The sequence below is a fragment of the Mobula hypostoma genome, chromosome 3 (assembly GCF_963921235.1).
Source record: "Mobula hypostoma chromosome 3, sMobHyp1.1, whole genome shotgun sequence".
Taxonomy (NCBI): domain Eukaryota; kingdom Metazoa; phylum Chordata; class Chondrichthyes; order Myliobatiformes; family Myliobatidae; genus Mobula; species Mobula hypostoma.
This window is the reverse complement of record NC_086099.1, coordinates 220,360,415-220,504,593: the sequence shown is the minus strand read 5'-3', so window position 1 is coordinate 220,504,593 and position 144,179 is coordinate 220,360,415. Positions and strand designations below refer to the sequence as shown.

The 144,179-nt window shown below is 45.4% G+C and overlaps 2 long non-coding RNA genes across 3 annotated transcripts; both read right to left on the bottom strand.

The window, feature by feature from the left end:
- Positions 1 to 26,831: 26,831 nt before the first annotated feature.
- Positions 26,832 to 94,098, bottom strand: LOC134343671 (uncharacterized). Its single transcript, XR_010017312.1, has 4 exons — positions 94,054 to 94,098; positions 49,725 to 49,909; positions 30,744 to 30,905; positions 26,832 to 27,339 (listed from the first exon to the last, which is right to left on the bottom strand). It is a non-coding gene; the product is annotated as an uncharacterized LOC134343671 (long non-coding RNA).
- Positions 94,099 to 95,722: 1,624 nt separating this feature from the next.
- Positions 95,723 to 130,289, bottom strand: LOC134343672 (uncharacterized). 2 transcript variants are annotated; one of them, XR_010017313.1, is made up of 4 exons: positions 130,279 to 130,289; positions 125,826 to 126,058; positions 125,323 to 125,430; positions 123,630 to 123,746 (listed from the first exon to the last, which is right to left on the bottom strand). It is a non-coding gene; the product is annotated as an uncharacterized LOC134343672 (long non-coding RNA). The 2 variants fall into 2 exon arrangements; XR_010017314.1 differs by lacking the exons at positions 123,630 to 123,746; positions 125,323 to 125,430; positions 130,279 to 130,289 and adding exons at positions 95,723 to 95,857; positions 103,843 to 104,034 and having other exon boundaries at positions 125,826 to 125,881.
- Between the last annotated feature and the right edge of the window lie 13,890 nt (positions 130,290 to 144,179).

Genomic DNA, 144,179 nt, shown 5'->3' with positions numbered 1-144,179 from the left:
GGGGGCGCTGGGCGACACAGCCCAAACAGCCTGAAAGGCCGACTCTCCATAGGAAAAAGCAAACTGAAGTTATCAGTTTTACTTAGAACATAAATGTAAGACAACACAGGAACTTCAGCCCAAAAAATTTGTACTGAGCACGGCAACAAATCAAATTAAGTCTCTTCTGCCTGCTCATGATCCCCACATCCCTCCGTTCCCGATATATTGATGTGCCTGTTTAAAAGCTTCTTCAACCGCACCATCATACCTGCCTCCACCATTGCCCCTGCCAGTCTGGTCCAGGCGTCGCGCACCTCTTTCTGTAAAAATCTTGCCCTGCATATTGTTTTTCAACTATCCAGAGTCAGACTTGCAGTGCAAAACAGGCCTTTTCACCAGCAAATCCCCAACTTAGCCCTAGCCAAAATTTATAATGACTAATTAACCCACTAGCCTTTATGTCCTTGGACTGACGGAGGAAACCAGAGCACCCAGAGGAAACCCACGCGGCTAAGAGCAAACGAAGGGACCGAACACTGAACTCCAACACCCCGAGCTGTGACGGCGTCTCACTAACCGCTACACTACCGCAGCGCAAGTTATCACTGACATCGAGCACGTCATGAAGTTTGTCGTTTTGCAGCAGCAGCTCAGGGCAATATACAAAAAAATTTACTGTAAGTCACAAGAAATAAAAAGGGGAAGAGCAAGTCGTGTTACCAAGAGTGAAATATTGCTATCAGTCCAGCGAGGCTTTAGATAAGATGAAGATGCACCCTTTCCAGCTTCATGACCCCCTCACTGCAGCTGGATGACCAGAACAACTCTCTGAACGCGGTCTCACTGACGACGTGTACAGCCGTAACGTGATGTCCCCACTCCTGGACTCAGTCGCCTGTCTGATGAAAACAAACATGCCAAACGCCTTCTTCCCCAAGTGAAGTTTATTGTCAAATGCACGAGTCCGTGTGTGCACATGTGCAAAGAGAAACTTCCTTGCAGCAACATTCCTAGCATCAGATAAACAGTACTGTTAAGAAAAACTTCATCAGAATGAGAATCAGGTTTACTATATCTGACATGGGCTGTGAAATTTGGTGTTTTGTGTGTATAGTGCAACATCTAAAAATGACTACAAGGGAACCAAAACTGCCTACAAAGTGCATTCTGACCAATGCCTTATAAAGCTTCAGCATTACACCCTTGCTTTTATATTCAGTTCCCTAAAGTTGCATTTACCTCCCTCACTACTGACTCAACTTGGAGTTAACGAGGATTCCCAAGTCCCTTTGCACCTTTGACTTTTGAATTTTCTCAATGTTTAGAAAATAGTCTATGTCTTTATTCCTTCTATCAAAGTGCATGACCATGCACATTATATTCTATCTGGCTCATATCTTGTTAAGCAGCCTCATGTGCAGCACAGTATCAAAGGCCTTCTGAAAATCCAAGTCAACAACATCCACTGATTCTCCTTTATCTATCCTCAAAGAATTCCAACAGATTTGTCAAGAAAGATTTTCCTTTAATGGAAACAATGCTGACTTTGGCCTTTTTTTGTCATGTGCTTCTAAATACCTCAAAATCTCATCCTTAATAATTGACTCCAACATATTCTCACCACTAAAGGCAGGCTAGCTGACCTATAATTTCCTTTTTTCTGCCTCATTTCTTTCTGCCTCCCTTCCTTCTTAAAGAGTGGAGTGTCATTTGCAAAATCCAGTCCTCTGGGATCATTCCAGAATACAGTGATTCTTGAAAGATTTTACTAATGCCTCCACAATCTCTTCTTGCCACCTCTTTTAGAACCCTGGGGTGTAGTCCATCTGGTCCAGGTGACTCATCTACCTTCAGACCTTTCAGGTTCCTGAGCACTTTCTCCCTAGTAATATCAACTACACTCACGTCTGCTCCCTGACACACTCCAATTTCTGGCATACTGCTAGTGTCTTCCACAGTAAAGACTGACGCAAAATACTTATAAATTTCCTCCACAATTTCTTTGCCCCCATTAATAGCTCTCCACTCTCATTTTCCAGCAATCCAATTTCAACTTTCCATAAGACCATAGGAGCAGAAGTAGGCCATTCGGCCCATCGAGTCTGCTCTGCCATTTTATCATGAACTGATCTACTCTCCTATTTAGTCCCACTCCCCCACCTTCTCACCATAACCTTTGATGCCCTGGCTACTCGGATACTTATCTATCTCTGCCTTAAATACACCCAATGACTTGGCCTCCACTGTTGCCCGTGGCAACAAATTCCATAGATTCACCACCCTCTGGCTAAAAAAATTTCTTTGCATCTCTGTTCTGAATGGGCGCTCTTCGATCCTTAAGTCATGCCCTCTCGTACTAGACTCCCCCATCATGGGAAACAACTTTGCCACATCCACTCTGTCCATGCTTAACTTTCATCTCTCTTTTACTCTTGCTATATCTGACAAAAAACTTTTGGTATCCTCTTTCATATTATTAGCTAGCTTACTTTCACCTTTTCTCTCCCCATGGCTTTCCGTCATTAACCCTAAAGCTTTTCTCTCTCTATTCATCATTCCTGTCCCGGAAATTGAATTCTGTCTCTCTTTGGCTGTGAGGGAGTAAGTAATTTACATTCCCAACTTGTTTGGATCAGTGGATTTAATGCTTTGAAGTCTGGCCCCTACGTCTCCTTTCTCCATTGTGCAGTAAGTGCCGGGCTGACCTTTGACATCAGCACTACTCTCCTGCACCAATCCCATCCACTCTACCATTTCTCTGTCAGTCTAACACTGCGTTCTGCATTAATTTATTGCTTTTCCGATGTACTGGTGCGTTGATGTGTTCTGTCTGGATGACATGAAAAAAAAGGTTTTCCCTGTGAATCAGTAAACGTGACAATTATAAGCCAATTTATTTGCCAGAGATGGATCACCTTCCATCCTGACTGTACTCGGTGAGAGAGCCTCTTAAGTAGTCACACCAACCACTCCCCTCCGTGGACTCTGTCTACTCTTCTCACTGCCCCAGTAAAGCAGCGACATAATCAAAGGTCCCACCCATCCCGGATATTCTCTCTTCTCCCCCTTCCTATCTGGCAGAAGATACAAAAGCCTGAAAGTTTGCACCACCAGGGTCAAGGAGAGCACCGTTAAAAGCCTATTGAACCATTGGTTTCTTGGTACAATGGGATGAACTCTTAACCTCACAATCCACCACATCATGACCTTGCACCTTATTGCCTGCCTACACAGCACTTTCTCCGCGAGTGTAACACTTCATTCTGCCTTCTGTTATTGTACTCCCCCACTGAGCTCATGTGATGAACATCGAACAAGCACATAGACATGTACGGCACAGTACAGGCCCTTTGGCCCACAATGTTGTGCTGACTACGTAACCTACTCTAGGATCTGCCTAGAATTTCCTTAGCGTATATCCCTCTATTTTTTTAAGCTCTAGTCCAGTCAAGTTGCTTTTTATTGTCATTTTGACCATAAACTGCTGGTACAGTATACAGTAAAAACTACACAACGTTCTTCCAGGACCCTGGTGCTACATGAAACAACACAAAACTACACTAGACTAAGTGAGACAACACAAGGCTAGACTAGACTATGTAAAACAACATAAAAACTGCTCTAGACTACAGACCTACACAGGACTACATAAAGTGCACAGAACAGTGCAGGGCAGTACAATAAATAATAAACAAGGCTATAGGCACAGTAGAGGACAAATTACAATATAATAATAAATGATGTAGATGTCAGTCTGGAGACTGGGTATTAAGGAGTCTGATGGCTTGGGGGAAGAAACTGTTACATAGTCTGGTCATAAGAGCCCGAATGCTTCGGTATCTTTTGCCAGATGGCAGGAGGGAGAAGAGTTTGTATGAGGGGTGTGTGGGGTCCTTCATAATGCTGTTGGCTTTACGGGTGCAGCGTGTGGTGTAAATGATGTAATGGCGGGTAGAGAGACCTCGATGATCTTCTCAGCTGACCTCACTATCCGCTGCAAGGTCTTGCGATCCAAGATGGTGCAATTTCCAAATCAGACAGTGATGCAGCTGCTCAGGATGCTCTCAGTACAACCTCTGTAGAATGTGGTGAGGATGCGGGGTGGGAGATGGACTTTTCTCAGCCTTCGCAGAAAGTAGAGACGCTGCTGGGCTTTCTTTGCTATGAAGCTGGTGTTGAGGGACCAGGTGAGATTCTCCACCAGGTGAACACCAAGAAATTTGATGCTCTTAACGATCTCTACGGAGGAGTCGTCGATGTTCAGCGGAGAGTGGTCGTTCCATGTCCTCCTGAAGTCAACAACCATCTCTTTTGTTTTGTTCACATTCAGAGACAGGTTGTTGGCTCTGCACCAGTCCGTTAGCCGCTGCACCTCCTCTCTGTATGCTGACTCATCGTTCTTGCTGATGAGACCCACCACGGTCGTGTCAACAGCGAGCTTGATGATGTGGTTCGAGCTGTGTATTGCTGCACAGTCATGGGTCAGCAGAGTGAACAGCAGTGGACTGAGCACACAGCCCTATGTACCTGCTTAAGAGGCTCTTAAAAGACCCTATTGTATCCGTTTCCACCACTGTCGCCGGCAGTGCATTCCACGCACCCTCCACTCTCTGTGAAAAAGTTACCCCTGACATCCCTTCGGTACCTATTTCCAAGCACCTTAAAACTATGCCCCCTTGTGTTAGCCATTTCAGCCCTGGGAAAAAGCCTCTGACTATCCACATGATCAATGCCCCTCATCATCTTAGACACCTCTATCAGGTTCCTTTCATCCTTCGTCGCTCCAAGGAGAAAAGGCCAAGTTCACTCAACCTATTCTCATAAGGTACTCCCTCCAATCCTTGTAAATCTCCTCTGCACCCTCTCTATACTACGGTTGAACAAGGTTGAACAAGTTGGGTCTTTATTCTTTGGAACGTAGAAGGTTGAGGGGGGACTTGATAGAGGTATTTAAAATTATGAGGGGGACAGATAGAGTTGACATGGATAGGCTTTTTCCATTGAGACTGGGGGAGATTCGAACAAGAGGACATGAGTTGAGAGTTAAAGGGCAAAAGTCTAGGGGTAACATGAGGGGGAACTTCTTTACTCAGAGAGTGGTAGCTGTGTGGAACGAGCTTCCAGCAGAAGTGGTTGAGGCAGGTTCGATGTTGTCGTTTAAAGTTAAATTGGATAGATGTATGGACAGGAAAGGAATGGAGGATTATGGGCTGAGTGCAGGTCAGTGGGACTAGGTGAGAGTAAGAGTTCGGCACAGACTAGAAGCGCCGAGATGGCCTGTTTCCGTGCTGTAATTGTTATATGGTGATATACTACAGAGTCTATAGCATCCACATCCTTCCTGTAGTCATCTGTACGGTTGCAAAGCACACAAAATAAAGGTTTTCACTGCACCATGTTCTAAAGTTGCATGATGCTATTACAGCTCTGGACATCGGAGTTCAGAATTGAATTCCGACATCTTCCTCACTTTGGAAAGTGAGGGTTTCTGTCGAATGCTCCAGATTCCTCCCACAGTCCAAAGAAGTACCGGTTAATAGGTCATTGTAAATTGTCTCGTGATTAGGCTAGGGTTAAATCGGGAGCTGTTCTCAAAGAGACAAAAGGGCATATTACAATGAAAAAATTAATACCATTCAAAGTAGGAAGAGTGAGTTGTGTTACCAAGAGCGAAATATTGATATCAGTCCAGCGAGGCTTTAGATAAGATGAAGATGCACCCTTTCCAGCTTCATGACCCCCTCACTGCAGCTGGATGACCAGAACAACTCTCCAAACGCGGTCTCACTGACGACATGTACAGCCGTAACGTGATGCCCCCACTCCTGTACCCGTCACCCGTCTGATGAAAACAAACGCGCCAAATACTATCTTCCCCAAGTGAAGTTTATTGTCAAATACACAAGGCCATGTGTCCACAGGTGCACAGAGAAACTGGGAGATCCTGTCTGTTGTGGCAGACGTAGTCTCCAGCCCCTTGGTATCTGCTCCGTGCGCCACAACAGACAGGATCTCCCAGTAGCCACCCACTTCAACTCTGCTTCCCACTCCCATTCGGATATGTCCATACATGGCCTCCTCTACTGCCATGATGAGGCTAAACTCAGGTTGGAGGAGCAACACCTCATATACCATCTAGGTAGTCTCCAGCCTCTTGGTATGAAAATAGAATTCTCCAACTTCCGGTAATTCCCTCTCCCTCCCTTCCTCTATCCCTATGTCACTCTGCCCCCTCCCCCAGCTGCCTATCACCTCCCTCATGGTTCCACCTCCTTCTACTACCCATTGTGTTTTCCCCAATTCCTTCTTCACCTTTCCTGCCTATCACCTGCCTGCTTCCCCTCCCCCACCCCTTTATCTTTCCCCTTACTGGTTTTTCACCTGGAACCTACCAGCCTTCTCCTTCCCACCCTCCCCCCACCTTCTTTATAGGGCGCCTGCCCCTTCCCCCTAAAGTCCTGACGAAGGGTTCCGGCCCAAAACGTTGACTCATCGTTTCCACAGATGCTGCCCGGACATTACATCTGTATTTTTATACTCCAGCACTCTCAAAATGAATGCTAACAATTGCACTTGCCTTCCTCACCACAGACTCAAGCTGCAAGTTAACCTTCAGGAAGTCCTGCACAAGGACTCCCAACTCCATTTGCACCTTTGATCTTTTGGAACTTTTTCACTGTTTAGAAAATAGGCCACGTCTTTATTCCTTCTACTAAAGTGCATGACCCCCACACACTTCCGTACACTGTATTCCATCTGCCACTTCTTTCCCCTAACTCCCCTGCAGATCCCCTGCTTCCTCAACACTACCTGCCCCTCCACCTGCCTCTGTATCGTCCACAATTTTGGCCATCAGCTCTGGCATCCAAATCCTTGACATATAACGTGAAAAAATCGATCCCAACACCGATCCATACGGAACACCACTGGTCACCAAAAGGTAACCAGAAAAGGCCCCTTTTACTTTCTTTCTTTGCCTCTTGCCTGTTAGCTAATTTTCTATCCACACTAGTATCTTTGCTGTAATACCACGGGCTCGTAGCTTGTTAAGCAGCCTCATGTGTGGCACCTTGTCCAAGGCCTTCTGAAAATCCAAGTACACCACATCAACCGATTCTGCTTTGCCTGCCCCGCTCATTATTTCCTCAAAGAATTCCTACAGATTTGTCAGGCAATACTTCCCCTTAAGGAACCACATTGACTTTGACCTACTTTATCATGTGCCTCCAAGTATCCCAAAGCCTCCTCTTCAATAATGGACTCCAGCATCTTCCCAACCACTGATATCAGGCTAAGTGGCCTATAATTTCCTTTCTTCTGCCTCCCTCCCTTTTTAAAGAGTGCGGTGATATCTGCAATTTTCAAGTCCCCTGGAATCATTCCAGAATCTATTGATTCTTGAAAGATCATTACTAGTGCTTCCACACTCTCTTTAGCCACCTCCTGGAGTGTAGTCCACCTGGTCCAGGTGACTCTCCTACCTTCAGACCTTTCAGCTTCACAAGCACCTTCTCCTTAGCAACAGCAACTACACTCACTTCTGACCCCTGACACTCTAGAATGTCTGGCATTCTGCTGGTGTCTTCCACAGTGAAGCCTGAGACAAAATACTTTTTTTTTAGATTATGAGGACACGCAGTCCTCTTTCATTGTCATTTAGTAATGCATGCATTGAGAAATGATACAATTTGTTCCATTATCACAGAATATCACAGAAACACAAGACAAACCAAGACTAAAAAAGACTGACAAAAACCACATAATTATAACGTATAGTTACAACAATGCAAGCAATACCGTAATTTGATAAAGAACAGACCATGGGCATGATAAAAAAAATCTCAAAGTCTCTCGAAAGTCCCATCATCTTACGCAGATGGTAGAAGGAAGAAAAACTCTCCCTGCCATGAGCTTCCAGCACCACAAACTTGCCAATGCAGCATCCTGGAAGCACCCGACCACAGTCCGACTCAGAGTCCGTCCGAAAACTCCGAGCCTCCAACCAGCCCTCCGACACCGAGCACCGAGCACCATCTCTGCCAAGCGCTTCGACCCCGGCCCCGGCAACAGGCAGTAGGCAAAGCCGAGGATTTGGGGCCTTCCCCTCCGGAGATTCTCGATCACACAGTAGCAGCGGCAGCGAAGCGGGCATTTCAGAAGTTTTCTCCAGACGTTCCTCCGTGCTTCTCACGGCTGTCTCCATCAAATCAGGATTGTGCACGGCATCCTACTTCACAAATACGATATCAATTCGGAGCAGCTGCGTGTGCTGTGTCACACCGCCATCTTCTCCTCCCCTCTGCTTGTTAAGTTCCTCCACCATTTCTTTCTCTCCCAATTACTACCTTTCCAGCATCATTTTCCAGTAGTCTGATATCAACTCTCACCTCTCCCTTACTCTTCATATATCTGAAAAAAATGGTATTCTCTGATATATTATTTCTCTCCTTATGGCTTTCCCTCATTCAATTCCAATGTCATCTGGAAGGTGTGGGTTTCCTCCGGGTGCTCCAGTTTCCTCCCACAGTCCAAAGACGTGCCGTTTAGTAGGGAATTGGTCATTGTAAATTGTTCCATGATTAGCCTAGGGTTAAATCTGGGGTTATTGGGCTTGGCATTTCCAGGGGCCAGAATGGCCTCCACCACATTGTATCTCAATAAAAAAAAATAAAAATGAATAAAATTACCACTCTTATCTAGAACATCAAATGCAGGACAACAGAGGAACAGACTCTCAGCCTGTGAAACTCGTGTTGAGCGTGGTGTCAAATTAGACTGATTCTCGGTACATCATCCATACCCCTCTGTTCCCTGTATGTTGTGTTTGCTGCTAAACTCAGTGGTTTAAATGTGTCTGTCTAAAAGCCTTTTGACCCATACCCCCACCACTGTCCCTGCCAGTCTGTTCCAGGCACCTCTCACTCTCTCTGTAAAATAATTGCCCTGCACATCTTCTATCCATGGTCCAGAATCAGAATCATTATTATTCAGATTATATCTTTTTTTTAGATTAATTTAGAAACACAGTGTGGAATAGGCCCTTTTGGCCCTTTGAGCCGTGCTACCAGCAACCCACTGATTTAACCCTCGCCTAATCACGGGACAATTTACAATGACCAATTAACTTGCTAACCGGTACGTCTTTGAGATCAGAGTTTTCCTTCTAGAGGAGCTGCCAGCCACAGCTGACGAGCCCCATCTGCCCAAAGCGTCTGGTTAGAAGGCGCCAGTGACCCGCCTTTGCCCTTCCTCGTGCCAGTTGAACTGGTTCCGCCAGGATCAGTCGCTAAGCCGCGCGTGAAGGCCAGGAGCTGAGCTCGGTTCTCAGACGTTATACCCACACATGGGGAAAGCTTCAGGAGTAAACCCGGAGCTGGAGTCGCTAAGGCAGTCTTACGTTGAGTTCAACGCTGACTGGCAACTCCTGCTACACTGCTGGTACCAAACTGTATCGGTAACTCTGCTGTTCCTTTGGGTTCATCAGATGTGTGGAGACGGGGAGCTTGCTACATAGGCAACAGCTTGCTCTCCATATTGTACTGCCCTGGCTTGCATATCTAGACAGCTAAGGATGCAACATCCATGGTTGACTCTGACTGATAGAGTGCCTTTGCACTCTGGGAGGAAACCAGAGCACTTGGAGGAAACCCACGTGCACACAGAAACACAAACTTGCTTGCAGAGCCCACTGGAACTGAAGACTGAACTCCAACAGCCCGAGCTGTAATGGTGTCTCACCAGCCACAACGCTACTGTGGCGCAAGTTATCATTAACATACAGGATGTTGTGAAGTTTGTTGTTTTATACTTTATACTTTATTGTCGCCAAACAGTTGGTATTGGAACGTACAATCATCACAGCGATATTTGATTCTGCGCTTCACACTTTGTGGCAGCAGTACAGAACAATACATATAAGATCACCATAAGTTAAAATGAAAAGATTAATATTGTTCAAAATAGGAAGAGTGAGTTGCATTTCCAAGACTGAAACATTGGTATCAGTGTGGTGAGGCTCAGCTGGATGACCAGGACACACACAACTCTCTGAACGTGGTCTCACTGACGACGTGTACAGCCGTAACGTGATGCCCCCACTCCTGGACTCAGTCACCCGTCTGATGAAAACAAACGTGCCAAATGCCTTCTTCACCAAAGTGAAGTTTATTGTCAAATGCACGAGTCTGTGTGTGCACAGGTGCAAAGAGAAACTTCCTTGCAGCAGCACGTAGAATCAGATAAACAGCACTGATAAGAACTTAATCAGAAAGAGAATTGGTTTACCACTGAGGTATTTTTGATGAAATTTACTGTTTTGTGGTAGCAGTGCTGTGCAGTATCTAAAAGTTTTTGTAAGCTACAATAAGAAACATACATATAAATAAATAAACAGTGCAAAAAGAGAGAGAACCAAACCAGAGGTTGTGTTCGTGGGTTCATACACAGTTCAGAAATCCGATGGCAGAGGGGATGAAGCTGTACCTGAATAGCTGAGTGTGCACATACAGGCTCCTGTACCTCCACCTTGGTGGTAGTAATGAGAAGATGGCAGAAAGGAAAGAAGCTATGTGTGTCTCATCCTCAGACAAAAGGTAAGGTATAACATGAAGTAGCCAGATTCAGATGACGAGACACCTTCTGCAGGAAATCTAAGAATCTTCTAGAAAAGTACAGAATTAGCTACACTACAATTACAAGAAAGCTCACTGAACAGTTACACACGTATAGGGGATTATAAGCAAGCAAGCAAAAATTGAAGTACTACCCCTGAACCAGAGGGGATAACTTCACTCACCTCAACTCTGAACTGAACTCCAAGACCTATGGACTCACCTTCACAGAGTCTACAACACACGTTCTCAGTATTACTTATTTATTTGTTGGTTTGGGGGTTTTTTGTTTATTTATTATTTGATTTTCTTTTTGTACTTGCACAATTTGTAGTCTATTATGGTGATGCAGCCAGTCAATATAGCTGTTTCTCAAAGGCAATGACATCTAAATCTTTGACAAACTTCTCTCGATGTGTGGTGGAGAGTATACTGACTGATTGCATTACAGCCTGGCATGGAAACACCAATGCCCTTGAATGGAAAATCCTACACAGAGTATTGGATACAGCCCAGTCCATCACGGGTAAAGCCCTCTCCACCATTGAACTCATCTACACGAAGAGTTGTTGCAGGAAGGCAGCATCCGTCACCGAGGACCCCACCACCCAGGTTATGCTCTCTTCTGACTGCTACCATTAGGAAGCTGGTACAGAAATCAGGTTCAGGAACAGTTATAACCCCGCCCCCCCCCCAACCATCAGACCCTTAGAACAAAAAGGGATAACTTCACTTGCCCCATCATTGAAATGTTCCCATAACTTAGAGACGCACTTTCAAGGACTCTTCATCTCATGTTCTCGACATTTAGGTTTATTTATTTATTTATATTATTTCTTTCTTTTTGTATTTGCAGTTTGTTGTCTTTTGCACACTGGTTGAACTCCCAATTTACAAAGAACATAGAATAGTACAGCACAGTACAGGCCCTTCCGCCCACAAAGTTGTGCCGACCCTCAAACACTGCTTCCCATATAACCCCTAACCTTAAATTCCTCCATATACCTGTCTAGTAGTCTCTTAAATTTCACTAGTGTATCTGCCTCCACCACTGACTCAGGCAGTGCATTCCACGCACCAACCACTCTCTGAGTAAAAAACCTTCCTCTAATATCCCCCTTGAACTTCCCACCCCTTACCTTAAAGCCATGTCCTCTTGTATTGAGCAGTGGTGCCCTGGAGAAGAGGCACTGGCAATCCACTCTATCTATTCCTCTTATTATCTTGTACACCTCTATCATGTCTCCTCTCATCCTCCTTCTCTCCAAAGAGTAAAGCTCTAGCTCCCTTAATCTCTGATCATAATGCATACTCTCTAAACCAGGCAGCATCCTGGTAAATCTCCTCTGTACCCTTTCCAAAGCTTCCACATCCTTCCTATAGTGAGGCAACCAGAACTGGACACAGTACTCCAAGTGTGGCCTAACCAGAGTTTTATAGAGCTGCATCATTACCTCACAACTCTTAAACTCTGTCCCTCAACTTATGAAAGCTAACACCCCATAAGCTTTCTTAACTACCTTATCTACCTGTGAGGCAACTTTCAGGGATCTGTGGACATGTACCCCCAGATCCCTCTGTTCCTCCACACTACCAAGTATCCTGCCATTTACTTTGTACTCTGCCTTGGAGTTTGTCCTTCCAAAGTGTACCACCTCACACTTCTCCGGGTTGAACTCCATCTGCCACTTCTCAGCCCACTTCTGCATCCTATCAATGTCTCTTTGCAATCTTCGACAATCCCCTACATTATCCATAACACCACCAACCTTTGTGTTGTCTGCAAACTTGCCAACCCACCCTTCTGCCCCCACATCCAGGTCATTAATAAAAATCACGAAAAGTAGAGGTCCCAGAACAGACACCAAGTTTTCACTGATTCCTTTATAGTTATTAGTCTACCAAAGATTTATTGAGTATGTCTGCAAGAAAATGATTCTCAAAGTTGTATATGGTGACATACACAAATTTACTTTGAACTTTCAACTTTGCATATTGGCTGTTTGTCTGCCGTTATTTGTGGGCAGTTTTTCATTGATTCTATTGTGTTTCTTTGTACGTACTGTGAATGCCAGGGTTGTACATGGTGACCTATATATACTTCCATAATAACTTTACTTTGACTTTGAAATACTAGGAAAATATCAATTATACACACTCTACGGCTCTACGAGGGTTCATGGACGACATCACTATAACAACTGTGTCACATGTCCAAGAAAAATGGGTATTGGAAACCCTGGGTAATGTAGCCACTTGGGCGAGGATGTCCTTCAAGGCCAAGAAGTCCAGGTGTGTGGTGATCAGAAAGGGCAAAGTTTAGCCTCCAAGTTCAGGGTGAAGTCATCCCTTCCATCGAAGATAACCCGATAAAATGCTTGGGGAAGTGGTTTAATGTGTCACTGACAGATGGGGCCGATGTCACCAATACTGTGAAGCAGACAGACGAATGGCTGAAGAAGATCGACAAATCCAGACTTCTGGGTAAATTCAAGACTTGGCTGTACCAATACGTCATTCTGTCCAGGCTTCTCTGGCTCTTCACACTTTATGAGTTCCCCATGACTGTCGTAGAGGGCATCGAGAGGAAAATCAACAAGCACCTGCGGAGATGGTTGGGAGTTCCCCCAAGCTTCTCTTCAGTGGGCCTCTACATTCGTTCTGGGCAACTGCAGCTTCCCCTGTCATCTGTTGTGGAGGAATTCAGGGTGGCAAAATGCACAGCCTTATTAAGCTTGAGAGATTCCAATGACGACTTGGTAAAGCAAGCAGGCGTTACAACCAGATCTGGGCGCAAGTGGGCAGCCAACACAGCCGCGGAGGAGGTAGTGTGTTCTCTGAAGCTGCGAGATATCATCGGCAACCCCTGCGTCGGGCAGCAAGGCCTCGGCTCAGTTCACTTCCAGAAGTGGGGAAACGCAAGCATAAGGAACAGGTGAGACATGATACAGGCAGAAGTACGGATCCGTGAGGAAGAGAAGCGGATTTCAAAGGCAGTGGAACAAGGGTCCCAGGGTACCTGGACAAAATGGGATCTGTCTAAGCGCAAGATCTCATGGGCAGAGTTATGGAGACTGGAGCCCTTCCGTATTTCCTTCCTCTTGCGATCCATGTATGACACCCTTCCTTCGCCATTACATCTGGACACATGGGGGATGAGAGAGGACCTGAACTGTAAGCTCTGTGGTCAAAAGGGGGACACTGGCTCATATACTGTCCGGGTGTAAAACAGCTCTAACTCAAGGACGGTATGGGTGGCGCCATGATAAGGTGCTTCTGGCTCTTGCTGACACACCAGAGCGGAACACATGCAAGAAGAGGACGGCTGGCACAGATTTGAGGAAGGCCGTCACCTTCATCAAAGAGGGAGCCAGGCCTTTCATAACCAAACAACCAAAGCCCAATCTGCTGCTAACAGCCAGGTCCTGGGAGATGAGGGTCGATGTGGGAAGGAGGGTGCAGTTCCCGGATGTGGTGCACACAACCCTACGCCCAGACATTGTACTGTGGTCAACCAAAGGCAAGAAAATAATTCTGGTTGAGCTGACTGTGCCGTGGGAGGAGGGATGGGAAGAGGCCCACAAGAGAAAGGCCTTGAAGTACCAGCCCTTACTGCAGGAGTGTAAAGACAGGGGATGGCAGGCATGGTTGTTCCCTGTGGAGATCGGCTGCAGAGGTTTCCCAGCCAAATCAGCATGGTGGTTGTTGTCAGATCTGGGCCTGGACGAAAGGAGCAAAAAACAAGCAGCTCGTAGGATGGGGGAAGAGGCAGAACGAGCCTCTTGTTGGATTTGGAGTAGGCGAGAGGAGGAGAGCTGGAAGCCAGGAGCAGATGGGCAGTGATTTGGCCACCATTGCCGGCCCACCAACTGGAAAGTGTCGTGGTTAAGGGTTGAAACACTCGGTGAAGGTTGGGAACCACCTGATGACATCTGCTCCTGGCTGAAGGCCACAGTTACCTTATAAGATAACTGGAGAATGCACCCTAACAGGTGTATGTAACAAGTAATCCTACAATTATGGCCTCTAGTTCTAGTCTCTCCCAACCTTGGGTGGGAACATCTCCAGTCTCTGGAGTCTGTGAAGGAAACAGATATCCTGCAAGGTCATGAGGAGAGGGGACAGGACAGCTCTGTCAGAGAGCTAGTACAGACACAAAGGGCCAGATTGCCCACTGTCATCATATCGTGACTTTAGAATGAGTTCTGCCCCTTCCTATCACTGCTAGCTTATCACTATCCACATGACATTATTACTTTATAAAATATTTCTAATCTGCCTGTCAAGTGAAACCACCAACTCCTGTTGTGTGTTTTTAGTTTTTATCTGCAGTTTTCATGTCATTGATACCAATATTGAGAGTGAAATATTGATATTAGTCAAGCAAGGCTTTAGATAGGACCACAAAATACATACTGGTAGGTGGAAACCTTATCAGAGGCATCTTCTCACCCTCTTACTTAATGGTTGTTAAATAGACAAAAAGCAGTCCATCTGTCTGTAACATAGATATGGGAAACATCAGAAGACAGATTATACTATCAAGAAGAAAAGTCTTTCTCAACTTGATATATCAAAGTAAGAAAAGCGCAACATATTGGCTGCTTTATTTCAATCTAAACACAAAGTACTCTGCAGATGCTGGGGTCGAAGCAACACTCACAACACGCTGGAGGAACTCAGCAGGTCGGGCAGCATCCTTGGAAAAGAACAGTCAACGTTTCGGGCAGGAACCCTTCGTCAGGACTGAAGAGGGAGGGGGCAGGCGCCCTATAAAGAAGGTGGGGGGAGGGTGGGAAGGAGAAGGCTGGTAGGTCCCAGGTGAAAAACCAGTAAGGGGAAAGATATAAAGGGGTGAGGGAGGGGAGGCAGGGAGGGGGTAGGCAGGAAAGGTGAAGAAGGAATAGGGGAAAACACAATGGGTAGTTGAAGGAGGCGGAACCATGAGGGAGGTGGAAGGCAGCTGGGGGAGGGGGCAAAGTGACATAGGGATAGGGGAAGGGAGGAGGAGGGAATTACCGGAAGTTGGAGAATTCAATATTCATACCAAGGGGCTGGAGACTACCTAGACGGTATATGAGGTGTAGCTCCTCCAACCTGGGTTTAGCCTCATCATGGCAGTATAGGAGGCCATGTATGGACATACCTGAATGGGAGTGGGAAGCAGAGTTCAATCTACTTTGGTGAATAAGTCACAGGGAAAGTTGTATAAGACTTTGGTGAGGCCTAAATTGGAGTATTGTGTGCAGTTCCTGTCACCTACCTACAGGAAAGATATCAATAAGATTGAAAGAGTACAGAGAATTTTTACAAGGATGTTGGCGGGACCTGAGGACTCCAGTTATAATGAAAGGGTGAATAGAGTTACAGAGTCATAGAAAGTTCATGCAGATAGGCCCTTCAGCCTCTCTAATCCATGCTGAACCATTTCAACTGCCTAGTCTCATTGACCTGCACTGGGACCATAGCCTTCCATACCCCAACCTTTCATGTACCTATCTGAACTTCTCTTAAAGGTTGAAAGTAGAGCTTGTATGCTTCAGTTGTGCTGGCAGTTTATTCTATAATCTCATGGCCCTCTGAATGAAGAAATTTCCCCTCATGTTCCCCTTTAACTTTTCACCTTTCACCCTTAACCCATGAACTCTGGTTGTAGTCTCATCCAACTTTAGTGGCAAAAGCCTGCTTGCATTTACCCTATCTATACCCTCCTAATTTTGTATACCTCTGTCAAATCTCCCCTCAATCTGCTACATTCCAAGGAATTAAGTCCGAACCTATTCAACCTTTCTTGTAACCCAAGTCCTCCTGACCCAGCAGCATCCTTGTAAATTTTCTCTGTACTCTTTCAATCCCATCTCCTGTACTCAATACTTCGATTTATGAAGGCCAATGTGCCAAAAGATTTCTTTACGACCCTATCTACCTGTGAGGCCACTTTCAATCAATTATATACCTGTATTCCCAGATCCCTTTGTTCCACAGCACTCCCCAGTGCCCTACCGTTCACTGTGTAAGACCTACTCTGGTTGGTCCTTCCAAAGTGCAACACCTCACACTTGTCTACATTAAATCCCATCCGCCATTTTTCAGTCCATTTTCCAGCTGATCCAGAACCCACTGCAAGCTTTGATAGACTTCCTCACTGTCCACTGCAAACCCAATCTTGATGTCATCTGCAAATCTGCTGATCCAATTAACTATATTATTATCCAGATCGCTGATATAGATGACAATAAAAAACAGACTCAACACCAATCCCTGCGGCACACCACTAGTCACAGGCCTCCAGTCAGAGAGGCAACCATCTACTGCCACTCCCTGGCTTCTCCCACGAAGCCAATGTCTAATCCAATTTTCTACTTCATCTTGAATACCATGTGATTGAACCTTCTCGGCCAGCTTCCCATGTGGGACCTTGTCAAATGCCTTGCTGAAGTCCATGTAGACAACATGCACTGCCTTCCCTTCATCCACTTTCCTGGTAACCTCCTTGAAAAACTTTAGAAGATTGGATAGACTTGACCTGCCATGCATGAAGCAATACTGACTATCCCGAATCAATCCCTGTCTATCCAAATACTCAGATATCAGGTCTCTTAGAATACCTTCCAATAACTTGCCCACTGCTGATGATGTCAGGCTCACCAGTCTATAATTTCCTGGTTTATTCTTAGGGCCTTTCGTAAGCAATGGAACAACATTGGCTATCCTCCAAACATCCAGCACCTCACCTACACTAAGAATAATCTAAATACCTCTACTAGGAATCCTTCAATTTCTGCACTTTCCTCCAACAGGGTCCAAGAGAACACCTTGTCTGGTCCTGGGGACTTGTCCACCCTGATTGCTCAAGACAGCAAACACCTCCTCCTCTGTAATCTGTATAGGGTCCATGACCTCTCTGCTGCTTGGCCTCACTTCTATAGACTCTGTGTCTGTCTCCCAAGTAAATACAGATGCAAAAAATCCGTCCGAAATCTTCCCCATCTCTTTGAGCTCCATGCATAGATGACTATTCTGTTCTTCCTGATGACCAATTTTGTCCCTTGCAATCCTTTTGCTCTTAACATTTCTGTAGAAACCCTTAGGATTCTCCTTCACCTTGTCTGCTAGGGCAATCTCATGCCTTGTTTTAGCCCTCCTGATTTATTTCTTAAGTGATCTCTTGCATTTCTTATACTCCTCAATTACCTCATCTGTTCCTACCTGCCTGTACCTGCTGTGTACCTCTTTTTTCTCCTAACCAGGGCTTCAATATCTCTCAAGAACCACGATTCCCTAAATCTGTTATCCTTACCTTTTATTCTGACAGGCACAGACAAGATTTGCGCTCTCAAAATTTCACTTATGAAGGCCTCCCACTTACCAAATACACTTGCAAAATCTTTCTTTAAACATCAAAATTGGCCTTTCTCCAACTTAGCATCTCAACCCGTGAACTATACATAGCTTTTTCCATAATTACCTTGAAATTAAAAACATTATGCTCACTATGAAGTGTTCCTTTACACAAACTTCTGCCGTCTGCCCTGTCTCATTCCCTAATAGGAGATCAAGCATTGCACACTCTCTCGTTGAAACTTCTGTGTGCTGATTAAGGAAACTTTCCTGAGCATATTTGACCAACTCTATCCCATCTCATCCTTTTACAGTGTGGAAGGTCCAGTCAATATATAAAATATTAAAATCACCTACTAGCACAGCCTTATGTTCCTTGCAACTTCTCTACAATCTCCCTACAAGTTTGTTCCTCTAAATCCTGCAGACTGTTGGCTGGTCTATAATCTAATCCTATTAATGTGGTCTATCATTTCTTATTCCTCAGTTCCACCAGTAAAGCCTCACTAGACAAGTTCTCCAGTCTCACATATAAAGCCTCACCAGATGAGTCCTGACTGAGCACTGTTATTTTCCCTGACTAGTAACACCACCCCTCCTCTGTTAATCCCTCCCGCTCTGTCACATCTAAAACAACGGAATCCCACAATGTTGAGCGGCCAGTCCTGCAACCAAGTCTGACTAATGGCTGGAACGTCACAACTCCAGGTGTTGATCCATGCCTTCAGCTCATCTGCTTTTCCTGTGACGTTCCTTGCATTGAAATGTATGCAGCTCACAAACAACATTAATCGCACCGTGCTCAACCTTTCGCTTCCTGACTTTGGCTGAGATCTTAACGACATCTGTCTCCACAGCCACTCTACGACTGTATCTGTTCTTGCATTCTGGTTCTCATTCCCCTTGCAACTCTAGTTTGAACCAACCTTCCTCCCTCCCAGTTCAGTACCATCAAATCTTCCCACGAGGATATCAGTCCCCCTCCAGTTTAGGTGCAGACTGTCTCTTCTGTACAGGTCCCACCGTCCCTGGAGAGAGTCCAATGATTCAAAAATCTGAAGCCCCTCCTACACCAACTCCTTAGTCGCCTTAGCCTACCGTAGGTTAGGACTTTATTCCCGGAGTGTAGGAGAATGAGGGGAAATTTGATAGTAGCATGCAAAGTTATGCGCAGCATAGATAGGGTTAATACAAGCAGCCATTTCCTACTGAAGCTGGTGAGCCATGATGAAAGGACGGAGCAGACTCGAAGGGCCAATTGCCCTGTTTCTGCTTCCGTGTCTTATGGCCCCACGGATAAGGGTGAAAAGTGAAATATTTAAGGGGAACTTCTTCACTCAGAGAGGTGGAAGTGTGGAACAAGCTGCCAGCAGAAGTGGTGGATCCAGGTTTGATTTCAATGTTTCAGAGACGTTCAGATAAATACATGGATTGGAGGAACTCAGCAGGTCGGGCAGCATCCGTGGAAACGATGAGTTGACGTTTCGGGCCGGAACCCTTCGTCAGGACTGTAGAGGGAAGGGGCAGTGGCCCTATAAAGAAGGCGGGCGGGGGGAGGGTGGGAAGGAGAAGGCTAGTAGGTTCCAGGTGAAAAACCAGTAAGGGGAAAGATAAAGGGGTGAGGGAGGGGAGGCAGGGAGGGTATAGACAGGAAAGGTAAGGAAAGAATAGGGGAAAACACAATGGGTAGTAGAAGGAGGTGGGACCATGAGGGAGGTGATAGGCAGCTGGGGGAGGGGGCAGAGTGACATAGGGATAGGGGAAGGGAGGGGGAGGGAATTACCGGAAGTTGGAGAATTCTATGTTCATACCAAGGGGCTGGAGACTACCCAGACAGTATATGAGGTGTTGCTCCTCCAACCTGAGTTTATCCTCATCATGGCAGTAGAGGAGGCCATGTATGGACATATCTGAATGGGAGTGGGAAGCAGAGTTGAAGTGGGTGGCAACCGGGAGATCCTGCCTGTTGTGGCGGATGGATTGCAGGTGCTCGACGAAGCGGTCCCCCAATCTGCCTCGGGTTTCACCCCGGCATCTGCAGATCATTTTGTGTTTAGATAAACACACGGATTGGAGGAGTATAGAGGGCTACGGTCCAGATGCCGGTCGATGGAACTAGGCAGAAAAACAATTCAGCACGGATTAGACTGAGTGAAGAGCCTGTTTGTGTGTTGCAGTTCTCCGTGAGTCTGTGACTAATACTCCATAGAGCGGTGCTGCCTGAGAGGGAGAGGGTGGAAAATGTTATACTTCTGTCTGAAAACAGAGCAAGCGAACCTTTGGTATCTCCAGATGGGAATTGTGAGAGAGCATAGTTCAGAAAAAGATTAATTGAAACTTGGAAAATTATGTATTAATAAGTAAATGTCAGCCAGATAAGATGTAGCAGTAGAGCGGGTTCACAAGAGCAATACAGTTGTGAGGTTGTATATATTAACTTTCAAAAGGCATTTCACAAAAATCCCACATAATAGATGCGTAAACAAAAGAAAAGCCAAGGATTAAATGACAGTGGCAGAGATTGGCTCGGTGACAGAAGGAAAATGCTTTTGTTTATCGGATAGTGCGGGAGTTAGCCATGTCCCCAAACGCCTGACTGTAGATTCGCCGGCCCACTTAATGTGACTTTTAACCTGGCTTTCAGTCAGTACACAGGGCATAATTTCCAAGCCTGAAAATGATCCAAAGCTGTTAGTGGATGCAGACACTGAGAAGAACAGTCAAAGTTGGCAGAGAGGTGGCGGCCGGGGGGTGGGGGGGGGGGGAAGTCCCTTGGACTTAATTTCCTATTGATTCTAAAAAATAACGCCAAAACATTCAAAGAGTCATCTCCTTTCTCTTTTCCTGTACCAAAATAGTTTTCTTCAGCAATTACAACAGCAACATTCATAAGGCCATAAAATTATAAGGCATTGGATCAGAATTAGGCCATTCAGCCCATCGAGTCTACTCTGCCATTCCATCAAGGCTGATTTATTATTACTCTCAACCCCATTCTCCTGCCACTTCTCAATAACAGTTCTCTTGACTTCTCCCTGTAACCTTTGATGCCCTGACTAATCAAGAACCTACCCAACTCCGTTTTAAATACACCCAATGACTTGGCCTCCACAGCTGCTTGTGGCAAAGAATTCCACAGGTTCACCATCCTCTGGCTAAACAAATTCCTCCTCATCTCTGTTCTAAAGGGACGTTCTTCTACTCTGAGGCTGTGACCTCTGGTCCTAGACTCCACTACTACAGGAAACATCATCTCTATCTGGACCTTTCAATATTGGATGAATTTCAAAGAGATTCCCCCCTCATTCTTCTAAACTACAGTGGGTACAGACCCACAGCCATCGTAATTGTTACAATATTGTGATTACAGTATTCCATAATTCACACTATTTACAGCCAATAGTTTAAAATTATAACACCATCTTCTCTATCTAGAACACACTTGAGTACCTGTGATGCACACGGGTCCTGGAAAGTTCCCATTGTACCTGTAGACACCGCGTCCTCCTTCACCATGGATGCACAGGCATGGACATAACCATGAAAGTGGGACAGGCAATCGATTCAGGCAGAACCGTCAACAAACCCATGGATGGCCACCTTGGTCATTCACAGGGGCAACCCAACCAGGAGCTCTCCTGAGCAACCTAACCATGCTCAGCACCACATAACTGGAGATCAAGATTTGAGATTGTTTAATGTCATTTACACTATACAAATGTAAAGGAGAATGAAATAATTGTTACTCCAGATCTGATGCAGGCCAAAAAAAACACACATTAAGATTAGAGAGACACAGTAATAATAATAAAACGCTATAAATATAAATACATAAGATAGTTTACTTTATTGCCGCCAAACAATTGATACTAGAATGTACAATCATCACAGCGATATTTGATTCTGCGCTTCCCAGCTGTAAGGAGCAAAGCCTCCGGATACCTGGTCTCAAGTTCACTGATGTTGGCATACAGTATGTTCAGAGCACACTCCACGTCCGCCTTGGGGGGAATGTAGACCGCTGTCAGTATGACCAAGGTGAATTCCCGTGGCAGATAGCAGCGACGACACTTCACCGACAGGTGTTCCAGGTCCAGGCTGCAGGAGCTTGTCAGTGCCACTGTGTCCGAGCACCACGCAGTGTTGATCAGTAGGCAGACACCACCTCCCCTCGTCTTGCCCGAAGACGCCGTGCGGTCTATCTGATGGATCGAAAATCCCTCCGGTCGGATGGCACAGTTGGGGGTGGCAGGGGAGTGCCAGGTCTCAGTGAAACAGAACACACAGCAGTTCTGCATCTCCCTGCAGTAGGTGAGTCTCCCTTTAAGATCATCCACCTTGTGGCTTGCACATTAGCTAGTAGGATGGTGGGCATAGGGACCTTGAAGCCCCTCAGCTTCAATCTGACCAACAGCCCAGCTCTTTTCCCACACTTCCTCGGTAAGTAGTGCATCTTTCCAGATTTCCATCGATGCAGTGTGTTGATGGCAGCTCTTTCAGGTTGGTGGTCGCGTTGTCGGGCGCTCCAGGTCGGGCTGAGTGACAAGGGAGGCTCCGCTGCCACTTCCAGCTGCAGGGGGCCCGGGCTGTCGATTGGGTCGGGCCCCGAAGCCGACACTTAATCCCGGAGGGCCGGGCTCCTGGCTGAAACAAGTCCGTAAACTGAGTCGCGGTTGCAGAGGTCTCTGCTCCAGCCAAGCCTCGGGATTGATTGCTGAGGTCGGCGGTGGAGGCCTCACTTCCAGCAACTGTGGATGGCCACCAATGGGGCTTTACGGTGGTCGCTCCGGAGAAGTGTCTTGGGCACCTTGAGGTCTCCGACGTCACTTCTGTGTGGTCGTCTGCTCCGGAGAGGTGCTGGTCGAATGGGCCATGTCTCCAAGCGCTCTGGCACGGTAGCAGACCGCGGGTCTCCGGGAACGTGGTGCGCCTTGCTGGTCGGGTCCAGGTGCGGTCCGGAGTTTAAGAAGCAGTTCTGGCACGGTGGTCTCCAACTGTGTCAGTAGCTTCGCCAGGGTGTTGCTGATCTTGATCTTGCTAGATTAGAAGGGTTTCTTGGGTATAGGATAATGGAGAGGGTAGTTTGCTCAGGACAGCACGCACAAAGTTGCCAGTTACCGCCGCCATCTTAACCTTTTTTTTGTATGTTTACATACATACGTTAATTGTATGTCCTTAAAGCGACACTGGCACACGAAAGTCTGTACACACAGTGACTCTACACCCCACTTTGTGCAGCTGGATTCTAGACTTCCTGTTGGATCGCTGACAGGTGGTAAGGATGGGCTGCCTGACCTCTGCCCCTCTGCCCCTCTGCCCCTCTGACCCTCAGCACAGGTGCCCCCCAGGGTTGAGTCCTGAGTGCCTTTCTCTACTCCCTTTACACCTTTACACCCACAACTGTACTGCCACACAAAGCTCCGATAAGCTGATCAAGTTCGCAGATAACACGACTTTGATCGCCCTTATTTCTCGTGGTGATGAGACAGCCCACAGAGGAGAGGTCAACACCCTGACACAGTGGTGCCAGGTTAACAACTTCTTCCTCAATGTCCAAAAAACAGAAGAGCTGATGGTGGATTACAGGAGGAACAGAGACAGTCTCACCCCAATCAACATCAATGGGACTGCGGCTGAGAGGGTGAGTAGCTTCAAGTTCCTCGGTTTGATTTATTACTCTTTCAAGTTTTTTTTCGAGGTTTTAGATTTGATCAGAAAGTTTTTCTCTCCTCTTTTTTTAGTTGTGTCCTCAAAATGGATTGCCCAGTCCCTTTTTGTTTTGTTTGTTCTGTTTTTTTAATAGTGTAGTGAGTTTTTTTTCCTCTCTATTTTAAAACCTATTTTTTTTCCTTTCTCCTTTTAACTGGTAAGAGGAGAATTGATATTTTCTTTTTTTAGTATTATATATTTTATACCAGTTTAATAATATCTATGATTTTTGACAGTGTCTATTTTAATTTTGGTTACTGAACTAATTCTCCTCTTGATTGTATCTATGTTTTTTTAAATCAATAAAAAGATTAATAAAGAAAGGAAGAAAGTTCCTCGGTATACACATCACCAAAGATCTCACCTTGACTGTACACATTGGCTTTGTGGCAAAAAAGCACAACAGCATCTCTTCCACCTCAGGCGACTGAAGAAGTTCAGCATGGGCTCCCAGATCCTCAAGACCTTCTACACGGGCACCATAGAGAGCATCCTGTCTGGCTGTATCACCACCTGGTACGAGAACTGCACCAACCTTGATCGCTGGGCACTGCAGAGAGTGGTACGGACTGTGGATGTGAACTTCCCTCCACTGAGGACACTTACAGCAGCAGATGCATAAAGGGGGCCTCGAGCATCATCGGGGCCACCAGTCACCACAACCATAAACTGCAAACACCAGGAATCCTGCAGTTGCTGGAATTTCAAGCAACACACATCAAAGTTGCTGGTGAACGCAGCAGGCCAGGCAGCATCTCTAGGAAGAGGTACAGTAGACGTTTCAGGCTGAGACCCTTCGTCAGGACTAACTGAAGGAAGAGTTAGTAAGAGATTTGAAAGTGGGAGGGGGAGGGGGAGATCCGAAATGATAGGAGAAGACAGGAGGGGGAGGGATGGAGCCAAGAGCTGGACAGGTGATTGGCAAAGGGGATATGAGAGGATCATGGGACAGGAGGCCCAGGGAGAAGGAAAGGGGGGAAACCCAGAGGATGGGCAAGGGGTATCGTCAGAGGGACAGAGGGAGAAAAGGAGACTCCTTTGTAGAGAGTACAGATGTGCATAGTCCAGCTCTCTTCAGCCTCCTGAGAAAGTAGAGGCGTTGGTGCACTTTCCTGATTGTGTAGAATGTGTTCTGGGACCGTGAGAGATTGTGCGAGATGTGCACTCCCAGGACTTTGTAACTGCTGTTGTTCAGGAGTGAGTGCAGTCAAAACTTGAGGAGCACAGCAGCCCTTGTAGGGCTTTCTCAGCTGGAGGATTGTATTCACCAGAGAATCCCGTTCCATTTTGTTATTCACACTGTGTAGTTCCCCTTGCAGAACACTGTGTGTAGTTGTGAGCACTTGTCAAGGGGATAGTTCAGCAATAAAGCACCCATCAGGCTCCTGAACTGCTGCAGTTAGCTTTAGAAGTTCAAAGTTCAAAGGCATAATAATAATAATAATAATACATAAGCAATAAATATCAAGAGATGAGATGAAGAGTCCTTGAAAGTGAATCCATAGGTTGTGGGAGCAGTTCAGTGATGGGGCAAGTGAAGCTGAGTGAAGTTATCCCCTTTGGTTCAGGAGCCTGATGGTTGATGGATAATAACTGTTCCTGAACGTGGTGGTGTGGATCCTGAGGCTCCCGTTCCTTCTTCCTGATGGCAGCAGTGAGGAGAGCATGTCCAGGGTGGTGGGGTCCCCGCTGATGGATGCTGCTTTCCTGCGACAACACTTTGTGTAGATGTGCTCAATGGTGGGGAGGGCTTTACCCGAGATTCACTGGCTATATCCATTACTTTTTGTAGGATTTTCCATTCAAGGGCATTGGTGTTTCCTTATAAGACTGTGATGTAGCCAATCAATATAACCTCTACCACACATCTACAGAAGTTAGTCTCAGTTACAGATGTCATGCTGAATCTTCACAAACTCCTGAGGAAGAAGAGACTTTCTTCATGATTGCACTTACGTGCTGAGCCCAGAGCAGGTCCTCTGAGATGATAACACCAAAGAATTTAAAGTTACTGACCCTCTCCATCTCTGATCCCCTGATGAGGACTGGCTCATGGATCGCTGGCTCCCTCCTCCTGAAGTCAATAATCAGCTCCTTGGTCTTGTTGACATTGAGTGAGAGCTTGTTGTTGTGGCTCCACTCAGCCAGGTTTTCAATCACCCTCCTATACTGATTCATCGCCACCTTTGACTCGGCCTACAACAGTGGGGTCATCTGCAAACTTGAATATGGCATGGGAGCTGTGCTTAGCTACACAGTCATAAGTGTAGAGTAGAGCAGGGGGCTAAGCACACAGCCTTGTAGTGCACGTGTGCTGATGGAGATTGTGGAGGAGATGCTGTTTCCAATCTGAACTGACTGGGGTCTGCAGGTGAGGAAATCAAGGATCCAATTGCACAAGGAGGTATTGAGAGGCCAAGCACCTTCTGGCTAGCTACCTTCCCCTCCCCCCCACCTTTACATTCTGGTACCTTCCTGCTTCCATCTCAGTGCTGCATTGGGGTCTCAGTCCGAAAAATCAACTGTCTATTCATTTCCATGGATGCTGCCTGACCTGCTGAGTTCCTCCTGCATTTTGTGTGCGTTGCTTTGAAGCTGATTGATTAGTTTTGAGGGGATGATAGTATTGAATACTGAGCTGTGGTCTATAAAGAGCATCCTGACATATGCATTTTTGTTGTCCAGATGTTCCAGGACTGAGCGAAGAGCCAGTGAAATGGCATCTGCTGTGGACTTGTTGTGACAGTAGGCAAATTGGAGTGGATCGAAGTCACTTTTCAAACAGCACTTGATAGGTTTCATCAGCAACCTCTCAAAGCACTTCATCACTGTGTATGTAAGTGTTACTGGGCAATAGTCATTGAAGTAAGTTGCCAAGTTCTTCTTAGGCACCAGTATAATTGAAGCCTGCTTACCACCCATTTAGAACTAATTCTATGACCTATGAACTCACTTTCAAGTTCTCTTTACTCAGTATTATTTCTTTTTTAATTTGCCCATTTCTGGGCACCCACCACTTTCCGTGTAAAAGAAAAATTGCTCCTTTAAACTTTCATCTTCTCACCTTAAATGCAGGCCCTCCAGTACTTAGATCAGATTAGATTAGATTATGAGGACATGCAGTCCTCTTTTATTGTCATTTAGTAATGCATGCATTAAGAAATGATACAATGTTCCTCCAGAATGATATCACAGAAACACAAGACAAACCAAGACTAAAAAAAAACTGACAAAAACCACAAAATTATAACATATAGTTACAACAGTGCAAAGCAATACTGTAATTTGATAAAGAACAGACCATGGGCACGGTAAAAAAAAGTCTCAAAGTCTCTCGAAAGTCCCATCATCTCACACAGATGGTTAAAGGGAGAAACTCTCCCTGCCATGAGCTTCCAGCGCCGCAAACTTGCCGACGCAGCATCCTGGAAGTACCCAACCACAGCCGACTCTGAGTCCGTCCGAAAACTTCAAGCCTCCGACCAGCCCTCCAACACCGAGCACCATCTCTGCCGAGCGCTTCGACCCCGTCCCGGCAACAGGCAGTAGGCAAAGCCAAGGATTTGGGACCTTCCCCTCCGGAGATTCTCAATCGCACAGTAGCAGCAGCAGCGAAGCAGGCATTTCAGAAGTTTCTCCAGGTGTTCCTCCATGCTTCTCAAGTCTGTCTCCATCAAATCAGGATCGTGCACGGCCCCTATTTAACAAATACAATATCAATTTGGAGCTGTGTCACGCCAACTTCTCCTCCCCCACCTTTATAAAGAAGATTCTGACTGTCTGCTCTATCAGTGCAGATGGAATGGCCTAACTCTGGTCCTGTGTCTCATCATTTTTGTAACCATCATCAGGTCTCCCCTTGGCCTCTGCTGCTCCGGAGAAAATAAGTTTGTCCAGCCTGCCCTTATGGCTCATGTCACCTCATCCTGCTGAACCTCTTCTGCAGTTTCTCGAAAGCCTCCACATCTTTCCTGTAACGGGGGCAACCAACAGCTGAATGCATCAGAATTTTATAAAGTTGCAACTTAACTTCCTGAATACTAAACTCAAGTCTTGTTTGATATACATGATTCATATCCCTCCATCCTTTGCAAATTCGTGTGTTTAACGGCCTTGGGGCGGCTCGGTAGTGTGACGCTATTACAGATCCGGTAGGAATTCCTGCTGCTGGAACACACAGAAAATGCTGGAGGGACTCAGCAGGTCAGGCAGCATCTATGGAAATGAATAAACAGTCGACACTTCGGGCCGAGACCCTTCATCAGGACTGGAAAGAAGGGGGGTAGATGCCAGAATAAAAAGGTCGGGGGTGGGGTAGGGAGACTAATTATAAGGTGATAGGTGAAGCCAGGTTGGTAGGAGAGGTAAAGGGCTGGAGAGGAAGGAATCTGATAGGAGAGGAGAGTGGTCCATAGGAGAAAGGGAAGGAGGAGGGGATCCAGGAGACTTGGAAGGTGAGAAGCAGTAAAATGCAGAGGATTGGAATAGAGGAAGGGGGCAGTGGGAGGGGAGATCAATATTCATGCCATCAGGTTGGAGGCTGCTCAGATAGACCACAAGGTGATGCTCCTCCACCCTGAGGGAGGCCTCATTGTGGCAGAAGAGGAGACCATGGACTGACATGGCGGAATGGGAAAGCAAATTAAAATATCTGGCCACCGGGAAGTTCCACGTTTAGTGGATGGAGTGTAGGTGCTCGAGGAAGAGATTTCCAGTGTCTGCAGACGTCCTCACGTTTAAAATTCCTGCCGCTGCCTGTGCAGAGTTTGTACGTTCTCCCAGTTCCCCAGGAGCTCCAGTTTCCTCCCATATGCCAAAGGCGGACAATTAGGGTTAATAACTGTGGACATGCTACGTTGGTGCAGGAAGCATGACGACACTTGCAGGGCTGCCCGCAGCACAATCCTCTCTCATCTGATTTGACACAAACACGTTTCACTGTACAATTTTATGTGTATGTTATTTAATACTTGTTATTTATTGATTTCTATCTGCACTTGCAGAGTTTGATGTCTATTGATCCTGTTTACAGTTACTGTTCTATAGATTCGCTAGGTATGCCTGCAAGAAAATGAATCTCAGGGTTGAGTGTGGTGACCTGTATGTGCTCTGATAACAAGTTTACTTCGAACTTTGTGTGACAGATAAAGTTAAGGTTTAATCAAACTCCTGCACCTCCCCCCGCCCCCCCCATGGTGGTAATAAGAGGAGATCATGTCCAGGACAGACAGGGTCCTTGGTGATAGATTGTCACCTCTCCAAACACCCTGTGCAAAGACTCCACACATGATTAGATGGGCCGAAGGGCCTGTTTCTGCGCTGTACTTTTTCTATGACTCTGTAACTCTGTGACCACTGCACCACCACCCATGGTAACTGTTCTAGGCGCACACCACTCTCTGTGTGTAAAACTAAAAACCTACCCGTCCATCTCCTTCAGAATCTTAGAATCAGAATCAGGTTTATTATCACTGACCTATGTTGCGAAACTTGTAGTTTTGTAGCAGCAGTACACTGCAATACCATAAAGATTACTATTTTACTGCAATACCATAAAAATTACTATCAATTACGGAAATGAGTATATTGTTCAAAAGGGGAATTAAGAAACAGCGTTCATGGTTTCATCGACTCTTCCTAAATCTGTTCTGAATCACAGAGTGTGAATCCTCAGGCTCCTGTGCCCCCCCCCCCCCCCGTGGTGGCAACAAGAGGAGATCACGTCCGGGACAGGGAGGGTCCTAGGTGATAGATTCTCGCCCCTCTCCCCAAACACCCTATGCAAAGACTCCACGACATGTCTGGATTGGGCCATTCAGAATTGCACACAGTGCTCCAAAGCCCAGCCAAAGTTTTAGGAGCATCTGTGGAGAGGAATAAAGTTTCGGTGTGGGGGGGGAATAGACAGATGCTGCCTGACCTGCGGAGATCCCCCAGCATTTTGTGTGCGTTGCTCTGGATTTCCAGCATCTCTTGTGTAATTAACCGGAGTTTTACACAGTCCCTGATCTCATCCTCAACGTCCAACCAATTAAGGTAAAACGTACGTCTCCTTCACCGTCAGCCCGCGCTCTGTGTTAGCATTTCCACGGCAGGATCATCGCCGTGTTTTGGCGGGAGCGCCGGGGGGGGGGGGGGGGAACTGGCCGAGATGGGAAGGTTTGGAACTAAAATTTTCACACACACACAATGAAGCTCAAGCCTTTCAACTTGCGGAGCGCATTTGTGGATGCGCCAGGTCTCCCCGTTCTCGGTGCGGTTCGCGCTCCGAGGGGCCGTGGTACGGGACCTTTCCCACAACCCAGCCGGCTTCGTGCTCGTTCCCCGCTGTCTGTGTCCGTGACTCCGGCTGTCGGTGCAGAGCAGCGGTCGGAGATATTTCACCAGGGTGACGCTTTCCAGATTCCTCCCGTCACGAATCCTTCCTGCCGGATTTCAGTCCGAGCGCCACGCGGAACCAGTTTGCGCTGAGACTCCGCGGCCACTTTATTAGGTACACCTGCACACCTGCTCGTTAATCCGACCAGCCAATCACGCGGCTGCAACTCAAAGCATAACAGCATGCGGGCGTGGCCAAGAGGTTCAATCTGACCAACCATCGGACTGGGCAAGAAATGTGACTTTGACAGTGGAATGATTGTTGGTGCCAGACGGGGTGGTTTGAGTATCTCTGAAACTGCTGCTGATCTCCTGGGATTTTCACGCACGGCAGTCTCTAGGGTTTACAGAGAATGGTGTGGAAACAAAAAACAAAACCTTCAGCGAGCAGCAGTTCTGTGGGTGAAAACACCTTGTTAATGAGAGAGGTCAGAGGAGAATGGCCAGACTGGTTCAAGCTGACAGGGACATGACAGTAACTCAAATAACCATGCGATATAACAGTGGTGTGCAGAAGAGCATCTCTGAATGCATAAGTCAAACCTTGAAGTAGATGACAACAGCAGCAGAAGACCACGGACATACATTCAGTAGCCGCTTTATCAGGTACAGGAGATACCTAATAAAGTGGCCACTGACTGTATATATAATTTGATAATAAATTTACCTTGGCTTTTGACTATACTTCCCATGTCTGCTGTACCAGTGGCCAAGGACACATACCTTACAGATGCTATAGTGCTCAAAGAGTGACAGCAGTCCAATGTCACTACGCCCAGAAATTCCTTTGAGGACCGTGATGTTACCATTGCCAGAATCCAACTCTACAACATCGTTGAAAACATTGGAGACAGCTTTACCAGTCAACAGCAGATTTACAAGCTCCTGTGAGAGAAGAAAAATAAATTTCTTACTTCTGGTTTACCTGGACTCAGCAATAGCACTTTCCTTTCTGATTTAGAGACCGAGGGTTCAAGACCCACTCTACGGAGCCAAGCTCATGATCTAGGCTGACATTCCAGTGCAGTGATCAAGGAGTACTGCACCATTAGACCTGCTGACTTCCCAGTGATAAACACAAGAGATTACACAAATGCTGGAAGTCCCAAGTAACACACATAGAAAATGGTGGAGGAACTCAGCAGGTCAGGCAGCATCTACGAAGAGCAATAAACAGATGGCATTTTGGGCCGATTCCTTTCATCAGGACTTCCCAACTCGATGTTAAACCAGGGCTCTTTATTGCTTGGTTGAATGTAAAAGAAACAAAGAACAAGAACAGTGATCAAGCCAACACTTATCTGTCAACTACCACTACTAAAAATCAGATAACTTTTCATTCATGTCAGTGCTGTTGGCAAACCGGCAGTTGCACTTGCCAAAGTTACAACCCAGAACAAAAATTGAAAGTTTCTCAGTTATGTGGCTCCTTAGTGCCACCGGGGAAAACAGGTTTTAATACCTCAGCTGAAAGTAAGCACATCTAATAGCAGCAGCCTAGTACTGTATTGCAGTCTCTGCTAAGATCTTCCTGCTTAAGTCTGTGGAATGAGATGTGGATCCACAGTCTTCAGATGAGGAGGTGACAGCACTCCCCAATGAACTATACTTCGTTATATAACTTTGCCAGGAATTATTCCCAAGTTTGCAGAGTATCTAACGCAAGCGTGGTTTTCACAGGTCCAGGAAAGCCCACTCTGTGAACATGAAAGTGGGATGAAAGCCCCTCACCTTTCATCAACGCACATCAAAAATTTGCGCAGCTCAACAGAGAGCTTGGCAACTGTTCAGAGAACCACCAGCGAGCAGCAGTTCTGTGGGTGAAAACACCTTGTAATGAGAGAGGTCAGAGGAGAATGGCCAGACTGGTTCAAGCTGACAGGAAGGAGATAGAAGCAGGAGGAGACCATTGGGTCCATCATATCTGGTTTTCTATCCCACCTCTGTATCAATTTCCCACAGCATCGACTAGGGATTGAAGTTGGAATAGGTATATTATTGTCACATGAAATAAGGTGCAGTGAAGGTCTGTCTTTTATGCCATCTACACAGATCATTTCATCGCATCAATGCATTGGGATAGAACGAGGGAAAACAATAATAGAGTGCGTAATAAATAGTTACAAAGCAAAACACACAAAATATGGGAGGAACTCTGCAGGTCAGGCAGCATCTATGGAAATGAATAGACAGTCGATGTTTCAAGCCAAGACCCTTCTTGAGGACTGGAAAGGGAGGGGGAAAGATGCCAGAATAAAAAGGTGGGGGCAGGTTGACTCTGTGGTTAAGAAGGCATACGGTGCATTGGCCTTCATCAATCATGGAATTGAGTTCAAGAGCCGAGAGGTAATGTTGCAGCTATACAGGACCCTGGTCAGGCCCCTCTTGGAGTACTGTGCTTAATTCTGGTCGCCTCACTACAGGAAGGATGTGGAAGCCATGGAAAGGATGCAGAGGAGATTTACAAGGATATTGCCTGGATTGGGGAGCATGCCTTATGAGAATAGATTGAGTGAACTAGGCCTTTTCTCCTTGGAGTGATGGATAATGAGAGGTGACTTGATAGAGATATATAAGATGATGAGAGGCATTGATTGTGTGGATAGTCAGAGGCTTTTCCCCAGGGCTGAAATGGCTAGCACAAGAGGGCACAGTTTTAAGGTGCTTGGAAGTAGGTTCAGAGGAGGTGTCAGGGTAAGTTTTTTTAAGTAGACAGTGGTGAATGCGTGGAATGGGCTACCGGCAACAGTGGTGGAGACGGTTACAATAGGGTCTTTTAAGAGACTCCTGGACAGGTACATGGGATTCAGAAAAACAGAGGGTTATGAGTAACCGTAGGTAATTTCTAAGGTAAGGACGCTGGGCACAGCTTTGTGGGCCGAGGGGCCTGTATTGTGCTGTAGGTTTTCCATGTTTCCATGTGTTGCTCCTCCACCCTGAGGGTGGTCTCATCTTGGCACAAGAGAAGGCCGTGGATCGACATGTTAATAGTGGAAACTGTGACGTAGGTTTGACATTTTCTGCCTATCTTATCTTGGTTTACTTGAGTCCAGTTTACATTTATCTTAATTTGGCACACCCCCTGGGCTCTCCCCACTATGTCCATCATATCTTCACACATTTACTCCACAGGCTAAAAATATTCCCTGAAGTTCCAAAGGCCCCCGTTGTGATGCTCACATCAGACGCCCCTCACCACCTCCCCCACACTCCAGACAAAAGTTTAGTGCCAACCCATACATCAGTGGAGTGCCATACTGGCTGAATACTGAACTAAGGAGTTAAAGCTGTGTTTTGATAACTTCCTCCCCTCCACATCTCTTCTCAATCATCTCCACGTCCTTGTGAGTCATCAGAATCAGTTTTGTTTTCACTGTCATACACGCAGTGAACATTGCTGTACGTATAAAGAGGTCTCTGAGTGTATGTCCGTGGTCTTCTGCTGCTGTCGCCCATCCGCTTCCAGGTTCAATGTGTTGTGCGTTCACAGGTATTTTCTGCACACCACTGTTGTAACACAGAGTTATTTAAGCCGTCTGGGTAGCCTCCAACCTGATGGCATGAACATTGACTTCTCAAACTTCAGCTAATGCCCCACTTCCCCCTCGTACCCCATCCGTTATTTATTTATTTATATACACACATTCTTTTTTCTCTGTCTCCTTTTTCTCCCTCTGTCCTTCTGACTATACCCCTCGCCCATCCTCTGGGTTCCCCCCGCCCCTCCCTGTTTTCTTTCTCCCTGGGCCTCCTGTCCCATGATCCTCTCATATCCCCTTTGCCAATCACCTGTCCAGCTCTTGGCCCCATCCCTCCCCCTCCTGTCTTCTCCTATCATTTTGGATCTCCCCCTCCCCCTCCCACTTTCAAATCTCTTACTAGCTCTTCCTTCAGTTAGTCCCGACCAAGGGTCTCAACCCAAAACATCAACTGTACCTCTTCCTAGAGATGCTGCCTGGCCTGCTGCATTCACCAGCAACTTTGTTATGTGTTATTTAAGTTACTGTCAGCTTGAACCAGTCTGGCCATTCTCCTCTGACCTCACTCATTAACAAGGCATTTTAACCCACAGAACTGTGGCTCACTAGACGTTTTCTGTTTTTGGCTCCATCCTCCGTATACCCTGCAGACTGTTGTGTGAGAAATTCCCAGGTCAGCAATTTCTGAAATACTCAAACCACCCTGTCTGGCACCAGCAATCATTCCACAGTCAAAATTACTTAGGTCACATTTCTTCCCCATTCTGATGTTTAGTCTGAGCAACAACTGAACTTCTTGACCATATCTACATGCTTTTATACATAAAGTGGCTGCCACGTGATTGGCTGATTAGATATTTGCATTAATGAGCAGGTGCACAGGTGTATCGGATAATGAGGCCACTGAGTGTACATTGACATAGATTCCCTTCCCTTGTAAAGGAGCTATGTAAAGTACTAATTTTCCTTTCGACAACAAACTGAACCCTATATATAAGTTCAAGGTCACCAGTGGAATAAAAGCGAACGAGCAACAGTGAGTTAAAATGGTAGAGTCATGGAGCACTACAGCACAGAAACAGTCCCTTCGGCCCATCTAGTCCATGCTGAACTGTTATTCTGTAATAGGTTTCCCCCTCTGATTTATGTTAACATGACTATCTCTGAAATATACATAAAATGAAATAAAATTCCATTCAAAACTTCATGGTTCAATAGGTGAATTTACAATAAATACACATTCTGATGTTTGCACAATATTCAGTTAGGAGCAGCCGAAGTTCAAAAGGGATCTTTTTTGATATTAAATTACTAAGTACATTGACAGCAGACATGTTTATACAACACCATTCCTTCCCGGGACGCGGAACTCCAACAAGAAAGGGCATTGGCTTAAGGTGAGAGGGGAAACATTTAATGGAAACCGGTGGTACAATATTTTTTCACCTAGAGGCAGGTGGGTATATGGAACTAACTGAAGAGGAATTAGTAGAGGTGGGTACAACTGACACAGATAGGAAAGGTTTTGAAGGATATAGGCCATGCTTCTGCAAAACAGCAAATCTCACACCATATGCCTGTGATAACTCAGCAGTTCAGGTAGCACTTATGGAGAGGAATAAATGATCCACATTTTTGGCCAAGACCCTTGGGTCTCAGCCAGAAAATAACAACTGTTTATTCCTCTCCAGAGATGGTGCCTGATCTGCTGAGTTCCTCTAGCAGTTTGTGTATATGTTGCCCTGGATTTCCAGCATCTGCAGAATCTCTTGAGTTCCTGTCAGTGATAACAAACCTGATTCTAATTCTGATTTACTCATCTCTACTATGGGTAGAATTTTCTAGCCATTTCCTCTACCTAAGGGTCACACGGCAGTGTGGCGGCTAGCAAAGCAGTTTACAGTATTCTTCAGTTTGTACATTCTCCCTGTCACCATGTGGGTTTCCTCCAAGTGTTCTGCTTTTCTCCCATGTTCCAAGGACATATGGGTTAGTAAGTTGTGGGCTGTCATGGTGAGCACTGTTATATGATTCACACCATCATCATCATCAGGTGCCGTGCCCAGTTTGAGCTTTGATTGCCATGGCCCACACACTCCTATTTCGGGTCAAGTGGATCAATTCATTGGTATTCATTTCCAGTTCTCTGGCTGCTGTCTCCATCATCATTTGTCTTTGTCTTCCTCTTGCTTTCTTCCCTTCAATCTTTCCCATCATTACCGTGCATTCTAACTCCTCTTTCCTAATCACATGTCCAATGATGTAAACACAAGGAATTCTGCAGATGCTGGAAATTCAAGCAACACACATCAAAGTTGCTGGTGAACGCAGCAGGCCAGGCAGCATCTCTAGGAAGAGGTACAGTCGACGTTTCAGGCTGAGTCCTGACGAAGGGTCTCAGCCCGAAACGTCGACTGTACCTCTTCCTAGAGATGCTGCCTGGCCTGCTGCGTTCACCAGCAACTTTGATGTGTGTCACACGTCCGATGAAGTTACATTGCCTTTTCATGATCTCATACATTATTTCTCTTTTTGTATTTGCTCTGTTCATGACATCCTCGTTAGATATTCGTTTCGTACATAATATTCTTTGCATCCTCCTCAAAAACCACATCTCTGCTGCTTCAATTCATTTCCTCATGTTACTAGATATTGTCCAACATTCTGAGCCATATAACATAACTGGATAGATGTAACATTTCAGTGCTCTGAGGTGGGTTGTCGTGCCGAGTTTAGTGTTGGTCAGTATACTCTTCATTCTCGTAAAGGTGTCTTTCACCATCCCTATTCTTCTTTTGATGTCCATGTGCACCTGCCATCTGACGTCTCCCAGCTTCCTAAGTAGCAAAAGTTCTGTACTTGTTTTATGCCTTCCCCGTCTATTGTCGGCCTGCAGATAGGATTCTCCTTCTTTTTGGATATCACCTTACATTCTGTCTTTTTGCAATTGATAATTGATTGTTAGTTGCAAGTACGGAGGAAGAACTACAAAACTTAATTGATATAATTGTTGAAGAAAGTGGAAAAATGGGTCTATCTATCAGTTGCAAAAAGACAGAATGTATGACTCACACACAGAGACAGAAACAAGAGGTTATACACAGGAATTCCAACAGAGCATTGATGATTCAACTGAGTGACACCGTGAGGCAAGTCATTCTCAAAACAAGGACCACGATAAGTGCTAATCAGGAGTCCTCTTTAAATAATCACAGTACACGGAAAAACCCGTGACAGTCAAAATAAACTTGTCAAGGTTAAACAGAAAGGACAAGTGCTGAACGACTCTAGTTAAGCCAACAATGGCCAAATACAAGTGCTCTGGAAACTTCAGAGCCCAAAGATCCATGGTTAGCCCCATAGGCCCAGAGGGCCCATGACAGTGGGCACACTATGTTGGCATCCAAAGTGTGGTGATACTTGTGGGCTGCCCCCAGCACGTCCTCGGTCCTCGGACTGTGTTGGTCAATGACGCAAACAACACATCCCACTGTATGCTTGTGACTTAGTCCTAATCTTAAACACAAGAAATTCTGCAGACAGGTTGAATCTGACACACAAATGCTGGAGGAACTCGGGAGGTCAGAAAGCAACCACAAAGAGGAATAAGCGGTCGACATTCCGGGCCAAGACTATTCTTAATCTTACTGTTATGTCGCTCTGCCTAGGTCTTGCTGCATGCAGACGTGAGGCTGCTACAGTCACTGAGGAGTTGTGGTTGGAATTGAATAAGGCACAGTCATCAACAAACTGATTTATCATGGAAGGATGATCTGTGATAAAGATACTAAAGATGGCTGGGTCTTGGCCAGTGACTGAATCAGAATCAGAAGCTGATTTACTTACTTATTGAGAATAAATGTGGAATAGGTCCTTCCCGCCCTTTGAGCCACACCACCCAGCAATCCCCCGATTTAACCCTCACCTAACCACAGAATCATGTACAATACCCAATTAACCTACTCTAACTGGTACATCTTTGGACTGTGGGAGGAAACCGGAGCACCTGGAGGAAACCCACGCGGTCACAGGGAGAACGTACAAACTCCTTACGGGCAGCAGCGGGAAATGAACCGGGGTCACTGGTGCTGTAAAGTGCTGTGCTAGCCCACTACGCTACTGTGCCACCCCAAAATTATCAATGGTTTATATCCTTGAAATTTGTTTTCTTGTGGCAGCAGTATCGTGCAAAGACATAAATTTACTGTAAATTATAAAATAATGCAGGAAGAAAAGAATAATGCATTCAAAAAGACATCATCATCATGTTATGTGCCGTGTCATACGAATGGGCAGTTGTGGTCTTTCCATCGCCAGGATTGTTCTTGGCAATTTTTCCTACAGAAGTGGTTTGCCATTGTCTTCTTCTGGGCAGTGTCTTTACAAGACGGGTGATCCCAGCCATTATCAGTACTCTTCACAGATTGTCTGCCGGTGTCAGTGGTTGCAGAACCAGGACGTGTGATATACACCGGCTGCTCCCATGGCTTCGCATGACCCTGATCGAGGGGGAGGGGGGGCTAAACAGGGGCTACACCGGGGCTACACCTTACCCCTGGGTGACCTGCAGGCTAGCGGAGGGAAGGAGCGCCTTACACCTCCTTTGGTAGAGACGTATCTCCAGCCCGCCACCCAAAAAAAAAAGACAAAATTACAATGAATAGTAGTGGAGGGGGGCAGAATAATAAGGAGGAATGGTGAGGTAGTGTCCCTGGGTTCTGTAATCTGATGCCGGTGGGGTAGAAAGCGAGTGTGTGTCTTCAATTTTCCCTTCAATCTTTCCCATAATTACCGTGCATTCTAACTCCTCTTTCCTAAATACATGTCCAATGATGTAAACACAAGGAATTCTGCAGATGCTGGAAATTCAAGCAACACACATCAAAGTTGCTGGTGAACGCAGCAGGCCAGGCAGCATCTCTAGGAAGAGGTGCAGTCGACGTTTCAGGCTGAGTCCTGACGAAGGGTCTCAGCCCGAAACGTCGACTGTACCTCTTCCTAGAGATGCTGCCTGGCCTGCTGCGTTCACCAGCAACTTTGATGTGTGTCACATGTCCGATGAAGTTACCTTGCCTTTTCATGATCTCATACATTATTTCTCTTTTTGTATTTGCTCTGTTCATGACATCCTCGTTAGATATTCGTTTCGTACATAATATTCTTTGCATCCTCCTCAAAAACCACATCTCTGCTGCTTCAATTCATTTCCTCATGTTACTAGATATTGTCCAACATTCTGAGCCATATAACATAACTGGATAGATGTAACATTTCAGTGCTCTGAGGTGGGTTGTCGTGCCGAGTTTAGTGTTGGTCAGTATACTCTTCATTCTCGTAAAGGTGTCTTTCACCATCCCTATTCTTCTTTTGATGTCCATGTCGCACCTGCCATCTGACGTCTCCCAGCTTCCTAAGTAGCAAAAGTTCTGTACTTGTTTTATGTCTTCCCCGTCTATTGTCGGCCTGCAGATAGGATTCTCCTTCTTTTTGGATATCACCTTACATTCTGTCTTTTTGCAATTGATAATTGATTGTTAGTTGCAAGTACGGAGGAAGAACTACAAAACTTAATTGATATAATTGTTGAAGAAAGTGGAAAAATGGGTCTATCTATCAGTTGCAAAAAGACAGAATGTATGACTCACACACAGAGACAGAAACAAGAGGTTATACACAGGAATTCCAACAGAGCATTGATGATTCAACTGAGTGACACCGTGAGGCAAGTCATTCTCAAAACAAGGACCCCACGATAAGTGCTAATCAGGAGTCCTCTTTAAATAATCACAGTACACGGAAAAACCCGTGACAGTCAAAATAAACTTGTCAAGGTTAAACAGAAAGGACAAGTGTTGAACGACTCTAGTTAAGCCAACAATGGCCAAATACAAGTGCTCTGGAAACTTCAGAGCCCAAAGATCCATGGTTAGCCCCATAGGCCCAGAGGGCCCATGACAGTGGGCACACTATGTTGGCATCCAAAGTGCTGACACTTGTGAGCTGCCCCCAGCACGTCCTCGGTCCTCGGACTGTGTTGGTCAATGACGCAAACAACACATCCCACTGTATGCTTGTGACTTAGTCCTAATCTTAAACACAAGAAATTCTGCAGACAGGTTGTATCTGACACACAAATGCTGGAGGAACTCGGGAGGTCAGAAAGCAACCACAAAGAGGAATAAGCGGTCGACATTCCGGGCCAAGACTATTCTTAATCTTACTGTTATGTCGCTCTGCCTAGGTCTTGCTGCATGCAGACGTGAGGCTGCTACAGTCACTGAGGAGTTGTGGTTGGAATTGAATAAGGCACAGTCATCAACAAACTGATTTATCATGGAAGGATGATCTGTGATAAAGATGCTAAAGATGGCTGGGTCTTGGCCAGTGACTGAATCAGAATCAGAAGCTGATTTACTTATTTATTGAGAATAAATGTGGAATAGGTCCTTCCCGCCCTTTGAGCCACACCACCCAGCAATCCCCCGATTTAACCCTCACCTAACCACAGAATCATCTACAATGCCCAATTAACCTACTCTAACTGGTACATCTTTGGACTGTGGGAGGAAACCGGAGCACCTGGAGGAAACCCACGCGGTCACAGGGAGAACGTACAAACTCCTTACAGGCAGCAGCGGGAAATGAACCGGGGTCACTGGTGCTGTAAAGTGCTGTGCTAGCCCACTACACTACTGTGCCACCCCAAAATTATCAATGGTTTATATCCTTGAAATTTGTTTTCTTGTGGCAGCAGTATCGTGCAAAGACATAAATTTACTGTAAATTATAAAATAATGCAGGAAGAAAAGAATAATGCATTCAAAAAGACATCATCATCATGTTATGTGCCGTGTCATACGAATGGGCAGTTGTGGTCTTTCCATCGCCAGGATTGTTCTTGGCAATTTTTCCTACAGAAGTGGTTTGCCATTGTCTTCTTCTGGGCAGTGTCTTTACAAGACGGGTGATCCCAGCCATTATCAGTACTCTTCACAGATTGTCTGCCGGTGTCAGTGGTTGCAGAACCAGGACGTGTGATATACACCGGCTGCTCCCATGGCTTCGCATGACCCTGATCGAGGGGGAGGGGGGGCTAAACAGGGGCTACACCGGGGCTACACCTTACCCCTGGGTGACCTGCAGGCTAGCGGAGGGAAGGAGCGCCTTACACCTCCTTTGGTAGAGACGTATCTCCAGCCCGCCACCCAAAAAAAAAGACAAAATTACAATGAATAGTAGTGGAGGGGGGCAGAATAATAAGGAGGAATGGTGAGGTAGTGTCCCTGGGTTCTGTAATCTGATGCCGGTGGGGTAGAAAGCGAGTGTGTGTCTTCAATTTTCCCTTCAATCTTTCCCATAATTACCGTGCATTCTAACTCCTCTTTCCTAATCACATGTCCAATGATGTAAACACAAGGAATTCTGCAGATGCTGGAAATTCAAGCAACACACATCAAAGTTGCTGGTGAACGCAGCAGGCCAGGCAGCATCTCTAGGAAGAGGTGCAGTCGACGTTTCAGGCTGAGTCCTGACGAAGGGTCTCAGCCCGAAACGTCGACTGTACCTCTTCCTAGAGATGCTGCCTGGCCTGCTGCGTTCACCAGCAACTTTGATGTGTGTCACATGTCCGATGAAGTTACCTTGCCTTTTCATGATCTCATACATTATTTCTCTTTTTGTATTTGCTCTGTTCATGACATCCTCGTTAGATATTCGTTTCGTACATAATATTCTTTGCATCCTCCTCAAAAACCACATCTCTGCTGCTTCAATTCATTTCCTCATGTTACTAGATATTGTCCAACATTCTGAGCCATATAACATAACTGGATAGATGTAACATTTCAGTGCTCTGAGGTGGGTTGTCGTGCCGAGTTTAGTGTTGGTCAGTATACTCTTCATTCTCGTAAAGGTGTCTTTCACCATCCCTATTCTTCTTTTGATGTCCATGTCGCACCTGCCATCTGACGTCTCCCAGCTTCCTAAGTAGCAAAAGTTCTGTACTTGTTTTATGTCTTCCCCGTCTATTGTCGGCCTGCAGATAGGATTCTCCTTCTTTTTGGATATCACCTTACATTCTGTCTTTTTGCAATTGATAATTGATTGTTAGTTGCAAGTACGGAGGAAGAACTACAAAACTTAATTGATATAATTGTTGAAGAAAGTGGAAAAATGGGTCTATCTATCAGTTGCAAAAAGACAGAATGTATGACTCACACACAGAGACAGAAACAAGAGGTTATACACAGGAATTCCAACAGAGCATTGATGATTCAACTGAGTGACACCGTGAGGCAAGTCATTCTCAAAACAAGGACCCCACGATAAGTGCTAATCAGGAGTCCTCTTTAAATAATCACAGTACACGGAAAAACCCGTGACAGTCAAAATAAACTTGTCAAGGTTAAACAGAAAGGACAAGTGTTGAACGACTCTAGTTAAGCCAACAATGGCCAAATACAAGTGCTCTGGAAACTTCAGAGCCCAAAGATCCATGGTTAGCCCCATAGGCCCAGAGGGCCCATGACAGTGGGCACACTATGTTGGCATCCAAAGTGCTGACACTTGTGAGCTGCCCCCAGCACGTCCTCGGTCCTCGGACTGTGTTGGTCAATGACGCAAACAACACATCCCACTGTATGCTTGTGACTTAGTCCTAATCTTAAACACAAGAAATTCTGCAGACAGGTTGTATCTGACACACAAATGCTGGAGGAACTCGGGAGGTCAGAAAGCAACCACAAAGAGGAATAAGCGGTCGACATTCCGGGCCAAGACTATTCTTAATCTTACTGTTATGTCGCTCTGCCTAGGTCTTGCTGCATGCAGACGTGAGGCTGCTACAGTCACTGAGGAGTTGTGGTTGGAATTGAATAAGGCACAGTCATCAACAAACTGATTTATCATGGAAGGATGATCTGTGATAAAGATGCTAAAGATGGCTGGGTCTTGGCCAGTGACTGAATCAGAATCAGAAGCTGATTTACTTATTTATTGAGAATAAATGTGGAATAGGTCCTTCCCGCCCTTTGAGCCACACCACCCAGCAATCCCCCGATTTAACCCTCACCTAACCACAGAATCATCTACAATGCCCAATTAACCTACTCTAACTGGTACATCTTTGGACTGTGGGAGGAAACCGGAGCACCTGGAGGAAACCCACGCGGTCACAGGGAGAACGTACAAACTCCTTACAGGCAGCAGCGGGAAATGAACCGGGGTCACTGGTGCTGTAAAGTGCTGTGCTAGCCCACTACACTACTGTGCCACCCCAAAATTATCAATGGTTTATATCCTTGAAATTTGTTTTCTTGTGGCAGCAGTATCGTGCAAAGACATAAATTTACTGTAAATTATAAAATAATGCAGGAAGAAAAGAATAATGCATTCAAAAAGACATCATCATCATGTTATGTGCCGTGTCATACGAATGGGCAGTTGTGGTCTTTCCATCGCCAGGATTGTTCTTGGCAATTTTTCCTACAGAAGTGGTTTGCCATTGTCTTCTTCTGGGCAGTGTCTTTACAAGACGGGTGATCCCAGCCATTATCAGTACTCTTCACAGATTGTCTGCCGGTGTCAGTGGTTGCAGAACCAGGACGTGTGATATACACCGGCTGCTCCCATGGCTTCGCATGACCCTGATCGAGGGGGAGGGGGGGCTAAACAGGGGCTACACCGGGGCTACACCTTACCCCTGGGTGACCTGCAGGCTAGCGGAGGGAAGGAGCGCCTTACACCTCCTTTGGTAGAGACGTATCTCCAGCCCGCCACCCAAAAAAAAAGACAAAATTACAATGAATAGTAGTGGAGGGGGGCAGAATAATAAGGAGGAATGGTGAGGTAGTGTCCCTGGGTTCTGTAATCTGATGCCGGTGGGGTAGAAAGCGAGTGTGTGTCTTCAATTTTCCCTTCAATCTTTCCCATAATTACCGTGCATTCTAACTCCTCTTTCCTAATCACATGTCCAATGATGTAAACACAAGGAATTCTGCAGATGCTGGAAATTCAAGCAACACACATCAAAGTTGCTGGTGAACGCAGCAGGCCAGGCAGCATCTCTAGGAAGAGGTGCAGTCGACGTTTCAGGCTGAGTCCTGACGAAGGGTCTCAGCCCGAAACGTCGACTGTACCTCTTCCTAGAGATGCTGCCTGGCCTGCTGCGTTCACCAGCAACTTTGATGTGTGTCACATGTCCGATGAAGTTACCTTGCCTTTTCATGATCTCATACATTATTTCTCTTTTTGTATTTGCTCTGTTCATGACATCCTCGTTAGATATTCGTTTCGTACATAATATTCTTTGCATCCTCCTCAAAAACCACATCTCTGCTGCTTCAATTCATTTCCTCATGTTACTAGATATTGTCCAACATTCTGAGCCATATAACATAACTGGATAGATGTAACATTTCAGTGCTCTGAGGTGGGTTGTTGTGCCGAGTTTAGTGTTGGTCAGTATACTCTTCATTCTCGTAAAGGTGTCTTTCACCATCCCTATTCTTCTTTTGATGTCCATGTGCACCTGCCATCTGACGTCTCCCAGCTTCCTAAGTAGCAAAAGTTCTGTACTTGTTTTATGTCTTCCCCGTCTATTGTCGGCCTGCAGATAGGATTCTCCTTCTTTTTGGATATCACCTTACATTCTGTCTTTTTGCAATTGATAATTGATTGTTAGTTGCAAGTACGGAGGAAGAACTACAAAACTTAATTGATATAATTGTTGAAGAAAGTGGAAAAATGGGTCTATCTATCAGTTGCAAAAAGACAGAATGTATGACTCACACACAGAGACAGAAACAAGAGGTTATACACAGGAATTCCAACAGAGCATTGATGATTCAACTGAGTGACACCGTGAGGCAAGTCATTCTCAAAACAAGGACCCCACGATAAGTGCTAATCAGGAGTCCTCTTTAAATAATCACAGTACACGGAAAAACCCGTGACAGTCAAAATAAACTTGTCAAGGTTAAACAGAAAGGACAAGTGTTGAACGACTCTAGTTAAGCCAACAATGGCCAAATACAAGTGCTCTGGAAACTTCAGAGCCCAAAGATCCATGGTTAGCCCCATAGGCCCAGAGGGCCCATGACAGTGGGCACACTATGTTGGCATCCAAAGTGCTGACACTTGTGAGCTGCCCCCAGCACGTCCTCGGTCCTCGGACTGTGTTGGTCAATGACGCAAACAACACATCCCACTGTATGCTTGTGACTTAGTCCTAATCTTAAACACAAGAAATTCTGCAGACAGGTTGTATCTGACACACAAATGCTGGAGGAACTCGGGAGGTCAGAAAGCAACCACAAAGAGGAATAAGCGGTCGACATTCCGGGCCAAGACTATTCTTAATCTTACTGTTATGTCGCTCTGCCTAGGTCTTGCTGCATGCAGACGTGAGGCTGCTACAGTCACTGAGGAGTTGTGGTTGGAATTGAATAAGGCACAGTCATCAACAAACTGATTTATCATGGAAGGATGATCTGTGATAAAGATGCTAAAGATGGCTGGGTCTTGGCCAGTGACTGAATCAGAATCAGAAGCTGATTTACTTATTTATTGAGAATAAATGTGGAATAGGTCCTTCCCGCCCTTTGAGCCACACCACCCAGCAATCCCCCGATTTAACCCTCACCTAACCACAGAATCATCTACAATGCCCAATTAACCTACTCTAACTGGTACATCTTTGGACTGTGGGAGGAAACCGGAGCACCTGGAGGAAACCCACGCGGTCACAGGGAGAACGTACAAACTCCTTACAGGCAGCAGCGGGAAATGAACCGGGGTCACTGGTGCTGTAAAGTGCTGTGCTAGCCCACTACACTACTGTGCCACCCCAAAATTATCAATGGTTTATATCCTTGAAATTTGTTTTCTTGTGGCAGCAGTATCGTGCAAAGACATAAATTTACTGTAAATTATAAAATAATGCAGGAAGAAAAGAATAATGCATTCAAAAAGACATCATCATCATGTTATGTGCCGTGTCATACGAATGGGCAGTTGTGGTCTTTCCATCGCCAGGATTGTTCTTGGCAATTTTTCCTACAGAAGTGGTTTGCCATTGTCTTCTTCTGGGCAGTGTCTTTACAAGACGGGTGATCCCAGCCATTATCAGTACTCTTCACAGATTGTCTGCCGGTGTCAGTGGTTGCAGAACCAGGACGTGTGATATACACCGGCTGCTCCCATGGCTTCGCATGACCCTGATCGAGGGGGAGGGGGGGCTAAACAGGGGCTACACCGGGGCTACACCTTACCCCTGGGTGACCTGCAGGCTAGCGGAGGGAAGGAGCGCCTTACACCTCCTTTGGTAGAGACGTATCTCCAGCCCACCACCCAAAAAAAAAAGACAAAATTACAATGAATAGTAGTGGAGGGGAGCAGAATAATAAGGAGGAATGGTGAGGTAGTGTCCCTGGGTTCTGTAATCTGATGCCGGTGGGGTAGAAAGCGAGTGTGTGTCTTCACACTCCTGTACCTCCTCCTTGATGACAGAAATGAGCAGAGGGCACGTCCTGGGCGGTGAGGGCTCTTCACGAGGGGTGCTGCCTTCCTGAGGGACTGCTTCTTGAAGCTATCCTCAGTGGTGGGGTGAGCTGCGCCTGGTGATGGAACCTGCTCTGTCTGCAGCCTTCTGCATTCTCTCGCCACTCTGCTGGCTGGAGCCTCTGCTCCAGGCAGAACGGTCCACCATGCGTCTACAGAAACTCGCAAGCCTTTGATGGCGTACCAGATCTACCGCTGCGAGCCGTCCCTGGTGTGCAGGGGGGTGCTGGAATCTCGGGAGAAGATGATGGGGGGTGTGGGAAGAATAAAAAATGGTATTAATCTAGGACTCATGCAAATGAGTAGTTGGTGGTCAGTGTGGACGATGGGCCGAAGGGCCTGTTTCAATGTTGTACCTCTCTAAGACTCCATGCTGTACCTCTCTACTTCCTCAAAGGTATTTGTGGATCAATAAATGCTGGCATTTTCATCAAGCCCCGTATCATTATGAACATGTGAGAGCTATATAATTCATGTTAATTTATGTTAACTTATGTTGATTTATTGAAATAACCTAGGAGTACAGGCCCTTTGGCTCACAAAGTTATGCTGACTGTTTAACCTACTCCTAGTTCAATTTAACCCTTCCCTCCCCCACATAGCCCTCCATTTTTCTATCATCCATGTGACTATCTGCTGTAATCACTTCTTAAATGTCCCTAATGCATCTGCCTCGGCCCCCACCCCAGGCAGCACCCACAACTCTTTGTAAAAAAATAAACTACCCCTGACATTCCACCTAACCTTCCTCCAATCACATTAAAACTATGCTCTTCATTATTCGCCATTTCCACCCTAGGAAAAAGTCTGTCGCTGTCCACTCTGTCTGTGCCTCTTGTCATCTTGTACACCTTCATCACGTCACCTCTCATCCTCCTTCGCTGCCAAAGAGAAAACCCCTAGCTCGTTCAGCCTTTCTTCATAATACATAATCATTAAACCAGGCAGCTTCGTGATAAATCTTCTCTCTATAGCTTCCACATCCTGCCTATAATGAAGTGACCAGAACAGATCACAATATTCTAAGTGTGGTCTAACAGGGTTTTATAGAGCTGCAACATTAACTAGCAGCTCTTGAACTCAATCCCCAACAATTGAAGGACAATATGCCATACACTTTCTTAACCATCCTATCAACTTGTGCTGCTGTTTTGAGGATCTGTGGATGTGGACCACAAGATCCCTCTATCCCTCCACAATGCTAGAATGCTACCATTAACCCTGTATTTCCCTTTAAATTTAACCTCCAAAGTGAATCACTTGACACTTTTTCAGGTTGAACTCCATCTGCCACTTCTCAATCCAGATCTCCATCTTGTCAATGTCCCGTTGTAACCTCCAACAACCTTCTACACGATCCTAAACAGCACCAACCTTTGTGTTGTCTGCAAACTTACAAACCCACCATTCCACTTCCTTGTGTAAGTCATTTATAAAATCCACAAGGATCAGGGCTCCCAGAACATATCCCTCTGCCACGCCATTGATTGTCGATCTCCAGGCAGAATGCACTCCATCCACTACCACTCTCCGACTTGTGGGCAAGCCGATTCTGAATCCACACCGCCAAGTTTCCCTGGCTCCCAATCCTCCTGGCTCTCCGAATGAGCCTACCATAGGGAACCTTGCCAAGCACCTTACCAAAATCCATTTACACCACATCGACTGCTCTATCTTCATCAATTTGTTTCGTCACTTCCTTGAAGTATTCAATCAGGCTCACGAGGCATGATCTGCTCCTCACAAAGCCATGCTGGCTTCCCTAACCAGACTATAATTCTCCAAGTACTCATAAATCCTGTCTCGAAGAATCCTCTGCAATAGTTTGACCATCAGTGATGGAATATCACTGGTCTCTAATTCTCAGGGTCATCCCTACTACCCTTCTTGAAGGAAATAACTTGGGGAGTATCCTGTCCATCCTCAGGGATTTATCTATCCGAATGTTTCTCAAAAGTTCCAGCACATCTTCTTTAAGTTAGGTGTTTATTCTTTGGCGCGTAGAAGGTTGAGGGGAGACTTGATAGAGGTGTTTAAAATTATGAGGGGGATTGATAGAGTTGACGTGGATAGGCTTTTTCCATTGAGAGTGGGGAAGATGAAAAAAGAGGACATGAGTTGAGAGTTAATGGGCAAAAGTTTAGGGGTAACATGAGGGGGAACTTCTTTACTCAGAGAGTGGTGGCTGTGTGGAACGAGCTTCCAGCAGAAGTGGTTGAGGCAGGTTCGATGTTATCGTTTAAAGTTAAATTGGATAGATATATGGACAGGAAAGGAATGGAGGGTTATGGGCTGAGTGCAGGTCGGTGGGACTAGGTGAGAGTAAGAGTTCAGCATGGACTAGAAGGGCCGAGATGGCCTGTTTCTGTGCTATAATTGTTATATGGTTATATGGTTAATGTTGGAGTATTGAATTGAATTGACTTTATCACTTACATCCTTCATATATATGAGGAGTCAAAATTTTTACATTACATCTCCATCTAAGTGTGCAATGTGCAATTTTTCATAATTTATAATAAATAGTATGTACAACAGGACAGTCGATATAGTATAGAAACTCAACACCTTCTTTGGCCGGTTTGAGATTAACAACAATGTGAGGAGTGCAAGAATCCTGGACATAGAGGGTGAACATGTTCTTACACTGAGCACACATGATGTAGAGGGTCAATCCACGAAAAGCTGCAGGCCCAGATGGAGTTCCAGGACGGGTACTTAAAGACTGTGCTGAACAACTGGCTAATGTATTCATGAGAATTTTCAATCTGTCTCTATCTCAGGCAATGGTCCCCAAGTGCCTGAAGTCAGCCATCATAGTGGCTGTCCCGAAGAAAACAAACACCAACAATTTGAATGACTATTGTCCGGTTGTCCTCACACCAACAATAATGAAGTGCTTTGAGAGATTGGTCCTCTCCCACATTAAAGTCACTATCCCTGCTACACTGGACTCACACCAGTTTGCCTATAAAGCAAACAGGTCCGCGGAGAGTGCCATCTCATTAGCTCTTCACACTGTCCTGACGCACCTGGAGGGGGAGAGCACATACATGAGGATGTTCTTTGTTAATTATAGCTCTGTTTTTAATACTGTCATCTCCAGCAAGCTCATCTCTAACTCCACTAGCGAGGCCTCAGCTCATCACTCTGCAACTGGGTCCTGAATTTCTTGTCAGAGCGCTCACAGGCAGTGAGACTGGGCCCTCATCTGTCCTCCACTACTATCCCGAACACTGGTACACCACAAGGTTGTGTATTGAGTCCCATACTCTACTCCCTCTTCACTTACGACTGTGTACCTGCACTTAGCACCAATACCATCGTCAAATTCGCAGACGACACAACAGTGATCGGGTTGATCTCCAACAGAGACGAGTCAGCGTACAGAGCAGAGGTACAGAACTTAGTGAGCTGGTGCTCAGAGAACAACCTGTCTCTTAATACAGCAAAGACTAAGGAGTTGATTATCAATTTTGGAAAGTCATGGAATGACGAGTACACTCCAGTCTACATTAAACGGAGACATTGTGGAGAGAGCATCCAGTTTCAGGTTTCTGGGAATATATATCTCAGAAGACCTTACATGGTCCACTAACACCACTAGTGGTTAAGAAAGCACAGCAACGCTTGTGTTTCCTCAGGACGCTGAAGAAAGCTGGCCTACCTGAACAGATGCTGGTGACCTTTTACCGCTGCACCATAGAGAGCATCTTAACGTACTGCACCTCTGTGTGGCATCTCAGTTGTACAGCAGCTGATGGGAAAGCACTTCAGCGGGTCGTCTCTAGTGTACAGAAGATCATCGGGACACAACTCCCAGCCCTGGAGGACACCTATAGCTCTCGCTGCCTAAGGAAAGATACAAGCATCTGTAAGGACAATACACACCCATGCAATCATCTGTTTGAACTTCTTCCATCTGGCAGATGTTATAAGATTTTCTATGCCCACACCTCCAGACTGAAAAATAGCTTTTTCCCCAGAGCTATAATTGCTGTGAACCAATCGATCAAGCGTTATCCATAAATGTGTTATATTGCTACTTTAATACTGGTTTTATGGTTGCTGGTTGTACTGGCTGGTTACTTGATTTTATTTATTGTTTGTTTATTTTATTTGTTGTTTTATAGCATTGAGAATGAGAGTTGCAAACTCATTTTCGCTGTATTGGTGCATGACAAATTGTACTGCGCAATGACAATAAAGATATTTCATTTCATTTCAAATACAATTGTATCAGTGTGAATGAATCAGTCTGTTGGTCTGGTGGAAGAAGCTGTCCCGGAGCCTGTTGGTCCTGGCTTTTATGTTGCAGTATCGTTTCCCGATGGTAGCAGCTAGAACAGTTTGTGGTTGGGGTGACTCGGATCCCCAATGATCCTTCGGGCCCTTTTTTCACACCTGTCTTTGTAAACGTCCTGAACCATGGGAAGTTCATAACTACAGATGCACTGGCCTGTCTGCACCACTCTCTGCAGAGTCCTACGATTAAAGGAGGTACAGTTCCCACACCAGGCAGTGGTGCAACCAGTCAGGATGTTCTCAATTGTGCCCCTGTAGAAAGTTCTTAGGATTTGGGGGCCCACACCAAACTTACTCAACCGTCTGAGGTGAAAGAGGTGCTGTTGTGCTTTTTTCACCACACAGCTGGTGTGTACAGACCACGTGAGATCCTCGGTGATGTGTATGCTGTGGAACTTAAAACTGTTTACCCTCCCAACCCCAGATCCATTGATGTCAATAGGGGCTAGCCTATTTCCATTCCTCCTGTAGTCCACAACCAGCTCCTTTGTTTTTGCGACATTGAGGGAAGAGGTTATTTTCTTGACACCACTGTATCAGGGTGATGACTTCTTCTCTGTAGGCTGCCTCATTATTATTTGAGATAAGGCCAATCAATGTAGTATCATCAGCAAATTTAATTAGCAGATTGGATCTGTGGGTGGCAACACAGTCATGGGTATACAGAGAGTAAAAAAGGGGCTTAGTACACAGCCCTGAGGGGCACCTGTGCTGAGGGTCAGAGGGGCAAAGGTGAGGGAGCCCACTCTTACCACCTGTTGGCGATCTGACAGGAAGTCCAGGATCCAGCTACACAAGTCAGGGTCAAGGCTGAGGGTCTCTGAGCTTCTTGTCGAGCCTGGAGGGAATTATGGTGTTGAATGCTGAACTGTAGTCCAAGAACAGCATTCTCACGTAAGCATCCTTCTTCTCCAGATGTGGACGGTGTGTAGAGCTGTGGCTATTGCGTCACCTGTCGATTTGTTGTGTCAGTAGGTGAACTGTAGGGATCCAGTGTGGGTGGTAGCAAGCTGCAGGTGTAGTCCTTGACCGGCCTCCCAAAGCATTTGCTTATTATTGAGGTGAGTGCAACAGGACACCAGTCGTTCAGACATGTTACCTTGGTCTTTTTAGGTACAGGGACAATGGTGGATGTTTTGAAGCAGGAGGGCACTCTACACTGGGAGAAGGAGAGATTAAAAATGTCTGTAAACACACCTGCTGTAGGATGCCATCCAGTCCCACAGCCTTGCAGCTGTCCACTCGCTGGAAACGCCTGCATACTTCAGCATCAGGGATGAGCAAGGTGCAGGTCTCTTTGGCTGCTCTTCTCGGGGGCTCAGTGTTGGTGATATCGAACCGAGCATAAGAGAAGTTCTATTGCAGGAAAGTAACATCCATCATCAGGGACCCCCACCACCCAGGACACGCTCACTTCTCACTGCTGCCATCAGGAAGAAGGTACAGGAGCCTCCGGACTCACACCACCAGGTTCAGGAACAGTTACTACCCCTCATCCACCAGGCTCTGAAAACTTCACTCAACTTCACTTGCCCCATCACTGAACTGTTCCCACAACCTACAGACTCACTTTCAGATTCGTCATCTCATGTTCTCGATATTTATTGTTTATTCATTTATTATTATTATTTCTTTATTCCCCTTTTGTATTTGTGCGGTCTATTGTCTTCTCAACACTGGTGTTTGTCCATCCTGTAGGAAGTTGATTGTATTGTGTTTCTTAGATTTACTGTGTATTCCCACAAGAAAACAAATCTCAGGGTTGTCTATGGCAACAGGAGTGTATTTTAATAATAAATTTACTTTGAAGATCTTACAGCATTTTAGCCTGTTCTGCACCGGTGTTAATTTATGCCGTGTTAATAGTTAGCTCATGTAGCTTCTGACCTGTGCTGCTGCCGCAGGAAGCTACATTTCTTGGCATTTACTCCCTGACTATATATACCCAGTGATGTTTAGTTGAAAACAAAATAATCAGCTGAGATACTGAGCACAGGAGGAGGCACTGCGTGACGAGCTTCCAACAACTGAACTTCTCATTGAGAAAAGTAAATTCGCTCCTTTATTACAAAATCAGCAAAGACGAATGATCTTAAAGCAATAAAAAAACTAACGAAACTAAATTAGCGATAACTCAAAATAGGAGTAATTAACATCAGATTAGTGTAATTAAACATAATTAGTGAAGATCGTAAATGTGCGAATAACAAAATAAACAAAAACGTGGAGAACAAAAAGGAAATCGTTCCCCTCTTGCCTCTCGCTCTCAATAAGACTAAACTAACCAACTAAGGCAAAGCGAGAATGCGTAACTATGCTCATTTGCTTCTGCCAAGCCTCAATCCACGTGACAAATTATCCATAATGAACGCACAACACTCAATACAATACAGGCAGACAGAGAATAGATTCATGGCGATAAAGTTGAAGGTGACACTTGAACCTGGGGGATGCCAATGGAACTACCTTCCATTTACGTATACTGTAACAGACCCTTCCGACACAGTGAGACCGCGCCACCCAATTACACCCATGTGACCAATGAACCGACTGACCCCTACGCTTTGGAATGTGGGAGGAAACCAGAGCACCTGGAGAAAATCCACACGGTTGCGGGGAGGATGTACAAACTACTTTCAGATGGCGACGGGAATTGAACTCAGGCTGCTAGCGCTGTAAAAGCCTTACTCTGAACGCTAGACTGCCCTGCCACCCGTGTTCTTCCCTGTCCTGAGTGACCGGCGCCTGATTTTGATCGTCGGTTCGGTGGCAGGAAGCACAGCATGACGGTCCAGGGCTGCTTCTCAGACCAGAGGCCTGTGTCTAGTGGAGGGCCGTAGTGACAACTGCTGGGACTGTTACGTTTTATAACTTCAAAACATCAAACTAATTGAAAAGAAGACGCGGGAGTCCAAAATCCAGGTCTAACTTCATGTTTACTTTAACCGAGGCACACATGTGTCACATGGTGGCGTGATGATGTATGTAATTCACATATTTATACATATGTAGCCCCCCCGGCCACCCTCAGGGTCGCTCGGCTCGCTGTCGTCTAGGGAAACAGCCTCGGCCCCGGCAAACTGGGTAATTAGTTTGTGTGGATGCTGTGTGATGTACCCCACCCTGCCCAAATAACAGACAATACACCAGATACGATTAAATGATTTACAGTTTATAGATATTACTGGAACTATATAATTAATAGAGAATAAAATATAAAAGGAAAATAAAAGGCGCCACACTTATCAAAGTTCAATCTCTTCGTGTACGAACAGTTGGAGCTCAGGACCCTTCTTCTTCACCCTGCGACCCCTCGGACCACCTCGACTGGCCGCCTGGGACCAACGACGGTGGTCGACCAGACGCTCCACACGAGTCCGTCTCCGTCTCCTCGCTGAACGCCCTACTCAGGATCTGACCCCTTTAGCGGACATCACAGCACCTGGTCCATTCTCTGTCTCTCTCCCGCCTTCTGCCCCAAAACCCCGCGCATACAGTATCTTCAAATACACCAAAACCATAACAACTATCCCAATTTGTTCATAACATCTTCTTATCAGTAACGTGATTCAACAAACTGCTAGCGGGAAGAACTTTCTCAGCATTTAACATAACAAAGAAGCATTCCTAAGTATAACATAACAAAGAAGCCATTTTAATTGGCCTCCGCAGTAACATAAAAGACGAAACCCCCTTACACATATAACCCGTAATGAGTTATTTAAATGAACAAGAACGCTTAGTCTACACACACACACACACACACACACACACACACACGAACAGTATATATAGGTTGATTAAGCATTCTTATTTGTTATATATATATATACAAGATTGCTCAAATATATTGAAATATGAAATACACGACAGGGACTTTGTTGTTTGTAATTTATATTTATTTAGAGATACGGCACAGAAACAGGCCCTTCGGCCTAACGAGCCTGGGCTGTCCAGTTGCACTCATGTGCTCAATTAACCCACAAACCTGTTTGCCTTCAGAATATGCAGATGAAGGAAGCCCACCCAGTCACGGGGAGAACGTACAAACTCCTTACAGACAGTGGTCAGAACTGAACCCGGGTTGCTAGTACTGGGATAGCTTTGCGCGATCATGTCGCTGTTTATCATAGGGAGGTTTAACATCTGGGAAGTGCAGGCTGTGAGACAGTGGGGACTGCTTATTAAACAACCAGTTTGAAAGCTCTCAAGCATTATTGGGGAGTTTATTAACTTCGCTCAGAGCAGCTGGTATCAGTCGCTCATAGGATTTCAGCGTGAACATTTAGTCGGGGCTGGGTTCAAATTCATGCATTGCTGAAAATAGCTTAGCAAAAGCATTGAAATGTAACTCATGAAATATAACAAAAATGATCTCAATACACTAAGTGAATAAAACATTCCAAATAATCACTGTCTTTTATGGAGCCGTCAGTACAGGAACAAATCTCTCTACATATACTGCATGATACTGAAATTATCTTAGGGTTTAATAAATTAACTCTCTCAGGAGTTGAATCAGGAAGTGCTGGCAATGCTCAGCAGGTCAGGCAGCATCTGTGGAGAGGGAAGCAGTTCAGATTTCAGATCCCTTCCCCAGAGAGTGCAGGACCAGAAACAGTCATTCTCTCTCCACAGATGCTGCCTGACCTGCTGAGATTTTCCAGCATTTTAGATTCATGAAGTGATAGAGTACTACAGCACAGAAACAGGCCTTTCTGCCCATCTGGTCCATGCTGAACTATTACTCTGCTGAGCCATTTAAACTGACTGGTCCCATCGACCTACACCCAGACCATAGCCCTCCATACCTCTCCTATTCATGTACCTGTCCAAATTTCTCTTAAACATCGAAATCAAACTCCCATTTACCACTTCCAATGGCAGCTCGTTCCACACTCTCACCTCCCTCTGAGTGAAGAGTTTCCCCTCATGTTTCCTTTAAACATTTCACTTTTCACCCTTAACACATGACCTCTAGTTCTAGTCTCACCCAACCTCAGTGGTAAAGGCCTGCTTGCATTTCCCTACCTATGCCTCGAACAATTTTATATACCCCTATCAAATACCCCCCATCATTTTGAAATTTTACAATCTTTCCTCAGATCTCAGCTCCATCAAACCCGATGGGCCAAATGGCCTAATTCTGCTCCTATATCTTTTGGTCTCTAATGGTTCACGTTACAGCTTCCTCTACTATCAGAAAGCATTATTTAAAGCCCCTTGTCACCTCCAACTCTTGCCTCTCTGCCTCTGTCACTATCTCAACTCTCCCTCCTCCAGGTCGGCATGGACTAGATGGGCCAAGGGGCCTTATTCAGTGCCGTAGTACACCTTGACTCTATCACAGTATGAACACAGGTCCTTCAGTCCAACAAGCCCATGACAACTGTTGCCTACCAGAGCTTGTTCCTGTTGCCTGCATTCGGCCCATATCCCTCTAAACAGCTCCTATCTATGTACCTGTCCAAATGTCTATTTCCCTGTTAGGTAGCTCCAGTGATCTAGCCGTTCACCCCTTCGAGACCTGTTGGCTCACGTCAGCATGATTCAAGTGTGCAGGAGTGTAGGAAGCTGTAGAGAGGAGTAGTGGATTCTGCCCGGTACATCGCAGGCGCAGTTCTCCCCCACTACCGGCTGTATCTGCAAGACGTGTTGCCTCAAGAAGGCAACATCCATCATCGAAGCTTTGCGCTATCCAGGCCATGCCAGTTTCTCACCGCTTCAGGAAGCCTGATGTCCCACACCACCAGCTACGTCCCTTCAACCATTCCGTTCTTGAACCGACCAGCACGACCCGAATCGCTACCTTAGCATAGTTACACTATGAGCACTTTGATCACTTTGTACTAAAACTGATTTTTTTTGTTCTAATTATGTTACTTCTTTGTATACGAGGGACGATTGATAAGTTTGTGGCATAAGGTAGAAGTAGGTGAGTTATTAACTTCAAGCTTTCTACATGATCCCTCAAAGAGTTGAACTATACGTGCATGTAACGAGAGCTGTATAACTCATCTCCTTCTCCCTTAGGCCACGAACTTATCAGTCACCCCTGCTGTGGACACTTTCTGGAGGTCCAATATCCGTATGCTCCATGACCGCTGGACTAGTGTGTAAATGTAGGAGGGGACTATGTTGAAAAATAAATGTGCTAGGTTTTCTAAAATTGACTCCTTCTTCCATAGGCCACGAACTTATCAATCACCCCTCGTTAAAAAAAGTGTACATAATGTGTGCATAAATAGAAGGCAAGACAATGCCTCTACTTTCTTAGACGTTTGCATAGATTTGGCATGCGGCCAAAAACTTAGACAGACTTCTCTAGATGCACAGTGGACAGCATTCTGACTGGTTGCATCATGGCCCTGGTATGGAAAGATCAATGCCCAGGAAAGCATCATCCACCATCAAGGAGCCCCAGCATCCAGTCCAAGCTCTCTTCTCACTACTACCATCGTGCAGGAGGTACAGGAGACCCAGGTCCCGTCCCACACCACTAGGTTCAGGAACAGTGCTTACCCTACAACCATCAGGCTCCTGAACTGCCGTCAATAACTTCACTCACCTCAACTCTGAGCTAATTCCACAACCGACAACTCACTTTCAAGGACTCTGCAAACTCTACAACTTATGTTATCTTCATAGTATTATTTACATATACATGGGGTTATTTGAGTTACTGTCGCCTTCCCGTCAGTTTCAACCAGTCTGACTATTCTCCTCTGACACATCTCATTAACAAGGCGTTTCCATCCCCGGAACTGTCGCTCACTGGATGTTTTTGTTTGTTTTTGCACCAACTGAGAGCATCCTGACTGGCTGCACCACTGCCTGGTATGGGAACTGTACTTCCCTCAATCGCAGAGAGTGGTGCAGACAGCCCAGCACATCTGTATACATGAACTTTTCACTATTCAGTACATTTACAGGGACAGGTGTGTAAAAAGAGCCCGAAGGATCATTGGGAACCTGAGTTACCCCAACTACAAACTGTTCCAGTTGCTACCATCCGGAAAACGGTACCGCAGCATAAACGCCAGGACCAATAGGCTCCAGGACAGCTTCTTCCACCAGACCATCAGACTGATTAATTCACACTGACACAATTGTATTTCTATGCTATATTGACTGTCCGGTTGTACATACTATTTATTACAAATTATTATGATTGCACATTTAGATGGAGATGTAACGTAAAGATTTTTACTCCTCCTGTATGTGAAGGATGTAAGTAGTAAAGTTATTTCAATTCAGTTCATTCTCTGTAAACTCTAAGAGACTGTTGTGCATGAAGATCCCAGGAGATCAGCAGTTTCTGAGATACTCCAACCACCCCATCTGGCACCAACGATCATTCCAGGGTCAAAGTCACTTAGATCACATTTCCTCCCCATTGTGATATTTGGTCTGAACAACAACTGAACCTCTTGACCATGTCTGCATGCTTTTATGCATTGAGTTGCTGTCTTGTGATTGGCTGATTAGATATTTGCGTAAATGAGCATGTGTACAGGTGTACCTAATTAGTTTGCCACTGAATATGTATATCGTTTGAAAAGAAATTTATTTTGACTCCAACATTGAGTTTAATTTTTGAGAATAAGTCTATGTGCTTGTGATGGTGCTGCTGCAAATTTCTCATTACAACTGTGAACACACGGACTTGTGCATATGACAAAGAACTCAACTTTGACCTTGACATCAATTCCCCTCCCTCCTTCCTTGTTGCCAAAGGGTTTTGGTCCGAAACGTCGACTGTACTCTTTTCCTAGATGCTGCCTGGCCTGCTGGGTTCCTCCAGCATTTGGCGTGTGTTGCCCGGATATCCAGCATCTGCAGATCTTCTCTTGTTGGTTCTCATTATTTGCTTCCCCTCTTCTTGCAGTACTTATTTAATTTAATACTACATACCAACCAAGCCCAGCCCCTGGCCTTATGTGTGCGTGGCTTAGCGACTAAGCCCGGTGGAACCATTTCTACTGGCAGGAGAAGAGGCAAAGGCAGGTTGCTGGCACCTTAAAACTAGTTGCTTTGGGCAGATGGGACTCGTTGGACATGGTTGGCTGCTCATTTAGGAAAAAGTAAACTCTGATCTCAAACCTCTGCTGCCTTAAGGCTAATCCCACTCACCGGGAAGGTTTTGAGAGTAAACTCTGAGGGAAAAACTCCGGAGCTGGAGTCCCAAAGACAGTTTAACGTTGAGTCCTACGCTGACTGGCATCTCCTGCGACACTGCTGGTGCCAAACTCTATCGGTCTCTGCCGTTCCTTTGGATTCATCAGTTGCGTGGAGAGGAGTTGTCCTACTTGGGCAACTGTTTGCTCTCCATATCGTACTGCCCAGGCTTTCTAGAACAGCCAGGACTCAACATCCAAGGTCGACCCTGACCACTGGAGGCCTTCCTTCATTATACATATACTGCTCACTGTAATCAATAGTTGTTGTGTACAGCAAGTTTCCTGACAAATGCCAGTGATAGTAAACCGGACTCAGATTCTGAGACTGGCCTTTCGGCCCACTGAATCCATGCCGATCATAAACCATCCATTTACACAAATCCCTAATCACTCCCATTTTTTTATTGTCCCCACAATCTCATCATCTGGGACAACTTACAGCGGTCATCTCCCCCTCACATTTTTCATAACCTTCTCCCAGATTCTGCACGCTAGAGGCAATTTACAAGTGCAAAGTTCAAAGAAAATTTACTATCAAATTACATGCAGTATTGTGCAAAAGTCTTGGGTGTATACACGCACACACACACATATATATATATATATAGAGAGAGAGAGAGAGAGAGAGAGAGAGAGAGAGAGAGAGAGAGAGAGAGAGAGAGAGAGAGAGAGAGAGAGAGAGAGAGAGAGAGTGTGTGTGTGAGTGAGTGAGTGTGGACACGTGGCCAAGTGGTTAAGGCATTGGACTAGCGACCTGAAGGTTGTGAGTTCGAGCCCCAGCCGAGGGAACATGTTGTGTCTTTGAGCAAGGCACTTAATCACACATTGCTCTGCGACAACACTGGTGCCAAGCTGAATGGGTCCTAATGCCCTTCCCTTGGACAACATTGATGTCGTGGAAAGGAGACTTGCAGCATGGGCAACTGCTGGTCTTCCATACAACCTTGCCCAGGCCTGCGCCCTGGAGAGTGAAGACTTTCCAGGCGCAGATCCATGGTCTCGCAAGACTAACAGATGCCTTTACTTTACATATATATATTTAGCTAGGGTGCCTAGGACTTTTGCACAGTACAGTAGATGTCAATGTAGAGTGGAGAGCGAGTTTGTAAATTTGGTGGGAGCAGAGGATGTTTGGAATGGCGAGGGTGGAGCGCTGAGGGAGGGATGTGGGACAGGTTGTAGACAAGAACTGCCAGGGGAGGGGGGTGGAGGTAGGCCATACTGAGCCCTGAGACACCAGGCAAGGTCATTAGATTCCAAACAATAGGTTTTATTGATCATTACAGAATGTCTCGCTGGTGCTTCCCACTCCCTCCCCCTTTTTCCAAACACGATTCCCCTCTCCCCAACCCTTTCCCACTCTCAGTCCACCAGGGAGACCCATATCAGAATCAGGTTTATCATCACTCACATATGTCATGAAATTTGTTTCTTTTTGCAGCAGCAATACAGGGTAATACATAAAATTACTGCAGTGCAGTGCAAAAGTCTTCTGCGCCCTAGCGCGCGCTCTCTCTCTCTCTCTCTCTCTATATATATATATATACACACGTGCTTAAGACTTTTGCATAGTACTGTATATGTCACCATATACTGCCTGAGATTTCACTTTCAGAGTAGAACACTGACATACAATAGAATCAATGAAATGAGCTTCCAGCAGAAGTGGTTGAGGCAGGTTCGATATTATCATTTAAAGTTAAATTGGATAGATATATGGACAGGAAAGGAATGGAGGGTTATGGGCTGAGTGCAGGTTGGTGGGATTAGGTGGGAGTAAGCGGTCGGCATGGACTAGAAGGGCCGAGATGGCCTGTTTCCATGCTGTAATTGTTATATGGTTATATGGTTAAAAGTTACACACAAAGACTGACAAACAACCAGAAGAAGACAACATATGCAAATACAAAAGATATATGGAAATAATAAATAGATAGATTAGTAAATAAATAAATAATACTGAGGAGATGAGTCCTTGAAAGTGAGTCTGTAGGATGTGGATTCAGTTCAGTGTCGAGGTGAGTAAAGTTATCCGCACAGGTTCAGGAGCCTGATGGTTGTAGGGTGATGACTATTCACCTCAACCTCCTTGCCAATGGTAGCTGTGAGAAGAGAGGACAGGCTGGGTAGTGGGGGTCCTTGACGATAGATGCTGCTCAGCCTAGCAAGCCGCATGTCTTTGGGCTGTGGGAAGAAATCGGAGCACCCGGGAAACCCCACTCACTCGCAGGGAGAATGCACAGTCTGCAGACAGGCAGTGCCTGAGGTCAGGATCGAACCCAGGGCTCTGGCGCTGACAGGCAACAGGACCAAGCACCACGCTACGGCCCCACCCTGCACTGCAGAGGTGAAGCTAACCTCTATCATCTGAATGGCAGCGTGAAAGGAAATCTGTTTTACCGGCCCTGACAAACTCTGTGTTTCTTCGGAAATGTTTAGAAACAGCAAACGGAATATTTTTAGCATAATTTCTTTGCCAGAAGGATTATGCAAGTGGAATTTCACATTATATTGATTGCTTTTGGCATGCTAATCAACCTTTTTGGGCTATGACTGAACCAATTTAGTTATGTAAACTTAGAACATAGAACAGTGCAGCAGAGTGCAGGCCCTTTGGCCCATTAATGTTGTGCCAACCTTCTAATCTACTCCAAGATCAATCAAACCTTTCCTCCCACACAGCCCTCCAGCTTTCTATCATCCGCGTGCCTATCTACGAGTCTCCCTAAGGGTCTGCCTCTAGCACCACCTCAGCTGGCTCTCTGTGTGTAAAGAACCCACCTCTGGCATCCCCCAGATACTTCCCAACAATTACCTTAAAACTATGCTCTGTCACGTTGCAAGGTCTAATGCTAATCCCTGATACTTTGTTTATATTTTAAAATATATTAAAATATTTTCAATGCAGTAGGGAGAAGTGGATTGTCGTTCAAAGTAATTACTTTACCCACCGCTTTCTGTGTAAAAAAAAAACTACCTCTGACAACTCACTTGTATTTCTTCCAATCATCGCCAAATTCTGCCCCCTTTTATAATCTATTTCTGCCCTGGAATGGCATCTCTGGCTGTCCGCTTGATCTATGCCTCTAACCGTCCTATGTCCAGGCTAAGTTTGAAAATTCCTCAACTTTATTGCTTTCAATGTGCTTTTCCCCCCTCCTTCCTTCCTTAGTACACTCCAGCCCTGCAACCTTTCAAGAACTGTGCACATCTCTAATTCTGGCCCCTTTTATCACTCCTAAGTGAGTGGACATTCCCCTGCAGAGATAAGAAGAGTGAGTGTTGACAGATTCAAGTGGAAATTCCTTGGATTTCTTTCTGAAGGTGATGAAGAATATACGACAATGGAGGTAGAGTGGAGTTGGTATATTATTGCCAAATGTACCAAGATACAGTGAAAAGCTTTCTGTTTGCCTGCCGTCCACACAGATCAATCCATACATACGCACATCGAGGTATTACAATGAGAACAAAACAGAACGCAGAATGAAGTGTTACAGTTACAGAGAAAGTGCAGCGAAGAAAACAATAACGGCCACGGCAAGGAAGATTGAGAAATCAGGTTCAGTTTTATTAGAACGTAAGACCAGGATTGAGCCATTTGGCCCATCGAGTCTGCTCCACCATTTTATCATGGCTGATCCATTTCCTCCTCAGCCCCAATCTCCTGCCTTCTCCTCATGTCCCTTCATTCACCTGACTAGTCAAGAACCTATCAATCTCTGCCTGAAATATACCCAATAACTTGGCCTCCACAGCCACCTATGGCAACAAATTCCACACATTCACCACTCTCTGGCTGACGAAATTCCACCTCATCTCCATTCTAAAGGAACGTCCCTCTATTCTGAGGCTGTGCCCTCTGGTCTTAGACTCTCCCTCCATGGGAAGCATCCTCTCCACATCCACTCTATCAAGGCCTTTCAACATTCGGCAGGTTTCAAAGAGATCCCCACTTCATTCCTAGGAATTCCCAGTGCATACAGGCCCAGAGCCATCAAACGCTCCTCAAATGATACGCCATTTAATCCCGGAAACATCCTCGTGAACCTCCTTTTCGTATAAGAGGTCCATTCAAGAGCATTATAACAGCAAGATGGAAACTGTCCTTCAGCTTAGCTACATATCTCTCAGGCTTTCGTAACTTCTTTTTGATTTATTTACTTAGCCCTATCCATTTGGAAGAGGGAGAAGAGAGGAGAAAAGATTAAAGATTAGCTTTATTTGTCACATGTCCATCAAAACATTTAGTGAAATGTGTTGTTTGCGCCAAATCAAATCAGTGAAGACTGTGCAGGGGGCAGCCCACACGTGTCGTCACACCTCCGGCACCAACATAGCGTGACTAACCCTAACCTGTACGTCTCCGGAATGTGGAATGCCCAGGCAGGGAGGGGCCCTTGGTTATGTTGACTGCTTTACAGCTCAGTGAGAAGAGTAGACTGAGTCCATGGAAGGGAGGCTGTTTTCCATGATAGACTGGGCTATGTTCAGAATGCTCTGCAATTTCCTGCAGTCTTGCCACACCAAGCCACGATGCATCCAGGTAGGATGTTTCCTTGGCTGAACCTGCAAAAACTGGAGAGGACTTTGGAAGGAACTCGTGTCTTATATGCTCAGCTGCCAAGTTTACCTGAGTTTATCACAGACAAATTAACGGTTCAATAGTTCAATTTAATATCAGAGAATGTATACAGTATACAACCTGAAATCCTTACTCTTCACAGACATCCATGAAACAGAGGGAAAAGAACCCAAAGAATGAATGACAGAAAACTGCTAGAACCCTAAAGCCCCTTTCCCCTCCCACACACAAGCAGCAACCCTCCCCCCCTCACTCCCTGAATTTGTTCCTGCAGAGCACATCAGCCCCCACCCACCAAGCAAGAGCAAAGCCCCAGAGACCCGATGTATAGACTATCAAAAACTACCGTCCATCCTAGCACCCCGACATCTCAACAGGCCCTCTCTCACAGCGAGAGAAGAGGCCAACGGGTCTCTGTTTTGATGTTATGATCTGCAGTGTTGCTTATTTCGAGTTCCCCCGACTCGAGAGGCAGAAAACTCAGTCTCGATCAGTTTAGTTGCTATGTAACTCCAATATCATGGCCTGCGATATGGTAGGAAACAAACTAATCTAATGAGACAGTGCGAGGTACAATTGAAAAATGAATTACTTTGAAAAATCATTCATTTCCCCTTATCGCAAAGAAAACATTTTAATATATTTTCCAATAAGCAAAGTGTTCTGGATTAACATTAAACCCTGCAACATGAGAGGACATAACTATAAGGTGATTGGAGATGTCAGAGGTAGGTTGGGTGTGGTGGGAAACACACTGGTGACATTTAAGAGACTCTACGATAGATTGAATGAAGATTGCAATTGCCATTACAATGAAAGCACGGCAGAAGCCTCTATTTTCTTAAAAGTTTGGAAAGATTCTGCATGTCATCTAAAACTTTGATGAACTTCTATAGATGCACAGTGGAGGGTATCCTGACTGGTTGCATCGCAGCCTGGAATGGAAACACCATGCTCAGGAACTGAAATAGTAGCAGATACAGCCCAGACCATCACGATTAAAGCTCTCCTCCCCTGTGAGCACATCTAGATGGAGGGCTGTAGCAAAGCAACTTCCATCATCAGGGACCCCCACCACCCAGGGCATGCTCTCTTCTCTCTTTTGCCATCAGGAATGTACGGGAGCCTCAGACTCCACATAACCAGGTTCAGGAAGTTATTACTCTTCAATCATCAGGCTCTTGAACCAGAGAGGATAACTTCACTCACCCCAAGATAAAACTGTTCCCACAACCTATAGAGTTATTTTCAAGGACTTTTCATTTCATGTTCTCAATATTTATTGCTTATTTATTTATATTTCTTCTTATATTTTTGCAGTTTGGTCTTTTTACACCTGGTTGTCTGTCTGCCTTGTGTGTGTTTTTTCACAAATTCTATTGTGTTTCTTTGTATTTACTCTGAATGCTTGCAAGACAATGAATCTCGGGGTTGTATATGGTGACATATATGTACTTTGATAATACATTTATGCTGAATTTTGAAGTTTGAACTTTGAAAGAAAAATGGAGGGCGACATGGGAGGAAAGGATTAGAATGATTTTAGAGTAAGTGTGGATCGAAGGCCTGAACTGTGCTGTACTGTTCTATATTCTCTGTACGCTCTATGATCGACTCAGGCAGAAACAATACATTGAAATATTCTTCACCATCTCCTTAGATGAAGAATTGTCCCTTTCAATGTAAACAGCAGAGTTCAGGGTTAAAGCACAGAACAGAGAACAGTAGCACACAGGCCCACAACAATGAGCCAATCTAATTAAACTAGTAACTAAACACCTAACTTAACTAATCCTTTCTGCCAACACAATCAAGTCAGGTTTATTGCCCTATAACTATATACAAGTATACTGTCAAACGAGACAATGTTTCTCTGGATCAGGACTGTAGTACACATAACATACAATAATTTATGAAATCTACAGATGGTTTACACATAAATAAACAAAGTGCATAAATTAAAAATTGAAAGCTACAGAACAGATTAACCAGTGACTCTTTGAATGCGATGAGAAATGGGGATTGCTCCTCACCGCCACTTACGCGTGGGAGGGGGGAGCTGGGGAGGACTTGGGGTTCTCACGTTTAACTGTCGTTCATTCTATGGGGCACTCCTCTGTTTTTGTGGATGTTTGTGAAGAAAAATCATTTCAGGATGTATATTGTATCCATTTCTCTGACATTAAATGAACCTTTGAATATGTCCATATTTATGGGAGGAGAAGATGGCGGCGTGACGGCAGTGCGCGGGGCCTCTCCGGTGATGAATATCTGTTATCTGTCAAGTAGGGGACCGTGCACAATTCTGATTTGATGGAGACAGACGTGAGAGTACGGAGGAACATCTGGAAAACTTCTGAAATGCCCACTTCGCTGCAGCTGCTACTGTGTGGTAACCGGAATCTCTGGAGCAGAAGGCCCCGAAATCCTCAGCTTTGCTTGTTTCAGCGGCCGGGGCAGGGTCGGAGGGGCTCGGCAGAGGATGTCGTTCGGGAGGCTGTATCGGAGAGGCTGGTCAGAGGCTCGAAGTTTTCGGACGGATGGACTCAGTGTCGGCTGTGGTCGTCTGCTTCCAGGGCATCGGCAAGTTGACAGTGCCTGGAGGTTTACGGCAGGGAGTTTCTCCCTTTTGCCGCCTGCTATCGGGGACTCGGGAGTCAATCGACTCGGGAACTTTGAGACTTTCTTTTACCGTGCCCATGGTTTGTTCTTCATCAAATTATGGTATTGCTTTGCACTGCTGTAATTATATGTTATAATTATGTGGTTCTGTCAGTGTTAGTCTTTGGTTTGTCCTGTTTTCTGTGATATCACTCCGGAGAAACATTGCATTATTTCTTAATGCATGTATGCATTTCTAAATGACAATAAAAGAGGACTGATTGTTCTCATAATCTAATCTAATCTAATTCCTCCATTCTCAGCACATTTAAGTGCCTATCTAAGGGCACTTAAAAACCTCTATATCATATCTGCTTCCACTGCCACCTCTGGCCGTGCATTCCAGGCATCCGCCACTCTCTGTGTGAAAAACACCTCCTCCACACATTTCCTTTCAACTTTCCCCTTATTATCCTAATTAAGTCCCCCCCCGCCATGTGTTAGACACTTTAACACTAGGAAATAGGGTCTCTGTCCATACCTCTATCTGATCTATATCCTGCTCCTGAACCTCCACCCTGATGGTAGTAGTGAGAAGAGGGTGAGCTTCAGATGGTGAGGCTCCTTAGTGATGGATGCTGCCTTCCTGAGACACTGCCCTTCGGAGATCTCCTCAACGTGGGGGAGGCTAGAGCCCACGATGGAGCTGGACGATTCGACAGCTCTCCGCAGTTTTTTTCCCGATCCACTGCACGGCGCTGCATACCTGGCACTGATGCAACCAGTCATGTTACATCTGTAGAAATCTGGTGACATACCAAGTCCCCTCAAGAACCGAATGCAATACAGCTGTTGGCGTGTCTTCTTCGTGGTTGTGTCAATATGTCGAGCCAGGCTAGATCCTCTGAGAGTTTGAAGTCCAGAAGAGTAAAGTTGCTTACCCGTTCTACCACTGATCGCACAATGAGGGTGGTGTCTGTTCTCCGGACTTCCCTTTCCTGAAGTCAAAAATCAGTTCATTGTTCTTGGTGAAGTTGAGAGCAAGGTTGTTGTTATGACAACGCTCAACCAGCCAGTCTATCTCACTCCTGTACACCTTCAAAATTCTGGGCTATAAACAAGAATACATTGACAGCAAGACCATAAGACTATAAGACATAGGAGCAGAATTAGACCATTCGGTCCATCGGGTCTGCTGTGCCATTTCATCATGGCTGATCTATTTCCCTTTCAACTCTATTCTCCCGCCTTCTCCCCAGAGCCTTTCACACCCTGACTAATCAAGAACCTGTCAATCTCTGTATTAAATGCATCCAGTGACTGGGTCTCCACAGACACCTATGGCAATGAATTCTACAGATTTAACACCATCTGGCTAAAGAAATTCTCCCTCATCTCTGTTCTAAATGATCATCCTTCAGTTTTGAGGCTGTGCCCCCTGGTCCTAGATTCCCCCACCAAAGGAAACATCCTCTTCACATCCACTCTATTTAAACCTTTCAACATTTGATAGGTTTCATGAGATCTCCGCTCATCGTTCTAAACTCCAGTGAGTACAGGTGCAGAGCCTTCACACACTCCTCATATAACAAGCCTTTCATACCCGGAATCATTCTTGTGATCCTCCCCTGAACCCTCTCCTATGTCAGCACATCCTTTCTTAAATAAAGAGCACAAAACTCCTCCCAATACTCACAGGTGAGGCCTCACCAGTGCCTTATACAGGCTCAGCATTACATCCTTGCTTTTATATTCTAGTCCTCTTGAAATGAATGCTAACATTGCATTCACCCTCCTCACCATTGATTCAACCTGCAAATTAACCTCAAACAAGAGAAGTTCTGCAGATGCTGGAAATCCAAGCAACACGCACCCAAATGCTGGAGGAACTCAACGGGCCAGGCAGCATCTATGGAAAAGAGTACCGTTGACATTTCAGGCCAAAACCCTTCATCAGGACCCATCGTCATGAAGTCCTGATTCAGCTAGCCATGCTAGTATCTTTCCTGTAACACCATGGGCTCTTACCTTGTTTAGCAGCTTCGTTTGGCAGTTTAAGGTAAGGATGAAAATGAAGATGAAGATAAAGCTTAGTTTTATTTGTCACATGTCCATGGAAACAACAAAAAATAATGAAATTATTTAAAAATATATAAATAAACAATGAGGAAGGGTTAATTAGCAATCTTGTCATGAGAGGCCCCTTGGGTAAGAGTGACCATAATATGGTGGAATTCTTGATTAAGATGGAGAGTGACATAGTTAATTCAGAAACTAAGGTTCTGAACTTAAAGAGGGGTAACTTTGAAGGTATGAGACGTGAATTAGCTAAGATAGACTGGCAAATGACACTTAAAGGATTGACGGTGGATATGCAATGGCAAGCATTTAAAGGTTGCATGGATGAACTACAACAATTGTTCATCCCAGTTTGGCAAAAGAATAAATCAAGGAAGGTAGTGCACCCTTGGCTGACAAGAGAAATTAGGGATAGTATCAATTCCAAAGAAGAAGCATACAAATTAGCCAGAAAAAGTGGCTCACCTGAGGACTGGGAGAAATTCAGAGTCCAGCAGAGGAGGACAAAGGGCTTAATTAGAAAAGGGAAAAAAGATTATGAGAGAAAGCTGGCAGGGAACAAAACTGACTGTAAAAGCTTTTATAGATATGTGAAAAGAAAAAGATTGGTTAAGACAAATGTAGGTCCCTTACAGTTAGAAACAGGAGAATTGATCATAGGGAACAAGGACATGGCAGACCAATTGAATAACTACTTTGGTTCTGTCTTCACTAAGGAGGACATAAATAATCTTCCAGAAATAGTAGGGGACCGAGGGTCCAGTGAGATGGAGGAACTGAGGGAAATACATGTTAGTAGGGAAGTGGTGTTAGGTAAATTGAAGGGATTGAAGGCAGATAAATCCCCAGGGCCAGATGGTCTGCATCCCAGAGTGCTTAAGGAAGTGGCCCAAGAAATAGTGGATGCATTAATGATAATTTTTCAAAACTCGTTAGATTCTAGACTAGTTCCTGAGGATTGGAGGGTGGCTAATGTAACCCTGCTTTTTAAAAAAGGAGGAAGAGAGAAACCGGGGAATTATAGACCGGTTAGCCTAACATCGGTGGTGGGGAAACTGCTGGAGTCAGTTATCAAAGATGTGATAACAGCACATTTGGAAAGCGGTGAAATGATCGGATAAAGTCAGCATGGATTTGTGAAAGGAAGATCATGTCTGACGAATCTCATAGAATTTTTTGAGGATGTAACTAGTAGAGTGGATAGGGGAGAACCAGTGGATGTGGTATATTTGGATTTTCAAAAGGCTTTTGACAAGGTCCCACACAGGAGATTAGTGTGCAAACTTAAAGCACACGGTATTGGGGTTATGGAATTGATGTGGATAGAGAATTGGTTGGCAGACAGGAAGCAAAGAGTGGGAATAAACGGGACCTTTTCAGAATGGCAGGCAGTGACTAGTGGGGTACTGCACGGCTCAGTGCTGGGACCCCAGTTGTTTACAATATGTATTAATGACTTAGACGAGGGAATTAAATGCAGCATCTCCAAGTTTGCGGATGACACGAAGCTGGGCTGCAGTGTTAGCTGTGAGGAGGATGCTAAGAGGACGCAGGGTGACTTGGATAGGTTAGGTGAGTGGGAAAATTCATGGCAGATGCAATTTAATGTGGATAAATGTGAGGTTATCCACTTTGGTGGCAAGAACAGGAAAACAGATTATTATCTGAATGGTGGCCGATTAGGAAAAGAGGAGGTGCAACAAGACCTGGGTGTCATTGTACACCAGTCATTGAAAGTGGGCATGCAGGTACAGCAGGCGGTGAAAAAGGCGAATGGTATGCTGGCATTTATAGCGAGAGGATTCGAGTACAGGAGCAGGGAGGTACTACTGCAGTTGTACAAGGCCTTGGTGAGACCACACCCGGAGTATTGTCTGCAGTTTTGATCCCCTAATCTGAGGAAAGACATCCTTGCCATAGAGGGAGTACAAAGAAGGTTCACCAGATTGATTCCTGGGATGGCAGGACTTTCATATGATGAAAGATTGGATCGACTAGGCTTATACTCTCTGGAATTTAGAAGATTGAGTGGGGATCTGATTGAAACGCATAAAATTCTAAAAGGATTGGACAGGCTAGATGTAGGAAGATTGATCCCGATGTTGGGGAAGTCCAGAACGAGGGGTCACAGTTTGAGGATGAAGGGGAAGCCTTTTAGGACCGAGATTAGAAAAAACTTCTTCACACAGAGAGTGGTGAATCTGTGGAATTCTCTGCCACAGGAAACAGTTGAGGCCAGTTCATTGGCTATGTTTAAGAGGGAGTTAGATATGGCCCTTGTGGCTAAAGGGATCAGGGGGTATGGAGAGAAGGCAGGTACAGGGTTCTGAGTTGGATGATCAGCCATGATCGTACTGAATGGCAGTGCAGGCTCAAAGGGCCGAATGGCCTACTCCTGCACCTATTTTCTATGTTTCTAAATGTGTTGTTTGTGTCAACAACCAACACAGTCTGAGGATTGTGCTGGGAGCAGCCATAAGTGCCATGCTTCCATTGCCAACACAGCATGCGCATGCTCACTAACCCCAGCCTGTATGTTTTCGGCCTGTGGGAGGAAACCAGAGCACCCAGAGGAAACCCATACGGTCATGGGGAGAACGTAGAAACTCCTTACAGATGGCGAGGGAGATTGAGCCCCGATCAGAGATTGTCGTTACTGTAGAACGTTGTGCTAGCCGCTACATTGCCGTGGCCACCCTAGAAAGCAGCCATGCACAATCTTCCCAGAGGGGAGGTCATCATCGTCGTCATGATGTGCCATGTTGCGTGACGTGGGCGATCATATTCAATCCATCACCATGACTGTTCTCAGCAAGTTTTTCCACTGAAGTGGTTTGTCACCCCAGCCATTATCAATACTCTTCACGGATTGTCTGCCTGTTGTCAGTGGTCACATATTCAGGACTTGTGATCTGCACCGGCTGCTCGTACGACCATCCACCACCTGCTCCCATGGCTTCACGTCACCCTGATCAGCAGGCGCTACACCTCGCCCAAGGGTGACCTGCAAGCTAACGGAGGGAAGGAGCACTTTACACCTCCATTGTATCTCCTCCCCGCCACTCAAAGACAGGAGGTAGCTCTGGGTTTGTTACTGAACCGAATCTGCAATGACAGGGCCCATATTCAGTGACTATTTGGAGTTCGGGGATTCAGGCATTAGTTACCATGCCACATTCTCGGCTGTTCAGTGATCTTTCGGTCAAGATAGTATCGAGCTGAAATCTCCGTCAACTTGTTGGCTCAGAGTTAATTTTTTTTTTAAAGTTTGCAGGGTTGGTTTTGAGAATAAAGAGGGCATGTAGGGGTCACATTAGGGGTTGAGGACAGGGATAAGGTGGAGTTCAACGTTCAGATTCCAAATTTCAAAGTACATGTACAGTATGTCACCACATACTACCCTGAGATTCATTTTCTTACAGGTCAAAGCAAACTGCCTGACCAGCTCTGTACATTGACCCTCACCAACACCAGGCACTGTGGATGCAGAGTGTACCGTCTACAACCCCTCTTCATCTGAACCTCCACGTCCTCCGGCCTCTCTTACTTTGGACGAGCAAGGGTAGGCGTGAAGGGACACAGGCCAAACACAGAGAAACAGGGGCCAGCTTAGAAAAGAACAGAAGACCATAAGAGATAGGAACAGAATTGAGCCATTCTTGGGAACAAAGAAGTACAATAAAATCAATAGAAAACTACACACAAAAAAAGAATAACAAACAACCAACGTGCAAAAGAAGACAAGCTGTGCAAAATAAATAAATACTAAGAGCATGAGATGTAGAGTACTGGAAAGTGATTGAAGGTCGGATTAGGGTTTAGGGACAGGACGTGGAGGAGTTAGACATCTGGTTCAAGTCTAGACCTCCACACTCCACGTTCAAAATCCAGTGACAGGGACGTGGGATGAAGGGGACCTGGAGTCTAGGTACACGGTGCTGGTTGTTCGCATAGGTGACACATTTCACTCAAAATGCTGGAGAAACTCAGCTGGTCAGGCAGCATCAATGGAAATGAATAAACAGTTAACATTTCAGGCTGAGACCCTTCATCTGGACTGGAAAGGAAAGAGTTTCAAAGAAGGGTCTCGGCCCGAAATGTCAACTTTTTATTCCTTTCAATAGATGCTGCCTGACCTGCTGAGTTCCTCCGGCATTTTGTGTGTGTCGCTCTGGATTTCCAGCACCTGCAGAATCTCTTGTGTTTGTGACATACTTCACTGTATGTTTTGATATACATGAGATAAACAAAGCAATGTGAATCTGTACCTCAATATCAAATGGTACAGGATCCCGTTAATAAGGAAACTGATTATTTGTGTTCAGTAGTTAAATGTAGAAGTGAAATCCATCAAGAAAGGAAGGGGCTGTTTAGTTCCCTCTGGTCAGGCTATCTTAGTGACAAAGCTAAACTGCTCTTAGCTTTGTGCATGGCCTGATAGAAGGCAGAGAGTTGGTATAAATGGGTGTTTCTCCGGTTGGCAGTCTGTGGTGAGTGGGGTACCACAGGGGTTGGTGCTGGGCCCACAGCTGTTTACCATTTACATTGATGATTTGGAAGAGGGGACTGAGTGTAGTGTAGCAAAATTTGCTGATGACACTGGCTTTGGAGGCAGTGCAGAGGAGGTTCACCAGGTTGATTCCAGGGATGAAGGGGTTACCCTATGAGGAGAGATGGAGTCGCCTGGGACTATACTCTCTGGAGTTCAGAAGAATGAGAGGGGATCTTATAGAAACATACAAAATTTTGAAAGGGATAGATAAGATAGAAGTAGGAAAGTTGTTTCCATTGGTAGGTGAGACTAGAACTAGGGGACATTGCCTCAAGATTCAGGGGAGAAGATTTGGGACAGAGATGAGGAGAAACTATTTTTCCCAGAGAGTGGTGAATCTGTGGAATTTTCTGCCCGGGGAAGCAGTTGAGGCTTCTTCACTAAATATATTTAAGAAACAGTTAGATAGGTTTTTACATAGTAAGGGAATTAAGGGTTATGGAGAAAAGGCAGGTAGATGGAGCTGAGTTTACCGACAGATCAGCCATGATCTTATTGAATGGCGGGGCAGGCTCGATGGGCCGGATGGCCTACTCCTGCTCCTATTTCTTATGTTCTTCTGTTCTTATGTAGAATGAGGGTGGTGGTGGGGTGACCCAATCGAATATTGAAAGGCCTAGACAGAGTGGGTATAGAGAGATGTTTCCAATAGTCTCGGATAAGCAGGCACAGCCTCTGAATAGAAGGATATCCCATTAGAACAGAGTTGAGAAGGAATTTCTTTAGCCAGAGCGTGGTGAAACAGTGGAATTCATTGCCACAGACAGTTGTGGAGACCAAGTCACTGGGCATATTTAAAGCAGAGGTTGATAGTTCTTGATTAGTAAGGGTGTTGAAGGTTAGGGGGAGACACAGAAGAATGGGGTTGATGGATAATAGATCAAGCGGTGCAGCTGACGTAATGGGCCGAATGGCCGGATTCTGTTCCTATGTCTTATGGTCTTCTGTTCTTTTCTAAGCTCACCACTGTTTCCCTGTGTTTAGCCCGTGTCCCTTCACACCTACCCTTGCTCTTCCAAAGTAAGAGAGGCTGGAGGATACGGAGGTTCAGATGAAGAGGGGTTGTAGATGGTACACTCTGCATCCACAGTGCCTGGTGTTGGTGAGGGTCAATGTACAGAGCAGATAGAATGCCAGTCAGGCAGCTTGCTTTGTCCTGGTTGGTAAGGAGCTTTTACAGGCGAGTTACTATGGGGAGGGTTCAGTTCCCTCCTCCGTCTGTAAGGAGTTTGTATGTTCTTCCCGTGGCTGCGCGGGTTCCCTCCCACATCCCGAACATGTACGGTCGGGATTACGCTCGGTGAGTTGTGGGCAAGCTATGTAGGTGCCAGACATGTGGTGACAGCTGGGCACTGCTCAGCGCAATCCTCACTGAGCAAACGACACAATTCACCACACGTTTCAATGTTTCGATGTTACACGTGACAAAGTTAATAGAGCTAATCTTATGTTACTGATGTAGTCCCGTCCCTCCTGACAACCTGCCACCTGTAACACCGTAAAGGAATTAAACAGAATCCTGAAGTACAAAAAGTCAGCCAGTTACCCTTAGTCTTTATAAATGCTTCCTTCAATTAGCTCAGCTCATTGTGGTTTGAGTACCTCAGAAACTGCTGATCTCCTGCGATTTTTACACACAACAGACTCTAGAGCAGGGGTTCCCAATCTTTTTTAATGCCTTGGATCTTTACCAAAAACCTCAAGAACGCCCCACTCTAGACTTTACAGAGAATGGTGCGAAAAACAAAAAAATCCAGTGAGCAGTTCTATGGGTGAAAATGCCTTGCTAATGAGAGAGGTCGGAGGAGAATGGCCAGACTGGTTCAAGCTGACAGGAAGGCGACAGCAACTCAAATAACCACACATTACAAAAATAGAGCATCTCTGAATGCACAACGTGTCGAACCTTGAAGTGGATGGGCTACAGCAACAGAAGAAAGGCTCGAAGGATCAGTTCATTGTCAAAGTATGCAAGTACAATACATCTCTGATATTTGTCCACTCCAGATAGCCATGAAATACGGAAAGACCATGGATGTTGATGAAAGAAAAGACATCTCTAAACCCTTTAAACTCCAACATGGAACTAGACAAGGTTGCCCTTTGAACCCTCTGCTTTTTGATTTTGTATTAGAACCCTTAGCAACTGCTTTTCGAGCGTCTAAAGAGATTACTGGTATTTTAAGGAGAGGTACTGTTCATAAAGTGTCGCTCTATACTGATTACTTATTGCTTTTTATATCTAATGTTACAACCTCCTTACCATTTATATTCCGTTTACTGACTAATTTTAATCAGTTCTCAGGATATAAATTAAATTTACAGAAGAGTGAACTGTTTCCTTTAAACAATTTAATACCAACTGATATTAACCTTCCTTTTAAAATTTTAAGAAAACAATTTATGTATTTAAGAGTAACAATTACTAAGAATTAAAAAGATTTATTTAAGGAAAATGTTTTAGAGCTTATTGAATTATGTTAAAAAACACTTTCTAATTAGTCATCTCTCTCTTTATCACTGATTGGCTGAATCAATTCTACTAAAATGAATATCTTACCTAAATTTATATACCTTTTTCAAACTGTGCCTGTTTTTATTCCTAAATCTTTTTTTTGACTCCTTGGATTCAATTCTTTCTTCCTATATATGTAAGAATAAAAAACCTCGTATAAATAAAGCTCACCTTCAAAAACCCAAACAGAGCAGAAGATTTTCCTGACCTAATTTTAGGTTATATTATTGGGCAGTTAATATACGAAATATCACGTTCTGGATATATTACATTAACCATATTACATTACAGGAACCAATTAGGCTGTGCATAGACCGGAAAATCAGTCAATTGAGCTGAATGTGAAGGAGCCTACGTGGCAGGAAATACAGGACATCATCCGGAAAGCTAAAGCATCAGCTGCCCCAGGCCCAAGAGGCATACCTTATAAGGTGTATAAGAAATGCCCAAAACTTCTTCGGAGGCTGTGGAAGGTCATGAGAAAGATCTGGGCCAAAGGTACTATTCCATCAAGTTGGAAATTGGCAGAGGGATGTTTTATTCCAAAGGAAGAGGTTTCTTCCATAAGTGCCCAGTTTAGGACAATTTCTCTCCTGGGTGTGGAATGTAAGATTTTCTTTTCTCTGCTCGCAAGACGGCTGACTTCTTACATGACGCAGAACTGCTATATCAACACATCCATCCAGAAAGGCGGTATTCCAGGCTTTTCGGGGTGTCTGGAACACACCTCAATGATTAGCCATTTGATCCGTGAGGCCAAGCAGAAAAAGGCGACCTAACAGTTGTCTGGTTAGACCTCGCGAACGCCTACGGGTCTATTCCACATGACCTCGTCCTAGAAGGACTCGACCACTACTACATCCCAGTGGCTATTCGAGACATGATCACCAGCTACCTAGGAGGATTCAAACTCAGATTTACATCAGCCCATTTCACAACTAGTTGGCAGGACCTCCAGAAGGGAATTCCAACAGGGTGCACCATCTCCCCAGCCTATTTATTATGGGAATGAACCTCCTATTATCAGCAGCAGAAGATGTAACCCGCGGCCCGACGCTGGAGTCAGGCATTGTTCAGCCGGCTCTATGAGGGTTCATGGACGACATCACTATAACAACTGTGTCACGTGTCCAAGCAAGATGGGTATTGGAAACCTTGGACGATGTAGCCACTTGGGCGAGGATGTCCTTCAAGGCCAAGAAGTCCAGGTGTGTGGTGATCATAAAAGGCAAGTTTAGCCTCCAAGTTCAGGGTGAGGTCATCTCTTCCATCGAAAGTAACCCAATAAAATGCTTGGGGAAGTGGTTTAATGTGTCACTGACAGATGGGGCCAATGTCACCAATGCTGACAGATGAATGGCTGAAGAAGATCGACAAATCCAGACTTCCGGGTAAATTCAAGACCTGGCTGTACCAATAAGTCATTCTGTCCAGGCTTCTCTGGCTCTTCACACTTTATGAGTTCCCCATGACTGTCGTAGAGGGCATCGAGAGGAAAATCAACAAGTACCTGCGGAGATGGTTGGGAGTTCCCCCAAGCTTCTCTTCAGTGGGCCTCTACATTCATTCTGGGCAACTGCAGCTTCCCCTGTCATCTGTTGTGGAGGAATTCAGGGTGGAAAAATGCAGAGCCTTATTAAGCTTGAGAGATTCCAATGACGACTTGGTAAAGCAAGCAGGCGTTACAACCAGATCTGGGAGCAAGTGGGCAGCCAACACAGCCGCGGAGGAGGTAGTGTGTTCTCTGAAGCTGCGAGATATCATCGGCAACCCCTGCGTCGGGCAGCAAGACCTCGGCTCAGTTCACTTCCAGAAGTGGGGAAACGCAAGCATAAGGAACAGGTGAGACATGATACAGGCAGAAGTACGGATCCGTGAGGAAGAGAAGCGGATGTCAAAGGCAGTGGAACAAGGGTCCCAGGGTGCCTGGACAAAATGGGATCTGCCTAAGCGCAAGATCTCATGGGCAGAGTTATGGAGACTGGAGCCCTTCCGTATTTCCTTCCTCTTGCGATCCGTGTATGACACCCTTCCTTCACCATTACATCTGGACACATGGGGGATGAGAGAGGACCTGAACTGTAAGCTCTGTGGTCAAAAGGGGGACACTGGCTCATATACTGTCCGGGTGTAAAACAGCTCTAACTCAAGGACGGTATGGGTGGCGCCATGATAAGGTGCTTCTGGCTCTTGCTGACACACTAGAGCGGAACACATGCAAGAAGAGGACGGCTGGCACAGATTTGAGGAAGGCCGTCGCCTTCATCAAAAAGGGAGCTAGGCCTTTCATAACCAAACAAGCAAAGCCCAATCTGCTGCTAACGGCCAGGTCCTGGGAGATGAGGGTCGATAGGGGAAGGAGGGTGCAGTTCCCGGATGTGGTGCACACAATCCTACGCCCAGACATTGTACTGTGGTCAACGGAAGACAAGAAAATAATTCTGGTTGAGCTGACTGTGCCGTGAGAGGAGGGATGGGAAGAGGCCCATGAGAGAAAGGCCTTGAGGTACCAGCCCTTAGTGCAGGAGTGTAAAGACAGGGGATGGCAGGCATGGTTGTTCCCTGTGGAGATCGGCTGCAGAGGTTTCCCAGCCAAATCAGCATGGTGGTTGTTGTCAGATCTGGGCCTGGACGAAAGGAGCAAAAAACAAGCAGCTCGTGGGATGGGGGAAGAGGCAGAACGAGCCTCTTGTTGGATTTGGAGTAGGCGAGAGGAGGGGAGCTGGAAGCCAGGGGCAGATGGGCAGTGGTTTGGCCACCACTGCCGGCCCACCAACTGGAGAGTGTTGTGGTTAAGGGTCGAAACACGATGAAGGTTGGGAACCACTTGATGACACTCTCCACGACATGGCTGAAGGCCACGGTTACCTTACAAGGCAACTGGAGAACGTACCCTAACAGGTGTACGTAACAAGGAACAAGTGAGAATTGCCCTATATGGGTTTCTTTGGAAGTCAACTCTGTTATAAAGTTTTCCATTATTTCTTTACTTGGATCCTCGCTTCCCTTATCTTTAAATAAACTAATCGACAATGTGGTGGTCAAACATACATTGAGGATTTGGTTACAGTTCAGAAAACATTTTGGTCTATTGAGATTCTCCCTCTCAAGTCCCATATTCTCTAAATGTTTTTTAAACCATCTTTAAGTGACTTATCTTTTGACGAATGGGATAGTTTGGGTATTAAACGCAAACAACAGGAATTCTGCAGATGCTGGAAATTCAAGCAACACACATCAAAGTTGCTGGTGAACGCAGCAGGCCAGGCAGCATCTATAGGAAGAGGTGTAGTCGACGTTTCAGGCCGAGACCCTTTGTCAGGACTAACTGAAGGAAGAGTGAGTAAGGGATTTGAAAGTTGGAGGGGGAGGGGGAGATCCAAAATGATAGGAGAAGACAGGAGGGGGAGGGATAGAGCCAAGAGCTGGACAGGTGATAGGCAAAAGGGGATACGAGAGGATCATCGGACAGGGTCGGGGAAGAAAGACAAGGAGTGGGGGGGGGTGACCCAGAGGATGGGCAAGAGGTATATTCAGAGGGACAGAGGGAGAAAAAGGAGAGTGAGAGAAAGAATGTGTGCATAAAAATAAGTAACAGATGGGGTACGAGGGGGAGGTGGGGCCTTAGCGGAAGTTAGAGAAGTCGATGTTCATGCCATCAGGTTGGAGGCTACCCAGACGGAATATAAGGTGTTGTTCCTCCAACCTGAGTGTGGCTTCATCTTTACAGTAGAGGAGGCCGTGGATAGACATGTCAGAATGGGAATGGGATGTGGAATTAAAATGTGTGGCCACTGGGAGATCCTACTTTCTCTGGCGGACAGAGCGTAGATGGTCAGCAAAGCGGTCTCCCAGTCTGCGTCGGGTCTCGCCAATATACAAAAGGCCACATCGGGAGCACCGGACGCAGTGTATCACCCCAGTCGACTCACAGGTGAAGTGTTGCCTCACCTGGAAGGACTGTTTGGGGCCCTGAATGGTGGTAAGGGAGGAAGTGTAAGGGCATGTGTAGCACTTGTTCCGCTTACACGGATAAGTACATTTCACGTACATCTGCTCTCACTCCATCCTCCCGCCACCCCACTAGGAATGGGGTTCCCCTGGTCCTCACCTACCACCCCACCAGCCTCCGGGTCCAACATATTATTCTCCGTAACTTCCGCCACCTCCAACAGGATCCCACCACTAAGCACATCTTTCCCTCCCCCCCCCCCGCATTCCGCAGGGATCGCTCCCTACGCAACTCCCTTGTCCATTCGTCCCCCCCATCCCTCCCCACTGATCTCCCTCCTGGCACTTACCCGTGTAAGCGGAACAAGTGCTACACATGCCCTTACACTTCCTCCCTTACCACCATTCAGGGCCCCAGACAGTCCTTCCAGGTGAGGCAACACTTCACCTGTGAGTCGACTGGGGTGATATACTGCGTCCGGTGCTCCCGATGTGGCCTTTTATATATTGGCGAGACCTGACGCAGACTGGGAGACTGCTTTGCTGAACATCTACGCTCTGTCCGCCAGAGAAAGCAGGATCTCCCAGTGGCCACACATTTTAATTCCACATCCCATTCCCATTCTGACATGTCTATCCACGGCCTCCTCTACTGTAAAGATGAAGCCACACTCAGGTTGGAGGAACAACACCTTATATTCCGTCTGGGTAGCCTCCAACCTGATGGCATGAACATCGACTTCTCTAACTTCCGCTAAGGCCCCACCTCCCCCTCGTACCCCATCTGTTACTTATTTTTATGCACACATTCTTTCTCTCACTCTCCTTTTTCTCCCTCTGTCCCTCTGAATATACCCCTTGCCCATCCTCTGGGTCCCCCTCCCCCCCGCTCCTTGTCTTTCTTCCCGGACCTCCTGTCCCATGATCCTCTCGTATCCCCTTTTGCCTATCACCTGTCCAGCTCTCGGCTCCATCCCTCCCCCTCCTGTCTTCTCCTATCATTTTGCATCTCCCCCTCCCCCTCCAACTTTCAAATCCCTTACTCACTCTTCCTTCAGTTAGTCCTGACAAAGGGTCTCGGCCTGAAACGTTGACTGCACCTCTTCCTACAGATGCTGCTTGGCCTGCTGCGTTCACCAGCAACTTTAATGTGTGTAATTTGGGTATTAAATGATTTCAGGATTTGTTTGATGGAGGGAATCTCTCTTCTTTTGTGCAATTTTCAACGAAATTTAACCTTTCCAACACTCACTTGTTTCAATACTTACAGATTAGAGATTTTTTAAGATCTCATTTACTTACATTTCCAAAAAGTCCAGATAAGAATATAATAGATGCAATTTTTAATCTGAAACCCTTTCATAACGGTTCAATATCTTAAATTTATGGACTACCGTTGGGACTGAAAAAGGCCTCTTTAGATAAAATTAAAGGGGATTGGGAAAAGGATTTACAGATTTTCATATCTGAGGAGAGCTGGAAGATTATTTTAAAATTGATTAATTCTTCATTGTTATGTCATTCTTTATTACAATTCAAAGTGGTACATAGAGTTCATATGTCTAAAGACAAGCTCTCCAGTTTCGACGCAGATATTTCCCCTTACTAAGATAGATGTACTAATGGAGTTGCCACACTAATTCATATGTTTTGGGCATGTCCGAGCCTTGAAAAATACTGGAAAAATGTATTTCAAACTTTTTCTGCACTTTTCATTGTCAGCTTTAAGCCCAATCCTTTGACTGCCTTGTTCGGTATTGTTGAGGATAGTGCTACAAAATTGAAGCCATCTAATTTGTGGGTATTGGCCTTTACGTCTCTTATGGCCAAGAAGGTGACCTTGCTCAAGTGGAAGGAGGCCACCCCGCCCACTCGTGTTCAATGGCTGTCTGATGTTATGTTGTGCCTTGATCTAGAGAAGATTCGTCGTTCGATTTCTGATTCTAAACATGATTTTCTAATGTTATGGGGACCCTTTCTGAGTTATTTTCACAATCTTCGAACTGTTATTAAAGTATGGATCTGAGCCATTATTATTATTATATCATATGGTAAGGTACTTTTCTTTTTTCTTGGGGGTAGATTTTTTTAATAAAATACAATTATTTTATTTTATTTCAATTCATAATTCAACCTTTTTTTCTACATGATTGATTTGGAATATGGGATACTGTGATCATATTACTGTGATTTAAATGTAATGTAATTCATATTGTTGACTTGTATCCTTATGAATGTTGTATTCGTATTCATGCAATTTCTCTAATATCAATAAAAATATTGAACGGAAGACCTCAACTCCTCCTCCCCAACTGACACAAGAAGAGAAAAGAAGCAAAACTCACAGACCCCAAAGATCCCCCCGCCGCCCCACTGCAAAGAACAGTGACAACAACAATCCCTGACACTGGCACTCATAGAAAACAAACAGCAGCAAAGACAGTCCCTGACCCTGTCCCTTGCATAAGAACAACAGTGACAATAACAATCCCCAATCCCATCACTCGCATAAAAAACCCCAGGAGAACCAAGCCCTCATCCACCCCTCTTACACCTAAAATTTAACACATCACCCACCCGCCAATCGGCCACAGGTAAGAGATGCTGAAAACCTGAAGCAAGCCGAAAAAAAGAACAATCCAATAGTCACATCAATCTCAGAATATCAGAAACTGTTCATCTTCTGCTTGGTACTGTGCAAGCACTGCCGGACGGCTGTTATAATGTGCAGTCGGTGTGAACGGCTTGGGAGTTAAATTGTAAAATAAGCTTTTTTGACTAGATCCCCTAAATTGATTTGATTGAGTCTATCTTTAAAAATATTAATGTCAGGAATACTGCGCAGGTCTGGCAGCAGAAGATTCCACTCTCTTGTTGATCTTGTGTAGAGGGAGTACTGGTAGCAAATCTTATTGAATGAAGGAGTTTCCAATATGTGAGGTCCAGTTTGCTGTCGAGTTGAACGGACCCTGTGACAAATTTGGATGTTTGATGGAGTGATGTTGTGAACGTCTTTGAAAATGAAAATTAATCTGCATATGAGGAGAGCAGCTGCACGAACTCAGTCCTTCCATAGAGTGACCCCTGACCCAGGTCCGTACGCTGCCGAATCCGGCTGCTGACCCGCTCTGCATTCACCTCAATGTGTCAATCTCCCTCGCCGCTTTCAGATGGAGTCGTTCCTGACCACATGCCTCGTCTCTGGTCTTTTACACAGGTCAGTTTATGTTCTCGGTCCTTTTTGGCCCCCCTGTCTCTGATCTCCACGCAGCAGCTCTCTGGACACAGCTTCACATGGCATCTTTCAATTGAGTTCCAAACACTACGTCACAGGCTCCACCCATTTCCGTAACACAAACAAGACAAAAAGAACAAGCGGAAGGCAGAGAAGAAGTGAAATAATTGGAAAGATTTGCTATCTGAAAGATGTCACCTGAGGAATCACTGTTCACTGGTGCCATCTTACCTGGAAGACGATAACCGTACATTCTGCAGCCATTTTATTTGGTACAGGAGTGATCACTGAGTGCAGCTACAACATAACTTTCTGACTCACGTACTAAGTGCCCAGCCATTGAAGGAAAACATGTCAAACACTTTCTTTACCACACTTTCCCCTTGTTTGGTCACTTTCAGGAATCTATGGACTTGGACTTCAAGATCCTTCTGTACAACATTGCTATTTAGGGTCCTCTTACATTTCAAAGTTCAGAGTAAATATATTATCAACGTACATATGTGTCACCCTATACAATCCTGAGATTCATTTGCTTGTGGGCATTCACAGTAAATTAAGGGATTGGACACGCTGGAGGCAGGAAGCATGTTCCCGCTGATAGCTGAGTCCAGAACCAGAGGCCACAGTTTAAGAATAAGGGGTAGGCCATTTAGAACGGAGTTGAGGAAAAACTTTTTCACCCAGAGAGTGGTGGATATATGGAATGCTCTGCCCCAGAAGGCTGTGGAGGCCAAGTCTCTGGATGCTTTCAAGAAAGAGATGGATAGAGCTCTTAAAGACAGCGGAATCAAAGGTTATGGGGATAAGGCAGGAACTGGATACTGATTGTGAATGATCAGCCATGATCACAGTGAATGGCGGTGCTGGCTCGAAGGGCTGAATGGCCTACTCCTGCACCTATTGTCTATTGTCCATTGTCTAAATACAAAGAAGTACAATAGAATCAATGAAAGGCCACACCCAACAGGACTGACAACAACCAATGTGCAAAGATAAACTGGGCAAATACAAAATAATAATAATGAATAAATCAGCAATAAATATTGAGAACATGAGATGAGGAGTCCCTGAAAGTGAGTCCAGAGGTTGTGCCTACAGGTCAGTGTTGGGGTGAGTAAAGTTTGACTTCCTGAAGAGCAACACCTCACACTTCATCTGCTCTTTCTACCTATTGTTCCCATTGCCTGTACCCGCCACCCACCTTTCCCCTGTCAGCCTGTCCCATCAGTTGGGTTGGAACACAATCTTGCCTGTCCCGTCTGCTACAAGGGACAGGAGCTCCCAAAATCACAACCAGAATCAGGTTTGTTATCAGCGTCTGCTATGACGTGAGATTTGCTGCTTTGCAGCAGAAGTAAAGGACAAAGGTATAAAATTTACAAAATTTTAAGTGCCTAGAAAGGGATTATGAGATGGCGTTCACGGGTGTCATGAACCACTCATAGATCGACGGTGGAGGGGCAGAAGCTGTTGCTGCCTTGCTGAGTGTGTGGCTTCAGACTCCTGCTCCTCCCCCCGAGCGTAGCAATGAGAGGAGGGCACGTCCTGGAAGGTGAGGCTCCTCAGTGATGGACGCCGTCTTCTCGAGGCACTTGAAGATGCTCTCGATGCCGGGGAGGGTTGTGCCCGTGAAGGAGCTGGCCAAGTCCACAACCTTCTGCAGCCTCTTGCGACCCTCCACACCGGGCTGTGGTGTGACCGGTCAGAATGCTCTCCATCGTACTGTATGTAGAGGTTTGCAAGAAGTCTCGTCAGAGTCTGGAATGAGAGAACCTTGCGGCCGAGCTGCAGCCAGTGTTCAGCTCTGGGCCTGTACTCACTGGCACTCTGAAGAATGCAGGGGAACTCTTTGAAACCTATCGGTTATTGAAAGGCCTAGATAGAGTGGATGTGGAGAGGATGTTTACTATAGTGGGGGAGTCTAGGACAAGAGGGCACACCCTCAGAATAGAGGGACGTCCATTTAGAACACAGTTGAGGAAGGATCTCTTTAGCCAGAGGGAGGTGAATCTGTGGAATTCATTGCCACAGACGGCTGTGGAGGTCAAGTCACTGGGTATGTTTGAAGTCTCTTGATTAGTAAGGGTGTTAAAGGCTATGAGGAGCAGGCAGGACAATGGGTTGAAAGGGATAATAAATTAACCATGATGGAATGGCAGAGCAGACTTGATGGGGGAAAATGGCTGAATTCTGCTCCTATGTCTCATGGTGTTCTGGTGTTAGGTCTTCCTTGTAAGGGATGTGCTTAGTTAGTTTCAGGGAGCTCAGTCCAAACAGAGATGTTCAACAAATGAGTGACTCACCTTGAGATGGAACTGAGTTCTGAAAAGTTCTCTCAGGCACCCTTTGATTACATAAACACATCAAATCCTAGCAACAGGAACACGGCACATTATAAACTGTCCTTTCACACCCCTTGCAAGCTTCCTGTTTGCTCCATCGCCTTGCATGCCATTCACAAGCATGTGGAAAGACATTACTGAGGAATTCCTCACCGTTTCATAATTTATTTGGAAGATGACTGTTTAGGCCAGATTAACCACAAACTCAAAGGGGAACAGAGGGTTTCCCTTTCAAGCCTGGAGCTTTTTTTCCAGTTTGCGTCACAATCTGGCAGTTTAGCAGGTCAAGAGTTTAACAAGCTGTATGAGTGTTACAGTGTTCCTCTAAAGAGGCTCTCCAGTAGTGTGTGTGTGTGTGTGTGTGTGTGTGCGTGAGTGTGTGTGAGTGTGTGTGTGAGTGTGTTTGTGTGTGTGTGAGTGTGTTTGTGTGTGTGTGTGTGCTTGTGTGTGTGTGTGTGAGTGTGTTTGTGTGTGTGTGTGCTTGTGTGTGTGAGTGTGTTTGTGTGTGTGTGTGTGCGTGAGTGTGTGTGAGTGTGTGTGTGAATGTGTTTGTGTGTGTGTGAGTGTGTTTGTGTGTGTGTGTGCTTGTGTGTGTGTGTGCGTGAGTGTGTGTGAGTGTGTGTGTGAGTGTGTTTGTGTGTGTGTGAGTGTGTTTGTGTGTGTGTGTGCGTGTGTGTGTGAGTGTGTGTGCGTGAGTGTGTGTGAGTGTGTGTGTGAGTGTGTTTGTGTGTGTGTGTGCTTGTGTGTGTGTGTGAGTGTGTTTGTGTGTGTGTGTGCGTGAGCGTGTATGCAGTCTACAGCAGACTGAGTTGGAAGCTTTTGGCTGTTTTTCAAATTTCAGTCATAATTCTCTGAAAGTAGTGATACTGAATCAGAGATATAAACCTTCTATGCCACTCAGACAGCGCCCACATTGACCACAGCTGACTACTGGAAGGCAAAGAGCAGAGTTAAACAGCACCCACATTGACCACAGCCGATCGTACTGGAAGGCATAGAGCAGAGTTCTCTGGCCCAATGCCACAGTTAACACTGTTACCATTGTGTTCCACATTACAGAAACCACCCCTTCATTCATTGTGCCCATCCTAACCACTAATTACTGAAAGGTAACTTTACAGAGGTTTACAAGGTGATAGGAGGCATAGAACAGGTGGATAGCCAGAGACTCTTTCCCAAGGTGGAAGTGACTAATTCCAGGGGGTATAGTTTCAAGGTGATCGGGGGAAAGTATCTGGGGGATGTCAGAGGTAGGTTTTTTACGCCCAGAGAGTGGTGGGTATGTGGAATGCCCAGCGGGGGATAGGGAGTGGCGGAGGCAGATACATTCGGGGCATTTTAGAGATTCAGCCGCATGGATGAAAGAAGAGTGGAGGTCTCTGTAAGAGGGAAGGGTTAGATTGATCTTAGAGTGGGTTAAAGGTCAGCACGACGTCGGGGCTGAAGGGCCTGTACTGTGCTGTATTGTTCTATGTCCTATGTACCCATGTACATTGTACTACAACCTGGTCACTCTATTACAGGAAAGGTGTCAGAGTCACGCAGGCCTTTTGGCCCAACTCATCCATGCCAACCAAAACACCCATTTGACTGGTCCGATTTGCCCACATTTAACCCATATTACCCGAAACTCTTCCTATCCCTGTACCCGTCAAAGTGCCTTTTAAATGTGGTTATTGTACCTGTTTCAATCACTACTTTTGGCAGTTCGTTCCATATACTCATCATCATCATCATCATGTGCTGTGTCGTGTGACATGGGTGATCACGGTTGTTCTTGGCAAATTTTTCTACAGAAGTGGGTAGCCATTGCCTTCTTCTGGGCAGTGTGACCCCAGCCATTATCAACACTCCTCAGAGACTGTCTGCCTGGTGTCAGTGGTCACATACCAGGACTTGTGATCTGCACCGGCTGCTCACACGACCATCCACCACCTGCTCCATGTGACCCTGACCAGAGGTCTAAGCAGGGGCTACACCTTTCCCAAGGGTGACCTGCAGGCTAGCAGAGGGAAGGAGCACCTTACACCTCCTTCGGTAGAATCTCATCTCCATCCCACCCCCCCTCCATATACCCTCCACCCCATAGAAAGTTCCTGCTCAGTTCCCTTTTATATCTTTCCCTTCTCATCTTAAATCTATGCCCTCTAGATTTTATATTTTAGAATCTCAACAGCTGTGTCAAGGCTTGAATGCTATCTGCTACAAATTGAAACCAAGTGACATAGGTGACCCAAGACTTCACTCCCAGATGATCTCAATGCCTTTAATGCTCTCTTTGATTGTCAGAACAGGGAGGTACCTTCACAAACTCACATAGCCCCCAGTTACTCTTCGATTTCAGTCTCTGAGGCCGACGTGAGAGCATCCTTCAGGAGGGAGAACCCAGATGGGATACCTGGCCAAGTACTAAAGACATTTTCTGATCAACTAGCTGGAGTGTTCACTGAGATCTTTAACCTCTCACTCTGGCAGTCTGATGTACCCACCTGTTTCAAGCAGTCTTCAGTTATATTGGTGTGCCCGAGAATAACGTGGAAACCTGCCTCAATGATTATTGTCCAGTAGCACTTACATCCACAGTGATGACGTGTTTTGGGAGGTTGGCAATGAAAATTAACAACTCCTGCCTGGGAGATGACTTGGATCCCCTCCAATTTGCCTACTGTCACAACAGGTCCAGAGCAGATGCCATTTCACTGGCTCTTCACTCAACCCTGGAACATCTGGACAATGTAGATGCATACATCGGGATGCTCTTTATCGACTACAGCTCAGCATTCAATACCATCATCCCCTCAAAACTTATCAATAAGCTTCAAGACCTTAGCCTCAATACCTCCTTATGCAACTGGACCTAGGCCTCCAGGTTCAGGAACGGTTATTACTCCTCAACCATCAGGCTCTTGAACCAGAGGGGATAACTTCACTCAACTTCACTCACCCAATCACTGAACCTATGGATTCACTTTCATGGACTCTTCATCTCCTGTTTTTGATATTTATTGCTTATTTATTTATTTATTATTACTTTTTTCCTTTTGTATTTGCATAGTTTATTGTCTCTTGCATATTGGAGTTTGTCCACCTTGTTGGGTACAATCTTTCATTGATTCTAGTATGTTTCTTTGTACTTACTGTGAATGCTTGCAAGAAAATGAATCTCAGGGTTGTATATAACCTCCTCATTCTCCCGTATGGTCATCTAGCTGCGACTCCAGTTCCTTAACAAGGTCTTTAAGGAGCTGCTGTTTGGTGCATCTGGGCTAGGTGTAGTTACAGGGAGACTGGAGGTCTCCCAGCATTCCTACATCTCACGGATGGAATATACTGCTAACACTGGACCCATTCTCAGCACATTAGCTACGTACTAACAGAAAAAAAAACTTACTAGAAACTTATTTATAGCCTCCGCCTGTACTTGCCTAAGCCTGTTGAGCGAAAGGTGACCACTCTAACATTGCACAATAGCCGATCCGCTCACACCTCACTTCTTATTGGCTCCTGCTGAGCACCTAATAGGTTGTTATGATTGTAGCTCACCGAAATATCTTGAAAGCACCCAAGCTTTTATTAAGAAGGGTCAAATTTCCTTAGTACTATACTTTCTTCTTTTCCAATGCTTCCTCCTACTTACATTTTAGATACTATAATTAACCTTAATCCATGTCAGGAAGGTGCATCGGCTATGATTTATAATATTATTATGAAACTTAGGAAAGCTCCATTTGATAAGATTAGGATAGATTGGGAACAGGAATTAGGGTCTATCATTTCCGTGGATGACTGGGGGCAGATTTTACAATTAGTCAATACTTCCTCTATCTGTGCTAAACATTCCCTAATTCAATTTAAAGTTGTTCATAGAGCACATATGTCCAAAGATAAATTAGCTCGCTTTTATTCTCATATTAATCCTTTTTGTGATAGATGTCCGGGGCAGATAGCCTCTTTAACTCATATGTTTTGGTCTTGTCCTACTCTGGAAACTTTTTGGAGAGACATTTTTAATATTATCTCAGAGGTATTGAATATAGATATCTCTCCTCACCCTATTACTGCTATCTTTGGACTACCTAAAATTTCCAGTAATCTTTCTCCTTCAGCCCGTAGAATGATTGCATTTCTTACTTTAATGGCGAAAAGATGTATCTTACAACATTGGAAAGAGCTTAATGCTCCAACCACCTTTTTTGGGTTTTCTCAGACGATATTATGCTTGAATTTGGAGAAAATTAGAAGTAATCTTTATGATTCCTCACTTAAATTTGAACAGACCTGGAGATCTTTTATTCAATATTTTCATTTAATGTAATTTTTTTCTTCTCTTTTTTGCTCCATATTTATATACCCTTCTTGTTTTTTTTTACTGTTTTTAATGGAGGTCGGGTTTGAGGACGTGATTTTAAGTTCTTTAACTCTATTTGGTTCCAAGTTAGCCCATTGCTTTGCTTTGCTCTAGTTTAGTTGCACGGTGGGTTTTTTGGGGGGGGGTTCTTTTCTCTATTGATATATATATATATATAAATTAGTATACAATTATGTTACCTTAGTATATTATGTTTAAATTACATTGTTTGCATCACTTTTTTTTCTGTATTAATATCTCCTGTAATTTTATTATATTTTAACAGTGTATTAGTGCCTATATGGCTTGCCCTTTTGTATACTTATTCAATAAAAAGATTTAAAAAGAAAGAAAGAAGGGTCTAGGCCCAAAAGGTCAACTGTTAAACTCTTTTCCACAGATGCTGCCTGGCCTGCTGAGCTCCTCCAGCATTTTGTGTCTGAAAGGCATCAAGCTCTCTTCACACCTCACAATGCCACACCAATAAATGACCTCTCGCGATGATTGCAGCCCGCTGAAAAGTCCTGAAAGGCCCCGTACTCTTTTTATACCCTATACTTTATTGTGCAGTTGTGTTACACGTTCTCTGTAGCTGTAACACTTCATTCTGCACTCTGTTTTTCCTTTCTACATTTCAATATAATTACATATGGAATGATCTGGCTGGATGGCATGCAGGGCTTTCTCTGTATCTCAGACATGTGACACCAATCCCCACATATCCTGAGGGGTACCTAGCTAACCTTCTCCATAGCTTTGCACCCATCTCAAACATCCACCAAATCCATGCTCTTCTGAATATTGAAAGGCCAAGATAGAGTAGACATAAAGAGTCTAGATCCGGAGGGAATGGCCTCAGAATACAAAGATATCATTTTAGAACAGAGATGAAGAGGAATTTCTTTGGAAAGTGGATGCTGAATCTGTAGAATTCATTGCCACAGACGGCTGTGGAGGTCAAGTCATTGGGCACATTTAAACCAGAGGTTGAAAGGTTCTTGATTAGCAAAGGTGTCAACAATTACAGGGAGATGGCAGGTGAATGGAGTTGAGAGGGAAAATGGTGGAGCAGACTTGATGGGCTGAGTGGCTTATTATGGTCTTATGGCCTCTGGTGCTGGTTCCCTCCACACCTTCAGTTTCCAACACATCACCGATGCTGGCTACTCCTTCATCTCCCATAGACCTGAAGGGCCTAGTTGTGTGCTGCACAAATCTGTAACCCCCCCTGCTGTACCTGTCACTATGTGGCCTGCAGTAGCTGTAGGACGAGGAAGAGACGTACCGTTTAACCCTCTGACCTGAAACATCCTGTCGTGAGCTGCGGGTCTCTGCGGGCCACTGCGGCTTGGCACAGAACATTGGGCTTCTAGTTTCTTGAGCACCTGTATTTACTAATTGTTGTCTTAACAAGAGTCATTAAGCCCTTATGTTTTCAGTTTAATCTTGTTGTTAGTTGTGACAGGTACGAGTTTTCCATTTTCTGTGATTATTTAATGCCGACTCTCAATTGGCGTTGTTCATGAGGTCCTTGGATTGAGAATGATTTGTCTTGCGATGTCGCTCAGTATTGTGCTGCCAGTGGAATTCTTATGTATAACCTCATGTTTCCTTCTCTACATGGAAGTCTGCCCTTCCTCCGCACCAGGGTCCTGTCCTGCCAGTGAGCATCATTGCATCTTCACTCTTTCTCTCTCCACAGCTGCTGCCTGACCTGCTGAGTGTTTCCAGCATTTTTAATTTTTTAAAAACTTGAGTAAGTAGAGGATTTTTTAAAAGTATTCTGTCTTCTTCTGCTTAAAAAAGATTCAAATACTTCAATCCCGCATTCTTTGACGAAAAGTTCTATTTTAACTTCATCAGTTCACAGGACTTGTTTCCAAAACGCATCAGACTTGTTTAGATGTTCCTTTGAACCTTTTGAATAGAACTTCTTGGCCGCAATGAGCAAAGTTATGTTTGGAGAAAAAAGGGTGCAGAATTTCATGAAAAGAACCTCCTCTCCAACTGTTAAGCACGGGGGTGGATCGATCATGCTTTGGGCTTGTGTTGCAGCCAGTGGCACAGGGAACATTTCACTGGTAGAGGGAAGAATGAATTCAATTAAATACCAGCAAATCCAGGAAGCAAACATCACACTGTCTGTAAAAAAGCCGAAGATGAAAAGAGGATGGCTTCTACAACAGGATAATGATCCTAAACACACCTCAAAATCCACAATGGACTACCTCAAGAGGCGCAAGCTGAAGGTTTTGCCATGGCTCTCACAGTCCCCTGACCTAAACATCATCGAGAATCTGTGGATAGACCTCAAAAGAGCAGTGCATGCAAGACGGCCCAAGAATCTCACAGAACTAGAAGCCTTTTGCAAGGAAGAATGGGTGAAGATCCCCCAAACAAGAATTGAAAGACTCTTAGCGTTTACAAGCTGTGATACTTGCCAAAGGGGGTGTTACTAAGTACTGGCTATGCAGGGTGCCCAAACTTTTGCTTCGGGCCCTTTTCCGTTTTTGCTATTTTGAAACTGTAAAAGATGGAAATAATAAAGTTTTCTTGCTTAAAATATTAAAGAAATGTGTCATCTTTAACTTTATGCCTTTTGGAAATCAGTTTATCTTTTAATCGCTTAGCTATTCACAGTAACAGAAATTTCGACCAGGAGTGCCCAAACTTTTGCATGCCACTGTAAATACCATAGCTAGGGTGCCTAAGACTTCCGCACAGTACTGTAGTAATTTTATGTATTGCACTGTACTATCGCTACAAAAAAACAAATATCATGGCATTTGTGAATGATGATAAACCTGATTCTGAAATGGGTCTCTGTTGTGGACTGAGAGTGGGGAAGGTGGCAGGGAAAGGGGATAAGGAAAAGGGGCAGGAAGCACCAGGGAGACAATCTGTAATGATCAATAAACCAATTAACATTGCCTGGTGTCTCAGGGCTGAGTGTGTCTGCACCCTGTGCCACCCGCTCCCTGCCCTGGCACACCTTCTCTGCCACCTGTCCCACACCCCTCCTGCACAGCTCCACACTCGCCATTCCCAACAACCTTTACCCCCGCCAGATATACAGACTCGTTCTCCGCTCCACGTTGACAAATACAGTACTGTGTAAAAGTCTTACATGTATATTTGCCTAAGACTTGAAAAGTACTGTATGTGCTGACCACGGTGCCAATTTGAACTAATCCTATCTTTCTTCACATGTTCCCTACCCCTCCATTCTCTGTCTGTTCATATTCCTGTCTAAATATCTCCCTGATGACAGTATTGTGTCTGTTTCTACCACTACCCCCATCGTTCCAGCACCTATCACCCTCTGTGTAAAAACCCTTTCTTTATAAATCTCCTTTAAACTTTTCCCCTCTCACCTTAAAGTTATTCCCTCAGCATTTAACTGGGAGGAAGATTCTGTTTGTCCCCCCTGTCTATACCTCTCACATTTTTATCTACCAACAGAGCTCAGCCCTCAGCTTCCAACACTCCAGACAATATCCAAGTGTTCAAAGTCCGGGTAAGTTTATTGTCAAAGAACGTATACGGTCAACGGCCACTTTATTAAAGTGGCTTCTGAGTGTGTGTCCGTGCTCTTCTGCTGCTGTAGCCCAACCACTTTGAGGTTCGACGCGTTGTGCATTCAGAGATGTTCTTCTGCACACCACTGTTGTAACATGTGGTTATTGCAGTTACCATCATCTTCCTGTCAGCTTAAACCAGTCTGGCCATTCTCCTCTGACCTCTATCATTAATAGGGTGCTTTCACCCACAGAACTGCCACTCAATGAATGTTCTTTTGTTTTTCACACCATTCTCTATAAACTCTAGAGACTATTGTGTGTGAAAGTCCCAGGAGATCCCCAGTTTCTGAGATACTCAAACCACCCCATCTGGCACCAACAATCATTCCATCATCAAAGTCATTTAGATCACATTTCTTCTCCATTCTGATGTTTGGTCTGAACAACAAATGAACCTGTTGATCATGTCTGCATGCTTTTATGCATTGAGTTGCTGTTACATGATTGGCTAAATAGATATTTGCATTAGTGAGCTGGTGTACAGATGTACCTAATAAAGTGGTCACTGTGTAGAAAATACAAGGAATTGGAGCAGAATAAAGCCATTCAGTCCCTCGGACCTCTCCCACGGTTCTTTCAGATTACGGCTGCTCCTATGGCTCTCACACAAATGGGCTGGTTCCCTCATCACTGCCAGCGTACACTCTAGAGCATTCTTGTGAAGGAAGTTCTCCTGCATTGTTTCTGTTGTGTTCTCAGTGACGTGATTGAGATGTTGTCAGGCACCCCAAGAGAGCACCACATCGTCCCACCTCCATCATTCCTCTGATCACCTTTGAAACATTTTGAGAACTTACTTACCATGTTCCTGCAGAACAGAACGAACTGCGACTCAACTGAGGTTATAACGGGTTGGGGCTCCTGCTACTGCTAACCAACTGGTTGGGTGGTCAGCAAGGCCCACGTGGACAGCTTTTTGTGTTGTGCTTGTCCCCAGCTCCCCATGGTTTGTCGTCAATGTTCACAGTTTGCATCTCTATGGCTGTGACAAATTTGTCAGCTACTGTACAGACACAGAATCAGCTTTGTCACTGACCAGTGTCGTGAAATTTGTTATTTTCTGGTGGCAGTACACTACAGATACAGCAAATTACTGTAAATTGCAATAAACAATTTTTTAAAAAGTCAAATAAATTGATGGATATAAGCAAATCCTCAATAAATCCAATGGCACCCCCCTCCCCAATCATTGAGCACATCGACATGAAACAGCATCCATCATCGGGGACCCCCACCACCCAGGTCATGCCCTCTCCTACCTGCTGACATCAGGAAGGTGGTACAGGAGCCTCAGGACTCTCACCACCAGACTCTAGAACAGTTATTACCCCTGACCCATCAGGCCCTTGAACCAGAGGGGATAACTTCACTCAATTTCACTTGCTTCATGATTGAAAAATTCCCACAACCAATGGACTCACTTTTCAGGACTCTCATAGTTCATTGATTCTATTATGGTTATTATTCTATTATGGATTTATTGACTATGCCCACAAGAAAATGAATCTCAGCGTTGTACATCTCCCTGAGCAGCGCCATCATTCCTATGTGCTTCAAGGCCGCAACCATCATCCTTGTGCAGAAGTCTTCAGTGTCCTTCCTCAACGACTACCATCCCGTTGCACTCACATCCATCATCATGAAGTGTTTCGAGAGGCTCGTCATGAGGTACATTGAGACCCTGCTGCCCCCCTCACTGGACCCCTGCAGTTCACTTACCTTCCCAACTGTTCAACAGACGACGCCATTGCCATCACCCTCCACCTGGACAAAAAAGACACGTACGTCCGAATGCTGTTCATAGATTTCAGTTCAGCACTCAACACAATCATTCCTCAGAAACTGACTGGAAAGCTGAGCAAATTGGGTCAGAGCACTTCCCTCTGCAACTGGATCCTAGACTTCCTGACTGGGAGACCTCAGTCAGTCCGGATCGGGAGTAGCATCTCCAACACCATCACAATGAGCACAGGGGCCCCCCAGGGCTGTGTGCTCAGTCCACTGCTGTTCACTCTGCTGACCCACAACTGTGCTGTAACACACAGCACAAACCACATCATCAAGTTCGCCAATGACACGACCGTGGTGGGTCTCATCAGCAAGAACGATGAGTCAGCATACAGAGAGGAGGCACAGTGGCTAACAGACTGCTGCAGAGCCAATATCCCATCTCTGAATGTGAACAAAACAAAATAGATGGTTGTTGACTTCAGGAGGACATGGAGCGACCACTCTCCACTGAACAGCAACGACTCCTCCGTAGAGATCGTTAAGAGCACCAAATTTCTTGGTGTTCACCTGGTGGAGAATCTCACCTGGTCCCTCAGCACCAGCTCCATAGCAAAGAAAGCCCAGCAGCATCTCTACCTTCTGCGAAGGCTGAGAAAAATCCATCTCCCACCCCCCCATCCTCACCACGTTCTACAGAGGTTGTATTGAGAGCATCCTGAGCAGCTGCATCACTGCCTAATTTGGAAATTGCACCATCTCAGATCTCAAGGCCCTGCAGCAGATAGTGAGGTCAGCTGAGAAAATCACTGGGGTCTCTCTTCCCGCCATTACAGACATTTACACCACACGCTGCATCCGTAAAGCAAACAGCATTATGAAGGACCCCATGCACCCCTCATACAAACTCTTCTCCCTTCAGCCATCCGGCAAAAGGCACCGAAGTATTCGGGCTCTCACGACCAGACTATGTAACAGTTTCTTCCCCCAAGCCATCAGACTCCTCAATACCCAGAGCCTGCACTGACAGCAACCTACTGCCCTCTACTGTGCCTATTGTCTTGTTCATTATTTATTGTAATGTCTGCACTGTTTTGTGCACTTTATGCAGTCCTGGGTAGGTCTGTAGTCTAGTGTAGATTTGTGTTGTTTTTTTACGTAGTTCAGTGTAGTTTTTGTATTGTTCATGTAGCATCATGGTCCTGAAAAACATCTCATTTTTACTGTGTACTGTACCAGCAGTTTATGGTCGAAATGACAATAAAAAGTGACTTGACTTGACTTGACATGGTAACATATACGTAGTTTGGTAATAAATTTACTTTGAATTTTGAAATAAGTAAACAAACAGCCAACCAAACAAATAAATAAGCTAGGCCCCACCTCCCCCTCGTACCCCATCTGTTACTCATTTTTATGCACACATTCTTTCTCTCACTCTCCTTTTTCTCCCTCTGTCCCTCTGAATATACCTCTTGCCCATTCTCTGGGTCACCCCCCCCCTTGTCTTTCTTCCCGGACCTCCTGTCCCATGATCCTCTCGTATCCCCTTTTGCCTATCTCCTGTCCAGCTCTCGGCTCCATCCCTCCCCCTCCTGTCTTCTCCTATCATTTTGCATCTCCCCCTCCCCCTCCAACTTTCAAATCCCTTACTCACTCTTCCTTCAGTTAGTCCTGACGAAGGGTCTCGGCCTGAAACGTCGACTGTACCTCTTCCTACAGATGCTGCTTGGCCTGCTGCGTTCACCAGCAACTTTGATGTATGTTGCTTGAATTTCCAGCATCTGCAGAATTCCTGTTGTTTGCAAATAAATAAATAGGCAGGCAGATAGGTAAATAGATAGATAGATAGATAGATAGATAGATTGATAAATAGGTAGATAGATAGATAGATACTGGTGCTTCATACATGGTGAGACCAGGGTGGTGGCAGGGAGTTCAGCAGTCTTATATCCTGGGGGAAGAAGCTGTTTCCCATCCTAACAGTCCTTGTGCTAATGCTATGGTCATGCAGATGGCGTGATTCACTCCAAAGGGCTTGAGATAATCTCTCTTGGAAGTTGAGGATGAGGGGTGACTTGATAGAGATGTTCAAGATGATAAGAGGCATCGATAGAGTGGACAGCCAGCGGCCATCTTCCCAGGGTGAAAATGGCAGACGCCAGAGGGCATCCGTTGAAGGTGAGTGGAGGGAAGTTTAGGGGAGATGTTGGAAGCAGGTTTTTTTGACACAGAGTGGTGGGTATATCAAACACACTGCAGGGGGTGGTGGTAGAGGCCGATACAATAGAAATATTTAGAAGACTCATACAATGGCTGTACGAAAAATGGAGGATTATGGGCTGTGTATGAGGGAAGGGTGAGTTTGATCACAGAGCACGTGAGGTCGGCACAACATCATGGGCCGAAGGGCCTGTACTGTGCTGTACGGTTCTTTGGTCTATTTAGAGATAGAGTGGGGCAGCAGGCTCCTCCAGTCCAGTCAGTGAGCCCAATTACAACCATGTGACCAGTTAACCTTTCAACCTGTACATCTTTGGAATGTGGGAGGAGTCGGAGGAAGCCCCAGGAAGTCATGGGGAGAACATGCAAGCTCTTTACAGATACAGCGACGGGAATTGAACCCAGGTCACTGGCCCTGTAACCGTGTTGAGCTAACTGCTATACTGCCATGCCACTCTGTTCTAGTATGTTCTACGTCCTTTGTCTTCTGTTTCATTTCACGTTTCCACCATCTGGAATATTTTGTCTTTGGATTAGGGTTGAGTTATGCTCATTGCCTTTAAATGTCATAACTTGGCTGCCAAACTGCACACAGTCAGAGCCTGCAAAAGCAACGTGATGCTGGCCAGACCGCCCATTCGGCGCCGTTGATTGGACAGGATATCGGAGATAATTCCCTGCATTAGAGCTCAGGGGATGTGTTACGTCCACACGACGAAGCCGCCGCTGACAGACAGTGTCTCTGACGGCCCGGCATGAGAGTGGGCCTCGGTCTTCGTGCCCGCTTTGAATTTGGATGTGCAGATGCACCACAGCAAAGGCTCGGCCCAGGACTGCAAGGAAGTGCAGAGAGTTGTGGACAGAGGCCAGCACTGTCCACAATAAATAATACTGAGAACATGAGCTGTAGAGTCCTTGACAGAGTCCACAGGCGGTGGGATCAGTTCAGTGTTGAGGTGAGTGAAGTTATCTTTGCTGGAGGCCGATGGTCACAGGCTAAGAGCTGTTCCTGAACCTGCGGATGACGCAAAAGTCTGAAAGCATGTGCCAGCAGGCTCAAGGGCAGATCCGACCGCCTGTTGTAAGACAACTGAACAGTTGCCTAGTATGATAAGATGAACTCTTGGCCTCGCAATCTGCCTCGTTACAACTTGCATTTTATTGACTGCCTGCACCACGCTTTCTCTGTGATTCTTACACTTTATTCTGCATTCTGTTATTGTTTAACCTTGTTTTACCTCAATGAACTGTGTAATGATTTAATTCGTACAAACAGAATGCAAGACAAGCGATTCCAATTCCAATAACGATAATAGAGCGAGGAGACAGATGCAAAGGTCCACACCTCAGTTTATGGCAGCAGCTGTGTAACGGAGGACTCACTGATTTAGGGTAGGCGCGCCGAGACAGACATCAAGTGTTCCTGCAACCTATCTCATTCCCTTATCTCAATGTGCTGAAAATTCATCAACTGGGTGAAAGACAACCTTGGGTCTAGCCGAAACCAGCACTTGGAGATAACAGGGTGCTGCTGACTGGCATCATTCAGGAGGAGGACGAGGACAGGAGGACACACTGAAGATCGGTGGGGAAGGACCACAGTCTTCTGCACCCGGGGGGGCTGAGTTGGGTGGGGAAACCAGTCGAGCAGTAAAAGAGTCCATCACCCTTCTTGTTTCACGGCAGGAGTACACAGCAAAACCACGATTGTTAAAAGTAATAAATCGTGCAAGAAATGGGAATAACAAAGTGGTGTTCATGGACCGTTCAGAATTCTGACGGCAGAGGGGAGAAGCTGTTTTTGAATCACTGAGTGTGGGTCTCCAGGCCCCTGCAGCCTCTCCCTGATGGTGGCAGTGAGAAGAGGGCGTGTCCCGGGTGGAGAGGGTCTGCTGTGACAGACTCTGCCTTCTTGAGACACTGCCTATTGACGATGTTTTTGATGGCGGGGAGGGTCGTGCCCGTGATGGAACCGGCTGCGTCCATGACTCTTTGCAACCTCTTCCAGTCCCGTGCGTTGGGGCCGCCACACCAGACGCTGGTGCAGCCAGTCAGAATGCCCTCCACTGTCTATCTGTAGAAACGTGCTGGAGCCTTTGGTGACGTATGAAATCCCTTCAAACCCCAACTGAAGTCGGGCCACAGGCGAGCTTCCTTCAGGAGTGCATCAATACTTAGGGCCCAGTATCGATTCTCCAAGATGTTGATGCCCAGGAGCTTGAAACTGCTTGCCCTTCTAACTGCCAATGCCCTCAATGAGTACTGGCGTGCTGCCCTCAGCTTCCTCTTCCTGAGGTCCACAATCGATTCTCTGGTCTACAATATTACTGAATGTAAAGACAATGAAAGCAAACGTTTTGCACCATCTTTTGTGTGTACATATATGTATATATTTTATTGTGACTACGCTTTATTTTTGAAAATTAAAGAATTTAAAATGCGGGAGTATTTGCCAAAGGACAGTCTGAAGTTCAGTGCGAAGTCTCCGTGGGGAAGGAGCCACAGGCCGAGGTCCATCCACTGCTGGACTCCGAGAGACCGGGCCCGGGTTAACAGCCTCTCAAACACTTCGTCGTTGAGGAGGAATCATGAATGGATTTGACATGTTGTAATGAAGTCATGGTATGTGGAGAAAGATATCCAAGGTATACTTACTGCTTGGTGTATGTAACAGTCACTTGAAAACAACCAAAACGCCTGAGAGCCAGAGTGCGGGAGTTGACACTATATGACGACCCTCCAAAATAACTAAATTACAGGTCGTAAAAAGAAAGTTGGATCTTATAGCCATAAAGAGACTCACAAAATTAAATTAGCAATATAGCAGAGATTGTAAATAAGCATAATAATGAAAAAAGCTTTCCAATTAGCAGTCAACAAAAAAAAAAATCATCCCCAGTTGCCTCAAACTCTCAACTAGACTAAACTAACCGAAACAAATTGAGGATACGTAATGATGTTCATTTGCTTGTAGCACACCCTAGACCACGTGACAGATAACCCACAGTAAATGCGCAACACAAAGCACAATACAGACTGACAAATAGATTCTTGGCTCCTGTACTGTACGTTAGGAAAAAAGAATACTTTTTGGATAAACGAGGACAGCTCCAGAGAGGAGGCCACTGATTTTGAGATCTGTCTTTGAATGACTGCTTACTTCAGTCACAGCTCTATCCAAGCTTATACAAACTCACACTCATAGAGTGTGTACAGCATAGAAACAGGCCCTTCAGCCCAAATGTTCATGCTAACTATTTTGGTCATCAACACTAATGCCATCTGAATGCATTGGATATGGATCTTTTTACACCTTATCTATTTAAAACTATATTCAAACTTTGTGGAGTGTTGTTGCAATTCTGGTTGTCCCATTATAGGAAGGATGACAAACCAGAGAACATCTGCAGACGCAGGAAATCCAAGCAACACACACAAAACGGAAAAGAGTACAGTCGACGTTTCGGGCCAAGACCCTTCGGCAGGGCTGGAAGGACAAGGACGCTTTTGGAGAGGGTGCAGAGGAGGTTAGGCAGAATTCTGTCTGGATTAGTGGATTATGGGCTGTTTTCTCATCAGAGGCCTGAGAGAAATTTGTAAGATTAAAATTAATCAGCCAGCATAATCAAAGACTCCACTCACCCCAGACATTCTCTCTCTCCTCTGTCCCATCAAGTGAAAGATACAGGAGCCTGGAAGCATGTACCACCAGGCCCAAGGACAGCTTCTTCCCTGCTGTTATAAAACTACTGAAAGGGCCTCTTGTATGATAAGATGGACCCTTGATCTCACCATCTACCTCATACCTACACTGCACTTTCTCTGTAACTGCAACACTTCATTCTGACCTCTCAGAATTAGAATCAGGTTTAATATCAATGGTGTATGTTGTGAAACTTGTTGTTATGTGGCAGCAGTACAATCCAACGCCAAAGGACCTGTTACAGGTCCACAATCCCTTATCCGAAATCCTTGGGGCCAGTTGCATTTCGGAATTCAGAATTCTTCGGATTTCAGACCCCGCCCCCTGATACCAAAAAACACGTATGCTCAAGTCCCTTAACCTGTCTCAGTGTGGTGGACTTTAGGACCCGGCGGCACACCAAACCTACGCACATCCTCCTGTATACTTTAAATCATCTCTAGATTGCTTATAATACCTAATACAATGTAAATACAATGTAAGTAGTTGTTATACTGTATTGTTTAGGGAATAATGACAAGAAAAAATTTTATTTCCAACAAAAACGTTCAATAAAACATAAAAGTATACAGCTTCAAATGAACCGAATCAAACACATGGTAAATGACTTATTGGAACAAATGTAGAATGTCACTGTCACTATAAAACTTCAGTAACTTGTCTTTCTGTTTATTTAAATCATATACAGTGGTAGTTCCGACACTATTTTCTTCAGTCAGACGCCGCACAGACACACCACGATCAAGCTTCTGCAATAACTCCACTTTCTGCGTTATTGATAATGGTAGATGCTTCCTTCTCTTTTTCTCATTGTTACCCAAAGGGGTATCTGCAGCTCTTTCTGACATTTTCACAGTGAAATTAAACACAAAGTCAACAGTGAACACCGAATATCAGCGAACAGCAAATGCACGTGTAACCAGTACGAGCGCTGAGCCACAACTGACGTCTGGCAACCTCTGCTCGTGCTGCCACGTCACACCTGAGTGACGTCAGCTGTTGGCAAAAAAAAACTTCGGTTTTCGGAGCTTTTTGGATTTCAGTATTTTGGATAAAGGAATGTGCACCTGTATTATGTGAATTGTTCAGTGTACCTACACTCAGTGGCTACTTTATTAGGTACACCTATACACCAAATCATTAAATCTAATCAGGTAATCATGTGGCAGCAACTCAATGCATAAAAGCACACAGACATGGTCAAGAGGCTCAGTTGTTTTTCAGATCAAACATCAAAATGGGGAAGAAATGTGATCTGAGTGACTTTGACCATGGAATGATTGTTGGTGACAGACAGGGTGCTTTGAGTATCTCAGAAACTGCTGATCTCTTGGGACTTTCACATACAATGGTTTACAGAGAATGGTGCAAACAAAAATCCAGTGAGTGGCAGTTCTGTGGGCAAAAATACCTTGTTTATGAGAGAGGTCAGAGAAACATGGAGCAGAGAACATAGAAATCTACAGCACATTACAGGCCATTCGGCCCACAATGTTGTGCCGACCATGTAACCTACGTTAGAAACTGCCTAGAGTTACCCTACCGCATAGTCCTATATTTTTCTAAGCTCCATGTACCTAAGAGTTTCTTAAAAGACCCTATTTTATCCACTTCCACCACCGTCACCGGCAGTGCATTCCATACACCCACCACTCTCTGTGTGAAAAACTTACCCCTGACATCCCCTCTGTACCTGCTTCCAAGCACCTTAAAACTGTGCCCTCTCGTGCTAGCCATTTCAGCCCTGGGAAAAAGCCTCTGACTACCCACACGATCAATGCCTCTCATCATCTTTATCAGATCACCTCTCATCCTCCGTCACTCCAAGGAGAAAAGGCTGAGTTCACTCAACCTATTCTCATAAGGCATGCTCTCCAATTCAGGCATCATCCTTGTAAATGTCCTCTGTATCCTTTCTATAGTTTCCACATCCTTCCTGCAGTGAGGCGACCAGAACTGAACACAGTACTCCAAGTGGGGTCTGACCAAGGTCTTACATAGCTGTAACATTACCTCACATATCTTCAATTGAGTCCCTCGGTTGATGAAGGCCAACACACCATACACCTTCTCAACAACACTGTCAACCTGAACAGCAGCTTTCACAAGCAAGCTCTTGCTCCACCCTCATCTCTTTATACTGGCTTACCGAGTGTCCTTTGGACCCAGTCCCCAAGATCTTTCTGATCCTCCACACTACCAAGAGTCTTACCATTAATATTATATTCTGTCTTCAAATTTGACTTACTGAAATGAACCACTTCACACTTATCTGGGTTGAACTCCATCTGCCACTTCTCAGCCCAGTTCTGCATCCTATCAATGTCCCACTGTAACCTCTGACAACCCTCCAGACTATCCACAAGGCCCCCAACCTTTGTGTCATCAGCAAACTTACTAACCCAGACTCCTACTTCTTTACCCAGGTCATTTATAAAAATCACAAAGAGGAGGGGTCCCAGAACAGATCCCTGAGGGACACCACTTGTCATCGACCTCCATATAGAATACGGATCATGTACAACCACCCTTTACCTTGTGTGGGCAAGCCAATTCCAGATCCACAAAGCAAGGTCTCCTTGGATCCCATGCCTCATTACTTTCTGAACGAGCCTTGCATGGGGAATCTTATCAAATGCCTTACTGAAATCCATATACACTACATCCACTGTTCTGCCTTCATCAATGTGTTTAGTTACATCCTCAAAGAATTCCATCAGGTTCACAAGGCACGACCTGCCCTTGACAAAGCCATGCTGACTATCCCTAATCAGATTATGCCTGTCCAAATGTTCATAAATCCTGCCTCTCAGAATCTTCTCCAACAACTTGCCAACCACCGAAGTAAGACCCACTGGTATAAAATTTCCTGGGTTATCTCTACTCTCTTTCTTGAACAAAGGTACAACATTTGCAACCCTCCAATCCTCTCCCGTTCCTAGTGGTGATGCAAAGATCATTGTCAGATGCTCTGTAATCTCCTCCCTCACTTCCCACAGTAGCCTGGGATATACCTCGCCCGGTCCCGGCAACTTACCTAACTTAATGCTTTTCAAAAGCTCCAGCACTTCCTCTTTCTTAATGTCTATGTGCTCAAGCATTTCAGTCCACTGTAAGTCATCCCCACTATTGCCAAGGTCCTTTTCACTGGTGAATACTGAAGCAAAGTGTTCATTAAGTACCTCTGGAGAAAGGCAAGCTAACAGGAAGGTCACAAATACCCGTGTGCTACAACAGTGCTGAGCGGAAGAGCATCCCTGAATGCACGGCGGGTAGAACCTTGAGATGGATGGGCTGCAGCAGCAGACCATGAACATTCACTCATCTCCTGTACCTAATAACGTGGCCACTGATGTAGGTATGTCTTATGGAAATAGTGGGTCAGGTTCAAGGTGCTGGATGGCCATCTCCTACTCCTCACTCATATCTTCATAGCAGACTTGAGTGGACACTTGAGTGTCAGGAGATGTGGCCCCTCCAGAGGAGATGCTTTCATGAATTCTATTCACGTCTGTCAACACTGTCAAGAGGGTATTTATTTTTATTTGGAGACACAATGTGGAACAGGCCCCTCCGGTCCAACGAGCCACCTCGCCCAGCAACCCACCAACTGTATTTAACCCTAGCCTACTCACAGGACAATTTACAATGACTATTTACCCTACTAACCGGTACATCTTTGGACTGTGGGAGGAAACCAGGGCACCCGGGGGAAACCGACGTGTTCACGGGGAGGATCTACGAACTCCTCACAGAGGATGCTGGAATTCAACCCTGAACTCCGATGCCCTGAGCTGTGACAGTGTCGTGCCAACCCCAACGCTAGTGTGGTGCCCAAGTAGGAGGGGACTTACCTCATGACCTGATTAAAACTGTCCCCGCAGCCAAACTCGATCAGTTCACCTCCTCGTGTGGGAAACACTGCACTTCTTCCACCTGTGTATCTTACTTGACGTCAAAACGACGAGAGAAGTTCCAAAATACAAATTCTCTTTTTACCATGTAAACATAGCACAAAGGGTTTAATTCTTCAACCAGCCCGTGAGCTGTGAAATTAATAGGACAATCAATTAATATTATATAATCATATTTTCCAATTATGCACAATTAACATTTGAGGTTGCCATAATTTGAAGATCATTTCATTATTATTCATCATTCATTCCACATTAATGGTCTGCATTTGACAACCAACTGCTTAAAGGAGACATACACCCCATCTAGAAATAGTTCATAATCTCATTAATATTATTTCCAGAGAACAGCGTACACGTCAGGAAGGAAAACATTGGGATGTCGCATGGCTACACGTATAAGGAGAGTTTGGACAGGCTGGGAAGTGGAACACTGAGGGCTAATATAGAAGAGATCTATAAAATTATGGGAAGAAGGTGGGAATGAACCCAGGTTTATTTCCAGCTGCTGACTGTGTGAAGAGTTTGTACGTCTGCCTCACGACTGTGTGGGTTTCCTCCCACAGTCCAAAGACAAACCGGTTGGTAAGTTAATTGGTCACTGTAAATTGTCCTGTGATTAGGCTCGGGTTAACTTGGAGCTTGTTGGACTGTGTGACTCGGAGGGCAGTATCTCAAAGGGTAGGCGGTCAGACACGACCACTAACACTTGCCCACGCTGAACCAGAATATGTGAGTCCTGGGTCGGTTTTTACAGCCAGGTAAGGACCCACCAATAGGCAACTCCTAAGAAGAAAATCGTACTCAACTCAAGTGATCACATGACTACTAGATATTCAGAATCTTCTTCCCGGGATAGGGGAGTCTAGAATTAGAGGGCACAGGGAAAATGTAAAGGAGATGTAAAGGATGTTCTACAAGTCGGTGGTGGCCAGTGCTATCATGTTTGCTGTTGTGTGCTGGGGCAGCAGGCTGAGGGTAGCAGACACCAACAGAATCAACAAACTCATTCGTAAGGCCAGTGATGTTGTGGGGATGGAACTGGACTCTCTGACAGTGGTGTCTGAAAAGAGGATGCTGTCCAAGTCGCATGCCATCTTGGACAATGTCTCCCATCCACTACATAATGTACTGGGTGGGCACAGGAGTACATTCAGCCAGAGACTCATTCCAACGAGATGCAACACAGAGTGTTATAGGAAGTCAACTCCTTTACAACTTTACAACTCCTCCCTTGGAGGGTCAGACACCCTGAGCCAATAGGCTGGTCCTGGACTTATTTCCCGGCATAATTTACATGCTACTATTTAATTATTTACAGTTTTATTACTATTTAATTATTTATGGTGCAACTGTAATGAAAACCAATTTCCCCCGGGATCAATAAAGTATGACTATGACTATGACTAAATCTGAAGGGGCGGTTTTCTACCTGGAGGGTAGTGGATATGTGGGACCAGCTGCCACAGGAGATGGTGCAGGCACGTTCTAAAGATATTTGGACAGGTACTTGTATACGAAGGACTGAGAGGAGTATGGACCTAATATGGGCAAATGGGATTGGCATTGATAAGCGTTGCAGTTGGCACAGAGTGCCAGTACAATTCTACCCTCTACATCGGCTACAAGGGTGGTTAAGAAGGCATATGGTGCGTTGGCCTTCGTTGGTCGGGGAACTGAGTTCAAGAGCCACAGGGTAATGTTGCGACTCTATAAAACTCTGGCTAGACCCCACTTGGAGTATCGTGTTCGGCTCTGGCTGTCTCATTATAGGAAGGATGTGGAAGCTTTAGAGAGGGTGCAGAGGAGATTTACCAGAGTGCTGTCTGGACTAGAGAGCATGACTAATGAGATCTCATTATATACAGAACACCCTCTGAATGAAGAAGTTATCCCTCAGGCTGCTATAAAATCCCTGCACTCTCACTTTAAACTGATGCCTTCTAGCTCTTGATTCCCCAACCCTGGGGAAAAACTGTGCACTTTGACCCTATCCGTGCTGTCATGGTTTTACCCTTTAAGATCACCCCTTGGTCTTCTGTCTAAAGTCCTAGCCTACAGGGAACAGTACAGCAGCAGGCGGACCATTAGGTGCACAATGCTGTCTGAGCTTGTTGTCATCTTCCAGTGCATCATCCGTATCACTCCACTCCCTTCACATTCATGTGTCTATCTAAAGTCCTCTTAAACTATGCTAAAAACAACCTCCTTCTGCTACGACCCCTGGTAACCCGTTCCAGGCAACTACCACTCTCCAGGTAAAAACTTGCCCCTCACATCACCTTTCCAAAGGGATTGGACAGGCTAGATGCAGGAAGATTGTTCTCGATGTTGGGGAAGTTCAGAACGAGGGGTCACAGTTTGAGGATAAAGGGGAAGCCTTTTAGGACCGAGATTAGGAAAAACTTCTTCACACAGAGAGTGGTGAATCTGTGGAATTTTCTGCCACAGGAAACAGTTGAGGCCAGTTCATTGGCTATATTTAAGAGGGAGTTAGATATGGCCCTTGTGGCTAAAGGGGTCAGGGGTTATGGAGGGAAGGCTGGTGCAGGGTTCTGAGTTGGATGATCAGCCATGATCATACTGAATGGCGGTGCAGGCTCGAAGGGCCGAATGGCCTACTCCTGCACCTATTTTCTATGTTTCCATGTTAAACTAACCTCCCCCCTCCCCACACACACACATACACAATCTAAAACATGTCCTCCAGTGTTCAACATTTGAAAGATTCAAAGTACACTTATTATCGAATCACATATGCAGTATACAAGCCTGAGGTTCATCTTCCCACAGGCAGCCACTAAACAAAAGAACAACATGGACCCATTCAAGAAAACGTCAAACACCCAACATGCAAAAGCCAAACAAATCGTGCAAACGGCAAAATAAAAACAAGCAAAAAAACACAGAATATAAAATATCAAACCACATTAAAACAGTCTAGGAGTATTCAGTTCAGTTCATTCCGATTTCACGCTGTGTTGTTCACTCACTGAAGGCTGCATAGTCAGTCTGCCTCAGTTAAAGTCACACAAAGTAAAGGAAATTAAAGGCATCCGCTAGTCTTGCGAGACCATGGATCTGCGCCTGGAAAGTCTTCACTCTCCAGGGCGCAGGCCTGGGCAAGGTTGTATAGAAGACCAGCAGTTGCCCATGCTGCAAGTCTCCCCTCTCCACGACACCACTGTTGTCCAAGGGAAGGGCATTAGGACCCATACAGCTTGGCACCAGTGTCATCGCAGAGCAATGTGTGGTTACGTGCCTTGCTCAAGGACACAACACGTTCCCTCGGCTGGGGCTTGAACTCATGACCTTCAGGTCACTAGTCCGATGCCTTAACCACTTGGCCACGTGCCCAAGATCACACAAAATAGCAATACATAAAGGAGTAACCAAAAACTAGAAGCACAGCCAAGAAGGGCCAAAAGGCCTGTTTCTGTGCTGTAATATTCTATGGTTCTATATCACACAAACTGCAGAGTCCAATCCACAAACCGCATCAATTAAACATTGCCCAAGACCCAAGACTCCAGCACCTTCCTCCAGCGGCAGTGAGAGAGTGAGGGAGAGAGAGACTGGTCAGACGCCAGCACCTTCCTCTGGCGGCTATGAGCGAGGGAGAGAGGGAGCCCAGTCAGACGCGGGCAGACGGTGCTGAACACCCGCTCACCTTCTGCTCTTGTCCTCACTGATTTCAGTCTTGCACAACGCTTTAATCGGCGAGATTGGCAAGAAATGGAGTCAACGTCGGTCACGCACCCCATCTCCAGGCTTCTTGGCCTCCAGGCCACAGGCTTCGCTCGAAACCTCACTGAACTCCCTCGCAGGAAGCAAAAGCACCAGATCACTAAATGGGCCCAAAAACACATAACCAAACTATAAATCACAGGTTGCAAACAGAATCATACTAGAAAGAAGAAGTAGTAAAATAAGTCCTTTCATGAACTGTCTGAAGGGGGTCGCCATTGGTCACATTGTTTGCAGGCACCACCTTTTTTCAGATAATTCTGCATTTCCATCCTGCTGAGGTGCCTTCAAGGTCCTGTATCTCCTCCATATGGTACCACTGAGAAGAGGGCATGTCCCAGATGGTAAGGATCCTTAATGATGGATGCCGTCTTCTTGAAGTATCACGTTTTGAGGATGTTCTCCGAGGTGCAGAGGCGAGTTCCCATGATGGAGCTGGCTGAGTTTACAACCCTTCGCGGCTTTTTCCAGTCTTCTGCATTGGAGCCTCCGCGCCAGGCGGTGATGCAACCAGTCAGCATGCTCTTGGCTGTCAGCAAGGAGGTGTTATTAGCAGTCCACTCTGACTGTGGTCCCCCAAATGAGGAACTCACTCATTCAGTTGCCGGGGAAGATATAGAGGCCCAGGTGTGAAGCTTATTGATTAGTACTGAGGGTATGATAGCGTTGAACGCTGAGCTGTAATCGATAAAGAGCAGCCTGATGTGAGTATTGTTGTTGTCCAAGTAGTCCAAGGCCAAGTGGAGAGGCAGTGAAATTGCATCCACTGCAGATCTATTGCAGCAGTAGGGAAAATACAGTGGGTCTGGGTCCTTGCTTAGTACTTTATACTTTATATTCTGCTGAGATGCGGGTTAATTCTAGCCAGCTCTCAAAGCACTTCATCACAGTAGATGCGAGTCCTACTGGGTGATAGTTGTTGAGGCTGCTGATCCTGCTGTTCTTGGGCACTGGCATGATCGATGTCCTTTTGAAGCAGTGAGAGGTTGAAGATGTCCTTGAACACTCCCGCCAGCTGACCGGCACAGGTTTTCAGAGCCCTCTCTAAGCCTTCCACATCCTTCCTAAAATGAGGTGACCAGAGCTGAACACAACACTCCAAGCGTGGTCTAACCAGAGTTTTACAGAGCTGCGGCATTACCTTGTGCCACTCGTGAACGTAAACCCCGACTAGTGAAGGCCAACACACCATACACCTTCTTAACCATCCTATCAACTTGCATGGCAACTTTGAGGGATCTATGGATGTAGACCCCAAGATCCCTCTGTTCCACCAGATCCCTCCCATTAACCCTGTACTCTTGCCTTCAGGTTCAACTTTCCACAGTCAACCTCTTCACACTTTTCCAGTTGGAACTTCATCTGCCACTCCTCAGCCCAGCTCCGCAGCCTGTCAATATCCCATCGTAACCCATGGCAACCATCTACACTATCCGCAAATCCACCAAACTTCGAGTCATCTGCTTTTAATTGCTAGTTTAATTCGTTCGGAGTAGCATTAGAGGCTGAAGGGCCTTTCTCTGTGCTGTCGTGTTCAATTGCGCTCTGTATTTCAGCTGTCTCTAGCACTAACGTCACCGAGTACTGAACATTCTTGGAGCCTCCCCTTGGAGCTGTTTGATTGTCTGTTATTGTAATATTTTATGTTATGTTTTAAAATTCAAGTCTGATGATCAATCAATCATACACATGAACAGCCAAACGAAACAACGTTCTTGCACATATAGCACATAAAATTATGACAGAAAAATCGACAGTGACAATAAATATAATGAGGCTCTCTGATGATTGGGGTCAACCATGGATGTTGCATCCCAGCTGTCTAACGTGATACGCAAGCCAAGACAGTACGATATGGAGAGCAAGCTGATGCCTGGGTAGCAGGCTCCTCCGCTCCACGCAGCTGATGAGTCTAAAGGAACGGCAGATTCTAATACATTTTGGCACCAGCAGCGTCGCAGGAGTTGCCAGTCAGTGTTGAACTCACTGCAGGACTGCCTTACGGGCTCCAGCTCCGGATTTTTCCTTGGGGTTTAGTCCCAAAGTCTTCCCCATGAGTGGGTACAGCCACAAGGCAGCGGAGGTTTGAGATCAGAGTTTTCCTTCTCCTAGATGAGAATGCCATCTACGACGGACAAGATGCCAACTACAACTGGTGAGCCCATCTACCCAAAGCAATTGGTTTTACGATGCAGTAACCCTTCTTCTGTCAGTAGAAACTGTTCCACCGGGCTTAGTAGCCAAGCCACACATGAAGGCCAGGAGCTGGACTTGGTTGTCAGAGGCTACTTGAGTTGCATGCTATAGGTAGTGGGAGCTTATCCTCACTTCTCCACCCCCTGACTATGGCAACCTTAAGGAGCTACAAAAATCTTTTAAAGAACAATATAACCCAAGCCACTGGGTGTCATGGCCTGGAGATTAATGATGCATGGGTGCTGTACCGGAGCCACATTTCTGCAAGAACAAGCCCATTTCGGTTAAGTGCTCAGTTAGTACATTTCCTTTTGCATATTATGTAGAGCAGTGAGATAGACCAGCTGAATGAGTGTTGTTTCAACAATAACCTTGCACTCAGCGTCAGCAAGATCCAAGAATTGACTGGGGGCTTCGGGAAGGGGAAGCCGAGAGAACACATACTCGACAGTGGAAATAGTGGAAAGGCTGAGCAGTTTCAAGTTCCTGGGTGTCGACATCTCTGTATATCTATCCCGGGCCCAGCATATTGATGCAATTACAAAGAAGGCACATGAGCAGCTATAATTCATTAGATGTTTGAGGAGTTTTGGTCTGTCCGGAGAGCATTCTGACTGATGCATCACTGGTGTGGGGGTGTCAGGGGTGCACCACACAGGAGCAGGAAAAGCTGCAGAGGTTTGTAAACTCAGACAGCTCTATCACAGGCACTAGCCTCCCCACCATCAAGGACATCGTCAAAGGATGGTGCCCCAGGAAGGTGGCATCCATCATTAAGGACCCTCACCACACAGGACATGCCCTCCTTTCATTGCTACCCTCAGGGAGGAGGTACAGGAGCCTGACGGCCCGTGCTCCATGTTTTAGGAACAGATTTCTGAATGGACAATGAGCCTCTAAGCACTGCCTCTCCTTTGCACTACTTGATTATTTTTCTTAAGGTCTTCTTGTAACATGCAACATTTTTTATGTCCTGCACTGTACTACTGCCACAAAACAACAAGTTTCACATCGTGTGTCAGTGGTAACAAACTCGTATCTGATTTTGAGCTTTCTCTGTAAGACTATCTCTCGGTCTGAACCACACCCAATATCTTGGGTGTGACAATAAAAACAACTGCGGTCATTTAACAACATCCCAGATACGAGAGCAAGATACCCATCGTTTACACTGGCAATGAGCTTCCTAGGAACACAATTGCTGTCAGCTTGAGTTATTTCTGTGCGTCAGAGAACCACTCAAATAAACCTCTTACCTTTTTCTTGATGCGGAGTGTAATATTTCTTCTAGCTGTGCCTGTAACAGACTTGATCTGTCGGTTATCCCTGGTGTATTCAAACTGCTTCCAGCTGATGAGCAGGGAGGGAGTAGAAACCTGGAAAAGGGTGCCATTTGTGCGGCCAGAAATGTTGCTGGTTGGCTAAGTGTGTAGGACGGGTGGGTCAAGCAGAGGAGAGATGATTGTGAGAAGGATTTCTGAGGCATGGGGCTCAGGAGGCTTCGGCAGGGAGGCACAGGTGAGGAGCAGGTAAGGTTATTGTTTTCTGGTTAGCTTGTGACTTTTGTGCCAGTGTAAGCAAAGTGACAGATAGGGCTGTGGGGTGCTCCTCCGACAAGAAGTCAGGGAATTCACCATCTGCTGACGGGACGAGCATAATGAAAGACCAGTGGAGCGGCTGGATGTCCCCAAGACCTGAAGTGGTGAGAGTTTCAGGTGGGTGGGCACACATCAGTGATAGTGATAGGTGACCACCAGGACAAGTAAGTAGAGTCAGTGGATGGAGCAAGTGGCCATTCCCCTCAGTAACAGGTTTGCCCCTTGGGACACTGTTGGAGAAGGGAGGAATACAACCTTCCGGAGACCAGCACCAGCAGCCGAGTCATTGGGACTGTGTCCGGCTCCGAGGAAAAGAAGGGAAGGGTGAAGTTACTGCAGGCAGAACATTTAGTGATGGAGGATTCGATACCTAAGTGGACAGGTCGGTCATCGAGACTCCAGGATGGTGTGTTGTCTTGTTGGTTGTTGACAAGGATGTCTCACAGTGGGTGGGGGGGGGAGGGTGAGCAGCCAGAGGTCGTGACCCAATGACATTGGCAGGAGCAGGGAAGAGTTCCTGCGAAGAGATTACGGGAGCTGGGAGGAAAGTTAAAAAGCAGCACCCGCAGGGTTGTAATCTCAGGATTGGTATTAGTATTAGTATCGGTTTAATATTGTCACAGGTACTAAGATACAGTGAAAAGCTTGTCTTGCGTACCTGTTCATACAGATTAAATCATTACACAGTGAATTGAGGTAGAACAAGGCAAGGCAATGGCAATGCAGAATAAAGTGTAAAAGTTACCCAAAAAATGTAGCACAAGTAAATGATAAAATGCAAGATTGTAAATGAGGTAGATTGTGAGGCCGAGAGTCCATCTTATTGTACAAGAGGTCTATTAAAGAGTCTGATAATGGGGGTATACGAGCTGCCCTTCAGCCTGGTGACATGTGCTTTCAAGCCTTAGTACCTCCTGGCCGATAGGACGGGGGAGAGAACGTCCTGGTGGTTGGGGTCTTTGATCATGCTAGCTTGTTTACTGAGGCAGCAAGGAGTATAGGCAGAGTGGATGGAGGGGAGGCTGGTTTCCGTGATGTGCTGAGCTGTGTCCACAAATCTCTGAAGTTCCTTGTGGCTGCTTGCAGAACAGTTGTCATACCCAGCCCTCGTGCATTAAGACAAAATGCTTTCAATGGCACATCGATAAAAATTGGTATCAATCGATGGAGACTTGCCAAATTTCTTTAACATCCTGAGGAAGAAGAGGCATTGGTGAGCTTTCCTGGCCGTGACATCGATATGCTTGGACCAGAACTTCTCCAGGTGCTGGTCACGCCTTGGAACGTGAAGCTTTCAACCCTCTCACCCTCAACACAGTTGATGTAGGCAGGAGGATGTGCACTGTTCCACCTGCCCTTCCTGAAGTCAAAGACCAGCTCTTTTGTTTGGCTGGCATTTGTTGCCATGGCACTATGTCGCTCGGCTCTCATCTCCTCATTTCCTTCCTGTGCTCTGACTTGTCACTATTTGAAAAGCAGATTATTACCCATGCCACATGCTAGTGATTTGACAAATACATAGTGCAGTTCAACATGCTCCTTTTCCTGATGTGTGCTCTGTTGACGATGGGAAGATTTTGGGGCGTCAGAACGTACTCTTGTCCAAATTGTTACTGTATATGACAAACAACAGAGGACACAGCACCTGCGGACTCTGGTTTGAAACCAGCTAAACTCCACCACCACCCTTTGCCTCTTTCTACAAAGCCAACATTGAATCTAATTGCTAACTTATCCTGAATTCCTGGCAACTTCTGGTAACCACACATCTCCCCCCCGCACACACCCCCGTCTTAAGACCATAAGACATAGGAGCAGAATTAGGCCATTCGGCCCATTGAGTGAGCTCTGCCATTCCATCATGGCTGATTTATTATCCCTCTCAACCCCATTCTCCTGCCTTCTCCATGTAACTTTTGATGCCCTGACTAATCAAGAACCTATCAACCTCCTTTTTAAATATACTCAGTGACTTGCCCTCCACAGCCATCAGTGGCAATGAATTCCGCAGATTCACCACCCTCTGATGAAAGAAATTCCTCCTCATCTCTGTCCTAAAGGGATAATGTACTTCTAATCTGAGGCTTTTCCCTTATCCCTCTGGCCACTTTACCTCTTCTCTTTCGTCTGCCTCACCCTCATGACCTGCCAAACATCAATATATGCTTGTCCTTTCATCCAAGGTGGACTGTCTCCCACCAGACTCTTTCTGTCAGCACTGTACATCTTCCACCCATCATGTCCCAACTCCTCATATCAACGCTTTCCATCCCCCCCCGTTTCCTTAGATTCACCAAACACCCACCAGCTCATTCTCCTATTTACCTAGCTCATTCTCCTCCCCAACCCCCCCAACCCCCAGACCCCAGCCTGTTCTTGAAGCCACGATGTCGATGCAGCTGGACGAGGCAAAGACCACAAGAAAGAGGGACAGGGTTAGGAGATTTGGCCCGTCAAGTCTGCTCCAATGAGGGCCAGGTCACTTCCCAGCCACGATGCTGAGGACCTGTGTCCTAGAGGTGCCATGGTAGCACGATGCGATTACAGCTCGAGGCGTCAGAGTTCAGCGTTCAGTCCCCGCGTCCTCTGTAAGGGGTCCCTGTGGAATGCGTGTGATTTCTCCGGGTGCTCCAGTTTCCTCCCACAGTCCAAATATATCCCAGGGAGGTTAATCGGTCATTGTAATTTGTCCTGGGGTTAAATTGGGGCTGTCAGGGATTGTGGGGCAGCACAGCTTGAAGGTCCAGAGGGACCAATTCTGTGCAGTACCTCTAAATAAATAATTAAGGGTTAACCACAGCTCCAGGCAGACTATTCCAGTACAGCTACAATGAAGGGATCTGCCTTCCTAAGTGGGCCATCACCCAAACATGCCCAAAATTACTGTGCGCCGTACCATAAAGCATCTCAATGCCTTTGATCCAGCTTCAATTCCCACTGCTTCCTACAAGGAGTTTGTACCTTCTCCCCGTGACCTCGTGAGTTTCGCTTTCCTCCCACAGTCCGAGGGTGTGTGGGTTCGGGTTGGCTGTGGGTACGGTATGTCGCCGCTGGAAGCAAGGTAACACTTGCTGGCTGCCCCCCAGCACAATCCTCAGCCTGTGTTGGTTGTTGATGCAGACGGGTGCATTTCATTTTGTTTGTTTGTTATGTGCCGTGTCGTATACCGTGGGTGATTGTGGTCTTTCCATGACCGTGATTGTTCTTAGCAAATCTTTCTGCAGAAGTGGTTTGCCATTGCCTTCTTCTGGGCAGTGTCTTTACAAGACAGGTGAGCCCAGCCATTATCAATACTCTTCAGGGACTGTCTGCCTGGCGTCAGTGGTCACATAACCAGCACTTGTGATCTGCACCGGCTGCTCATACGACCATCCACCACCTGCTCCTGTGGCTTCACGTCACCCTGATCGGGTGGGGGGGGGGTGATAAGCAGGTGCTACACCCAAGGGTGACCTGCAGGCTAGCAGAGGGAAGGAGCTCCTCACACCTCCTTCAGTAGAGACCTGTCTCCTCCCCGCCACCCAATTACAATATAGATTTGACAAATAAAACTAATCTTATTCTTATTACCAATCTATATCTTATACCAGGGCTTGAACTTATACAGTACTGATTTATTGGTTACTAGGTAACCAGTCCAAAAACTATTAAATTGACAGTCATATTTATGATTCCTATGGCCAGGATGACACAATACACTCTGTCGAAATTAAGTATTGCTACACAGGTCTGGAGTGAGATAATTTGGCACTGCGAGGGCATGGGCATTGCAGATTTTTCCCCATGGAAAGGGTACTTAAAGCTAAAAGGTGTAGGATTTGGACAAGGGGGTAAGAGATTCAGAGGGGATCTAAGAAGGAATTTCCTCACCCAGAAAATAATTGCTGTTATGTTTTGCAACTTCAAAACATTAAACTAGTTCAAAGTCCGGGAATGCAGGTCTAGCTTTGGGTTTACTTTTAGCAATACGTATGCAGTTCACATATTTTTATGTATTATTTAAATAAACAAGAATGCTTAATCAAACAGTATTACTCAAATGCCACTGAAATATTAAATTTATAATAACTGCCCCTGTTAGCCTCCCCGCCCCCCCCATCTATTACCAACACCTCCTGTCACTGCACTGTGAACACGTTTTAAACATTTTCTTTATAATTCTGAGTTGGATTGGGCTATAAAATTGTTATTTTCTTGGAGTTTAACATTAAGACCATAAAGTATAGGAGCAGAATTAAGCCATTCGGCCCATCGAGTCTGCTCTGCCATTTCATCATGGCTGATCCAATTTTCCTCTCAGCCCCAATCTCCTGCCTTCTCCCCGTATCCCTTCACGCCCTGACCAATCAAGAACCTATCAACCTCTGCCTTAAATATACCCAATGACTTGGCCTCCAAAGCCACCCGTGACAACGAATTCCACATATTCACTACCTTCTGGCTAAAGAAATTGCACCTCATCAACATTCTAAATGGATGCCCCTCTATTCTGAGGCTGTGTCCTCTGATCCTAGACTCTGCCACCACAAGAAACATCCTTTCCAGATCAAGGCCTTTCAACATTCGATAGGTTTCAATGTGGTCACCCCTCATTCTTCTGAATTCCAGTGAGCAGAGGCCATTTCCTAAGCTTGTTTGTATTTCTATATAATCGTCTATATAGAGTGATCAGTAGAGCTACCAGGATTTGATGTTTCAATCCCTATGGTAAGTTGGCACTCTCGATGTTGGCAGTGGGTTTGGAGTGGTGACAAGGAGGGAGGGTAGGTATGTCATCGGGGTCATCAGGTGGGCACCCTCCTTCTTTGAAGTTTCATTGATAAGCCCACGACGTCTCCAGAGGGCTCAGCGGTGCTACCTGACGTCCCAGATACACCCCCTCAGTTCCAAACCCTCCTGTCTTCATCTTGCAGCCCAGTTGTTGTCTTTCCTTTTAATCCAAATCCAATTGCTGCTTGAGTCTGTCAGTAGTTACGGTTGCCTCTGTTTTTCTATGGAAACGTTTTGGTTTTAGTGATAGGCGTCACATGACTTGTATCTGGCCATCTGATTGGTTGGTGTTACCAATGGAATTTAATGTATGAATGGCCTGGCGTAGGAAGTCTAGACCAGCTTTCTTCGCCCTCTTTTCCTTAGGCTCTTCCCCTGCCTGCTCTTCCCTTTGTCTCTCCGTGCTTCTTCCTTCTATCCTTTGCTCTCTTTTTAGATTTACTGAGATGCTGCAGGGAATAGGCCCTTACCGCAGTTCCCTGATTCAACACCGGCCTAATCAAAGCACAATTGACAAGGACCAATTAACCTACCCACTGGGGAGCACCCGGAGAAAATCCACGTGGTCATGGAGAGAACGTGCAAACTCCTTGCAGACAGCGGCGGGAACGGAACGCCGAACAAGGTGATCGCAAGCAACAAGCTTTACGCCTCCAATGGATTCTTAGATCACAAAAGCCGACTACGTTGTAACTACATGCCGATATTTACAGTATCTATTTACGCACGTTTTATTCCACAACCGTACCCTTTGTTACGGTAAGATGGCAGCATGCTCCGACACAGCAGCCTCTCTGGGTCCAACCAAAGGTGTTATTGTTTTTCTTAAACGATTTATTTTCTACAATTGCAAGATACTGGTGTACATGAATAAGTTTTGCAGGTCTATCCCTTTAGCAAGTTGCTCGACAGAGGAGGAGGTGCTGGAGGAGCAGGACCTGGCTCCTGCGGCAGAAAGGAGTCAGAGTTGGTGCACGCACGTGATGCGATTGGCTACAGCGAGAGATTTTCCTTGTGATGGCAGGACCCTGGTGGAGACTGGTGATGTAGAATACTGCAAGTCCAGTTCGCTGGTTTATTGGGGAGACCGAGGCCAGGGGAGCTGCGTGGCCTCGGTTGTAAAACGAACCAGGCCTCGTGCCATGAGGTCGCCTGTTGCAGCCGACCACAAGAGGAAATGCTGGAGGCGGTGGGGCATCGGGGGCTGGGCTCGCCCATCATTGCTGCCCTCCAGTGTTCGCTCAGTGGGAGACAAGCTGAATTACATTCATCTGCAGACCACTGAGGCCATGCTCTTGCTGACAACATCCATGCATCATCAGACTGCAGGACTTGACACTCAGGGATTTGGGCTAACTTTTATCTTTTATAGAATCCTTTATTCTTTATAATTGCTCAATATTGTTGTTTTTTGTTGCATTACTATGGTAAACCATGTATATAGGTTGTAAACAACAGGAATTCTGCAGATGCTGGAAATTCAAGCAACACACATCAAAGTTGCTGGTGAACGCAGCAGGCCAGGCAGCATCCGTAGGAAGAGGTGCAGTCGACGTTTCAGGCCGAGACTGACAGCTGAAAGTTCATATCCCTTACTCACTCTTCCTTCAGTTAGTCCTGACGAAGGGTCTCGGCCTGAAACGTCAACTGCACCTCTTCCTACAGATGCTGCCTGGCCTGCTGCGTTCACCAGCAACTTTGATGTGTGTTGCTTATATAGGTTGTAACTGGGTTACCTGCCTGGACACGCCCTCTGCTGACTGCTCCTGTGGCTCCTCCCACAGACCCCTGAATAAAGGCGATTGTGCCACTGCTCCTCCCTCAGTCCAGGACAGATACTCAGCATGGACGTGGGTCTATTTACTGTTAATAAAAGCCTTTCAGTATTTACTCTACTTCCAGTCTTTTGGAGTAGTTGATAGTGCATCAATTACCCGCTAACACGCCACAGCAAATTCCTAATACATGTAAATGTATAAGGTGAATAAAGTCGATCCTAGATTGTTCATCATAATCTGGAGTGGGCTGCCTGAGGGGTTGGTGCACGCAAATACTCCCACAACATTAACAAGTATTTGGATGAGCACGTGAGTTGTCAAGGCAACAGACCCACATACTGATAAATGATATGAATGTGGATGGGCTAGTGAGGGTTGGCAGTGTAAATGTGGGCTGAATGGCCTGTAAGGCTGTTCCCTATTGACCAAATGTGAATGCAAAGCCTAATAAACCTGAACTGGAATTCAAAGTTCAAAGTAAATTTATTATTGAATTGCTGTACATATGGATAACCATATACTACTTTGAGTTTCATTTTTTTGCAGGGATTTACAGGATAAGACATATACAATAGAATTTTATGAAAAATTATACATGAACAGACAAAGGCTGACGAACAATTAATGTGCAAAAGCAGCAAAACTGCAAATAAAAAAAACATAATACTGTGATTCCCACCCGCTGTCCATAAGGAGTTTGTACGTTCTCCCCGCGACTGCAAGTGTTTCCTCTGGGTGCTCCGATTTCCTCCCACAGTCCAAAGACCTACCAGTGTGTAGGTTAATTAGTCATTGTAAATTGTCCCGAGATTAGGCTAGGGTGAAATCGGGGGTTGCGGAGTAGCACAACTCAAAGTGCCAGAAGTGTTTATTCCACACTGCATCTCAATAAAAAAGTAAAACATAATGAGTTGTAAAGAGTCCTTGAAAATGAGTCTCTAGGTTGTAAAATCAGTTCTACAATTACAGCTTCTTTCCAACTGTGATAAGACTGCTGAACGGATCCTGACCTGGATCTGGGCCGTACCCTCCAAATATCCGGACCTGCCTCTCAGTTTTCTTTTTTGCACTACCTTACTTTCCATTTTTCTATTTTCTATTGATGATTTATAATTTAAATTTTTAATATTTACTATCAATTTGTAATCTAGGGAGCGGGAAGCGCAGAATCAAATATCGCTGCGGTGATTGTACGTTCTGGTATCAATTGTTTGGCGACAATAAAGTATACAGTATAAAGTATTCAGTTCAGAGTAATGGAGATTAAAGTCAGTTCTTGGACTATATAAATATTCTTTACTCACTATTTTGAATTATGTTACTCTCTATTTTGAATGTTACTCGCTATTTTGAAGTCTGCTTGCTATTTTGAATGCCTTACACTTTGGCCCCAGAGCAACGCTGTCTCGTTCAGCTGTAATTAGGTATGGTTTGAATGATAATTAAACTTGAATTGATTTCGGGAGCCTGATGACTGAAGGGTCACTACTGATCCTGATTCTGGTGATGTGGGTCTGTAAGGCCTCCATGCCTCCTTCCTGAAAGTAGGAAGTTTGGAATTGGTTTATTATTATCACATGTATAGAGATACAGTGAAAAACTTGTCTTGCATACTGTTCATACAGATCAGATCATTACAGAGTGCATTGAGGTAGAACAAGGTAAAACATTAACAGAACGCAGAATGAAGTGTAACGGCTACAGAGAAAGTGCAGTGCAGGTAAACAATAAGTGACAAGATCATAACGAGGTAGATTAAGTGTCCAGGTAAGATGTCCGGACTGGGACTTTTTTTTTCCGGAATGAAATCTCAGTACAAACTGTCGTGATTTATTTTTTTCACATTACTGATGAGCTGTGTCTAACTTTCCTTATTTTGCATATTTTAATATAATCTACTTCTTCGGCTGCAACCTGCATGTCGACTACCTGCTGCCTGCTGTACAACGGCTGGTAAACAGTACCGTACTACCTGTTTTGTGACTGGAAGACATTCACCTGCGTTTTTGTCAGGCACATCTGGGACCCAGGTGCTGGGTGGAAAGTCAGCAAAGCGCAAAAACCCCTTAGCTCAGATCAGGGTTGATAGATTTATGGAGATGAAATGGCCTGAGAAGCATTAACTTGTTATGAAGGACGACAAAGAACAGGAAAGGTTATTAGTCATCAGTCTAACGAAAGAGGAACGTGGATAATGTGGTAAACATAACCAGTGAGCCATTGCGATAAGTGACGGCAGCTGAGGTGAGTGTAAGCTGAGCGTCTAGGCCAAAAAACAAGCATGTAACGCTGAGGCTTAATAAGACATCGGTCAGACCACACCTGGAGCATTGTGACCAGTCTTGAGAGATTTGCTGGCATTAGAGAGGGTCCAGAGGAGGTTCGCAAGATTCCAGGAATGAAAGGATTTTAACATATGGGGAACATTTGGTGGCTCTGGCCCTGTACTCACTGGAGTTTCATAGAACGGGGGGGGGGGGTGCTGGTGAGTGAGAATCTCGATGAAAGCTATTGAATAGCTGGGGAGTCTAGGACCAGAGGGCATGGCATCGGAATAGAGGGACATCCCTTTAGAACAGAGGAACAGAGATGAGGAGGGATTTCTTTAGCCAGAGGGTGGTGAATCTGTGGAATTCATTGCTACAGACGGCTGTGGAGGCCATGTCATTGCGTATATTTAAAGTGGTGGCTGATAGGTTCTTGATTAGTCAGGGAGTCAAAGGTTATGGAAGGAGGCAGGAGAATGGTGTTGCTAAGGATAATAAATCAGCCAAGATGGAATGGTGGAACAGAGTTGATAGGCTGAGTGGCCTAGTTCTGCTCCTATGTTTTATGGTCTAAATCACACAGCATACAACACTGGGCGGCACGGGAGGTCGTTCCTGCCTGTGGCCATCAAACTTGCAGCTCCTCCCGTGGAGGGTCAGACACCCTGAGCCAATAGACTGGTCCTGGACTTTTTTCCATCTGGCATAGTTTGCATTGTGTTGTTTGATTGTTTGTGGTTTTTGTATTGCTATATTTATGCTCTATTCTTGGTTGGTGTGGCTGTAACGAAACCCTGTTTCCCTCGGGATCAATAAAGTATATCTATCTATCTATCTATAAACTGATCAATACAACGTCCTGGAGTTAGTAAACAAATCCTTTACTCTATCCTAAGAGAGTTCTGGAAATGAGTCACTGGGTCATAGACATATACAGCTCAGAAACAGGCCCTTCGGCCAGCTCATGCATACTAACTAAAGTGCCTGTGAGCTCCACTCATTTCCTTGCATTTGGCCCATAATCCATCTAAACATTTCCTAATTATGTACCAGTTCAGATGTCGTGTAGTGTTCTCACTGTATCTGCCTCAGCCACTGTTAGATTAGGGCATAGAATTGTAATTTTTCTTGTATTTTTAGAACACAGAAGACCATAAAACATAAGTGCAGAATTAAGCCTTTTGGCCCTTAGATTCTACTCCACCATTCCATTATGGCTTATTTATTACCCCTCTCAACCTCATTCTCCTGCCTTCTCCCCATAACCTTTGACGCCCTGTCTAATGAAGAGCCTATCAGCCTCCACTTTAAATGTACCAAATAACATGACCTCCACAGCCGTCTGTGGCAACGATTTCCAAAGAGAGAACATCAAACAGCACAGGCCCTCTCCCCCCTGAAACTGTGCCAACCTTTTAACCTATTATAAGATCAATCTAACCATTCCTTCCTATGTAACCCTCTATTTTTCTATTGTCCATGTGCCATGTTAGAGTTTCTAAAATACCCTTAATGTATCTGTTTCTACAACTCCCCTGGTGGGTGTTCCACACACCCACCAGTCTCTCTGTAAAGGACTTACCTCTGCCATCCTCACTATACTTTCCTCCTCCTTCTCCTTCTTCGGCCCTTAGTGTAGGCCATTGATGACCTCCCGTCTCCGTTGTCCAAAATCGATGGTGCGGTTGGTTCATCAATGCTCCTGCAATCCATTGTGTCCACTGTACGAGGGATTGGCCTAGACAGCTTCACTGGAGCCCTGTTGGCCGGCCCTGCTTGTTTCCACCTCTCATGACAGGGACGTAGGGTTGGACTTTGAGAGGCATACTTTCCCTGCAGTCACCTTAAAATAACGCCCCCTTGGTTTAGTCATTCCGCTCTGGGAAAAAGTCTCTGGCTATCCTCTCAATCTATGTCTCTTATCATCTTGTACACCTCCATCAAGACCCCTTTCACCCTCCTTCGCTCCAAAGAGGAAAGACCTAACTCCCTCGTCTTATCTTCCTAGGCCATGCTCTGCAGTCCAGGCAGCATCCTGGTAGATCACACCCGCGCCCTCTCAACTCGCATGTTGTAAAACTGCATTTTTCTTGTACTTGCCTGTAACTTTCCTGCACTTGCTCGTATTTCTTTAAAATCACCTACTGTATACAGGTGAAATTGTTCAGTAAATTTCCAGTCCTGGAAGGAGAGCTGATTGCGTTTTTTTTTCTAGAAATGTCTCGGCTTTTCTGCAGCAGGTGCCAAGCTGTTTGAATCTGGCTATCGTATAAGAGAATTTTCACCACTGGAGTATTGTCTATCTCTCGCCTGAGAATGAAATGACCACGGCTTCTCTCTTCTGTTCATTCTTTGCTCTTGTCAGCCTTAATAAAATGGCTGTTAGCACCAAGTATCTTGCTTCATTCTTGACTTCCAAAGAACCTCAGATCAATATTAGATCCAACAACTTCCTCTGGCAGTTCATAATTTACCCCTCCACCCTCTGTGTGAAGAAATGTATTTATTTATTGAGATACAGTGTGGGAAAGGCCTTTCCAGCCCTTTGAATCATGCTGCCTAGCAACTCCCGATTTAACCCCGGTCTAATCATGGGACAATTTACAATGAGCAATTACCCTACCGCCGTGGGGTAGGACTGTGGGAGGACACCAGAGCACCCGGAGGAAACCCATGAGGTCACAGGGAGAACGTACAAACTCCTTACAAGCAAAAGCAGGAACTGAACCGGGTCACAGGTACTGTAAAGCATTGTGCTAATCACTACTCTACCAACCCTCAGGTCTCTTTAGAATCTTTCCCCTCTCGCCTCAAACCGTTGCCCCATAGGTTTAGCCTTCCCACTGCCCTCTGCGTGATACAGTCATCCCTCAGATCCCCCTTAAGTCTTGAGCAACACACACAAAATGCTGGAGGAACTCAGCAAGTCACTGTCGATTGATGGGAGTAAACAGTTGACACTTAAAGGCTTAGACGCTTCATCAGGATGCCTTAAATCTTTCCTCTCTTCCCTGAAACCTGTATACTGTAGTTGTCGACTCACCTACTCTGTGACCATCCTCCCTACCTATGCCCCTCATGATCTTATACATCCCTACAAGGTCACTCCTCAGCCTCCTGCACACCAGGGAAACTGTCCGGGCCTATTCAGTCTCACTTATAATGTAACCTCCCCACCACCACCACCACCCCAGCCCCGACAACGTCCTTGTGAACTTTAGTCTGCGAACTCTCTAACTCAGTCAGTCACACCCCTCCCATAACGTGGTGACCAGAATTGCATGCAGTACTCCACATGTGGTCTTACCAGCATGACGTCCCAGAACTTGTACTCAATGTCCCTGCTGATGAGAGGAGAAGAATTGCCCAATCTTTATGACTAAACACCTGAGGCATACTCAGGATGAACCAAGTGATGTGATGAGACACTCAGCGATCTTCGTTCCACAGCTGTTTGCTGTCAGTGTAAGTCTGCTTGAGCTAGTAACCTGTCAGGTTAAAAGCAACAAAGAGTGATGGCCAGTGATAAATTTAGTGCTGATTATTTGCAATATTTAGATTCCGAATGCCGAAAGTCCATAAGAGGAAAGTGAAAGATTTCTTAATGACGGGATTATGATGTGTCTAAAATGGGTGAGCATTCTTTGGAGTTATTTTTAACGTTCTCAGTGTGTACATAGTTCTTAGGCGCTGAATCATTTTCAAGCCGGTCTCATTATTCATCGGTTTATGGATAATCAGTATTTCCATCTCAAAACTCCTGTCATGGTCTGTAGAACCATAAAAATGTACAGCACAGAAGCAGACCCTCATGCATGCCTGTCTATGCCTATCACATTGGTGAAACCTGTGCCTATCTGTGCCCATGTCCCATGTGGGTGAAGCACATGGCTATCTTTGCCTAACACGTTGACTAGGTCCTTGCCTTTCAAAGTCTATGTCCTACGTGGGTAAGGTCCATACCCATCTATGCCCACACCTCTCTATGCCTTTACCTCCACGTTGATGTAGCCCATGCCTAGGCCCCACATTCTTGAGGCCTATGCCTATCACAATCGTGAGGTCCATGCCTATCATGTTGGTGAGCTCATACCTATCTCTGCCCATGTGCCATGTTGGTGAAGGACATGCCTACCTATTCCTTTGCCCCACATTGGTGAAGCCCATGTTTATCAATACCCATGTCCCATGTAGGTCAAACACATGCCTTTCTATGCATATCATGTTGATGAGTCCATGCCTATCTACGGCCATCACATTGGTAAGGTCAATGCTAATCTATGTCTATCACTTTGGTGAGGTCCGTATCTGTCTAAGCCCATGCCCAACCTGGGCAAGATCCATACCGATCAATGCCCATGCCCTATGTTGATGAGGCCAATGCCTATCTATGCCCTTGACTATCATGTTGGTGAGGTCCATGCTTATCTATCTGATCCATGTTCATGAGGTCCATGCCTACCTACGCCTATGCTCATGTTGGTGAGGTCCATGGCTATCTATGTCCATGCCCCGCATTGGAGAGGTCCATGCCCATCTATGCCTATGCTCATGTTGGTGAGATCCTTGGCTATCTATGCCCTTGCCCCACATTTGGAGTATATTATGTAGCTCTGTTCACCTTCCTATAGGAAAGCTATCAATAAGATTGAAAAAATACAGGGAAAATTTGCAAGGGTGTGACTGGAATTTGCGGACCTGAGTTATAGGGAAAGTTTGAATAAGTCTGAATGAGGGATATAGATAGGGTAAATGCAAGCAGGTTTTTTTCCAATAGGTTTCAATAGGTACATTTAACGTCAGAGAAATGTATATCATATACATCCTGAAATTCTTCTTCTTCGCAAATATCCATGAAAACAGAGTTCCCAAAGAATGAATGACAGTTAAATGTTAGAACCTCAAAGCCCCCCAACTCCCCCCATGCACAAGCAGCAGCAAAGCAACGAGCCCCCCACCCCACCAGCAAAAAATAGCATCAGTGCCCTCCACCAAGCACTCAAGTGTACAGTAAAGGATCAATAAACACACAGACTTGCAGTACCCCAAAAACTACTCGTTCACCTGGTAATTCGACAAACCACAGGCATGAAGTCACTGAACATGAACGTCGAGAGGTGGGAGGACATTGCTAGCAATCCCTCTCACTGGAGGCTGGAACTACGTAGAGGTCTAAAAAGAGGAGAAGAGAAGCTGAGGCTTGCTGATGAAGAAAAGCGCACTCGTCGGAAAAACAGCACCAAGACAACACTGGAGGACAGCGCCTTCAAGTGCAGTCGCTGCAGCCGAGACTGTCACTCCCGTGTGGGACTCTACAGCCACAACAGACGCTGCTCTAACACAGACTGAAGCAAGACTTTCCAAGTGCAGATCCATGGTCTCACAAGACTAACAGATGCCACCATACCATATCTCCCGAATAAGGGAAAAAGAGATATCCCCGTTTCACAGCGAGAGAGGAGACATAATGATGTTAAAAGTTGTATTGCTTTTTTCCGAGCTCTGTGCCCAGAGGGTCAGTCCCCGAAAGGGGCAGATCTCCAGACACACAACCCCCGGCAGCTAACCTGCTGTTCCTGATGTTCCGTGTTCTCCCACGACACCTCAGTCAGGAACACCGGTCTAGAATCAGCATGTCTCCAGAGCCACAAAAATCCAGAACCCTGAAAGTGTGCTTGCCTTCCAGGCCGTGTCCGTGGGATATCAAAAAGCAGCCAGTCGTGAGGCCCCGACAGCGGGTCCCATTCCCGCAAAGGAACGAAGTCAGAGTGTAACTCCAGGTCAGGGTCTTCAAAAGAACCTTGAAAAGGAAAGAAAGAGAGATATCAAAGATAGAAATAGAGCTGTTTCTGAAGATGCAAGTGAAGGAGTCGCTGTTTAGCGCCATCTTGACTTCCAAGTCCACTGAGGTTAGCTGAGACTAGAACTAGAGGTCATAGATAAAGGGTGAAAGGTGAAATATTTGAGGGGAACCTGGGAGGGAACCTCTTCACTCAGAGGGTGGTGAGAGTGTGGAACGAGCTGCCAGCAGAAGGGGTAGATGGGGGTTTGATTTCAACACGCAAGTGAAGTTCGGATAGGTACATGGATGGGAGGGGTATGGTGGGCTGTGGTCCAGGTGTGGGAATAGGCAGATTGATAATTTGGCATAGACTAGATGGACTGAAGAGCCTGTTTCTATACTGTGGTGCTCTCTAACTATGACTCTAAACCAATCCTATTTGCCTACATTAAGCCTGTATCCTTTTGTACCTTTTCTATCCATGCGCCTATCTAAATGTATTTTTGAAGATGTGCATCTACAAAAAGCACCACTGTTATTCACTCATAAACAAGGGAAAATCTACAGAAGCTGGAAATCCAAGCAACACACACAAAATGCTGGCGGAAGTCAGCAGGACAGGCAGCATCTATGGAAAAGAGTAAACAGTCAACATTTCAGGCCAGGTCCTTCCAAGTCTGTAATCACAATCCCCTCCTTTGGCAGTTCATTCCAGGCACCCACTGCCGTCTTTGTCTGAAAAAAATAACTTCTCAAAACTCTCTTGAATTTTTCCCCTCACCTGAAACTTGTGCCCCCTCAATTGAGACTCCCTTGCCTTGGGAAAAAGAGTCTAACTGTCCATCCTGTTTATGCCCCACATGATTTTATACACCTCCATGAGGTCACCACTCAGCCTCCTACATTCGAGTGAGATTAAACTATCCAATCTGTCCTTATAACAACAGTCCTCCATTCCAGATAACATCCAGGTGAGTCTCTTCTATGCCCCCTCTATGGCTACTACATCCTTTCTGTGGTGTGATGATCAGAACCAAGTGCAGTCTTTCCATTATTTTGTATAATTGCAACCGATAGAGTAACACTTGTTGAGAATGTTCTGGATATCCATCAATTTCAGCGTGATTATTCCACTCGAACTCCGCATCACCAACCAATACCTTATTTCCCATTCCTTAGTGACATGGCATCAGGTCAATAAGCTTTCCATCAATGTCAACAAAGTGGGGGTGGGGGTGATGACATGCTCCGGCCTACGTCAATGGTGCTGAGGTTGAGAGGGTTATGAGAGTTTCAGTTTCTGAGGAGTGAACATCACCAATAGCCTGTCCCGATTTTTAAGTCCAAAGTTAATGCATTATTAATGTACATGTATTTCTATAAGACCATAAGACATAGGAGCAGAATGAGGCCATTCAGCCCATCGAGTCTGCTCTGCCATTCCATCATGGCTGATCCCAGATCCCACTCAACCCCATACACCTGCCTTCTCACCATATCCTTTGATGCCCTGACCGATCAGGAAACTATCAACTTCCATCTTAAATACACCCATGGACTTGGTCTCCACCGCAGTCTGTGGCAGAGCATTCCACAGATTCACTACTCTCTGGCTAAAAAAATTCTGCCTTAGCTCTGTTCTAAAAAGTCACCCCTCAATTTTGAGGTTGTGCCCTCAATTTCTGGATACCCCCACCATAGGAAACATCTTCTCCACATCCACCTTATCTAGTTGTTTCAACATTCGGTAGGTTTCAATGAGATCCCCTCGCATTCTTCTGGATTCCAGTGAGTACAGGCCCAAAGCTGCCAAATGCTCCTCATATATTAACCCCTTCATTCCTGGAATCATCCTCATGAACCTCCTCTGGACTCTCTCCAATGGCAACACATCCTTTCTGAGATATGGGGCACTAATGTTGACAATACTCCAGTTACAGCCAGACTAGTGTCTTATAAAGACTCAGCATTATCTCCTTGTTTTTATATTCTATTCCCCTTGAAATAAATGCCAACATTGCATTTGTCTTCTTCACCACAGACTCAACCTGTAAACTAACCTTCTGGGAGTTTTAATTCCCTCTGCATTTCTGATGTTTGAACCTCTTCTCCATCTACATAATAATCCACACTATTGTTCCTTTTACAAAGTGCATTACAATACATTTCCCAACACTGTATTCCATCTGCCACTTTTTTGCCCATTCTTCCAATTTGTTGAAGTCCTAGTGCAATCACATTACTTCCTCAGCACTAACTACCCATCCACCTAACTTTGTATCACTCACAAACTTTGCCACAAAGCCATCAATTCCATTATGTAAATCATTGACAAACAATGAACACCACTAGTCACTGACGACCAACCAGAAAAGGCCCCCTTTATTCCCACTCACTGCTTCCTGACTGTCAGCCATTCCTCTATCCATGGCAATATCTTTCCTGTAACGGTACAGGACTTTAACTTATTAAGTAGCCTCATGTGTGGCACCTTATCAAAAGCCTTCTGAAAATCCAAGTAAATGACATCCACTGCCTCTCCTTTATCTACCCTGCTTGTTACTTCCTCAAAGAGCTCTAACAGATAGTTCAGGCAAGATTTGCCTTGACAGAAACCATGATGACTTTGACTTATTTTATCGTTAGTCTCCAAGTACCCTAAAACCTCGTCCTTAATAATAGACTCCAACACTTTCCCAACGACTGAGGTTAGGCTAATTGGCCTATAATTTCCTTTCTTTTGCCTTCCTCCTTTCTTAAAGAGTGGAGTAACATTTGCAATCTTCCAGTCCTCCAGGACCATGCCAGAATCAAGTGATTCTTGAAAGATCTTGGCCAATGCGTCCGTTATTTCTTCAGCAACCTCTCACAGGACTCTGGGATGTAGTCCATCTGGTCCAGGTGACTTATCCACCTTAAGACCTTTGATTTTGCCTAGTGCTTTTTCCTTTGTAATAGCAATGACGCTCACTTCTGCTCCCTAACACTCATGGACCTCTGGCACACTGCTAGTGTCGTCCACAGTGAAGACTGATGCATTAAGTTCATCTCCCATTTCTTTGTCCCCCATTACTACTTCACCAGTAGTCCAATATCAACCCTCATCTCGCATTTACTCTTTATATAATTGAAAAAAAATTTTAGTATCCTGCTTTATATTATTGGCTAGTTTGCCCTCATATTTCATCTTTTCCCTTCTGATATCTTTTTTAGTTGCCTTTTGTTGGATTTTAAAAGCTTCCCCATTATCCAACTTCCCACTCATTTTTGCTACATTATATGCCCTTTCCTTGACGTTTACGCAGTCCCTAACTTCCTGTCAGCCACGGTTGCCGACCTCTGCCATTTGAGAACAACTTCTTCTTTATATTTATTTATTTATTGAGATACAATATGGAACATGCCCCTCCAGCCCTTCGAACCACGCTGCCCAGCAATCCTCCGATTTAATCCTAGCCTGATCACGGGACAATTGACAATGACCAACTAATCTACCAACCGGTACATCTTTGGACTGTGGGAGGAAACCGGAGCACCCGGAGGTACGGGGGGGAACGTACAAACTCCTTAAAGACAGCAGCGGAATTGAACCTGTGTCGCTGGTACTATAAAGCATTGTGCTAACCATTACACTACCATGTCGCCACAGTATATCAGGCGTTAGCCTTTCACAAGGATTATAAAAACTTTTTGCCTGTACTTTACTACTCTTTCCCTAAAAACCACAATTGACTCATAAACAACCACAACTTCTATAACTCTATGTACTATTCCATTTTTGACAAAGGTAGCCACTCCTCCTCCATTGCCCATTTTCCGATCACGTCTCATATCAACATAACCTTGTATCTCAAGACTTAGACAAGATCTCAACCAGGCTTCCTGTATACATATAACATCAGGTTTATTTGTTAACTCTTCAATAATTTTGTTTTAAACTCCTGACTATTAATTAACATGCTTCTAGCATTTCATTGTAAGATTAGAAAAACAATTAATTACCCTTCTTTGAAGTATGAATATTATTTACTTCTCCTTGTAAAGCACCATTAATTAACTTCTAGAGTGGAGTTTATTTATTGCTAGATGTCTTGATTGCAGCTTTTAATATAATTATTTTTCTTTCCTACTTTTATCTTGTGGCTGTACAATTTACAACATCTGCCATGAAAGCAAACTTTAGTTTATCAACAATCAACAAATCATTTGTGTTAAAATCAAGCACTTTACTCACTGACCGTAATCTATCTGTATTCCGGGTATTAATAAGTCCCATTGACGCCGTCTCTACTTTCTGCAGAGCCTCTGCATATGAAATGCACTTCCACAGCTTTCTTACATACGGGACTGCCCTGCATAAGCAGAGCTATGGTCTTTGCAGTTGCTACCTTTTAGCCTAATGCCTTCTCCACAACTGCCATAATCATGTTCTCCTCTACATGTACCACACCACTTTTTGCCCTTACACACAGCCGCGACATGACTAAAATATCTGACATTGTAAACATGTCAGAGGGGTCTGCACATAGACTCGAATCTGAGAGTAACTCCCAGCGGCAGGCTCAGTCCTTTAATCCAACCCCAATCACCAAGCCACACCACTTCTCTCTTCACGTTCCATCTCAGCTTGCGCTGAACAATTGAGCCCTGCACCCTGTGGGATGTGTCTATCCTGCGCCTTGTGAACTATTCCCAGAAACTTCACCCTTCTCTCCTCTGCCATCACCCCCACCAGTATCCTCCCCCAATCCACCTGGGCAAGCTCCTCTCTCACGCCTCTGTAATTCCCTTTGTTTCATTGTGAAACTGATACATGTGACTTGTACTTCTCCCTCTCAAATTGCAGTTTGATCACTGCCTCCTAAGGCGTTACATTAAGCTGACTAATAAAATCTGGATTTTTACACAATGCTCGATCCAAGATAGCCCTTCCCTGAGTAGGCTCAAACACAAGCTGCTCTAAAAAGCCATCTTGTAGGCATTCAACAAATTCCCTCTCTTGCAATTCAACAACAACCTGATTTTCCTAATTGTCTTTACATATCGAAAGCCCCCCATTACAACTGTGACATTATCCTTATTACACACCTTTTCCAGCTCCCTTTGCAATTTCAACCCACATCTGGTTACTATAGGATCTTCATAATAGTTCTTTTACCCTTGCAGTTTCTTAACCCCATCCACAAAGATTCAACATTATCTGGCCCTATGTCACCTCTTTCTAAAGACGTAATTCCATCTCTTACCAACAGAGTCACACCAGCACCTATGCCTTCCTGCCTGTCCTTTCAATACAAAGTCTATCCTTTGATGCTAAGCTCCCAACTATGGCCTTCTTTCAACCACAACTCAGTGATGCCCACAACGTCATACCGACCAATCTCTAATTGCGCCATGAGTTTGTCCACCTTATTCCAAATGCTACGAGCATTTAAATACAACACCTTCAGTCCTGCATTCTTCGCCCTTTTGAATGTTGCCTCTGTGGTACAATTTACTCTTTGCTCTGTCTGCATTGGCTTGTCCTTCCTTACATTCATGTTACATCCATCATCTACTTGTAAACCTGCTGGTTCATCCTCAGCTCTATCATACTGGTTCCCATCCCCCTGCTATATTAGTTAAACCATCCTCAACAGCTCTAGTAAACCTGCCGGCAAGAATATTGGTCTCCCTCAGATTCATGTGCAACCCATCCCTTTTGTACAGGTCACACCTGTCCTAGAAGAGGTCCTAATTATCCAGAAATCTAAATCTCTGCCCCCTGCTCCAATTGTTCAGCCACACATTAATCCTCCACCTCATTCTATTCCTATCCTCACTGTCACGTGGCACAGGCAGCAATCCCGAGATTACTACCCTTGAAGCTTCTCAGTTTCCTTCCTAACTCCCTGTACTCTGTTTTCAGGACCTCCCTCCTTTTTCTACCTATGTCATTGGTACCAATATGTATCACAACTTCTGGCTGCTCACCCTTCCGTTTCAGGATATTGTGGACATGTTCAGAAACATCGTGGACTCTGGCACCCGGGAGGCAAACTACCATTCACGTTTCCTTTCCGCGTCCACAGAATCACCTATCTGTCCCCCTGACTATAGAGTCCCTTATTACCGCTGCCATCTTCTTCAGTTCCCTACCCTTCTGAGCCACAGGGTCAGACATAGTGACAGAGGCACGGCCACTGTTGCTTCCCCAGGTAAGTCATCCCCCTCAACAGTACTCAAAATGGAGTACTTATTGCTGAGTGGGACGGCCACAGGGGTGCTCTCCACTAACTGACGTTCCCCTTCCCTCTCCTGCCAGTCACCCGCTTGTCAGTCTCCTGTAGCTTTGGGGTGACTACCTCCCTGTAGCTCCTGCCTATCACCTCTTCACTTTCCCGAGCAACGAAGGTCATCAAGTTGCAGCTCCACTTCCCTAACAGCATCGGGGAGGCTGGAAGTCTCCTGGAAATCCCACATCTGACACCCAGAACAGAATGGTGGTTCTGCAGACATACCCCCTATTCTCTCAAGAGTTAATTCAAAATAAGGAATAAACTTACCTACTGACCTTGCCTCCGCCTGTTTTTTGTGGAAGCCTGTTGAGCCAAAGCCTTACCCCTCTGCCTCAGACTGCTCTGCCGACGACCGCTCTGCTAGGTAGTACCTCTTTTTCACAGAGACTGTGTTTTTAAAGTTCTTTGCCGGAACTGCGCAGGAATGCTTCTGTTGCAGCTGCCTGGCACTCCAATCAAGCACCCTGATTCAACCCTGAGATTCATCTTCTTGCGGGCATACTCAATAAATCCACATTAGAATAATTATCATGATAGAATCAATGAAAGATCGCAGCAACTTGGGCGCTAAACCAGTGTGCCAAAGACAACAATCTGTGCAAATACAAAAAGAAGGAAGTAATAACAATAAATAAATGAGCAATAAGTATTGAGAACATGAGATGAAGAGTCCTTGAAAGTGAGTACATAGGTTGTGGGAACAGTTGAGTAAAATTATTCCCACAGGTTCAAGATCCAGATGATTGAGGGGTAATAACTGTTTCTGAACCTGGGTGGTGTGGGTCCTGAGGCTCCTGTATCTTCTTCCTTATGGCAGCAGCGAGAAGAGAGCATGGCCTGGGTGGTGGGAGACCTTGTTGATGGATTTGACTTTCCGGCAACAGCATATCATGTAGATGTGCTCAGTGGTGGGGAGGGCTTTACCTGTGATGTACTGACTCCTTGAAAGTGAGTCCACAGGTTATGGGAACAGTTCAGTGATGGGCTGAGTGAAGTTGAGTCAAGTCACCTCCCTTTGCTTCAGGACCCTGATGGCTGAGGGGTAGTAATTGTTCCTGAATCTGGTTGTGTGAGTCCTGAAGCTCCCATACCTGCTTCCTGATGGCGGCGGTGAGAACAGAGCATGACCTGGATGGTTGTGGTTTCTGACGATGGACGCTGCTTTCCTGCGACAGCACTCCGTGTAGACGTGCCGAATGGTGGGGACGTCTTTACCCCTGAATGGGCCGTATCCATGTTGACATCAGGAACAGTAACCAACACCTCTGCTTCCTCAGGAGGCTAAAGAAATTCGGCATGAACCCGTCGACCCTTACCAATTGCTAATCGATGCACCATAGAAAGCCACGCCGTTATTTGGAACAGCAATTGTCCTTTATCATGGAACATCTTTTCCATCAACCGACCAGATTTAATGTGCTGATTGGAACACAAGTGTGCCAAGGCTGCTGGATGACCTGGACCTCTTAATGGACCAGAAGGACAAAAATAAAAGCGAGAACAAAATATGAGATTGCTCCCCGTGGAATGAAATGCTCCACTAAGTTCCAGGCAGATGAAGACTATCATCAGATCCAACTATAAATAGTACCTTTGGCTTCACAAATATAAATGATTGCTTTGCACAACAGCTGGTGAATGTTAAAACAAAGCCGATAATCCCTATCCCCAGAAGAGATGGAAGGGGGTTGGATTTTTACAATGACTCAGATGTTCTGACCAGGGAACTGTTTTCTTAATAGATAAGACACAGATGAGATTATGTAAAGTTCGCCTGTTTTGGCTCACTCTCAATCTCCCATCCAAGAAATATCCACTCTTCCTCGTTCCAAGACAACAGCCAGCTATCTCATTCATCCATAGACAGCTCCAGGCTTTTCGCTGCCCTTTCATTCCCAGAATTCCAGTGCTCCAGTCGCACAAGATAAGGTAATATAGGATAAGATAAGATAACATTTTTTTATTTGTCACATGTAGTCAGGCTCAACATACATACAGGCTCAAGGATAGCTTCTATCTCACTGTCATCAGACCTGTGAATAGGCCTCACACGACCTCACAATCTAGTTCGTTATGACCTTGTTATTTTTTTTGCCTTCACTGCCCTGTCTCTTTAGTTTTTTTACACTTTACTCTGCAGTGTCATTGTTTTACCTTGTTCCATCTCGATGTGTGATTTGAACCATATGAGCAGTTGGCAAGAAAAGCTTTTCACTTATCTCAGCACATGCGACAAGAATAGAACATCGAGCGTAGAGCACAGCGCAGGCCCTTCAGCCCATAATGTTGTGCCAGCCCTTTAACATACTCCAAAATCGATGTAATCTTTCCTTCTAACGTGGCCCTCCATTTTGCTTTTGTCCATGTGCCTATCTAAGCTGCTACTACAACTACTACTACTAAGTCGACTCAGGCCTAGGGAGCCGGCGTCGGGCACGATGATGGACTCTCCACTTCTCCCTCTCCCTCATCAGTGTGTTCAGTTCATCTACATTAGCCACGCCGCTGTCTTCTAGGAGCGTGTTGACCATAGTCTTAGGAGGGCGCCCAGCGTACATCCTCCCGTGCTTGGCTCCCATATGATGACTAGGCTGGCAGGTAGCTCGGGGTGGCATAGACAGTGCCCCACTAGTTGCAGTCTTCTCACCTCGATTTTAGTGGTGAGCATCGGTAGGTCGTCATAGAGCTCAACGTTCGTCATAGAGCTCAACGTTCGTCATGTGCTGTTGCCAACTCACGTCAAGAGCCATCCAGAGCATTCGTGTATAGCAACCATCTAGAGACTTTCGCATCGTCTTGGTGAGTGTCCATGTCTCACATCTGTATGTGAGAATGGACTCTATGACTGCTATGAAGATCCTCTTTTTAAGCCCTCTGGTCAGGTTCAACTTCCAGATTTCCTTCATGTCGTTCATAGCCCTCCACGTCAGTGCCTTCCATATCTTTATGTCCTTCTCCAAACTCATCATTCTTGACCCGAGGTACTTGTAGCCTATCTAAGAGTCTCTTAGATATCCCTAATGTATCTGCCTCTACCACCACCCCGGCAGGGTGTTCCACACACCCACCACTCTCTGTGTAAAAAACCTACCTCTGGCTTCCCTTTATGCCCTGCTCTAATCACCTCTCGCATTAGCCAACACCACCTCAGGAGAAAGGGACTGGCTGTCCGCACTGTCTATGCCTTTCAACTTGTGCACCTCTATCAGTTTACCTTTAACCCTCGAACCAATAATTTCAGTGTCAGGTAGATGGAGTTGAGTCCATGGCCAGATCAGCCTTGATCTTACTGAATATCAGAGCAGACACCTCGGACCAGATGGCCGACTCCTGCCTATGTCGTTATAATTGCCTTCACCCTTTGTCCTCTAGTTTTTGCTTCTCTTTCTCTGGGAAAAAGGCCACGTGCATTCACCTGGTCTACACCGCTCATGATTTTATACACTTCTATAACAGGTCGTATGAGCAGCTGGTTCTGCGACCACTGACGCCAGGCAGACAATCTGTGAAGAGCATTTATAATCGCTGAGGTCACCCATCTTGTAAAGACACTGCCCAGAGGAAGACAATGGCAAACCTCTTCTGTAGAAAAATTTGCCAAGCAGTCATGGTCAAAGACCATGGTGGTGCACGTCATATGACACACCACATAATGACGATGATAATATCGTCCCTCAGTCTCTTACACCCCAAGGAGTAAAGTTCCAGCCTCTCCCTGTAACTCGGGCTCTTCAGTCCTGGCAGCATGCACATAAATCAGCTTTGCGGGTCTTCCCAGATGAACGATGGACTTCTGAACTTGTATGCAACTTGTCCCATTGGAAAGGATGCAGAGGAAGTTCATGACAATGATTCCAGGAATGAAAGGGTTAATGTATGAGGATTGCTTGATGGCTCTGAACCTGTAGTGGATGGAGTTTAGAAGAATGAAGGGGATCTCAGTGAATCCTATCGACTACTGAAAGACCTAGAGTGAACATGGAGAAAATGTTTCCTCGTGGGGGGAGTCTTGGACCAGAGGGCACAGCCTCAGAATGGAGGGATGTCCATTGAGAACAGAGATGAGGAGGAATTCCTCTGGCTAGGCTTGGCCCCCATTGATTGCTATGGAAGGCAAGTATTTGGGTATACTTAAAGAGGAAATTGATAGGTTCTTTATTAGTCAGGCTGTCAAAGGTTACAGAGAGAAGGCAGGAGAATGGGGTTGAGAGGGATAATAAATCAGCCACGATGGAATGGTGGAGAGATTCAATGGTCGAAATGGCCTAATTCTGCTCCTTTGACTTATAGTCTTATATATCTAGGACAAAGAAGTGGACAGGAAAATTCTTTGCAAACACTACTCACCCTGCAAACTACCTTTTCCTAAAGCTCCTTGTTCGAAAGCACAATAGGGCTATTAAAACAAAAACTTCACGTCACCTTAAAAGTTTCTTCCTCCTGGCAGTTAATCTGATCAACCATTTTAGTTAGCCCCCACTCCCCTCTATCTATGACATCAGTCACTAAACTGTAAACACTTTAACCACTGTTTTTTAAAGTTGTTTACATTGTAAACACACGCTGGTATTTATGTAGTTACGCACATTTTATTCCGGATCCGTACTTTAACCTCAAACTTTATTTTTATGTAGTTCTTTGTTTGTTATAATCATTGAAAACTGCTGTGTTTTGTTGCATCTTGTGTCCTGACCAACGCAACACAGCAAATTCCTAAGGCATGTAAACATAAATGGTGAATAAATTTGATCTTTGATCCTTTCCAGCTTAAAGATGTCCTCTGACAACAGGGTGGCCAAAACCATACACAATCCTCAGAGTGTGGCCTCACCCGTGCCCTGTACAACCCAACCACAGCAATTCATTCCATGCCTTACTGAAATGTGTACTTTCCCTCCCCCACCCTCTTATTCTGGTTTCTTCTCACTTCCTTTCCAACCCTGACGAAGGGTCTCGACCCAGAACGTCGATTGTTTATTTATTTCCATAATTGCTGCCTGACCTACTGCATTGCCCTGGATTTCCTGTATCTCGTCACATTCTGTGTGTACTTTCTAGCATCCTTTTCTTTCGAAGTTTTAAGTAAATTTATTATCAAAGTACATTTCTGTTACCCTTATACTACCCTGAGATTCATTTTCTTGCAGGCATTTACAAGAAAAAGTAAACAATATAATTTACAGAAAAAACTACACCTACAGGACTGTGCAAAAGTCTGGGGCAACCTCTCTGTATATACCTATGACATTACTGCAGTAATCTTACGCATCACGCTGCCCTGCTGCTGCAAAAATAAATTTAACTTCATGACCCACGTGAGTGATGATAAACCTGATTCTGATATGGGTCTTTATTGTGGACTGAGAGTGGGGAAGGGGGCAGGGAGAGAGGAATCATACTTGGGAAAAGGGAAGGGAGAGAGGAGGGAGTGGGAAGCACTCGTTAAACCATTTGTCTGGAATCAAATGACCTGACCTGGTGCCTCAGGGCTGGGTGTGTCTGACCCCGCAGCCCCCCGCCGCCCTGGCACTCCTTCTCCGCCACCTGTCCCACACCCCTCCCACGATGTTCCACCCTCACCATTCCAACATCCTTTGCTCCCGCCAGATTTACAAAACTCACTCTCCACTCCACGTTGACAAATACATGTAACGCTCAGCTATATCGGCTGGTATTTATCCAGGGGAAACCCCATCGGCTGCCCACCTTGTCTCCCGGTTATGTCGGTTACTGTGCAAATGCCACCCGGTTTGGCTTCAAACATCAATCATCAGCCAGCACACAGTGTACATTTTACCAATTACACTTTATAGATATTACTAGGTCTATGCAATTAATAGAGGTACAACACAAAAAGGAATGAAAACGGCGCCAGACTTATCAAAGTTCAATTTCTTCGTGCACACGTTGGAGCTCGGGAGCTCCGTTCTTCCCTCCGCGATCCACTCGGACCCCCTCGACTCGCTGCTCAGGACCACCCCAAGTGATGGACCAGAGCACTGGCCGTACGTCCGTCATCCTCACGGTCTCTCCTCCAACTCCCCGCCAAAACCCCCGTTTCCCAGCCCTATGAGACAGCATAACACCCCAAGAAAGAATACCATGGACACCCATTGGTTCACTTACTCTGTTATCTATATTATAACCCACGCAAAGTGCTCGCTAGAGACTTCATCAGCATTTAACATAACAAAGAAGCCATTTTGATTAATGTAGGCAGTAACATAAAAGAAGAAACCCCTTACGTACAGTACCATGCAAAAGTCTTAGTCACATAGGGTGTCTTAAGACTTTTGCACAGTACTGTATGAAAGACAAATAATGAAAAACAACTAACGTGCGAAAGAAGACAAACTGTGAAAGGAAAATATAATATAAAAATATGAGCTGTAAAGAGACCCTGAAGGTGAGTCTGTAGGTTGTAGAATCGGTTCAGAGTTGTCACGAGTGAAGTTATCCTCACCAGCAGGAGCCTGGTGGATGTATGGTAATAACTAATCCTCATCCTAGTGAGGACACGCAGTCCTCTTTTATTGTCATTTAGTAATGCATGCATTAAGAAATGATACAATGTTTCTCCAGGATGATATCACAGAAACACAAGACAGACCAAGACTGAAAAACTGACAAAAACCACATAATTATAACATATAGTTACAACAGTGCAAAGCAATACTGTAATTTGATAAAGAACAGACCATGGGCACAGTAAAAAAAAGTCTCAAAGTCTCTCGAAAGTCCCATCATCTCACGCAGACGGTAGAAGGAAGAAAAGAAAACTCTCCCTGCCATGAACCTCCAGGGCCGCAAACTTGCCGATGCAGCACCCTGGAAGCACCCGACCACAGCCGACTCTTGAGTCCGTCCGAAAACTTCAAGCTTCCGACCGGCCCTCCGACATTGAGCACCGAGCACCATCTCTGCCGAGCCCTTCGACCCCGGCCCCGGCAACAGGCAATAGGCAAAGCCAAGGATTTGGGGCCTTCCCCTCCGGAGATTCTCGATCGCACAGTAGCAGCGGCAGTGAAGCGGGTATTTCAGAAGTTTCTCCAGGTGTTCCTCTGTGCTTCTCATGTCCGTCTCCATCAAATCAGGATTGTGCACAGCACCCTACTTCACAATGATACGAGATGATATGAGACATAGATTGAGTGGACAGCCAGACAGTTTTTCCCCAGGGTGGAAACGATTCATGCCATTGGGCATAATTTAAAGGCGATTGGAGGAATGTATCGGAGGAGTGTTATACAGAGAGTGGAGAGTGTGTGGAATGCCCTGACAGGGATGGTGGTAGAGGCAGAAACTTCGGCACAAGGACGACAGAAAAATGGAGGGCCATGTAGGAGGGAAGAGTTAGATTGATCAAAGAGTAGGCTAAAGGTTGGCAAAACATCACGGGCCGAAGAGCATGTAATGCGCTTTGTTCTCCCTCTCCTCCGTTTGCACCTTTTAACAGTGCGATCAGAATTGACCATTTAAGAATTGGTTTCCTTCCATGTCAACGGAGGTGGCTTAACACCAGGCAGTCAGGGCTACAGAGCTGATGAAGTCCTTTGTTACTGCTCTCATTTGCCAAAGGTTTCCATTTCTTTTTGATAGCCGTGCATAAAAAATTTCAACATTTCATCACATTTCATTTACGAGATTTCAGTGTGGCTGAATTGTAAAGACGTGATCCGCAAAGTGATTCCACTAAAGCTACATTGCTCACTGCTATCAGCGCTTTAGTAACGGCATAAAAATAGCAGCAAATGGTTGGATACCTTCCAATTTATGAGCCACAAACCCAGAATCAAGTTTATTATCACTTACAACAGGAATTCTGCAGATGCTGGAAATTCAAGCAACACACATCAAAGTTGCTGGTGAACGCAGCAGGCCAGGCAGCATCTCTAGGAAGAGGCGCAGTCGACGTTTCAGGCCCAGACCCTTCATCAGGACTAACTGAAGGAAGACCTGACGAAGGGTCTCGGCCTGAAACGTCGACTGCGCCTCTTCCTATAGATGCTGCCTGACCTGCTGCGTTCACCAGCAACTTTGATGTGTGTTGCTTTTATTATCACTTACGTATGCTGTGAAATTTGTTATTTTGTGGCAGCAGTACCACGCACTAAATGACAATTACTGTAAGACCCTAAGAAATAGGAGCAGAATTAGGCCATTCGGCCCATCAAGTCATCTCCGCCATTCCATCATGGCCGATTTATTATCCCTCTCAACCCCATTCTCCTGCCTTCTCCCCGTACCACTTGATGCCCCGACTAATCAAGAACCTATCAACCTCAATTTTAAATGTACCCTACGACTGGGCCTCCACAGCCATTTGTAAAAATAAATAAATAGTTCAAAAAATATAAGGTAATATTCGTGGCCCGCTCAGAAATCTGATGATAGAGTGGGAAGAAGCTGTTCTTAAAACATTGAGTGTGTGCCTTTAGACTCCTGTTCTACTCTCCTGATGGCAGTAATGAGAAAAGAGCATGTCCTGGAACGTGGGGGTTCTTACTGATGGATGCCATTGTCAAAGTAACAGTCATCGCCACGATTAAAATAGAATTACTAAAATAACTGGGCCCAGAGTACATGCACTCTTACAATTCAAACATCCTTTTTAATTCTACTTCTGCACAAGGGGAACAGCATGTCACCCACACTATTCCAAAGTCTGAACCAGAAAGCTGGTATTTTATAGAGAATTGGCTTATTAGTTGTGGATGTTGATCATTGTAAATTGTATATGTTTGAATTCCTTAATCACAAGATAAATTGCTATTCACAATAGAAGAGTTAAAGTCAATCAAAACTTCAAGCAGATAGCCGATGATATTTTGAAGTTAGTAAATTGTTGGGTGTGTTTCACATCCCTCCATTATTCTTATCTTGCCTGTCTCTGGAACGCCCTATTGTGTAAAGGGACGCGATGTTTTGGAAGACCTTTGGGGAAAATTCTCACTACCAAGGCCTCACTCGTTTGGCTTGAGTACACACGAGCTCATCTGTAGTAAGCAGAGGTCTCTGGCTGCCTCACATCAAAGGTCTCATTTGACTACAACTGCCCAGGCTATCCTCGCCTTACCGTGACTTCCACACCACCTTCGCGAGGCACCACGTCTCGAAGATGGTCTTCGATGGTGGGGAGGTTTGTGTCCGTGGCGGAGCCGGCCATTAGTCTGAGGTGACGATCAGTAGTGTTGTGAGAATGAGGGACATCAAACAGGAACAGGCCCTTCAGCCCAAAATGTCTGTTCTGACGATGACACCAATCCAGACTCACCCATCTACCGCGATATCAGAATCAGGCTTACTGGCACTGACGTAATTTGTGATATTTGTTGTTTTGAGGCAACTGTACGATATAGAAATGACAAATTAGTACGTAAGTAACAAATAAACAGTGAAAAAGGGGAATAGTGAGGAAATGTTCATGGACCATTCAGAAATCTAATGGAAGAAGCAGTTCCTGAATGATTGGGAGGGTGTAAGCAGAACCCTTGATGGTAGCGATGGAGGGGTGGGCATGTCCTGTGTGGTGAGGACCCTATTGCCACATTGTCTTATCCTTCACATCTGTATCCCTCCAGACTCTGTTCAGGTGCCGTTGACTGCTATGTGTTTCCATCACCGCACCAGGAACCTAAAGAGCAACCATTTCGTACGGAGGGTGAACTAGCTCACACTTCACCTTCCCTCACTACATTAGCATAGCACCACTACGATCACGTTTCCCAGGGTGGAAATGGCTAATCTAAGAGGGTGCAATTTTAATGTGTTTGGAGCAAAGTATGGGGTGTGGGGTTGGGGTTGGTGACAGCGGTGTTTTTTTCCCACACAGAGAGTGGTGGGTGTGTGTGGAACACACTGCCAGGGGTGGTGGCAGAGGGAGATACATTAGGGACAGTTAAGATAGGCACATGGATGATAGATAAGTAGAGGGTTATGTAGGAGAGAAAGGTTAGATTGATGAAAAGGTTAAAAGGTTGGCAGAACTTTAAGGTACTGTCCTGTACTGTTCAACATCCTGCGCTCTATGTTCCCCTCTGCCATCAGATCTCCAAACAGTCCGTAAACCCATGAGCAATACCTCACTATGCCTCTTACGCACTAACTACTGACTTCTCTTATAATGATTTGTTATGCCTGCACTGTACTGTTGCCACGGAACAAGACATTTTACAGCTTCAGTCAGTGACGATAAACCTGAACCTGATTCTGAAATCTTTACGATGGTATATTTAATCAGTGACATTTCTCGGCTCTCCCATAGGTGTGTTTTGACTGTCAAAGTCACCAGAGAGACACTGAAGCTGGTGATATAGAAGTCTGTATTCATCACAATCAGGTATTCCACTGGGGTCTCTCGTGGCAGAGTCCTACAAACCCAAAAGTACAGGTACTGTGCAAAGGTTTTGGGCTCATATCTATATAGCTAAGGTGCCTAGGACTTTTGCACAGGACTGTATTCGCCAACATGGGACAGGGATCAAGTTTGTAAATCTGGCGGGAGCAAAGGATGTTGGGAATGGTGAGAGTGGATCGCCGTGGGAGCGGCGTGGGACAGGTGGCACCCTGAGACACCAGGCAAAGTCATTTGGATTCCAAACAATTGGTTTATTGATCATTACAGAATGTCTCACTGGTACTTTCCATTCTCTCCCTTCCCTTCTTCCCAACCATAATTGCCCTCTCCCTGCCCACTTCCCACTCTCAGTCCACAATAGAGACCCATATCAGGATCAGGTTTATCATCACTCACATATGTCATGAAATTTGTTTTTTTGTGGCAACAGTACAGTGCAATACATAAAATTACTACAGGACTGTGCAAGAGTCTTAGGCACCCCAGCTACTGGGTGTATATGTGGCTAAAACACTGTACATCACATTTTTATACCGTCAATAGGTGATTCAATACAGTTTCAATAGTTACAATGGTGTTGTTTACTTCAATACTCTATGTTGACAACGCTCCCTTTGAATTACATATCTACAGTGGAAGACACCTCAGCTAGGACAAACTGGGGGTGGCAAGGTTAGCACAACACTTTACAGTACAGGAGACCTGGGTTCAATTCCCACTGCTGTCCGTAAGGAGTTTGTACATCCTTTTCATGACAGTGTGGATTTCCTCCGGGTGCTCTGGTTTCCTCCCACAGTCCAAAAATGTTCCGGTTGGTCGTTGCAAATTGTCCCGTGATTAGGCTCAGATTAAATCGGGGGATTGCTGGGCAGCGTGGCTCGTCAGCCGGAAGGGCCTATTCTACACTGTATCTCAATAAATAAATAACTACACACTTACTTATAATAGTGCAACTTCCTTAAACGCAAAGTTCATGCAGGACAATTAACATGACCCCATTGTCTTAATGTTTGGCTGATGCTGATGCAAATGCAAGCATCCCACAGCCACCACCTTGCAAACCTTATCTCTTAGTCTGTGGGCCAGCCCATATTTTTAACTTCAATTTACTGTTTGCAGTTTACAATTTGAACTGAAGACTGGTTTTTGATTGGATTAATATATGCTATATTTTCATAATGCCGGAATACTTCAGAACAGATGGACACATATTCTCAACCTGTGAGGAGCCCGTGGGATCTTATATAAGACAAGATATAGAGGCAGAATTAGCCCATTGAGTCTGCTCTGCTATTTCATCATGGCCAATCCATTTCCCTCTCAGCCCCAGTCTCCCGCCTTCACCCCATATCCCTTCATGCTCTGATGAATCAAGAACCTATCAATCTCTGCCTTAAACACACCCAAGGATTTGGCCTCCACAGCTGCCTGTGGCAAAGAACTCCACAGATTCACCACTCTCTGGCTAAAGAAATTCCTCCTCATCTCTGTTCTAAATGGGCAT